General features: G+C 48.4%; 3 protein-coding genes across 6 annotated transcripts; all 3 read left to right on the forward strand.

Annotated features, from left to right (window-relative positions):
- Positions 1 to 2,588: 2,588 nt before the first annotated feature.
- Positions 2,589 to 86,715, forward strand: CAMSAP2 (calmodulin regulated spectrin associated protein family member 2; the record flags this gene model as incomplete). Of its 4 annotated transcripts, none has more annotated exons than XM_079697238.1 (18): positions 2,589 to 2,727; positions 22,043 to 22,302; positions 46,035 to 46,196; positions 55,256 to 55,339; positions 61,161 to 61,193; positions 63,987 to 64,128; positions 64,424 to 64,563; positions 69,258 to 69,351; positions 71,396 to 71,480; positions 74,549 to 74,631; positions 74,904 to 74,973; positions 75,385 to 77,551; positions 80,231 to 80,367; positions 80,775 to 80,995; positions 82,968 to 83,040; positions 83,792 to 83,907; positions 85,450 to 85,568; positions 86,202 to 86,715. In XM_079697238.1, the coding sequence occupies 18 exons, from the start codon at positions 2,589 to 2,591 to the stop codon at positions 86,505 to 86,507; spliced, it is 4,431 nt and encodes a 1,476-aa protein (XP_079553364.1). In that variant the 3' UTR covers positions 86,508 to 86,715. The 4 variants fall into 4 exon arrangements, with proteins under 4 accessions (XP_079553364.1, XP_079553366.1, XP_079553365.1 ...); XM_079697240.1 differs by having other exon boundaries at positions 74,597 to 74,631; XM_079697239.1 differs by lacking the exon at positions 61,161 to 61,193.
- Positions 86,716 to 98,760: 12,045 nt separating this feature from the next.
- GPR25 (G protein-coupled receptor 25) lies at positions 98,761 to 99,882 on the forward strand (the record flags this gene model as incomplete). Its single annotated transcript, XM_079697393.1, has 1 exon — positions 98,761 to 99,882. The coding sequence occupies one exon, from the start codon at positions 98,761 to 98,763 to the stop codon at positions 99,880 to 99,882; it is 1,122 nt and encodes a 373-aa protein (XP_079553519.1).
- A 15,559-nt stretch (positions 99,883 to 115,441) lies between these two features.
- On the forward strand, positions 115,442 to 136,428 carry INAVA (innate immunity activator). Its single transcript, XM_079698278.1, has 10 exons — positions 115,442 to 115,635; positions 122,899 to 123,044; positions 123,825 to 123,949; positions 124,340 to 124,456; positions 125,030 to 125,246; positions 129,443 to 129,496; positions 130,324 to 130,534; positions 130,711 to 130,869; positions 132,698 to 133,298; positions 134,754 to 136,428. The coding sequence occupies exons 1-10, from the start codon at positions 115,475 to 115,477 to the stop codon at positions 134,844 to 134,846; spliced, it is 1,884 nt and encodes a 627-aa protein (XP_079554404.1). The 5' UTR covers positions 115,442 to 115,474; the 3' UTR covers positions 134,847 to 136,428.
- The last annotated feature ends 1,097 nt before the right edge of the window (positions 136,429 to 137,525 follow it).

Below are 137,525 nucleotides of genomic sequence, written 5' to 3' on the forward strand. Positions count from 1 at the left end.
TTAGGATTTCGTTGAAGGTGAACTTGAGTGCATTCGGTTTAACAGAGTCTCTACGAAACCCCCCTGATCCCTCTATCCAGATGTTCCCGCTGCACTTTATGTGCACTTACCTCTTTTACGTCATTGTATTATATTTACTTATGTGCATGTCGGCCTCCATAATCCAGGGAGGGAAAAGGCAACGGGAAAGGAGCCCGGGGAGCGGAGCCAGAAGACCTGTGCTTGTTTTTGAAGCCAGCCCCAGGTATGAATCAACCATGAAACTTGCCCACGCAACTTAAACCCTCAGATCCTCAGTCCTGTATCTAGAACTGGAAGATAGTAATAACATCTATTTCACAGCATGAATGTGAGAATTAAGGTAGTTATCATATGAATGTGCTGTGTCAACTATTATTCATATGCTAGTTTTATTATCCCCTGAATGATCTAGCAAAAGGCCTTGCCCATGAGAAATACTTCATTAATATTCATTCACTTATTGAAAAATGACATCAACCACCCTGTGGTGTATTATTCTTCTCACTCACGTTCTTCTTGTAGCCCATATTGTTAGTAGGTTTATCTGTAATGCCCTACTAGGTTCCCCCGGCGTATCTGTAGGGATCAAAGGGGCCTGCTTGCCAGTGGAGCTGCCCTTTTAGATAGTAGGGTCCAAAGCCCCCTCCCCACCCCCCCGTATTTCATATGTCCTGCTTCTATCTTAAGGGCAGGGAGTACCAGAGAAGCCCTAGTAGTTAAAGCATGGGCTTTGGAGTAAGACAGTCCTGGGTTCAAATCTTGGGTCAACCAGTTTACTAGTTGTGTGATATGGGGTAATTTTCAAATTTTTCTGAGCTTTCCTTTTTTGTATGTGTGTGAAATGAAGATAACACAGGGTTGGACAATGATTAAAATTCGATAATGTATTGAAAGGAGATAATGTGAGGAATTCTGAGTTAAATAAGCTCAACAAGAGTGAACTACAATGATATCCATCCCGAGTCCTTGTACATTAATTGAGCAAGTACTATGGGTTGGGCCCTACATGGGTGCGGGAGATAGACGCTGTCATCAGTGGGAAGACAGACAAGTCCTAGATGATTGCATGTACAGTATGTGCAAGAGCTGGGACGGAACAAGAACACGGTGCTCTGGGAATAGGAGAGCACCTGCCTGGCAGCCCTGACGGGGAGGATCAAGAGCTGTCAGGGAAGGCTTACAGGAGGAGGTGATTCCTGTGAGAGCCTTGCGGGCGGAGTAGGAGTGAGCCAAGGGTACAGAGGGAGCACGGCCGAGCCAGGACACTGACATCTGAGAAGATGCCCCTTCGGGAAAACGGAGCGGCTCTGACAAAATGCAGCCACAAGGGTTTGTGGATGCCAGGTCATGCGGTTGGCTTCGTGCAGGAACTGATGCTTTGTTTGGAGGCGCTGATGGATGTGCCCCCTCCCGAGAGAGGACATTTAAGTGGAGAGCATGGAGTAAAGTATCCTGAAGTCATGAAATCAACACCGGTGCGGAGCTTCCCAGATCCTCGATCCTGGTCAAGCCCCACGTGTGACTTAATTACCCTAGTAACCTCTATACCTTTGTGGTCAACCAGCGATCACACCCACCCCCCTCGGGTTACTTCGAGGACTAGATGAAATTGTTTAGGCACAAGTTGGCAGCAAAGTGTGTGTCACCGAATAAGCATTTTAATAAACATCAGTTCTCTGTGCCTCAGCACTGCGTCGCGAAAACACGAAAGCCACGGCGAGGCCTGTCTCCCCCTCCCTCCCCGCCTCTCCAGCAGGGTCAGCGGCCGCCTCACGCCGGGCCAGGACGCCAGGATGTGCACTTGGCTGACCAGCAGAGCCGCCGCCACCGCGCATGCTCCGCCGGCCGCCTGGACCCCCGCGGGGCGGCGGGCGGGGCGGGCCGCGCGAGGACGCATGCGCAGACCCGCGCCGCCGCTCGGTCCAGTGCGGCAGCTGGAAAACCGCAGCTGCGGCGGCGGAGGCGGCTACCGCGCGGGCGGCCGCAGGGGAAGCGCGGGGCAGGGCTGGCCGGGCGGGGCCCGAGCGCCGGGCTGACGGCGTCCGCAAGGCGGAGGGCGCGGGGCGGCAGCGCGGCGGCGGCGGGGAGCGGGCGCTAGGAGGGACGGCTGCCGGCGCCCGCGCCGCAGGGACTTTGACGTTCTCCGCGGCGGCTCTGGCTGCGCCGGGTGGGGGCCGCCCGAGTACCTCCGCCGCGTCTCCTGCGGGTCCCAGCGGCCCCGCGCTCCGGCCGGCGGGCGCCCCGAGGGCAGGGCCGCGAGCGGAGGGCGGCGCTGCGGGCGGCGCGATGGCGGGACGGCCCCCGCGACGTGACCGCTGAGGACGCCCCCGCCGCGCCCGGGCCCGGCCGCGCCGAGACAAAGGGGAGGCGCCCGCACGCGCGCTCGCGGGAGGCTCGCGGGACGGCCGGACGCGGCGCCGCCTCATCCCGGGCCGGGCGCGCGGGGCCGATGCTCTGAGCGGCCCGGACCCCGGCCCGGACCCAGACCCCGACCCCCACCCCCCAGCGCCTACCCCGCGGCCGGCAGCACCATGTGAAGGGCGGCCCGGCGCCCCGAGCGCGTGAAGATGGGGGATGCTGTGGACCCCCGGGACGGGAGGAGGACGTTCATTGTTCCAGCCATCAAGCCCTTCGACCACTACGACTTCTCCAGGGCCAAAATCGCCTGCAATCTGGCCTGGCTGGTGGCCAAGGCCTTCGGGACAGGTACGTGGTGCCCGCCCCCCATCCCTCCATCCCTCCGTCCCCGCAGGCTACGCGCGTCCCCGTTTTGTTTCCCATCCTCTGGTCCCCTTCGCGCGTGTCTCCGCGCACAGGCTCGGGAACGCGATGGGAGAAGAAAGGGGTGGGGGGATAACGCAGGTTTGCTCTTCAATCAGGAGCCCTTGATTTGGGCAGGTGGGATGCGGCCAGATTTCTTTTATTGGATAGCAAAAGTGGGTGTTTTTTTTTTCCCCTCCCAGTGACCAATTTTGTCCTGTTTTTACATGGGGTGGTTTTAATTTGTGGTATTTTCCTCATTGTGCTGCATTCATTTCCCCCACAGTCATAGTTGTGATTACACCACCGAGAAATCTGAGTTGGTTTCGTTATTATTGGAAGGAGGTGGATGGCACACAGGCTACATTGATTTTGACATTTGTAACCATGGCTGCGATTCAGGATCCGTGGGCTGTACCGTGGCCTCTGTCGGAGCGCAGTGTTAATTTTTGTCGTCATTCTTGAAGCCCGTGTCCTCCCGTACACGTTTCAGGCTCTATTAAACCAGTTATTTAAACCCGATATTTAGCTTGCTGAGTGTCACGTCCTGTTTTTACTTCGTGTTCAGACACATTCCTTTTCCCAAACATTTTGGCTTCATAAATTAAGAAAAACAACAACTCCCTACTGTGGGATTTTTTTTTTTAATAGAAGAGTTTTTTGAGGGCATGTGCTGTTGACACAAATTGTATAGGACAGTAGGCGTCAGACATTCCCGCCTTTACCCAGTCTTTGCAAAATGACAGGAAAAGGGCCTCCTGTTGTAATTCCTTAGCTGTTGCTTTAGGAGCCCATGTTGTGGAGCTCTGAAAACATTACCTTCTCATGTGGAGATGCTCCTGGAAGGTAATTTAATCTGATAACTTCGAGTGATTTTGTAAGATTTCTGTGGCCTAGTTAATAAATATTGGATGTGTAAAATATTTATTGAGAAGTTTCTTAGTATTTACAGACTTTTCTCTCGATGTTAAATACAGGGTTTTTTTTGTTTTGGTTTGGTTTTTTTTTGAGGGGAAGAGGATGGCTTATTTCCAGTTTTAGGACCGTGAAAATTTGTGCGTAAATGTTTTAATTCATTCTTACTGTTTAAACATACACAACTGGATACATACACAGGTGACTATCAGGACTGCATATTTAGTTAACTAGCAAATGAATCTCAGTGTTTAGAAAACTATTTGAATTAGTTTTGAGGGAAACTTCACGTTACCGTGATTTTGTGCTTATGACAGCTTTTTTTTTATTTGAATTATCATGCTTTGATATTGAAGTAGAAAGATGTTAAAGGTTTTATTTATTTTTGGCTGCGTTGGGTCTTCATTGCTGCGTGTGGGGTTTTCTCTAGTTGTGGCGAGCAGGGGCTGCTCTTCGTTGCGGTGCGCGGGCTTCTCATTGCGGTGGCTTCTCTTTGTTGCATGGAGCATGGGCTCTAGGTGCACGGGCTTCAGTAGTTGTGGCTCGCGGGCTCAGTAGTTGTGGCGCATGGGCTTAGTTGCTCCGCAGCATGTGGGATCTTCCTGGACCAGGGCTCAAACCCGTGTCCCCTGCATTGGCAGGCTGATTCTTAACCACTGTGCCACCAGTGAAGTCCTGATATTAAAGGTTTTAAAATTAGCATCAGGAGTATATAATAAAAAATTTAATTTGAAATAATTTAGATTTTGAAGATTTCTTTGGAACTAAATGTGTAGAGTAACACCTCGGAGGAAACACAAAGTGTTAGTATATTTTTGCTTTCTGGCACCACTGATATCGGTGGTGAAAATAATTGATGTATTTTGGTTTTAACTTAAGCAGCATACTGAAGCTAATATCCATTTAGAGGAGAAATGAAAGCTATGTAAGTTTTTTTTTTGATGTGGACCATATTTTAAAGTCTTTATTGAATTTGTTACAATACTGCTTCTGTTTTATGTTTTTAGTTTTTTGGCTGGGCGGCATGTGGGATCTCAGCTCCCCGACCAGGGATTGAACCCGCACCCCCTGCATTGGAAGGTGAAGTCTTAACCAATGGACTGCCAGGGAAGTCCCTATTTAAGTATTTAGAAAAGATGGAAAGACTTAAGTTGATATAGTGACCTCTGTGGAAAAGCAGTGTGTACAAGATGGAAGGCAGAGGGAATAGCAAAAATATTTTCTTTCCTTCTGAAACTGAGGGGAAACTTGTAGTACAGATGTCACAGCGTTGCCCTGGATTCACAAGGGTTCCTAACCAGAAAACGGCCTATTCTCTGGATACCTGTCAGGCAAGCTTACTAGATCCTGGACCACTTGAGAAACAAGTGTTGAACACACTTGGCGAAGAAGAGAAGAGGAAGGCACAGACTATCAGTGGAACGTGTGTTGTGCCTGGGCACTGCACTAGATGCTTTGCATTATGTTGTATATTCGGGACTTACAGCAGCTCTGTGATGTAGGTAGCGTACTCCCCATTTAAAAAAGAGAGGACGCCAGTGCAGAGAGAGGTTAAACAACTTCCCCACGGTCACAGTTTTAGTACGGGCAGACATGAGCTTTGATTTGATTGTCTGACTAAAGGGTATGGCGTTGGTGAGGGCAGGCATGCCCCTTGTATGCCCGATACCTCAAACACATTGCTTTGTTTATTCCCACAGCATCCCTTTAGAAAGATATTGTCCTCGTTTTGCAGGTGAGGGAAGAAGCTCAGATGAATTTGCTCAAGGTTAAACATCTGGCGAGCGGTGGATCCTGCGGGCCAGTGCGGGTCTTTCTGACTCTTAAGTCTGTGCTGTTTACGCTGCTCTGCGGAGTAAGCCTCTTATCTGCCAGTGTGCAGAATGGGCATACAGCACGCGTTAGAAGTCTTATTGATTTATTTTCTTGAAAGGATGGGCAGATCTTAACACACTCTCAGATGGCTTAGATGAACGTTGTTGGTACTTACAGTTGTCTTGGCAACAGTTAGAGTGGATGAAAGTCATATTCAAAATGGAATGAAAATCAAGCTTAGAAGACCTTAAGAGTCACTTAGTAACAAGAAATTATATTATTAAGAATGTTATCTTTGTACATTTTGTTTATTCTTTAATCAACAGTCTTTCAACGTATAAATTTATATGGAGTGAGTTGAAAAAATGTAATGTTTCATTTCTTTTGATGTAAATTTTCTGCATTTGCTGCAGACACTGTTATATGGCAGATGTTAGTAGACAGCATATTTCAGAGGTGTTGCTAGTGGTATTCAGTTAATCATTCAAAACATTAGCCCAAATTTAAGTTATGATTTACTAAAATCACTTCTTTAATGATGACATGTCCGGTCTTCAGGCACCAATTTAGTCTTTTTCCGTGAGAAAGTTTCTAACGTTTGACATATTAAAAAGAAGTCAATTTTAAACTGTATGTTGGAAAATTCATTTAAAATGATAGCTAGAAGTCAATTTTGGGCACAGAATGAAGTTACTGAACTATAAAAAGTAAATAAAGCGCTAGCATTTTAATACCTAGAAAGCAGATAGAGTATTTACTTAATTTGAAGTCTTCTATCAGAGCTTGGAATCATATTCTTTTTCTTTACACTAAAAATATTCCAAATAACTCAAATCTTCATAGTTTATTGTGTGGAAGAAGGCAGGTGCAGTTTTGATCAAATGAAGAATAAGTTTGTTTAGGTGAATTTTAATCTGTAAACCAAATTGCGGAAGAGGGGGAAGTTGAACTGTGCTGTGTCTACTGTATTTGAACAGCTTAACCCGTTTTGCAGTGATATTACTGCGTTTGCTTTAAGTGCTTTGGGGAAAATGGTGGGTGCAAACCCTTTTATAACCTTCTTCCTTACTAAATTCTTGCATTTGGAGGCAGCTCTGTGAGGCTTGCAGGATTGCGGTTCCCCAGTCAGGGATTGAACCCAGGCCATGGCAGTGCGAGCGCTGAGTCCTAACCCCTGGACTGCCAGGGAACTCCCAGCATTTGGAGTTCGTAACGTGGAACTTAAGGCCCAATTCCTAGTGTCACTTTATCATTTCAACTTTATCAACTATCATTCTCCCTTTCATACCGTGTAGTTTGATACAAACTACAAAACATGTAGCAGAATATAAAATCATCTGCTATTTTAAATACCCTTTATTTCATTTCTTTATATATCCCAACATGTTTTCTCAAAATCCTGTTTCACACCTGACTCTCATGCACGTGTGAAGGATGTGCTATCAGCGGAGAGAGACTGATTGCAGAGAGGCCTGTCTGGGAAGTTCTTGTAGGAGTCTGGGCAAGAGATGCTGAGAGCTTGAAGCAGCCGCGCGGAGATGCTGCTAATATTTATTGAGTACTTACTGTGTGTCGGTCACTTTCCATGTATCATCTCATTTTAATCCTCATGACGGCCTTGAGAGGTGGAAACTGTTCATCACTCCAGTGTTACTGATGAGGAAATGAGGCCCAGAGGGTTAGGGACCCACCCAAAGCCACCCAGCTTATGGTGCTGTGTTCTGAACCTGATTTCAGGCTGCCCACTTTACCATGTGCTGTCTGGGGAGAAGTCAAATTAATGGAAAAGAGGCAAAAGATAGAAAAAACATTGCACAGGTATAATCCCTAGTGTTTCTTTTTTTTTTTAAAAAAAATAAATTTGTTTATTTATTTATTTAGTTTTAGCTGCGTTGGGTCTTCGTTGCTGCACGCAGGCTTTCTCTAGTTGCTGCGAGCTGGGGCTACTCTTCGTTGCAGTGCGCAGGCTTCTCATTGCAGTGGCTTCTCTTTGCTGCGGAGCACGGGCTCTAGGCGCGCGGGCTTCAGTAGTTGTGGCGTGTGGGCTCAGTAATTGTGGCTCGCAGGCTCTAGAGTGCAGGCTCAGTAGTTGTGGCACACGGGCTTAGTTGCTCTGTGCATGTGGGATCTTCCTGGACCAGGGCTCAAACCCGTGTCCTCTGCATTGGCAGGCAGATTCTTAACCACTGCGCCACCAGGGAAGTCCCCCTAGTGTTTCTAAATGACTGAATTCAGGGTGCATGGGGGGAGGATGAGGCCCCCTGAGGTTGCAAGGAGAATGAGGTTACTTGAGCTTTCGAGATCTGGTGACTGGGAGGGTGAGTCCAGTGCCATTGGCAGAGACGGAGAGCAGCAAGTTAAACGGCAAGTCAGCTTTGTTCTGGGGAACCTTGAGCTTGATGTGTTGGCCAGATACCTTATCTGAGAAATCTAGTAGGGTAGGTAGCTGTAAAGGTGGGTAGGGAGTAAGATTGACCAGGTGAAGCTACAAAATAGCAATTTGGGAATCTTCTGCGTATGAAGTGTGATTGAAATCAGAAGTAGATGACACCATAGAGCGACAGAAAAGATTTGAGACAGAATCTACGGTGGTGAACACTCAGAATAGTTTTGGGAGGAGGCTGAGGAAAAGGAGGTGGAATTAGAGCAGGGAGTTAGGAAGAGAATTAAGGAAGTGTGAAGATACTGAGGCCCTGGAAGGAGAAAGTTTCCAGGAGGGTGGTCTTATTAACAGTGTCAAAGGCTACAGGTATTTAAACCACCCCTGAGTGGCACATACGGGTGGCGGGTGGAGAACGTGGTCTGTGTGCCAGCACAGAGCTGGGAACCCAGTACCGTTAGTGCAACAACATAGACCAGTAGGACTGGAGGAGGTTTATGTGATGAGTAGTGGGAGATGCAGCTTGAAAGGTAAATTGGGATTGTTTGAAGGGCCACATTAGGGAATTTGGTATTTGTTTAGTAGATAAATAAATTATCCTAAGCACATTGGATTTTTGAAAAAGCTACTATGATTTATTGAGCACATACTTTGTGTTAAGTACAGTTTTGAACATTTTATATGCCTTATTTTAATTCTGAGAACGACCCTATTAAGTAGATATTATTTTATTTCTTCGTCTGCCACTCTAAGGTCGGGTTTCCCACTGCAGAACTACTGGCTGGCTCCTTCCTTGTTGAGGGGGCCGTCCTATGCATTGTAGGATTTTAGCAGCATCCTGGCCTCTACCCACTAGGTGACAGTGGTATTCCCCACTCCTACTTCTTCCCCAGTTGTAACACCCAGAAATGTCTCCAGACATTGCCAGTGTCTCCTGGGGCCAATACGACCCCAGCTTAAGAATCACTGCCATGAAGACTGTGAGATACACCTTCAATTTAAAAAGGTTTTTTGGACATTGAAGTACAAATTTGTTACAACATGTCCTGATTTCACAGATATTCAAATGGAAAATAAGATTTTAGGAAATATGATAGTTTACCCTTTTTATAAAAGAGGAAATGGGTTTAGAGGGGTTAAATAACTTGCCCTTGATCATCCAGCTTGTAAATGGTGGAACAAAAATTAGAGTCAAAACCTTTATGATACTAAAGTTTGTATTTTGACCTGTGTTATACTCTTCCTAGAGTTCATTACAGTTTTGTAGTATAATACTGGAAGTGAAGGCACAAAGAAAGCGTGAAAACCTTTCAAATGTAAGTCTTAAATTTTTTGGTTTTTTGTGGAATTTAAAAGTATATTTAATTTTTCTTCAACAAACCTGTTTGTATTTGATTAGTTAGTACAGAACTAGGAAACATATTTAGCATCCGTCTGTCATTTCAGGGTCGTCCCCCCCCACCCACAGTGGATCTAGTTTTTTAGGTACTAGTTTATGGGCCTTTTCTATTGGTAAATTACAAGTAATGATCTTTAAATTAATATTACACATTTGTTAGTAGTCATAGTGTGGTGCTTCTGCTGAGATAATAATTGTATTTACTGGTCACATTTAGCACTTTCCTTCCTGTGCCTTGCATGGTTTCTCCTTTTCTTTTTCTTTTTATTTATTTGTTTGTTTGTTTATTTATTTATTTATTTATTTATTTATTTATTTATTTTTAATGTTGGGGATAGGAGTTTTTATTTATTTTTGCTGTATTGGGTCTTCGTTTCTGTGCGAGGGCTTTCTCTAGTTGTGGCAAGCGGGGGCCACTCTTCATTGCGGTGCACGGGCCTCTCACTATCGCGGCCTCTCTAGTTGTGGAGCACAGGCTCTGGATGCGCAGGCTCAGCGGCCATGGCTCACGGGCCCAGTTGCTCCGCGGCATGTGGGATCTTCCCGGACCGGGGCACGAACCCGTGTCCCCTGCATTGGCAGGCAGATTCTCAACCACTGCACCACCAGGGAAGCCCCTCCTTTTCTTTTTAAACACGCATTCTGCATCAACATAACGTTTTGGGTTAAAGGGCGACACCCCAACACTGTAGTGTCTTTCCAGCTCTCCTTCTACCACCTGCTCCCTTTCTGGGGGCCTTTTTCCTAAAGTCTTTGTCTCAGTTCCCCTGCTTGCCAAATAGTCATGATGATAAGCATTTGTTTTGCCTTCTTTAGAAGAAAAAGCATATACATTGAAACATGAATTGATCCATCTCACACTTAGGCTACCTTTGGATATTCTGTTTCCCATTGTGGAATGGGATTGTATTTCTTTAATAATTTCAAAGAATTCTTTTTATTCAAAATACTTTTTTCAGGAATGAAATTGGGTCATTTATAGAGACGTGGATATATCTAGAGAGTGTCATACAGAGTGAAGTAAGTCAGAAAGAGAAAAACAAATATCGTATATTAATGCATATATGTGGAACCTAGAAAAATGGTACAGATGAACCATTTTGTAGGGCAGAAATTGAGACACAGATGTAGAGAACAAATGTATGGACACCAAGGCGGGGAAAGCCGCGGCGGGGGCGGGGGTGGTGGTGGTGGGATGAATTGGGTGATTGGGATTGACATGTATACACTGATGTGTATAAAACCGATGACTAATAAGAACCTGCTGTATACAAAAAAAAATAAAATTCAAAAATTAAAAAAAAATAAACTTTTTCAACTATGAACTGGGAAAAATAAAACAGAGGCTGGGAATTCAGCACTAGAGAGAAAACCGAAGTCCCTCTGTAACCCTCACAGTCGCACCCTGAGTGTTAGGCCTAGTCATGTTTATGAAGCACCTGAAAATGTTTCTTGTTTTTTTTAATTTAATTTAACTTATTTATTTTTGGCTGCATTGGGTCTTTGTTGCTGCGAGCAGGAGCCACTCCCCTTAGCGGTGCGCGGGCCTCTCACTGCAGTGGCTTCTTTTGTTGCAGAGCACAGGCTCCAGGCACGCGGGCTTCAGTAGTTGTGGCACGTGGGCTCAGTAGTTGTGGCTCGCGGGCTCTGGAGCACAGGCTCAGTAGCTGTGGCACACGCTCCGCAGCATGTGGGATCCTCCCCGACCGGGGCTCGAACCCGCGTCCCCTGCATTGGCAGGTGGGTTCTCAACCACTGTGCCACCAGGGAAGTCCCGGAAAATGGTTTTTTGAGGTAAAGAAATAGAATTTCAGTTCACTGAAAAAGTGTTCGTCTCCTTACTCCATATTTAACAAATCCAGGTTCCTGGGAACGTGTGTGTATGATCTTGAAAAGTTATTTTGAATCTACCCCCGCTCCCACTCCCAGCCCTCTCCTTCAAACCATTTTCTGTCTCTAAATGGGAATTACAAGGAAATTTTAAGTACTTTAGGCTCTTAGAATAAAAAATATTTGAAATGTTTGAAATACTTTAAAAGACATTTGTCCTCAGCAAAGGAAAGTTTCAAAGTAGATGGTTTTCATTTTTTTCTGCTGGCATTTTACTGCTACTTTCAAGATTCTCTTTCAACTGTCTTCTTGTTTTCCATTTTTTTTGTGTGTGACATTCATATTACGAGGGTGCTGACTTGTAAATTTTTCTCTGATTTACGCGTTTTGTAGAATTTTGTATTGTAACAGATTTTGAAACAGCAGAAATAAACTTTTTTCTTTTTTAGCTACCTCCATTTTTTTTAACATAGATTTTAGAGGTCTTGATTATAAGTTCTTGAAATTTTACTTTTGACACTTAATAGTTTTTGAAGAGGTGAGACAGGCAGGCACTGATTCAAAAGTCCAGAGGTATAAAAGGCTAGGTCTAGTGGAAAGTCTCCTTCCCTCCTGGACCCTGAGCCACTCAGTTTGTGTTTTAAACTTGGTAATGTTGTTGGAAGACTGTTTCTCAGAAGATCTCTGGGAGTGCACTTACAAATGGTGGAAATGGTGATTTTAATGTCACGTGTATTTGACCACAACAAGGAAAAAGATCTCTTGGATACAGAGCAGAAAATGCATCGGAGGGAGACGAAGGGTTGTGAAGGGGGAACAGTTAGGAAGTTGTTATGGTCCAGGTGAGAGGTGGCAGCGGCTTGAAGGCGGATGGATACGGAAGGAAGTGGATGCGCGTCAAAGGTAAGACTTGGTAGTTGGTTGGGCACGGCGAAGGGAAGATGGTATTGTGGGGCGTGTGAAGACTGCTGTTCCTTACTGAGGAACAGAACAGTAGGCGAGGGCCGGGTTGTGTGTGCGAAGGAAAGGACGGGAGAGAGCAGCGCCGAGACGGTGGGCTGTGCGCGGAGCCCTTGGAGAGGCCCGCGTGGGGCTCAGAAGATCTCGGGGATGAGAGACGAGGTGGTGATGGAGACTCACAGGGTGGGTAAGTGCCAGTCACCCCGCGGGAGAGTGTGGGGAGGCCCCCAAGACAGGAGAGCCGCAGAGAGTGACCAGAGGGGAAGTGAGGAAGCGGGACAGGAGGTCCAGCTTGGGGGGGTGAAGGCGTGGCCGGAGGCGCCTCGGGATTTCGCAGCTCGGCGGAAGGTGTGGAGGGGAAGCGGGGAAGCGAAGCGGCCGGGGCGGCCGGGGCGGCCGGGGCGGCCGGGGTGTGTTCACTGCCGCACGGAAAGCGCACCTGGGAAGCGCACCTGGGACCTGGATCGGCAGAGGGCAGCGGTCGGGGTGGCGGGGGCAGGCTCGGGCCTGGCGGGGTGGGGGTGGGCGGAGCCCTCCTCCCGCGCCCCGCCCTCTCTCACGTCCTGTCCCACGGCACCCAGGGCTCTTCAGGGAAACTTCTCTGCCCTTCTCCCGCCTCCTCCTTCCTCTTCAAGCGGACAAATCCGTTTGACGATGGCAAATCCTAAACAGCTACGATGACAGCGAACTCCCTGTACCCCGCGTCTGACCTCCACGGCCAGCGGCTCACCCCCGACCCAGCCGCCGGTTATTTAAAGCAAGTCCCCGACATCGTGTCATTGCATCTATAAACATACTAGTGTCTCCGGCAGCCAGGGGCTCCCTTTTTATTTTTTTAATTTATTTATTGTTTAAGATTTTTTTTTTTAAGATTTTTTGATGTGGACCATTTTTAAGGTCTTTATTGAGTTTGTTACGGTGTTGCTTCAGTTTGACGTTTGGGTTTTTGTTTTGGCCCGGAGGCATGTGGGATCCTAGCTCCCCAGCCAGGAATCGAACCGCACCCCCTGCCTTGGAAGGTGAAGTCTTAACCACTGGACCGACGGGCAAGTCCCCAGGCGCTCCCTTTTTAAACTTTGCCGTGGTCCTGCCATCATCACACCGCTCCACATCACCAGTCATCTTTTTGTTTTCACTTTTCTGTCTTACAGTTCATTTGTTCCAGTCAGTATCTAAACAGGGGCCAGCCTTTGCAATTTGGTATGTCTCTCTAAGTTTTTTAAATATATAGGCTCCCCCTCCATCTAATTTTGTTTTCCTTACAGTTTACTTACTGGAGAAACCGTAGTATTTGTCCTGTCGTTTCCCACGGCCTGGATCGCCACGGGATTGTTTAACACGTTTCTTTTTGTCCCCTGTATTTCTTATACATTGACAGTTAAAGATAGAGAATTGTACAGATTCAAGTTTGATTTTTTTTTTTTTTTTGCATACTCCATAGGCTTGTGTACTTCCACCAGGAGGCACTTGATGTCTCGTTATTTCTCTTTGTGTCGTGACTTCTTTGTTTGTTAGTGGGAATTCTCTTCCCTGTATTAAATGTCGGGTGCCCTGGGGGAGAAATTTCCACAACGAACTGCCAGGCAGCCACCCTGGAGGTCACGGAGCAGGAAGACTCACACACAAACTCAGAGTGCTTCAATCACATGGATTGTTAAATCAGTTCACAGTGCGAAGCGAGGGGAAAGAAAGGTGGGGTGAATGAACACACCCTCTCCGAATCCTGCAGCACACCACACCTCGTTCTTTGTCCGTCTCTTTCTGCTCCATCAGCCTTGCCCACAGATGGTACGGTTGCAACAACCAGCGCTGAGGTTTGAACAAGGAGGCCCACAGTGACACAAGGCTGCACACTTGCTCCATCAGAGACGCAGAGGACATGCATGCCTGTCACAGCTGTGGCTTGTCGGGAAGCCTGATGAATAGCCTTGGGTCTTGTGTGCCTTGGGCAGGCCAGAATGTGTGTCACTGATGGGTGGCCCAGTTGAGCATTCATGAATTTTAAGTGTTCATGTATATTTAGTGTTCATTGCCTGTTGTTTGTTTAGCCTCATGTATATTTACTATATCATGAATATGTATTGCCTGCTGTATCTTGTGTATCATGAATAGTTAGCACCTTGGGACCTCATGAATATTAGGTATCTTCTGGTTTTTCCATTCCTTACTATGTTTAACATACATATGCTGCTAACCACTTACCTTTATTTGGTACATTCTTTGAGTTCTGTCCATGATTAACAACTTTTTGCTTACTAGTACTTCTCTATACTTCAAATATCTTAAAAAGTTTCACATATATTTTACAGACTTAGGCGTCTTTTATAACAGAATTGGATCGCCTCGGAAGTAAAAGTGCATTTTCTGAGGTACAGGAAAGGCAGGATAACTGTTCTGTTCTCTTCCTTTATTGGGGGGAAATTGGGCCAAAGTGAATGGATCACTGGCCCCCAAGAATCTGGAAGGGAGTAAAGAATAGGGAGAAAGAGCATTTAAACAGTGGTGACGAGAATGTGCAAAGGCTTTGCAGGGGAAGGGAGCATGCGTGGTTCCGGGAACTGAATGGGCCAGCAGGGGCAGGGTCCTGTCTTTCTTGTAGGTCAGAGGAAGGCTTTGAGTCCTTAAAGAAGCAGAAGTCATTGAAAACCCTGAGGTTTGGCAGGGTGTGTGACATGCTCAAGTTTGCCTATGGGAAATAAGCAGATTCTGGCTACAGTAGAGAATGGTTTGGAGTGGGGACAGGTGTGAACATGGCAAAGACAAGTTTAGGAGTAATGCAGTAGTGCAGATGCGAAGTTCCGAGAGCCGGGACCAGGAGGTGTGAGTTGAGATGGCGAGAAGGGGAGGGTTGGGCTGGATTTGGTGATGGATCTGGTCTGGGGCTTGAGGGACGCCTAGATGCCGCTGTACTTACGTGATGCAGGGAACACCGGGAGTGATGATGCTTGGGGAGGAGACTGATTTGGGGCATTTTGAGGTGTCATGACTCTCTTCAGCGTAATTTCAAATGTATAAGAATAGTACAAGGAATCCCTGCATACCCTCTCCCCAGGGTTACCAGTTGTTAACCTTTTGTCCCATTTTCTCCCTTTCCCTTCCCCCACACAAATCCGTGTGCGTCTGTATATACACACACACACACGTAATGTTTTCTGAGCTGTCTGAGAAAGAATTAGAGACATTGTACCCTCTACCCCTAAATACTTCAGACTCTCTCCTGATGAGAGATGAACGCTAAGTCTCAGATAATCTCAGTAAAATTATAAAAATAAGGAAATTCAACTTCGACACCGTATTATCTAATCCACATCCCCTATTCAGATTTGCCATTGTCTCAATGTCCTGTGTTGCTGCTTTTTTTTCCCATTCCAAGATGCAGTCCAGGATCGTGCATCACATTTAGTAGACTTGTCTCCGTCGGCTCCTTAACCTGGAACGGCGTTTCCGTCTGTCTGTGTCTCCCATGATACTGACACTGTGAAGCCTCAGCACCCCAGCAGCATGCTGAGCCGGGTGGCAGGCCCCTGCCCTGGGCACTGTCTTTGCCCTGTGCCCCTGGCACAAGCAGGCAGTTCCCTGCAGGCTCCAGCTGGGCCACCTCCTGCCTCGTGGTCCTCTGCCCTCTCTGGAATGCTGGGCCCTCATTCCGCCCCTGGGCTCCACGACTGGGACGACGATGAGATTCTGGCATGGCTGCGGGCAGTGTCCCAACAAGAAAACCTAGCCAGTCTGAAGGCACAGTACACAGACGCCTGCCCCAGACAAGAGGTGATGGAGACCCAGGAACCGGAGACGTTTCCCGACCGCCTCCTCCTCCTGTCCCCTGGTGCCACCCCATCTTCTGTGGCTTTCTTCCTTCTTGTCCTTTGACCACCTACTCTCTACTCTCCCTCCTTCCCTCCCTGCTCGCCTCCAGCTGACCCGCCCACGCACCCCCTCTCATCCCTGCCACCTCCATCACCTGGCTCTCCAGCAGCAGGTGTGCTTTATTGCCCCCTGCCTGGCAGCATCCCTGTGTTCCTCAGGGGGCTTGGGCAGGGATGCCCAGGGGGCACCAGAGATGAACCACTGGGCAGCCACGCAGCCCCAGAGGAGAAATATCTAGACAGAGCTCAGTTTCCTTACCCTCTGTTCCTCCCAGGATCAGACAGCTTGACATCCTCTCCCTCATACACCGAGATGCCAGGGAGGTGGGGGCAGGAAGTAGGAAATCCCAGTTCTCAGCACCCCCAAAATGTCTGAGCCTGCAGTGTCGATTGGTTCCCCTTATTAAAATGTCTTTTTATCTTATGAAAACAGTAGGCCAGTTATTTTATAGAATGTCCCTCATTTGGATCTGTCTAACGTGTCTTCTTGATGGATTCAAGTTATACAAACCTGGCGGGACGACCACAGAAGAGGTGCTGTGTTTTCAGTGTGGGTTGTGTCAGGGGCACACGATGTCCGTTCAGTTGTTGATGCAGACTTTGATCACTTGCTTCAGGCGGTATCTGCCACTTCTTTCCGCTATAAAGTTATTATTTTCCATCTTTAATTAAGAAGCAATTCGTGAGGAGATAATTTGAAATACCCTGTTCATCAAACCCACCAATTTAGCATCCAAAATGATTCTTGCTTGAATCAGTTGTTATCCCATTTATTTTTTCCCATTTTTAGTTGGTCTTCTACTACAAGGAAGAGTTTTCCCTTCTTTTTCTTTCACATACTTTTTCATTTATTTGTTTACATCAGGGTGGACATTCTTGTTTTATTCAGTGGGTTATAATCTTTTATTGTCATTATTTATTTTGATGTTCAGATTGTCTCAGATTTGGTCAATGGGATCTCCTTCCGGCTGAATCCTGTGACCTTTTGATATGGTCCCATCATTTGTTAGCTTTCGCACACACACGCACACACACACACACACACGCACACACACACGTTCTGAGCTGATCTTGCAGTTTTCCTGCTCCAGCCCAGGAGGAAACAGCCATTTCTGGAGGAGTCTTGGTTTGTTTTAATGGGAGGCATATTAGAAACTGAGATATAGGTGCGAGGCTTATTGCCGCTGGGATTTAGCAGACAGAGCTAGGAAACACGCATGTGCAGATGTGACATGCAGCTACAGCTGCTTCTCTCTCGGTCACAGATACATGCCAACCACGATGTGTCCACACTGACACTTCCCATCTCAGTCCAGCCCCACAGAGCTCGCTCTGACCCCGCCTTTCCATGTTTCTTACTGCCCTTGTCTCTGATAAACCAGGCTCTGGTTTGGGGTTTGGGGTTTCTTTGCGATGTAAAGAGTTGTGAGGACCTGGAGCTCAGGAGAGGTCCCTGTGGCTCTCTGGGCAGGGAGAGGAGTGGAGGAGGTGACTTCAGCAGGTCTTGGGTGCGGGGAGGGAGCAGGGGCACTGCCTTAGCTGGTGTCTTCCTTGAAGGCCAGGCTCAGTTGAGGTACTTTACCTTGTACATTCTTAAATATTTGAGTGCCTGCTGTGTTCCAGGCACTGTCCTAGGTGCTGTGACAGAGGACAGGAAAGTATCCCGCTCTCCTCGAGGCTGCGTTGTAGTGGGAGGGGGTCGAAATAGGCTAACCTAAATATTATGGGATAGTAGTAATTGAAACAGGACGCCTGCGTAGGGTCAGGGAAGGTGTATATGGGAGATGACCGCTGACTGAGCTCCCGATGGGAAGGGCCGACCGCAGGAGGAGGGTGAGGGGCCGGGGAGTAGCTAGGGGCCGGGGAGTAGCTGGTGCCCAGGCCCCGAGGGACAGACGTGGCACCCTGTAGTGTCTGCGGTGTGGTGGGCCCAGAGGTGGAGGAACTTGAAGTCAAGGGCAGCCATGGCTGCACACCTGTGCAGGCTGTGGAGCCTGAACTCAGGACAGACGGTTCCTGCGCTCACGGTCCCGGGTCAAGGAAGACACAGCTTTTAAATCCAAAGCCCCAGTTTTCCCCACTCTGTCATGCTGCCTCCTGCTGGTAGTGAATGTCGGTTAACTGAAAAAGGGTTGGTTTTGAGAGGGATACTATTGCAGAAGAGTGGCCTAGTGGGGAAGACTGTCAGGTTTTTCAAAGCAGGTACAGGAGTAAATGAGGATTACTAGTACAGAATCTGGGAGTTGAGGGGAAATTTGAAATCTGGTGGGAGTCCCTTTAGGGCAAGACTAATGACTAAAATTAAAAAAAATAATAGTAACATTTTCATTCATCAAGTATTTATTTCGTGCTCACCGTGTATCAGGTAGTAAGATGCTGCGGTTTGTATTATGGGGAGTAATTATGGTCCTTGCTCTCTGGTCATGTAGTAGGTACTCTTGTTTGTTTAGTTAATCTTTATTGGAGTAGAATTGCTTTACAACGTTGTGTTAGTTTCTGCTCTACAGCAAAGTGAATCAGCTCTACGTGTACATATATCCCCTCTTTTTTGGATTTCTGTGAGATACTCATTTTAATACATCCTTGTCAACAGTGGGTTTAAAAATTATTTGCCATTTTGATAGGCAAAGTCTCATTGTAACTTTCTTTGATTACCGGTACTATGATTTTAAAAAAAAAATGTTAACTGACCATTTTTGTGTCTTTTGGTTAATTTAGAGTTCTAGGTGTAGGGCTTACTTTTACTTGGAGTTTTTGAAACTCACAAATTCTGTCTTAGTAATTGCCTTGGACATAATTTTTAGTTGTGGAAAATAAGGCAGTGTTCCCATGGTTGAGTGGTGATATCTCTGAATTGCGTTCCCCTTGTACCCCCTGACCGTTCACTGTTGTAAGGAAATCTGTGTCATTTGCTGGTGTATGGATGCAACTAGTACTAACTCAGCTTTATAGAAAAGTGCCTTGAGCAAGACTGTTTCTGTGCCCTCTGCGTGTGCCCAAGCATTTCAGGTGATTGTTAATTTCAAAGCTTAGCTCTAGTCAGGATTTATAATAACACGAGTAAGGTAGGTTCTTGCTTACGTCCTGGTGCACAAGAAAAACTTGTCTCATCCTTCGCAATTCTGGGAGCGGAGTTTCAGTTTCTTCAAGTATTAATTTCTTACCTTCTTGTACTCTGGAGATGAGAGGGAGGGTGAAACCTCTTATCTTTGATTTTGCCTGTTTATTTTCTAATATGTGGTTTCAGTTCATTTGTTTTAAAAATGTGATACAACTCCAAACTGTTTTCTAAAAAATGATAGTCTTGTACTGTTGGCAAAATGATAGACATTTTCGAAGTCTTCTTTTAAGCATATTTAGTTCTTGAAGACTTGTTCTTGAAAGTGACCTACTTTACAATACTCAGTATGCAGTTTTGCATTCTTTTGGGGTAGAATAATCTGTCTTTGTCATATTCTTGAAACATTCTTTGACTTGCTGTGGATCCCTTCCCTTTTCCTTGCATTGAGATCTTTTTGAAACTTACATTTTCATCACTTAGATTTGTGGGTTCGCCCCTAAGCCATATGTTTTCCACCTTCCAGCTTGTTGATCCTGGCAAACCATTGTTATTTTTGAATCTGTTTAGCTACAAGGTTTAGAGCTAAGACTCTGCATTTATCAGCTATGTGTCCTTGGGCAAGGTAACCTTTCTTGAGTTCCTTATCTGTAAAATAGGGACAAGAGGGTTGTTAGTGTTGAACGACAGAATGCATGTTTGTGACAGTGCCCGCGCATAAAGGCCCTTACTAAGTATTATACATTCCTAATATTTTTCTGTGTATTGTCTGATTTGACAGTTCCACCAAGTTGTAATAAAGATCATGTGTGAGAATGGATGTAAAAGCCGTAAATAAATGTAAGCGGATGTACAGGTGTGGTGAAGTTTGTAATCCTGATCATGAGCAGTCACTTTTCTTTGCACAGCTGATGTTTAGGTACCAAGTCACCTGCATTAGTCACTTTTTATTGTAATAGGGGAAAAAATCTATTATGTATACATTTTATAATAATTATCTTAAAATCAAATAATTTCCCTTTTAAATTTGCTCTCCGAGTAGCTTCCATTTAGCTCCTGTGATACTAAAATTTAAGTGGGTGCCAGCACCGTGTCCTGTAGATTACAACGGAGCTCGTGGATCACGCTGAGGCAGCTACTGAGTTTAAGGCTGGCTCACTACTGGTTAATGCCGCTATGAAGGAAGGGAAGTGTTTTCAGTTATTAAATGAGGATGATATTTTTAGATGTCTCCAAAATCCCCAATTGGTACATCTACTCTTGACCTCTTTCCGGAGTCCTGTATTCCCAGCTGCTTTTTGGATATTTCCACTTGGATATTTTTGCTGTTGTTTCAAACTCAGCATATGTAAAACTAAGTTTATGATCTTGCTTCTGGAGTTGATGCTTCCTCTGATTTTCTTTTCTCTTTTATTTTTTTAATTTTAAATTTATTTATTTATTTTTGGCTGCGTTGGGTCTTTGTTGCTGCGTGCGGGCTTTCTCTAGTTGCGGCGAGCAGGGGCTACCCTTCATTGCGGTGTGCGGGCTTCTCACTGCGGTGGCTTCTCTTGTTGCGGAGCATGGGCTCTAGGCGCGCGGGCTTCAGTAGTTGTGGCACAGAGGCTCAGTAGTTGTGGCTCGCGGGCTCTAGAGCGCAGGCTCAGTAGTTGTGGTGCACAGGCATAATTGCTCCACGGCATGTGGGATCTTCGCAGACCAGGGCTCGAACCCGTGTTCCCTGCATTGGCAGGCGGATTCTTAACCACTGCGCCACCAGGGAAGCCCCTTGATCATTTATTGCTTAGTGTTGTCTCCAGTTTCTGAATTGCTGTCTGTCTAGATTATTTGTAGACTACTGGCTCCTGGAGGGTAAGGATTATTTCTAAATCCTTGAATTCCCCAGAACCAAACTCATATATAAAGGGAACGTGCAATCATTATGATACTATTATTTGTTGAAAATATTTTTCTAAATGATAGGACCTGTCAAAAACTTTAAGGTAAAATTGCTACGTTGTATATTAATATCGCGAGAACACCTTTTGGGAGGCTGACGTTGCTGAGCGCTGTGGCATCGCCGGGCTCACGCTGAAGCTGCCTGTTCAGGAGGCTCCTCGAAGCCCTGTGGGCGGCGGGTGGCCCCGAACCCTCATTCTCCGGAGCAGGCGGGCGGGGGCCTGGCTGGTGTCGGGCCAGAGCTGCCAGGTTCTGTGACTGTGGCTCTACGCCAGCTTCCTGCTCAGATGCCCGCCTTTCCTCGTGGGGGACGACGCCCGGCCTTGCCTGGCGTTCTTCCCGGGGGATGGCCTGGCCGCCAGAGAGAAACTCAGAGGCCGTCCCGTCGCCCAGCTGCCCTGTCTGTCTCCCTCGAAGGGAGCAGCCGGGTGCCCAAGAAGGCTTTTTGGGGTGGGGGGTGGGGTCGGCGGGAAGGCGGAGGAAACAGGGCTTCCCGGTGTGCGGGACTTGTAAGGGTGGTTCTCCGTGAACCGCAGCTGTAGCTGCCGCTCAGCAGCCTCCGCGGGCCCGCAGGAAGGGAGAGGCCAGCGGCGGGCGGAGGCGGAGGGACGGCTCGCAGTGGGCGGGTTCTAATTGGCAGCCGGCGAGCTGGGCAGCTTTGGGCAAGGGATTTTATACTCCCAGGCGTCGAGGCCTAGCGTTCCCCGGAAATAGCTGTTATCGTGCGTTTCCTGGTTGAGCGCCTGAATGAGCGGATTCGCTGGAATGGGCTTTTCGGAGCCTTTTAGCTGGCTCTCTGTGTTGCAGCGTGCACGTGGGGATACTTTCCGCAGACTCCCCGGACTCAGAAGACGTCTCTCCTTGATCGCTTGGTAGTCGCTTTTTAGAACATACTCGGAACCGTATCCTCTGTAAAGGAAAATTCTATCTCTTTCTCGTTGCAGATTACCTGCCAAGGTCGAATAAATCATCTTTTCAGTTACAGCGTTATTGTTATTTTTAGAAGGAATCTTAACTTTTAAGACATGAATAATTATTAGATAAACTGTGTTTCTTTTATAAAAATCTTGTAAGAATTCGTTTCCCCTTAATCTTTGTAGAAAATGTGCCAGAGGAGCTTCGCGAGCCGTTTTACACAGATCAGTACGACCAGGAGCACATCAAGCCGCCGGTTGTTAACTTGCTTCTCTCGGCTGAACTGTACTGTCGCGCCGGGAGCCTCATTCTCAAGAGCGACGCCGCCAAACCCCTTTTGGGCCATGATGCTGTCATCCAGGCTTTAGCACAGAAAGGTCTTTATGTCACTGACCAAGAAAAATTGGTAACAGAACGAGATCTCCACAAGAAACCCATACAGATGGTGAGTCTTTATACACCCAAGATTATTTTGTTTCAAGCGTGTACGTTTGTGAATTGTATTCTAATACGGAGGGACATAGGTTTTACAATTGCATTGTCATCTCTGCCTAGAGTTTAAAAAATACCTTTTTTTCTTACAAGCCTCATTTTCAGATTAAGGAAGATTTTTAAAAATTGAAGTATAGTTGATTTACAGTGTTGTGTTTCAGGTGTATAGCAAAGTGAACAAATTAAGGAAGATTTTAATAAACTATTTTGGAATGTTTGGTGCTATAATAATACCTGGGAGAAACAATTACATAATTTCCAACTAAAGTAAAGTGATTATTTTTTTTGATTTAAAAACTTTTTTCCATCATAGAGACTAGAAGAGATGTAGAGTGCATCCTTTTATTCTCATTAGGAAAGAGACGGGATTTGTAAGTGTTCATTTACAAGCTTGAATGACCTCTTGGTAAATGTCTGTACATCAGATACTTTAGTTTATTTAACAACTTGAATTCGTTCTTGTGGAAAACACACAACGAAGGGCTCTGCGCTGGCTTGGGACTAACAGGCAGGCCTCTCTCATGATAGTCTCTGGAGACACACAGATGCTGAGGTTCATCGTATGCTGCTTCAGTCTGCGGTACCGCTTTAGCTCAGGTTTACAAAACCCTGGGCATCGTCGAGAATGGCATTAGAACAGCGGATTCGCACATTTAATTAAATCATGCTCTTGTATGGGACATTCCTTACTTCGGAGGAAGGAGAGAGATATACAAGAAGAATATATGAAATTTTGAAATTGAAGAATTTCAAAGAATGAACGAAAAGTAGTTTACCAAAAATAGTGCTGAAAGAGATGATTGACCCACTTCTGCTTTCTGCCTATTTTCCTTCTTAAAAAAAAACACGGTTACTTTCAAGAAATGGAGAATAATGTCTCAAGAAAAATTTAATGAATTTAGTAATAGATTTATAATAGAATTATTAAGGAAAACTAAGAGTGTTTATTATCAGATGTGAGATTTTCACCTCTCACTGACGGCTTCAAGTCCACCTTGAGGGTTCCCCCGATCGTTGTGCACCTGTCCCTGTGCACGTCATACACGTGAATGGCGTGCCAGCACCAGGGCTGAGCAGGCTCTACTCAGGTGTCCCCACAGGTGCTCACCGCCACCTCTCTACAGTCGCTGCGCTAGTGGGATGCTCCTGCTCTGATTATTTTTACTTGCATTGTTCAGGCCAAATGGATGGTTACAAAGCACGTCCGCGACGTTGAGTCTGTGTCTGTGTTTGCTCAGTACCCGTTCTTTCAGGTACCAGAGAGACACGTCACGTGACCTGTCCTTCTAGCATCAGAGGAGGTTATTGATTTTAGATCCTCTTTAATAAGACTGAAACAAACTTCCCACATTTTCTTCATTATTTTTCCTAGCGCAGCTTGTGTGTGTGAAGATACAGGTTTGGCAGACGACTGATCTCATTCCCGTCAGGTTTCTTTCACTCTGTATCGATCCTGCTATTAAATCTGACTCCAGTAGGTGAGGTTTAAGGAACGTGATGTAAATGATATGACCTCTGGTTCTCTGGGTCTGGCTTCTGTCTGTGGGCCTCAGACACTCATCACCTTCACCCTTGCAGTGTCACACCTACTGATCTGTGTTTTAATTGTACACTTTCAGTTTTTCTTACAGTCTGATTTAAAGTTTTCCAGTTGCTGTGAAATTTTGATTGATGATGCTGTACCATAACTATTTTTCTAAGACCTATGTGAGAAAATTTCTCAGAGTACTAGTAAAAACTTTGTTTCCTGAGAAACTGTTTGGTCTGGTTTTAGAGTGGTAAGAATCAGTCTCCTGCCTTGTCCTGCTTTTTGAGAAGTATAATGAAAACTGGTGTGTTTAACTGTACTGAATATATTGACCCCTACCACACTTCCCACCTCTAAATTATCTTGGTATGTTTGAGATCTTTTATTTCTGTATGCTGCCTCACAGCCTTTTGGGGGAAAGAAATGTGTGCTGGTAGCAGAAATATCACTCTAAGGCAAGTTTGACTAACCAGATTTTATTAACTTGGGGTGGGTGAGGATTGAAAGCAGTGCCTTTTTTTAAACATGAGAACACCCGTTGGAGAGCATATACTTTCTATCACAGTGCTTTTAAAGACAGATTTTGAGAGTATAGCCTTTTAAGTGTTTTATTCTATATTTATATCCATGGGCAAGTATTTTCAGGCATTATGTTTCAAAGCCAGTTAATCGTTATGATGTATTAAAGTTTATTCAGCACCTAATCATTATCTGTCAGATTGCTAGAAGGGGTTGTAGAGTTGTGGTCTGCCTGATGGCTGTCACACATATGTGAGTAAAGGACAGATGTGAACCAGGCACAGTTGCAGGGCTGGAAGCACAGGCTCTGAGAGCTGACACTAACACGTGAGTCAGCGTTCAACATACGGCGAGTTGTGTGCGTTAAAACCACAGGGGAGCACCTTCAACCAGAAGTGTGTTCTGACCCAGATCAGGTTAGCTATCAGATTGTTTGTCAGCACAAATACTGGTATGTAGGATGGCTTGAAAAGCGAGGGGCTTGTACAGCAAATGGAGCCAGATGTTAAGAATGATACCTTTTGAACCTTCCTGCACAGCAAAGTGAAGTTGCACGTGGACTGTGTTCGGTATCATCAGGTTGGGCTGGGGGATTTGATCCATGTCATAAAATCTTAAATTCATAGAACTTTAGAGCCAGGAAGAGCATTAGAGATCAGAAACCAGTGTGTAGTAGAAAACTTCCCAATCCGGAGGAGCCTGGGGAACACGAGTCCGTGGGAACTTTGAACACAGACCCCCCCGGCCCCCAAGGCAGAGCTGCTAGCATAGAGCCTTTAGAAGAGGGGTCAGGACATGTATTTCCAAACCAGTGTTCAAGGTGACTTGTATGATAAGAATGGGATCTGGGAAATATGATCTAATCCAGAGTCATTTCAAATATGTAAAACTTAGAATTTAGAGAGGTTAAGTGATTTGCCTAGGGTAGCACTGTTATTTAGTAGCAAAAGTAGAATTATAATCTGAATGAGCTAAAACTGTGACTTTCTAATTTAGAGTGCTGTAATTGGAAGCAGATTTGAGCACTTAAAATATTTGGACTCATACTATCTAAACCGTAGACTGCTTATGAATCAAACTGTTGGTTGTAAATCAGCGTTCCAGCCATGTTTGTATATGTAGGAAATAAGAGTTGATATGTATAAAACGCCACTAAAGTAAATGTATATCGTATGTGTGATATGAAACAAGGAGATCGATTTTCATATTTGATTTATAAAATAACGTTTATTATTTAATCAGATTTTGTTTTGGAACAATCATCATCATATAACAAAAATTTTATTTTGAAGTGCTTTCTTTTAACGAATAATAAAAAGATTTAATACTCTGCTTAATTAATGGAAATTAAAGTGGGCTGATAAATCATTTGATAAGTAAGGTATAAAATGTTCTCTCAGTGAACTGTCAGGATTGGTATAAGGGATGTTTCTGGATATTCAGAAAACATAAGCTAAAAAGTTAGTATGTCTCCCTGCTACTGGCCATTACACTGCTTTGTAGTAGTGGCAGGCCAGTGAAGTGTGTTTAGAACACAGAAAGATGATGGAAATATTTGTTTACCCTCAAGGACATTCCTGTAGGTAAAGAAGTGTTACTTTATTTTATTACGTTTTGTGGTGTGTGCATTCACCTGACCACTGACACCTCCACTTGAATGACGTGGAACTTAGAATCCAGTGAGGAAGAAGATTGGAAAAAATGCTAATTAGCATGAAACAAGTGCTCTAAGTGTGAGTTTAAGCAATAGGCATTGGGAACGTACAGATGGGCGTGATGGTTTCTGCTGGGGAGGATGAGGAAAGGCTTCAGAGGGTGAATGATTAATGGGGTTTCAGTGCTTGGGAAAAGGGGTGCGTGACAGAAGTGACTGGCCTGAAGGAATTCTTGACCCAAGTTTGAACTGAAAGCATATATGTCACTAATAACAGTGTTGCCTGTGTGGAGGCATAAATGTGAGATGAGGCTAAAAGATAGGGTGGGCGTCCTAGATGGTGAGGAGGCTGTGAGCCGAAGTTGAGGGTCTGTAGCTTTTTTTGTGGTTACAGGATCATGGAATAAGTTTTCATACAGTTTTTCTGGGGTTTTTGTCAGTGGTGGTGGTGGTAGTGGTGGTTTGTTGACTTTTTTTTTTCCAACCTGCGTCAAGCAAACAAAACATGGCAAAACACTGTGAAGCACTTTGTGTACTGATTTGCTTATATCCATCTGTATACATGTTCACGTACCATCCCACCTGGAAGCCCTTTTGGTTTAGCTTACTCTGTGCCAGGCAGTGTGCCTCCACGTTTCATCCCCCGTCTCACATGATTTAAATCTTACAACAATCCTTAGAGGAAAGTGTATGGTCCCCGCTGTACGGCTGAGGAAGCTGAGGCTTTGAGAACGCGGCCACCGGCCACGGAGCCAGCGCAGGGAGGGGCGGAGGCGGGATTCAGGCCCGCTCTGCTGCGGCTGGGCTGGCTCTAGTTTCCTCTTTGCCTGGGTCCGGGAAGTCCTGGGGGGTGGGCTGACGGGAGCGGGAGCGGGTGGGAGGAGAGAGGGGCTGTGGGCGGGAGGGAGCAGGCCGTGTGCCTCTGGAAGCCTGCGCAGCCCTCGGCCCCTGCAGCCTCGCGTGAAGGGCTGCGGACGGAAGGCGGGTGCGGCAGAGCTGTGATCAGGTCTTCCTGGGGGGTGGTTTAAGACTGTGCGTGGTGACCCCCCGGTTACCCCCGATTCTGCTGGGCACACGGAAAGCGCGGCGCGGACGAGCCGAGCGGGGGGAGCATCGTGCAGTCCTTCTTCCTCCTGTTTCCTTCCCTGCCTCCCTGCCAACTGCCAGCACACTGGTCTGGTCAGCAGCTGCTCTTGGGATTTCCTTGGCACCTCTGTCCCTGGAACTCGGGGTCCTGTACCCATGTAGAAGCTTTAAAAAATCTTTTCCCGTGTAAGAAGGTTAAAAATTGCACTTTAGAGGAAAAGGATTATATAAACGTAACATTATAGTAGTGGTTGAGAAGGTACTTATTTCTAGTCACCCTTGTGTAAAAATGCCTTACAAACTTATGAGCTGAGCTTGTCTGTGAAAAATTATTTTAAATTCTCAGCCGTTGTTGAGCAGGGTTCTTTCTTCATGCATAGTGCCGCGTCTTTCTGTTTCCCATGGATCATGTACCTAGTTTGGGCTCCATTAGTATTTCGAGGTAACATATACGCCTCAGTTACAAAGTCACAGTATCTTTTGATATCTTAACAACCCGTGTTTATTGTTTTTGAGTTTATTTGTAACAGTTATTTAGAACTCCATATTACTTTCTCTAGAAATAACTTGACGACTGGTGCTTATTTTACCAGATGATCTCACAGTAACCTTTATATTTATAATAAAACTGAAGTCAGTCAGGCCGTTTATTAACTTACTCAGTTTAGTTACGGAGCTTCTGTCGTGTACTCTGTATTACCTGCTGTGATGAAACAGAGTCCCTGTCCTTCAGTGGCTCACTTTCTACTGGAGATTATGGAAACCTAAGCACACTGTAGTACACACGTTTCAGGAGTTCAGAGGCACCAAACTCAGTCCTAATCTTGGTCTGAGTCTTGACGGCTCTGAAGGGGTTGCCAGGTGGGCACAGAAGCGCCTGTTGTAGGTGGTGCGTGAGTGCCAAGGGTGTGAGAGCCGTGTGCACCATCACAGCTTTAGCCCAGGGTACGTGTCGGGGCCGATGAGAACGGAGGCCAGACCGTTGGATGGGGACAGGGCACGGATGAGCTTCTGTGTCCCCCAAGTGTCACTTCATCCGGGAAGTGATGGAGCTTTAAACCAGGGAGGAGGGCATCAGACTTGTGTTACAGTCACTCTGCCGTGGGAGAGACACCACTGGAGGCTGTGGAATTTCAGGAGAAGCGTTTTTGAGGTGGAATTGAGATGATTTTTAAAAAAAATCTGTCCCTACCCCCCACCCTTCCCCCCGGTAACCATAAGTTCCTTCTCTAAGTCTATGAGCCTGTTTCTGTTTTGTAAATAAGGTCATTTGTATCATTTTTTTTTAGATTCCACATGTAAGTGATATCATATGGTATTTGTCTTTCTCTGTCTGACTGACTTCACTTAGTGTGATAATCTTCAGGTCCATCCCTGTTGCTGCAAGTGGCATTATTTCACTTTTTAATGGCTGAGTAATATTCCATTGTATATCTGTACCACATCTTCTTTATCCATTTCTCTGTTGATAGACACTTAGGTTGCTTCCATGTCTTGGCTATTGTAAACAGTGCTGCAGTGAACATTGGGGTGCATGTATCCTTTTGAACCAAGTTTTTCTCCAGATATATGCCCATGAGTGGGATTGCTGGGTCATATGGTAATTCTGTTTTTAGTTTTTTAAGGAACCTCCATACTGTTCTCCATAGTGACTGTATCAATTTACATTCCCACCAACAGTGTAGGAGGGTTCCCTTTTCTCCACATCCTCTCCAGCATTTATTGTTTGTAGATTTTTTTGATGATGGCCATTCTGACCTGTGTGAAGTGATACCTCACTGTAGTTTAAATATGCATTTCTCTAATAATTAGTAATGTTAAGCATCTTTTCATGTGCCTCTTGGCCATCTGTATGTCTTCTTTGGAGAAACGTCTCTTTAGGTCATCTGCCCATTTTTTGATTGGGTATTTGTTTTTTTTGGTATTGAGATGTATGAGTTGTTTGAAATTTTTGAAGACTAATCCCTTATAGGTTGCATTCTTTGCAAATATTTTCTCCCATTCTGTGGGTTGTCTTTTTGCTTTGTTTATGGTTTCCTTTGCTGTGCTAAAGCTTTTGAGTTTAATTGGGTCCCATTTGTTTATTTTTACTTCCATTACTCTGGGAGATGGATCGAAAAATATATTGCTGCGATTTATGTCAGAGAGTGTTTGGCCTATGTTTTCCTCTAACAGTTTTACGGTATCAGGTCTTACGTTTAGGTATTTAATCCATTTTGAGTTTATTTTTGTGTGTGGTGTTAAAGAGCATTCTAATTTCATTTTTTGACATGTAGCTCTTCAGTTTTCCCAGCACTGTTTATTGAAGAGACTCTCTTTCCTCCATTTAATAGTCTTGCCTCGTTTGTTGTAGATTAATTGACCGTAAGTGTATGGGTTTATTTCTGTGCTTTCTGTCCTGTTCTTTCTGTCCATTGATCTATATGTTGATTTTTGTGCCAGTACCACACTGTTTTGATGACTGTAGCTTTGTAATATAGTCTGAAGTCAAGTCCTCAGTTGGGAAATGAAGAAGAGAACCTAGGATAAGGACTGGCCAAAAGATTTTAGCCCTTATATCAACTCCAAGTAATTAATTGTTGGCCAACTGCTAGAAGCTGGGAAAACCAGCTCTCTGGTTGCGCTTCATTCTGGGAGCCTCAGGGTCTAGATTTTAGCTCCCCATCCTCTGTTGCTTCTGGTGGTTTTGAATACTGATACTTTTACCTAATAGGTTAAAAAAACAAAATAAGTAAAGGGACAGCCTTTTAGTTTAAAAATCTTGAGCTGATGGTCTTATGTCTTATTTTTGGTCAGAAAGATAAAGGTTACTCTAAGTCTCGTCTTAAGCTTCTCTTTTCTTCTTAGCACCTATTAAAAAACATAGGGATGTATGTAAGTGAAAGTGGGTCTTTGTTGTACTAAGGAATGGAGTAAGATTGATAAGCATTTTGTTAGAAATGTCTGGTTTTTTAGTTTGTTATGTTACACTTATGTTTTTAGCAAGAAGGTGGATGGGAATTCACTTCTTTAATGTACTTACTGAGTTCCCACTATGTACTCTAGGCTAGGCGTTGGTGATGAAGTCTATGGTCTCTGCCCCAAAGAGACCTGGAGACCTGAGGTGAGGAGTCACATGGATTGAAGGATCTGTAATGTGAAAATGGGATAGGACCGAACGTGGAGAGTTGTGGGGATGAAGTCAGGTATGAGGAGAGTTGAACGTACTTTACAGATGTTAATTATCCATGCAATATGTGATACAAGTGTTAATATCACTGTTTTATAGATGAGGAAACTGATACTCCAGAAGGTGAGTTAACTTGCCCAAGGCCAGACAGGTAAGAAACGCTGATGCTCGGGCTTAGCTTGTATCTGCTGACTCCCAAGCCCATGCTCATCCCGTTTATACGTATGGCCTTCCAAAAACCCTAACACACACACACACAAAACCCTAGTATTTCTGTAGTGCTTAACAGCTTATAAAGCATTTACACTTTTTTTTTTTTTTTTGGTAACAACTAGGAAAAGTAAATAGGGCAGTGATTACCATCTCTTTTTATAACAAGTAAGGAAACTTTATGGATGGATGTTGTTAGTACTTGTTCAGTTCCTACTGGAACCGGTGTGCAAAGAGGCAGTGCACAGATGGTGATTGTGTAGCCAGTTGGTGACAGAACAGTGACAGGCTCGGGCCTCCCTGACTCCTGACCCAGTGCTTGTTCTGCACATACACTGTGCTGCCATCCTTGTTCCTGTCCTTGTGGATTTTATTCTGCATGGATTCTGGGGAGACCGGCAGAGAATGTCAGCATGAAGCAGGATGTACCACAGAGAGAGGGTGTGCAGCAGACACACGGAGTGGTGAGAGGAGTGAGCGAGGAACCCCAAGAGCAGGGCAGGTCGGCGGGAAGGGGAGTTGTTCTGGTCGCCCAAGCGAGGGGCTGTCTTAGTCTCTTCAGGCTGCTGTAACAGAATCCCACAGACTCCGTGGTTTATGAACAAGCGAAATTTATCCCCCCCCCCCGTTCTGGAGGCTGGGAAGGCCAAGGTCAAGGAGTCAGCAAGGTCGGGTTTTGGTGCAGGCCTTTTCTGGGTTGTAGGCTGCCAATTTCTCGCTGTGACCTCACGTGGGGGAACAGGCAGGGAGCTCTCCGGAGCCTCTCTTACAAGGGCACAAATCCTGTTCACAAGGACCCCACCTCAAGACCTGACCACCTCCCAGAGGCCCCGCCTCCTCGTGCCATCACCTGGGGCTTTAGGGTTCAGCATAGGAGTTCTGGGGGAACACAGACATTGAGATCACAGCAGGTACTCTTCTTACATAGGGACGTCTCATTTAGTGACAGCTGACGTATGAAGATACAGACTTTTAAAAATAGAGTGATTCACTTCGCAAAATAATTTTTAAATTCTAAAAATGCTTTACACCAGGATTTATTTTTACAACATTGCTTTGGAGAAATATGACTTTTAATAACCCAAGTTTCTAAGAATACGTGAAATGAAAAATATCGTCCTTATTATAATGTGCAATGTAATGTTCATTATTTTAAAAGACTGGCTCTTACATACAGTCTCCTTTATCTGTTGAAAACATATTTTATACTTTATCCTTTAGCACAGTCTCCTTTATCTGTTGAAAACATATTTTATATTTCTCATTTTTCCCCAGCTTTATTGATAAAACTTGCATATATTTAAGGTATACAATTTAATGTTTTAATGTACACGTACACTATGTATACTGATCATATCAAACCAAATATTATGCCTAGTACATAGTGCTTAAAAATGAAATGTTAATTTCTGGCCATAAAAATCAGATGTTTTAGACAAGTTGGGATGGTGGAGAGTTTGTTTCCGCAGAGACCATGTCTGCACTCCCTCCCTGCTGTTGCTGGTTTATCCAGGGGTTAGGCTGCCTGATGTAGGAGGGCCGATTGCATTGTGCGGTGAGAAACTCACAGCACTGTGGTGGAAGGCGAGGCCGAGCTTGCAGGTGCCCTGCCAAGGCCCCGGAGCCCTTCCGTTTCTGTCCTTCCTGAGGCCACTGGTCCAGCGCTCCCAGAGTCTGTGCACTGCTTCAGTGTCCCCGTCAGTAAGTCCCAGTTGTTGTTTAAATTAGTGTAATTAATTCAACAGACTCCGTTGCCTGCCATTAAAAGAAACATAGCTAAACATTAAATAAAGAAGCCACTCATTTCCCTTTATTTCCAGGTGAGGACAGATTTAACCGTAAAAGTAAAGTTTTAGAGCGAAAAGAGACCATCACAACCATCTGGCCTGGAGTTTTGAAATTCTCTTGACTAAGACTCACAGTTAGAAATACATTCTGCCTCAGGACCCACGCCTGGTCTAGCTAGATAAACGCATGTGACAGTTATCCTTGTAACTTGATATTTTTCCTGTTCTATTTGGAAAAAATGTGGACTGCAATTGACTGAACCTACTTCACGCGTGACCATGAGTGGGGCATAAACCCACGTTTAAAATTGCTTGTTTAACTAAGTTTTTTTTAATAGGGAAGAATGGTGAAATGAGAGTGTTGGTACTGAAAACTAAATAACCATACTCATGTTTTTCTTAAAAATGTATTCTAATATACAAGTTACCAACGTGTATCTTTTAATGAAAAGAACTGTGGGAATAGAGTTTGTATGTGGACTTGCCTCCTTAAGATTTATGTTACCTAGGGACTTCCCTGGCAGTCCAGGGGTTAGGATGCAGCGTTTTCACTACCGTGGGCCCAGATTCAATCCCTGGTCTGGGAACTAAGATCCCACAAGCCACACAGTAAGGCAAAAAAATATATATCTATATCTGTATCTATCTATCTATCTTATCTAATTTCTTTGGTATACTGCTGCCAGATTAATTTTCCTGAAATAACACTTTGATATCTGTCTTATTTTCCAATTAAAAATTTTTAATCATTTTATTTGACTTGAAATGCAGTATACATTACGGATTCAGATGCGTATTCTTTTAAAAAAATTTGACTTTCAGAGCTAGTGCCTAAAGTGTGGTGTAACAAATTCAAACTTTGTCTGTAAAATAGAGAATTCACTTGTAAATAATGAAAGTTTTATTCTTTCTTTTTGTAATCTCATCTCCATAACATATTCAAAGTAGCAAAAGCTAAGATACTTAGGAAGTTGTCTGATATTACAGACCTGCCAGCAGTACTTTTTTTTTTTTTTTTTTTTTTTTTTTGCGCTATGGACCCAGCTGCTCTGCGGCATGTGGGATCTTCCCGGACCGGGGCACGAACCCATGTCCCCTGCACTGGCAGGCGGACTCTCAACCACTGCGCCACCAGGGAAGGCCCTAGCAGTACTTTTTGATGAGTATTGAAGGTGAAGTAAATGTATATTAACTAGGACTTTTCATCTTTTAAAAAGAGAAGAAAGATAACTATCTATTCATTGTAGGTTACTAAACTTACGTAGGTAGTACTGTAGAGGATGATTTTTCTTTATATGACATACAGCATTAGTATATTATAATTGGAGAACCAAGATTGAGCTGTTTTAGCAGGTTTGGTGTAGAAATGCGGATTTTTCTAATCTGCACGTTTACAGCCCAGTGCTGTCTAGTGGTGCACGGTCCCAGCAGTGGTTCGCAGCCACCGACACCCCAGTCTGTGTGGAACAGATTGATCCCCCATCCCCATCTCCATGATACCGACCCATTTTTGTAGCTTGGTAGATTGTAGTAGTTTAGCTGATTGTTTTTAATTAATGTCAGTAATAAGATTTAAAGAAGGAAAATAGATGATCATTTAAAAACTTTACAGACTGTTCCATTTGAATGCTTGCCTGTGTTTAGACACCTGGATAAATGAGCTTCTGTAATGGGGGAAAAGAAAATCTTTGTAATACTCGGTTTCTTCTGAGCTCGCAGTGTCCTGTGGTTGAAAAGAGGGTTTTAATGAGCTGAGTTACAAAGTGAGCTGTGTTACAAAGCTGTCCCTGGGGCCTGTCTTTTCAGGAAGTTCTTATATACTTTCAGGGATCTAAGAATGCTGATTATTGTTCTCCTGAAGCTAAAATATTTAGTTTGTGGTAAACAATCCAACTAGTAAACAGATTAAAAAGGTAACTTTAGAGAGTGATGAGGACTGTGAAGCAGATAAAAGCGGGATGATGTGATGGAGCGATCGAGGGAATCGTATGCGTGTCCATCCTGGATAGAATGGTTGGGGCAGCCTTGCGTGTGAGGGTGAGCAGAGGTCTCCCTGAGGGTTCAGTTAGGCCGAGATAAGGGGGAGAGCATCGCTGACAGAGGGAGCCTCAAAATAAATCAGCTTCACATCTGGATGGTAAAGTTCCTGCTAAGAGTTTCCCGGATGAAACATGTTCAGGAACTTGAAATTTTAGGGCCACATTTATTTGACTTGTAATTTGTACAGTATGAACTACTTGATTCATTCAGTAATCCTGGTTGAGAATTACTGTGGGCCTAGGCGATAGGAGACAGTGATGAGAAGACAGACCAAGCCTTGCTTTCACAGAGCTAATATTTTAGTAGCAAAGATGAGCAATGAAAAGCCAAACAAATTGTAATAACTGCAGATAGTAGTAAATGCTCTGAAGAAAATGAATCAAAAAGAAAGAGGTAGAGGGAGTGAAGAATGCTCTTTTCATAGGAGGTGGTCAGGGAAGCCTTGTCTAGAGAGTTGACATTTGAACTGAGACCTAAATACAGAAAGAAGCAGCATGTGTGACATCTGGGAAAAGAACAATCCAGGGAAAAGGGACAGCAAGCTAAAGGCCTGGATGTGTGTTTCAGGAACTGAAAGAAGGCCACTGAGGTTGGTCATGAGCAAGATGATGAGTGATGTTGAGCATCTGTTCATGATGCCTCTTGGCCATCTCCCTATGTCTTCTTTGGAAAAATGTCTATTCAGGTCCTCTGCCCATTTTTAAATTTTTGGTTGCTTTTTTTTGGTCTTTTTTTTTTTTTTGGCTTTGTTTTGTTTTTGATTTGAGTTGTATGAGTTCTTTGTATATTTTGGGTATTAGCCCCTTATCATTTGCAGATACCTTTTCCCATTCAGTAGGTGGCCTTTTTGTTTTGTTGACGGTTTCCTTCACTGTGCAAAAGCTTTTAAGTTTGATGAGGTCCCATTGGTTTATTTTTGCTTTTCTTTCCCTTGCCTGAGAAGACAGATCCAGAAAAAGATCGCTAAGACCAGGGTCAAAGAGTTTTCTGCCTGTATTTTCTTCTAGGAGTTCAGGTCTTACATTTTAGGTCTTTAAATGATTTTGAGGTTTATTTTTGTGTATGATGTGAGAAAATGTTGTTCTAATTGTATTCTTTTACACGTAGCTGTCCAGTTTTTCCAGCACCACTCATTGAAGAGACTGTCTTTCCTCCACTGTATTTCTTGCCTCCTTTGTTGTAGATTAATTGACCGTAGGTATGTGGGTTTATTTCTGGACTCTCTGTTCTGTTCCATTGATCTATATGTCTGTTTTTGTGTCAGTACCGTACTGTTTTGATGACAGTATAGTATAGTCTGAAGTCAAGGATCGTGACACCTCCAGTTTTGTTCTTTTTTCTCACAATTGCTTTGGCTGGAGTTCATTTCTTATCAATATTTCTCTTTCCTGGGTATGGACTAAAGGGAAGGATGTGAGGGCTTAGAAGAGAGAGTGTATTTCCTTTTCCTTAAGCCAATTTTATGATTAAAACGGTTTAGATTTTTTTTTTTTTTTTGGTCTGGATGATAAAGCTACTTCAGAAAAACACTTAAAACTAATTGGAAAAGCAGTGGTGGAAAATCTTGGATAATACTTTGGAAGGAAATAGAATATTGTATTTATCTCCTTTTTTTTTTTTTTTTTTGTGGTACGCGGGCCTCTCACTGTTGTGGCCTCTCCCGTTGCGGAGCACAGGCTGCGGACACACAGGCTCAGCAAACATGACTCATGGGCCCAGCCGCTCCGCGGCATGTGGGATCTTCCCGGACCGGGGCACGAACCCGTGTCCCCTGCATCGGCAGGCGGACTCTCAACCACTGCGCCACCAGGGAAGCCCGTATCTCCATTTTTTTCTTACAGTGTTTTATTTTTATTGAGATACAACTGACATAGAACATTGTATTAGTTTTAGGTGTACAGCATAATGATACGTGTTTATATTGCAGTAGGTTCAGTTTTATCCCTACTGTGAAGCTTTTTGTTGTGTCTGTTTGGGAGATGACGATGGAGAGAGAGTACTGATCCTCCACACAACAAACGGCTTTATCTGCTAACGCTTTTTTCTTTTTCTTTCTTTTTTTTTTTTTTTAACTCTATAAGAAGTCATTTTTTTAGAAGAGTGAATCACAGAGTTCAGCTTATTTTTGTATGCTGGAGCCAAAACGAAATTCCTCAGATAAAGTTCTAAATAGGGAAAAGTCGTTTACTACTTCGCAGTTCTCCGTCCAGCCGACAGAGTGCGCTTTTTGTGCAGAATCAGCTCCACAAAATCAGGGCTGTGTTGATCATGTTGTGTTCCCAGCTCCTGGCCCAGAGAAGATGCTGCCTCAGTGAAGGAAGAAGAGATGTTAGTGAATATTTAAATTAAGAATTAAATCTATTTTGAAAGAGAAGTCATTCAGAATTACAACTGAGAGAGTGGTAGAGATGTGGTTTTGGTTTTTGTTTGCCTACAGATTTGAATAGCGTGAGCTGTGATTATTCATGACACGACACGCATGTTTACTGAGCTTCCAGATGAGGTCTTCTGGGGGAGGGAGGCCCTGAGAATCTAATTAAGTGATGAGATTGTTGGCTTTCTACTTCACCATTTTAATATAGTAAGTGCCTGTCTGCTTTCAGATGATCAGCTGATGGTCATGTGTTGACTTCCCTCTCCACCTCTGCTTTCTGTATCCAGCTGTGCTGTTTAAAACTTCACAATTCATATTTCAAATCACCAGGATGTACATTTTAAATGTCTTAACAATTTTATGTCAGCAATACCTCAGTAAAGCTGAAATGTTAAAAAAAATTCACATTAATTAATTCTGTTTATAACACAGAATTAATTAATGCATTTTTACCAGTTTGTTTTCATGAAGTGAAGTATGCTTGAGATATAATTAGGTCTATTAATACCAAGGATATATTTTAGAAACTAAATCCAGTTACAGTAGATTTTAGGTTGTTGCTCAGATTCTTTCATTATATAGTTACATGGTATTTCTCTAGAAATATTTTAATTATAAAGCAACTTCAGAGTTTTATTGCATTTGGCCAGAGCCATTTTTTGGTAAGAGCAGATTAAATCCAAGGAGTCATTGACCCCTAGCTTCTGCCTGGTTGCTTAGCCCAAGATGGTAAATGAAGCCAATGAGAGTCTCTGCTTCAGAAATCTGAACAAACCATGGAAGGAATTTGCTTGTTAGCAGATTGAGAAACTAAGCAGAGAGTCCTGAGGAGGGAGAGTTAGGGCTGGGAAGGCATGGCAGACGGTGGAGTTAGGGGCAGGGAGAGCGCCTGGAAAGGGTCATAACCATCTTTCCACACTGATGAATATAGACCCATGCCATCATTTTTCAAGACTGTACAATACTCTGTGGTGTGAAAAGACCATAATTTATTTGCCCAGTTCCTTGATGGATGTTTAGAACCTCCCTGCACTGAAAGGTTTGTAAGTATAACAATGACATGATCAGAGTTCCATGCTTAAAACATAGAAATAAGAGACTGTGTAACTAAGACCGAGCAGGCTGAGTGCATATTGTAGTGACCTTTACTGAGATAGGGAAAAGGGGAGAGGAGGAATTGCAGTGCAGGAAATGGCCATGCTACAGTGGACAGAGGCTTCACTTTGGGATGGGTTAGGTTTAAGATACCTTCAGGACATCCAGGAAGAGATGCCCGTTGAGGTGTGTGCTGAAAATAGAGATTTGGGAATCACCTGAGTAGTCCTGGATAGTTGAAGCCATGGGATTGAGATGACCAGGGAGGGCATGTTTTAGAGGAAAGAGAGAAGGTTAGGAATGGAATTGTTAGAAGCAACAAATATTTAAGTAATGCACAGAAGACACTGTGGAGAACAGACAAAGGTGTAGGATGAAAAACTGAACATTTCTTGATAGTATCAAGAGTCTTCTTGTTCTGATGACATCTGTTTTTCTTAATGATTTTTATCCTCATTTTGCTCGGTAATTATTTTTTGGTCTTATATCCCAGACTGGGAAAATATTTTAACCTGTCTGTTTAATATGTAGAACATCATGATATATTAAGAATGATCTCATAGATTTTTCTAAAGTAGTTTTGAAAAAAAAACCTTAAAAGTTTCCTTTAAAAAAATGATGAGGCATATAGGTTCAGAAATGCTTTGGGTGTTTTGACATTTTATTAATTGCAGTATGGTGCACTGGTACCACTTGTTTATATTCAGCTTTTCCTTCCCATCTTTGGCAGAATTGATGCCACACCACTAGTTTCCATATAGCTATAAGAACGTTACTGAAGAAAGCCTGAAAATATAAGGAAAACTGATTTTTTTCTATCTTTCTTTCATTAAACAGCATTGTTATTGATAAATAATAGCATTATTTCTTGAATTTTTTAATGATCTAAATTAGAATTTAGATTTGGATAATGTCAGTACTTAATGGGTCATTAAAAATTAATGTTTTCAAGGAGTTACGTTTGTTACAGTCTACCAAAATTATAGTGGTGGCATTTTATGTGGACAGTAAGGTATTGTATTACCAGCTCAGAGGGTTAACAGAAAAACTTGATAGTCTTTTGATCTCTTTACACATTTCTTCACCTTAGAATGAACATAGGGGAGATTTGACAGTTTTATTGTAGGTAGGAGCATTTCTTGAGAGTCACCAGGTTAGTTTGGGGGTCTCGTGACTGCCAGCATCTGTTCTAAGTGCACTGGCTCCTATACATATTTAAATGCCTTTCACGTAAGCTTTCCTGCCAGTTACCTAGTGAGGTACCTCCCAGATCTGCAGCTCTTTACCTCTGGCCAGTATCTATGTGTAGAGGCCGTGATGCCGGCCTCGGTGAAGTTTGGTGTCTTAGTTCTGCCGCTGTGGCATGTTTGTCTCGGCACTGCTTGCCAACAGGCCTTCATCTGGAAGGAAATGGTGACCTCTACTTGGTGGGTTGGAGGAAAGGTGTTCCTACTTCTTACTTTGCTGTTTGAGTTTCTGCCATAGCTGTGTTCAAATCTTGTGAAATTTTGCCCACTGTTATTCAACTTTAACTTGTCTTTGTAGTTTCTAAAAACCTGGGTGGTCACCTTCCACGTCACCAGGGAGAGACATCATGACCTTCCTTTTTCTCTTCCCCATAGACAGTGCTTGGCAGATGAATCCTGACTGCATGGTGGGCACATCAGGGAACAGCTATGATTGTGTCAGAACTTCGTGTGGTTCACTTTCTTTTTTTTTCTGGTAAAGCTAGTACTGTCAGGTGCATTTTTCATACGTTCCCAGCTGAAAGAAATTTGCTGACAAACTTACATTCGGGTAATTTTTTGAGTGTTAACTGGAGCTTTTACTGATGGTTATTTTTTTATGATGAAGCATATTTCAGTGTATTTTATGCAACTTGTTTTAGATTTTGAGATTTGAAGCACAATTTTTGGCTCAGCATCCAGTATGCCTGGAAAGCTTTCCAATCTGGAAAGCTATAAAACGCAAACATACTTTGAAGTACACCATATGTGACTGGTTCAGCTATACTAGGAATGTCGTATTGGTTAGCAAATGAAAGAACATAGCTGTCATTTTACGTTGTTGGCATGAGGTGGCAGCAATTATGTTGAGTGGTGGTGGACGAGCCTGAGCTCATCAGGCTATAAATGGTCAAAAAATAAAACTTGCCCAGGTCACTATGGTTAGGACGTTTGAAAAACACAGACGTTCTGTACTTAAATCTTGACGTGTTGGATATAATCGTCTACTTTCGTGGGTTTTCTGTAAAGCAGCGCACGCTTTGTTGTCCCAGTGGCGGTTGTCTTTTCCTGCTTCCACTGTCTTTGGTGGCTCATTGCAGCCCCACTCTTAGTGGGCCAGGCACACTCCTGATTTCATTCCTTAAAGTAGCAATCCATGTAGCATTTGTTTGGGGAAACATAAAAATAAATGATTACGATGAAGTTTGAAGATTATCTTTAGGTAATAAATTATTCTGCAGGCTAATCCCATAGTCATACACTGACTGTCTAATGCCTGAAGTAATAAAACACTACAAATCATTGTGTCGCATAACAGCTTCTAGAGTACTTTGATGTACTTTGGTCTCATTTGATGCCTTGTGGGGTGAGAAATTAAGTATTACCCACATTTAACAGATGAAGAAGAGGACGCTCAGTGAAGTCTGAGTGAATTTCAGGTCATCTTTCTTTTTAAAAATCAGCTTTGTTGAGGCATAATTTAAATGAAGTGTACCTATTTAAAGTAAATAGTCTGAGTTTTGACAAATGTATACACTCATGTAAATACTACTCCAGTTAAAATATAAAATGTTTTTATTGGCTCCCAGAATCCCTTGGTGCCTCTTTGCTGTCAGCTCCCCATCCGCATCCCATGCTAGATCTCCATCAATCTGCTTTCTGTCCCTGTAGGTGAGTTTTGCCTGTTCTAGAATTTCATATAGACGAAAGCGTAATGTATGAACTTTTATTTTTTTAATTTATTTTTTTTTTAGAAATGTAGAATTTATTTATATTCACCGTAAAACGGTGTCACATTTTGTACATGGTTACCAGAAGAGAACTAACACTTGGATGACACTATATTGCTGTCAACATTGCTTGTGCTGCAGAGTCGGGAAACACTTACTTTCCCCTTTAAAGAAATTAAAAGCTCAGTTTCCAAAAGGTAGTTTTACCACTTATTTTCCTTTTTAAGAAACTGGGAAAATTCTGAAATAAGGGACGAAGGGGTGAAAGGGGAGGAACAGTGCTTCCTTCACTCCTGCCCCTGCTGAAGACGCTCAGTGGGATTTGCAGTTGTTGTCAACGGCTCCTGTTTGAAATGTGTTGGTTCCAAGATCAAGCAAATCAGTAGATGGGAGAGGCCTTAAGTATAGATCTTCAGCGCACAAACAAGGAAGACTAGAAACTATCACCTATTGCTGGCTACCTTATTCACAAGTTGCCTACATATAAATGTGCACACACAGTAACATGGACTCATTTTCTTTGGTAAAGCTCACCAAATAGAAAGTCTCTTCTAACACGCTCGTAAAAAATATTTAATTTCCTTTCCACTTTCAGATCAAGTGGCCACAAATCTGTCCTTTCTCCTAAATACTGTCCTCCATTTTTCTTTTCAACCTTGTAGTAGAACAAAACCATAACAGTAACTCGAGTGATGTGAAATCCATGTTTAAGTGATAGAAGGGAAGGGAGGAGAGGGCGTGAGAAAGCTTATCATGAACACAGTTCGGGGTATTTTCTTGAGAATTACGGTATCAACGAGTTCCAAACACAACTGAGTTCCACAGATGTTTTAGAAGTACTTTTTCCGGTACAAATAATGTCATTCAATTCACAATGACACAGTCGTTTTACAAAAGGCAGAATATGTTGAAACTCAGTAAACTACTTAACAGCTCATGAGGCTAATGCTGTAGCAACAACAGAAGCCAAAAGGGCACCGTGGATTCTACCTCTGGCATAAAGAGGTAGAGACAGTCATCCTGTAGAAAAGATTAACAATGAAAAAACAAAAACGGTAAAACAAAACAGTGCACACCCCCACCCAAAAAGCAAAAAAAAACCCCACCACATTCCATTTCCAAGGGCTACTTCTGGGAAGCCTGGGTGGCGTTCAGTCTGCTTCCGTGTTGAGATACCCACGGCCCACAGTCATCTTGCTGTACTTCCTCTGTTGCTCTTCCTTAGAGACATCCTTCACCTAGGCTCTCCTCAGCCCTCCATCCCACGGAAGCTCAGTCAGCCCTCCTTGTTCAGCAATAGCAGGCTTAGCCCTAGTAGCAAACTGGACTGCATCTTCTCCTTTCTCTCTGGTCATGGGGGGCGTGTACCACACAGCACAGACAGTGGCCCAGCTGGTCATCACTCAAAGCAGGTAGCTCACCGTGTTGTATTTACTGCTGTTCCAAAATGCATCAGCAAACTAAGGATTATACTTAATTGCAGCCGGATGTGTGGTTCCTCCAGTTTTAAAGCTTCCCTTTTAAACATCATGACTGCAGCATCGCTGATGCGAGCTCCTTCAGGACAGATGAGCACACGGGTACTTTTTTCTTATCAGCAATATGTCCTTTTAGTCTGTTGGTAACCAGGTGTCAGTCCTTCATTTCTGAGCGTTCGGACCAGACATGTGGACAGGCCTTGACTATAGCTCTGAATAACTCCCATCCACCATGCATGCACCTGGCCAACCGTGGCATAGCACCCATCCATTGTCAAGATAAAACATCTACAGGGAGGTATGGTTGCAACACAAATGCCTCCCTTCTGGGGTCTGTACTGCGTGTTATGATAGTGAGTAGTACAGAGACGGCATGAACACAGATCCAGCAGTGGACCAGTTCACTCAGCCGGTATTTTTTTTTTTTTTTTTTTTTGCGGTACGCGGGCCTCTCACTGTTGTGGCCTCTCCCGTTGCGGAGCACAGGCTCCGGACGCGCGGGCTCAGCGGCCATGGCTCACGGGCCCAGCCGCTCCGCGGCATGTGGGATCTTCCCAGACCGGGGCACGAACCCGTGTCCCCTGCATCGGCAGGTGGACTCTCAACCACTGCGCCACCAGGGGAGCCCCCTGAACATTGATTTTTGTATGTTGCAACCTTGCATTTGTTCCCGGTAGGTTTTTTGTGGAGTAGTCAGAATTCCCTGTTGTTCATGAATAAACAGGCTTACTTCTTCCTGTCCAGTATGTTTGCCTTCTTCTTCCTTCTCTTATTGAACTTCCTGAGATTTCCAGACAATGTTAAATAAAAGTGGTGAGACCAGACATCCTTGCCTTATTCCTGGTCTTAAGGAGAGTGTATTTGGTTCTCATTGTTAAGCATGATGTTATCTGTAGGAATTTTGGATATCTGTAGGATGTTCTTTATCAAGTTTAGGAGGTTCTCTTCTATTCCTGGTTTGCTAAGAATTCTGTGTATGTGTGTGTTTTACATCATGAATAGGTGCTATATTTTGTCAACTGCCTTTTTTGCCTCTGTTGATATGATCATATGGCTTCCTCATTTATTCTGTTAACATGTGAATTACATTGATTGATTCTCAAATATTATACCAGTCTTGAATTCCTGGAGTTAAATTCATTTGGTCATAATGTATTATCTCTTTTGTATATTGGTGGATTTCATTTGTTAATATTTTCTCAAGGATATTTGCAGCCATTTTTATGAAAGATATTTTTCTTCTAATTTCTTTGTCTGGTTTCAGAATCAGAGTAATACTGACCTTACATGTTGAGTTGCAAAATGTAACTCTTCTGTTTTCTGAAAGACTTTGTCTAAGATTGGCATTGTTTCTTCCTTAAATGTTTGATAGAATTCACCAGTGAACCATCAGGGCTTGATGTTTTCTTTGCGGGAAAGTTTTAAAATTACAACTTCATTAAAAAAAATAGGTTTAAGTGGGTGGTGAATGCTATAAATGCTGTAAATTATATTTACAGCTATAAATTTTTTTTGTTTCTTATGTCAATTTTGGTTATTTTGTGTCTTTTCAAGGACTTTGTTCATTTCAGCTAAATTTGTCAAATTTACTAGCACTAGGTTGTTCATAATATTCCCTTATTATCCTTTTAATATCTGTAGAACCTGTAGTGATGCCCCCTTTTTCTTTTCTGATATTGTTAACTTGTGTAGAGGTTTATCAAGTCTATTAATCTTTTCCAAGAACCAGCTTTCATTTCATTATTTTTTTTTGCTTTTTTACTGTTTCATTAATTTCTGCTCTTAGTTTTATTATTTCCTTTCTTCTCCTTATTTTGATTTAATTTATTCCTCTTTTTCTAGCTTTTTAAGGATGGAATCATAGGTAATTGATTTGAAAGTATTCTTTTCTGTTATAAACACTGAAAGCCATAAGTTGCCCTCTAAGCTCTGGTTTAGCTGCAACCTGCAAATTTTGACATGGAGTCAAAAACCAATGAATGTTGTTCATTACCATTCAGTTCAAAATATTTTCTGAATTCCCTGGTGATTCCTTCTTTGCCTCATAGAAATTCAGATGATTTAATTTCCAAGTACCTAGATGTTTTCCAGATACCTTTTTTTAATTATTGATTTCTAATTTACATCTGTTGTGGTTAGAGAACATACTTTGTATGATTTCAGTCCTTTTAAATATGTTGAGACTGTTTTATGGCTCAGCATTTGAATCTGTCTTGGTGAGTGTTTATGTGTACTTGAAAAGAACTGTTCTTTGGTATCGTGTTCTGTAAACATCAGGTCATTTTGCTTGATGCTTTTCAAGTCTTCCATACCCCTTCTGATTTTCTGTTCAGTTATTCTACTGGTTTTTGAAAAAGAAGTATTAAAAACTTCAACTAATTGTGGATTTCTCTTTTTAATTCTGTTTTTCTTCATATATTAATATTTTGGCTTCTTTCAAGATTTCCCCTTTTTTCAGAAGTTTGACTATGAGATGCCTATGTGCGTTTTTCTTTATATATATTCTGCAAAGGGCTCACTTAAATTTTTGGTTCTATGGGTTGAAATCTTTCATTAATAATGGAAACATCTTGGGGGTTTTTTGGTTGTATGACCAGTTTATTTATCTATTTATCTGTTTGTCATAAAATATATAAAACATAGAACTTACCATTTTAAAGAGTACAGTTCAGTGGCATTAAGTACAGTGTTGTGCAGTCATCGCCATTACTTAGCTCCAGAACTTTCCACCACACACCTGAAAGCCTATGCCCATCAACAGTTACTCCCAAACCTCCCCACTGCATTGCCACAGCCCACAGCAACCATCAGTCTCCTTTCTGTCTCTGTAGATTTGTTCATTCTTGACATTTTATATAAATGGACTCATACAATATGTGGCCTTCTTTTGATTGGCTCCTTTACTTTGCATAATACTTTCAAGGTTCTTCTATGCACATAGCCATACTTCATTCCTTTTTATTGCCAACAAGCATTCTATTGTAGGGATAGAACACATTCTATTTATCCATTCATAAATTGATGGACATTTAGGTGGTTTCTACTTTTTGGTTACTATGAACAATACTGCTGTGGCTATTCATTTGCAAGTTTTTGTTGGAATTCCTGTTTTCAGTTCTCTAGGGTGTGTCCTGAGGGGACTGGTTCTTCCAGTCAGTGTTACACTGTGTGTTTCTTGCACGCTCATTCATTCGGCAGGCACTTCTCTGTCGATCACCTAATGTGTATTAATACAGAGCTACACGATGGGAACACTTAGAGTCCAGCAGGAGGGGCAGACAAGGAAGAGGCAACTGCTTCATGGTACCTGCTGCTGCTAGGTGCTGGGGAGCCTCCCAGAGAGGCACCTAAGCCTAATCCAGTCAGAGGTGGGGGAGTAGTGATCAGGGAAACCTTTCTGGGTGATGCCATGTCAGTCCAAGACCTAAAGAAATGAGTAGAAATTAGCTTAGTTTTTTTTTTTTTTCGGTACGCGGGCCTCTCACTGTTGTGGCCTCTCCCGTTGCAGAGCACAGGCTCCGGACACACAGGCTCAGCGGCCATGGCTCATGGGCCCAGCCGCTCCACGGCACGTGGGATCTTCCCGGACCGGGGCACGAACCCGTGTCCCCTGCATCGGCAGGCGGACTCTCAACCACTGTGCCACCAGGGAAGCCCCATTTATGCTTTCTTATCAAGGCTTGTCTTCCATAGCCTTTAGTTCTGCTCCTGTTTGTTAGGAAATATGATTAATATGTAAACATATATAAGCAGCAGTTTCTAACGGTTGTTCTCGGTTTCTGTTTCCAGAGTGCTCACCTGGCCATGATGGACACCCTCATGATGGCTTACACCGTGGAGATGGTCAGTGTGGAGAAGGTGGCCGCGTGTGCTCAGCAGTACTCGGCTTTCTTCCAAGCCACAGATCTGCCCTATGACATTGAAGATGCCGTCATGTACTGGATAAATAAGGTAGGGATATGCTCCCTCGGGTAAAAAGAGTCTCAGAACCAGAAAACATCATATCCCCACTCTGCTGCACACTGAATGTTTGTGTCCCCCTGCCCCCCAATTCATATGTTGAAGTCATAAGTCCCAATGTGGTGGTGTTAGGAGGTGGTTAGGTCGTGAGGGCCTGGCCCTCATGTGTGAGACCTGTGCCACTGTCTTTATAAAGAGACCCCAGAGAACTCCCTCGCCCCTTCTGCCGTGTGACAAAGCAGGCTCACCAGACACAGTCTGCTGGCGCCTTGATCTCGGACTTCCCAGCCTCCAGAACTCTGAGAAATACATTTCTGTTGCTTACAGACCACCCAGTCTGTGGTATTTTTGTTGTAGCAGCCCGAACGGACTAAGACAGATTCCATTACTCTTCTTGTTTTAAATCAAAGTGAAAACTAAAGTTGTGCGATCTTAGTTGAAATTTCCCATTACCTTTAGACTTAAAAATATATATATACTGTTAAAATGATGGAAATCGATTTTATGTATTCCACAATATCTGTAGTTACATTTAATGATTAATCTAGTTCATATTAGATTATTACAAAATTCAGAGCACTCCAAGCAGGGAACTAACTATACGCTGCGGGTGCTCGGTAAGTATTCTTTGCATCCAGGAATGAAATAAGTTTCTCATTTCCAACTAGATGATTTTTAGGTTTGCTTGACTGACTTGCATAAGACTATACAGATTGTAGATTCCTCCTCTTGGAAATTTTTATAGAACTGTGATTCGTTATTTGTGCTCTGAAGATGCTTAAATTGTCAATTTATCGCTCCCTTTACCAATTTGAATAGTTAATTCCTCTTGATTCTCTTTCGTTTACAACTGTAACCCCAGAGAAAATTAAACCTTATCTGTGAGCAAGACCTGAAGGGATTTAAAAGAAGTTACATCTTCAGGTGCCCTCCCTTGAATGCTTGCGTGGAGCTTGTAACAAGAAGCTAAGTGTGAAGACGCCTGCGTCTGCCGTCGTGGTCCGTAACATCAGCGTCCGTGCCAAAGGCCCGTGTGGCGCTCTGCCCTCCCTCGTAAGCTGTAGGGATCCCGGTCCTATCCTGGACCCACTCATCGTCAGCAACCACGTGGCCTTCACGACCCGCCGCAGACCCCCCGTTCTTGATTAGTTCTTTTCCCTCCCTCCCACACCCCCACTATTAAAAATGCTCGCCTTTATCGTGGGTCCCAAACCACCGAGCCCTTTAATTCTCCCGGTCTCACCTGACTTCACATTTCTCCTCTCTGAACTTAGATTCTTGCCTGGGCGGTCAGTTCTGCATCCTTCTCCTTCCCTTGTGCTCATCTGATAAAACGCCAGCTGAGCCCAGCTACCACCTTACCCCATAGATGCACCTGTGAGGTTAACACTGCTGGAGGAATTCATACGGGGAGGCTAGTGGACATTCCTGAGCACCAGCTTCAGGCGGACCCGCAGCGCTCACTGCCAGTCCGACAGGCGTGTCCCTGAGCAGGTCCCTTTCCCGCACTTCAGCGTGACTGCCCGTCCTGTGCTCCTGGGACCTTCCCCAGCCCTTCCCCCATCGCCGTCAGCCCAGGACATCACGAGTGCTTGTCTCGTAGCGTAGAGACGGGAAGGCATCCGGTGGGAAGTCCCTGTTCTTGCTGCCGAATCTGTAGACCCTTCCTCATCAGCATCATTGTCTTTCTTTTGCGGCTCTCTCAGTACAGAGTGTCCCCTTCCTGTCAAAGGCCAGTCCCCCCTACTTATTGCTCTAGAACTCCTCCTCTCTCTTGCCTTCTTCACGGCCACTGGTCCTCAGCTTCAGTTTTTCTTTAATACACTTTAATGTGTATAAGAATCTCCTGGGATGGGCTTCCCTGGTGGTGCAGTGGTTGGGATGCAGGGGACACGGGTTCGTGCCCCAGTCTGGGAGGATCCCACATGCCGTGGAGCGGCTGGGCCTGTGAGCCATGGCCGCTGAGCCTGCGCATCCGGAGCCTGTGCTCCGCAACGGGAGAGGCCACAACAGTGAGAGGCCCGCGTACAGGAAAAAAAAAAAAAAAAAACCCACAAAACAAAACAATAAATAAATAAATAAAGTAGGCACCTGGCAAGTCTTATTTTCTACTGTGATGCTCTGTTTCCTTTATAGCACTTTTCAGAGTTTAATCATTTAAACAAGCTAGAATAATCGATATGAGGACAAGTACTGTGCCCATCTTTCTTTTTTTTAGTGCTAGTGCCTGGGCTAGTGCAGTGTTTGGCAAAGCGATGGTGTTTAATACATCGAAGAGGGAGTTGAAGCCACAGAATCAGGCTCGGCACTGTAGAACCTTGGGAGTCTACGGAAAGATAAGGAGATCACCTAATTAGGAGCGTCCAACACCTTTAGGCAGCCGTGTCCACCCTCTTCAGTTTTCAGATCATGATTGGAACCAGTTGATTGAACCTGCACCTCAGAGTAGCTCAGAGTAGCTTCTTCTCGCTTGTTCCACCAGCCCCGGCGTCGGCGTCTATTCTCTGGTTGTGACATCGCCCTCCGCTCTCCAGTGGAGTCTGTACTGCTTCTTCTGGCTCTTATTTTGGCTCATCCTGACCTAGTTGCCTTTTCTTCTGGATAATACAAGTATTTTAAAAAAAAACAACAAGCTACCATAGAAAAATGGGAATTACGTGGCTAGAATAGTTATCAGCATTGTTGGCTGTAAATGAGTTTAAACTTAAAAAAAGCGAGATCACGGAGGACAAGATTGTACTGGCCAAGTCAGGCGGGGTGCCCCAGAGTTATGACTACAGGAACCTTATGTTACTTGGTCCTGCCTCTCTCTGTAGTCCCATCTGTAGCTGCCCTTGGGGTCACCAGGCTCCAGCTGTACTGTCTTTCACTCCCCCGAACACACCAGGTTTTCCCACCACAGGGCCTTTGCTTGTGTTTCATCCTCCTCTCTGTGTTGTGGCTGCAGCCTCAGAGGCCACCTCTGGGACAGCGTCCCTGCCAACATAGGTCTCCCCACTCCTGTGATTTTCTACTCACCTCTTTATTGATTTGTACCACTCCTCACAGATTGCTTTTGTGGGGGGGGAGTTTTTTTACCATTTTTTCCTTTTTTGTTGCGTCTCCCTTATTCCGTGAGGACAGGGACTAGACTGCATTTATGCACCATTGCGTCCCTAGCCTCTTAATATAATGTCCGGAGTTCAGTAAATAGCTGTTGACTGTGTGGATGAGTAAGTGAAGGAATAGTGGTTCAGAATGTTCGCGTGTGACCAGTTTGCTTTTCGGAGAGAATCAGGTAAGGACTTTTTAAAAAATCAGGAAGATATTTCCAAACTGACAGATCAGTTACAACTACCTGATACTGAATTCGAAAGTGTTTCTTTTTTAACTTAAAAAAAGAAGAGAAAAGAAAATGCTAAGAAAAAGGACCAAACCAAAAACCCAGAAAAAGTTATAAACTTTCCCAGGTTTGGGCCCGGTCAACCCCTACCCCCCATAATTGGTAAATCCGTCAAAATGCTTCAAGATGCATGGACGTTATGACGCCTTGTAACACGTGTTGCCAGAACAGAACATTTTAGTTATTTTGGCAGCGTGTCAGGTTCAGCGGTAGCCCTTCCTGTTACAGACTCCTGGACATGTTTGATAAAATGCAGTTGGAAAGGTTTATGCTACAGAGCTGAGCATCAGAGACAGAAAAGGAAACTGTCGGGTGCCAGAAACAAAGCGGGGCTGCAGGCTTTGGTGGCCTCTCAGGGGCCGTTGAGCCTCTGCCGGGGCTTGAGAGTCGCTAGATGCCAGATGAGGCCGTGGGTTTTGCCGGTTACAGGAAGTTGGAACCGTGACCTCTACGTAGACCCACCAAGAGCTCGCGCCCTCGGTGGAAACAGCACACCAGCCGCAATGTCTTTGCTCTTAAGTGCCACCTGGAGGTGGGCCGTGTCGGTGTTAGTGTCATCAGGAATGCAGGGGTTCCAGCTTTGCCACAAAGCTACTTCCATGCGTGGTTTTACGATGGCTGCGGTGATTCCAGAGGTCGTACACGTGCAGTCATAACGGTGTCCGGCAAAGATGAGAGTAGGGTCTTCTGGGCGCTGCTATTAGCGAAGGAACCTTCCCCCAGAAGGTCTCCCCCAGGAGAGTGGTTCTCAGGCCCACACCTAAACCACCCTCTGGCAAGAAGACGCGGCCTGTCGGGTCGTCGTGGGCTGACTTTGCGTCTCCCTCCGGGTCTGGGGAGGAGGCCTCCTGGACTGAGCGTGGGGTGGGGGGCAACAGATGACCAGAAAGCCCAGTGCCAGGCCAGTGGTATCTTCCTGGCACCTGGCAGACCAGCAGAGGTAAAGTTACTCTGAAGGTCACTTCTACACCCAAACTGTGAGAGTCCCCAGCAGTGGGGGAGGGATACTCTTCTCGCAGATGCAAAAGTACCAACAACCAGCGTTTAGGAAATGATGAAGATGCCGTCACGTACACGGGAGAGTCAGCAAACCTGACAAACAAGGCCCACATGCCGAGAGCTGCAGAGAGCAGAACAGTCTGAAAAGACAAAAATAAATGCTTGAGTGGCTGAAAATAAAACACGGAATAAAGGCCATAGGAGAGAATAAGGCAGCATGGAAGGTATATTGGAAAAAGAATAAAATATAACTTCAGAAATGGAAAATTTTAGTCATTGAAATAAAAAGATTAAACAGAAGATTAGACGTAGTTGAAGAGGGGAGTTAATTAATGAGAAGAAATTACCCAGAATCAGCCCAGAGAGATGAGATGGGATATATGACATTGAGGTTAACAGACTTGCCTAGAGGCCTGATTGGAATTCCAAAAGGAGTTAACAGGGAGTGGGTAGGCTGGGGAGAGAATAATTGAAGAGACAATGGATAAAAATGTTTTACGGGGCTTCCCTGGTGGCACAGTGGTTGAGAATCTGCCTGCTAATGCAGGGGACACGGGTTCGAGCCCTGGTCTGGGAGGGTCCCACATGCCGCGGAGCAACTGGGCCCATGGGCCACAACTACTGAGCCTGCACGTCTGGAGCCTGTGCTCCGCAACGAGAGAGGCCGTGATGGTGAGAGGCCCGCGCACCGTGATGAAGAGTGGCCCCCACTTGCCGCAGCTAGAGAAAGCCCTCGCACAGAAACGAAGACCTAACACAGCAGAGATAAATAAATAAATTACTAAACTCCTACCCGCAACATCTTCTTTAAAAAAAAAAAAAAAGAAAGAAAAAGAAAATGTTTTACAATAGATGAAAAGTATAGACATTGAAATTCAGGAACCATCGTGAATTTGAAGCAGGATAAATTAAAATAAATCCACGCCTACATATATAGCAATGAAACGGCAGGATCCAAAGATAAAAGACAGTCTCTCTCAAAGGAACACGATAGTAGACATCTCAGCAGTAATAGCTGAGCCAGAAGACAGTGCAGCAAAATCATCAAAGTGCCGAAGAAAAATAACGATGAACCTAGAGTTCTGTACTTTCGCCCAGGACTAAAGTTGTAATCGAGATTTGTTCAGACAGAGGTGGTTTATCACTCAGACCTTTGCAGAAAGAAGTACTGAAAGGTTGTACTTCAGGAAGAAAGAAGTGGAACCTAGAGGAAAAGGTGGGGTGTAGGAAGCAATGATAAAAAGGGGAGTTGGTGTGCACATGGGTAAAGCTAAGCAAGTGTTATTAAAAACTCATCATCGTGCCTAGTTCTGAGGCCCTTGAAAAGGAAGAACTATGTTGCTAGGTTAAAGTAACATGAGGGGTGAGAGGAGGTGATCTGAATTAGAGCCTTTCTAAGGTTTTTGTATTCTTCAGGAGGAAGGAAAAAATATTGACTGACTTTAGACTTACATCAGGGCAAGGATACACGTGACTATTTTGTATTTTTACATGAAAAAAACTAAATAAAAGCTAGTGTACATTTTTACATTAATGGATATGTAAAAATGCATGTGACGTTCTAGCACATTTATTTTTAATTCATGTGCCAGCGCCAGCTGTTTGTTGTATGTTCTCTAGTTCACTGGTCCTCAGTGCTGGTTCCAGTGGTGAACTGCCTCCAAGTCATGGCGGGCTCTCTGGTACACACACATCTTTAACTTTTATCCGTGAGTTGTGCAAAGAATGTCATGACTCAACTTTAGTGCTAGAACTTTCTAACCAGCATCTGGGAACTGGCTTAAGAATTACTAAGCTAATTATCTCCTTTGTCTGTCTTGTGTACCCAGGTAGGTTAAATAACTTGAAGTGACCATGTCTTGTACTTCTTGTGTCGTTTCCCTGTTATGAAAGTTAATGAATTATCAACAGGTAAAATTTTCTTATAATCATGAGTTTGGTATTTTGGATGATTTATGCCATTACATCAACTTAAAGTATTTTGAGTAGGATTTGTTAAAGCCCTTACAGACATTTAACTATCGGGAATTACATTGGGGGTATATTGTTTCTAAGTAATGGCAGTAGTTTCTATTTATGGGGTCTGTGCTCTGTATTATGCAGTTTACTTGGTACATTTTATACATTATCTCTTTTATTCTCTGTATTAGTTGTTTTGCCATAATAATTACCACAAACTTAACTGCTTAAAACTTCTGTTAGCTCAGTTATTTACTTATTATAATCATCTCAGTGTTACCAGTTTCTGTGGGTCAGGGATCCAGACCTTGCTTACCTGCATGCTCCATCTTCAGGGTCTGTCACAAGGTTGGATCAAGGTGTTGCCCAGGCCTGGGGTCTTACTGGAAAGTTTGGGTGTGGAGGGTCCACTCCAAGCCCACGTGGTTGTTGGCAGGGCTTAGGTCCAGCAGTTGGACGGAGAGCCTCGCTTCCTTACTGGCTGCTGGCCGGAGGCTGCCCCCAGCTCCTTACCACGCAGGCCTCTCCGTAGGGCAGCTCGAGGGATGTCTGTGTGCTTCCTCAAAGCCAGCAGGAGAGAGTGGGGCTTAGTGTGCGAGACGTAAGTGCCACAGTGGTATCCCATCCCCTTAGCTGTATTCTGGGGACCGTCTTAGAGCCATAGTCTCCAAACCTCTTGTGAAGTAGGTTTTATTCCAGCTGGCAACGAAGGCTCAGGTATCAGGAAATTATTCAGGTCATGGCTTGGGAGTGGGGGTTTTGAGTCAGAGCCGGGTCGCTTCTGCTTCTGCTGTCTCTTCGGAAGAGTGTTTTACACCGCCAAGTCGGTGCCCTAAGATCTTAGAGCACGGCAGCCTACTTGGCAGTACCAACCAAGATGAATCTGTGTGTTGGTTAAATTCCTTCTAACGCCTCAGAGCGTGTCGTAACTGTTAGTTAAATTTCTCATAAATTCAAATTCTTCAGTCTTTTTTTCTTAGGCACTGAACTGAATTTTAAGCAACAGAAGAGGTTAGAAAATTATTGATTTAGTTTAGAGTTACAGTGGTTGATAATACCATTCAGATTTTCCAGAATGCCATTATTAATTAACTTGAACATTTGCTTATTATTACTAGACTGACCTTAAAGTCAGTAACTCAGAATCCAAAATTGTCTAAACTATTCTGAAGAAATGCCTTTGCACTAGACAGATTGTTTCTTTTCTTTTTTTAAAAAAATAGTTTATTCAAACTTTATATGTATCTTTATTTATTTATATTTATTTTTGGCTGTGTTGGGTCTTCGTTTCTGTGTGAGGGCTTTCTCTAGTTGCGGCGAGCAGGGGCCACTCTTCATCACGGTGCGTGGGCCTCTCACTGTCGCGGCTCTCTTGTTGCGGAGCACAGGCTCCAGACGCGCAGGCTCTGTAGTTGTGGCTCACGGGCCTAGTTGCTCCGCGGCATGTGGGATCTTCCCAGACCAGGGCTCGAACCCGTGTCCCCTGCATTAGCAGGCAGATTCTCAACCACTGCGCCACCAGGGAAGCCCGACAGATTGTTTCTTAATCATCTTGAATTATGGGCTGTTTGAACAATCTGATAGATAAATCAGACCTTCTCCCTAAGAAGTTCCCATATGCAAAAATTTTTTATGTATTTTAACTGTGGCCTTATGACCACACTAAAACCCACTCATGATCCAGGGACAGACCTAAGAATTTGATTCAGTGCTTCCCTGGTGGCGCAGTGGTTAAGAATCCGCCTGCCAATGCAGGGGACACGGGTTCGAGCCCTGCTCCAGCTCAGAGATCCCACATGCCGCGGAGCCACTGAGCCTACGTGCCACAGCTACTGAGCCTGCACTCTAGAGCCCCCAAGCCACGACTACTGAGCCCGCATGCCACAACTACTGAAGCCTGGGCACTTAGAGCCCGTGCTCTGCAACAAGAGAAGCCATTGCAATGAGAAGCCTGCTCACCGCAATGAAGAGTAGCCCCTGCTCACTGCAACTAGAGAAAGCCCACGTACAGCAACGAAGACCCAATGCAGCCAAAAATAAATAAATAAATAAATTTATTTTAAAGAAAAGAATAAAAGACATGGAAGACATTTAAAAAAAAAGAATTTGATTCAGAGTGGTTTTGAGGAAAATAATTTTCACTTAGTAGTACTTTTTTTTTTTTTTTTTTGGTGCGGTACGCGGACCTCTCACTGTTGTGGCCTCTCCCGTTGCGGAGCACAGGCTCCGGACGTGCAGGCTCAGCGGCCATGGCTCACGGGCCCAGCCGCTCCGCGGCATGTGGGATCTTCCCGGACCGGGGCACGAACCCACGTCCCCTGCATCGGCAGGCGGACTCTCAACCACTGCGCCACCAGGGAAGCTCCACTTAGTAGTCCTAAAAGAGATTGTAAACTTTTTACTGAAAATAATTTTATTGTTTCCCAAGCATTATAACGGAAGTTATCAAGTACCTTTTTTTCCCCCTAGCACTCCAACTAGTACCTGACATGTACTAGGTACTCAACAAGTATTTGGTAAAGTCATGAATTTTAGAATTTCAAACAAAACACCTGTAAAATACTTTTTTCTGGTTGGGAAAATGGAATTCTGTTCATTTGCGTGGTACTGGTATTTGACATCAGAGACCTGAACACAGGCATTTTAAGGTACGTGTTATTTTACTGTTATATTTGACTATAAATTCAAATTAATGTTTTTATATTTTAAGGTAAATGAACATTTGAAAGACATAATGGAACAAGAACAGAAATTGAAAGACCACCACACAGTGGAAGCTTCAGGAGGTCAAAAGGTACATGTTCTTAAGAAAAAAAGGTGCCTTTGTGAGACCCTGTGTTTGTACGTGTGTGCTGTTTGGGGAAGCGTTAATAGTGTGTTCATCAAATTATTTTTTGGTGATCTTAACTGTACTCTAGAAGGCCTTTCCATAAATACCAAGTAAGTAGCAGTGCAAAATGAAGGTTAATTGGATGACAGTGTTTAGGAAAAATTGTTAATGACTAGAGCTCAGCTTCTGACATTCTTTTGGCAAAAAATAATGTGTTTGCCTTTGTTTGGTAAAATATATGAAACGGGAAAACAGTTTTCAATGTATCAGCCTTATAATGACTTGTAGTAAGACCAGCCTCTAAAATTACATTCCAGGAATTATAAGTTGTACATATGGTTATTTTGTGAAGGAAGAAGAAACATGAACACGGATTAATTCTTTAAACTTCTTGAACAGGCTTTTAGAGTTTTTTTTCTCCAAACACTTGTGTGTTTGTGTTTGTTATATACTACGACCTAAAGTATATTTCCTACATCTTTTAAAATATAACGAGAGCCCTTTAAGCATGTTGTCTAGCATTTGAATTGAGGTATAAGAAATTACCTTATGCAGAGACTTTATTTTCCATCTGGGTTATTTTAAGTATCTTCATTATTACACAGCCCTTCTGTTCCTTTTGGGCCAATGCTGCTAGTCACTGATACTCTGTAAGAGAGGAGACCAGAGGAGGGAAAGGGGAGAAGCTGGTTTGTGCGTCACCAGCTTCACCAGGCAAGTTGTGCGGAGACCACCTGCACTTCTGTCTGGATCTGGTGCTTGGGGTGACAGTGGCTTCCCTGGGCTTGGTTCTTGTCTCTGCTGACCCCCTTCCCCAGTGGAGATCTGCCCCCGCTTCCCTGCTTCCCCCACCTCTGCCTCCGCCTTGTCCCTCGAGTCCCCCAGCCCTTCCCTTCCAGTTTCCCGCCTTGCTCTTTCCCTCCCTGTAGTAGTAGAAACCCTTGCCTTGGAGATGGATTTACTCCTGCCCCCCCGCCCCCCATTTTGCTCCTGGCTCTCATCAGGAATAAGATTCAGCATCAGCCTAAGTTACAGGATTTCCATGGAAACCTCGTTTATTATATATATGATGTAATGCTGTAGTTTTGCATACACATTATGAACTAAATGGGGGTTTTATATGCTGACATAGGATCCGGTAAACCTTGTTTCTATGGAAAAAAGTGCTATTTGTGTTCCAAACGACTGCAGATTAAGTGACCTTTAAGAAAAACAAACTGTATGGTATCCAGACACTACTGGATCATGTCACTCTGACTTTTTCACGGCACTGGGCCCATGGAATTGTACATACTCACCTCACAACCAGGATTTGCTGAGGGAGTGATTGAGGAAATGAATGAATGCGTGTGCTTCACTTACATATTTGGGCTAGTGCACGTTTTTATTTTAGCACAGACATAGCATTTATACCTTCATTTTCTTTTTTTCCTCTTTTATTATTTTTTTATTTACTTTTTTATTGAAGTATAGTTGATTTATAAACTGTTGTGTTAATTTCTGCTGTACAGCAGAGTGACTCAGTCATACACATACATACATTCTTATTCATACTCTTTTCCATACGGTTTATCCCAGGATATTGAATAGAGTTCCCTGCGCTGTACAGTAGGACCTTGCGGTTTATCCATCCTGTATGCAATAGTTTGCATCTGCTAATGGCAAACTCCCAGTCTGTCCTTCCCCCTTGGCAACCACAAGTCTGTTCTCTAAGTCTGTGAATCTCTTTCTGTTTCATAGATAAGCTCATCTGTGCCATGTGTGAGATTCAATACCGTCATTTTCAAATGAATTTTATCCTGTTTCTCATTGTTAAAATCTTTGTGAAAGTAAGTGTTCATCTCACATAGTCTGTAAAGTACAGGGGTCCTCATGAAGAACACACTGCCAAGCACAGAGTAGGTTATGGAGTCTTGCTCTGTTACCCAACCGTGGGATTTTTGGCATTTGACCTATTTGGTTTGGCTAGAAATACAATCATTTTATTCTTGATTTACATTCTTGTAAAAACAAAATTCTTCATTCTAAACTTTCACATTTATGTATATATTTAAACATTTTTTAAATTCAGGGATGGTACCATAACTTTTTTTTCTCGAAGCAATCTTTTATAAAGAGGATTTGGTCTGAAGAAACATATATTAGTTAGATATCCTAGTACTGTGATTTTAATCTTTGCCTGAGAGTACTATAAACATTAGATTTCTTCAGCAGCTTCATAGATCAATAGTCTTGTGCATTTGGATACAAGACCCTACAAAGATTTGGATTGGTATGGATTTAATATAACTTGTTAAGAACATTTATTTTGAAATACTTCGAATTTAACAAAAAGTTGCAAGGATAGTTCAAAGAACCCTTATATGTTCTTTACCCAGATTCATCAGTGTAACATTTTGTGTGCTCTGTGCATTACATGTTGCACATACAGACGTATATATGTGTAAATTTTTCTGAAACATTTGAAAGAAGGTTGCATGTATCATACCCCTTCACCCCTTAATATTTCGATGTATATTTCCTAGGAAGAAAGCTATTCATTTACACGACCACACGATAGGTAACTTAATGTCAATAAAGTGCTTTGATCAGACTTACAGCCTATGTTCCAGTTTTGTCAGTCATCCCAACTGAACTTTATATATTTTTCTAGTCCAGGATCTAGTCCAGGGTCATGTAAGGTATTTAGTTCTTGTGTCTCTCATCTTCTTTAAACTGGAACAGTCCTCAGCTTTTCTTTTTCATTCGTGACCTTGACATGTTTTAAGAATACAGGTCATTTTCATAGAATATCCCTCAATTTCAGTTCTTCTGATATATTTCCTCATAGTTAGATTAAGTTGTGCTTTTTTTAGCCTAGAATACTATGTAAAGTGTGTCCTTTTCACAGTATTGTATCCAGAGGCATGTGATATCCATTTGCCCCTACTAGGTGATACTAATTTTGATCAGTTGGTTAAGATATTGTTTGGGTTTTTTGACTGCATGGTTATTATTTTTCCTTTCGTTATAAGTAATTTGAGAGGAGGCTACTTTGAGACTGTAAACATCCTGTTCCTCTTCAGTGTTTCCCCACCTCCTAGATTTAGCATTTATTGATGATACCTACTTCAGTTGCTTTTTACTATGGTGGTTACAAAATGGCAATTCTCTAACTTTATCATTTCTTCTACGTTTATTAGTTAGGATTCTGTTATAAGCAAATCTGACCTCATCTATTTATCAGTCTACCTATCATCTCTTTATTATCTGTATGAACTGATGGATTCTTATTTTATTTAATGGGTTATAATCTGTTTCTCTCCATCATTGATTCATTCATTCCCAGTTTTATTGAGATCTAATTGACATACAGCCCCGTGTAAATGTAGGGTGTGCACCATAATGATTTGACTTACATACATGATGAAATGATGACCACAATAGGTTTAGTGAACATTCATCATCTTGTATAGATACAGCATTAAAGAAATAGAAAAGCATATTTGTTCCTTGTGATGAGAACCCTTGGGATTTACCCCCTTAGCAGCTTTCCTATATAACATGCAGCAGTGTTGACAGCACGCTGCACATCACATCCCTAGTACTTATTATCTTGTAACTGGAGGTTTGTGCCTTTTGACCACCTTCACCTAATTTCGTGTGTATTTATTTTTGAAATCAACTGTATCGTGGAATAATTTTAGATTTACAGAGAAGCTCCAAAGATAGTACAGCTTCATCCAGTTTCCCCCAATGTTAACATCTTACGTAATCGTGGCCCATTTGGCAACACCAAGAAAATAACACTGGTGCATTATCATTGACAAAACTACAGACTTTATTTAGATTACACCAGTTTGTGTACTGACCAGGTGTTGTACAGTGTCCCTGAATTGGGGTTTGTCTCCTGTGTCCTGTGATGAGATTGGGCCTGTGGGCCTTTTGAGAAGAACATCACAGAGGTGGCTTCACGTCTCATCACATTACATCAGGGAGCATGTGACGTGAACACGATTTGTCACTGATGGTGTCCACCTTGATCACTTGGTTGAAGTGGTCTCCTTCATTGTAAAGTTTCTCTTTCCCTCTCTGATGCTCTTTTCTTCGGAAGTGGGTCACTAAACCCACCCCACGTTCCAGGAGAGGGAAGTTAAGCTCCCTCCCCGAAGGGAAGCGTATATATACCATCTGGAATTCTTCTGTGAGATTTGTACTTTCTCCATTTATTTATATCCTTCAGCCGCTTATTTGTATCAATATGGATGGGTGTGTATGTGCTCTGTACTTGGGGTTACAGTGCAGTCTGTGTTAACTTGTATTGATATGGACTCCTGTGTATGTACTGTATAGTTTGGGTTACAATCCAGTCTGTGGTATTGACTAGTTGCTCAGTTTTTCCAGCTGCAGCCATTGGGAGCTCTTCCAGAGTTGTCTGAATTAGTAAAAAGTTCAAGTATGGAATATTTTGCAAGAAATGCAGACTGATTTGAACCACGAGAGGCTCCTTTGCTCATCTCCTGTTTTGTATAATCCATAGCAATTTCTTATTATCATCAGTTGCTGTGTTATGGATTCTTCTGGTCTCAAAACAAGAAAACTCCTGTTTTTGAAATTTCTGTTATTCATTGGGAGCCCTGACGCATTCACAGGGGCTTCCTGCTCTTTGGTTCTGCTTTTGCACTTTTCATGGCTATTGTAACTGCAGCTGCCAAAAACTTTTGGTTAAACGAGACATTCACATACATGCAAAAAAATTATTAGGGTTATTCTTCCTGATGCAGTAAGAAAAACTTATTGGAAATACTATCTTTTTGTGGGAAGCTGGTATTTTTCTGATTCTTGAGATGACATTTTTCTGATTTTTGAAGTTCTTGAAAAATACCTCATTTATATTATTTTTCCAAATAATGTTATTTTTACTATTAATTTCTATAGGAAAAACTTTCTACATAGATGTTGAATATGAGTTTTAACTCAGACCCCATTTAGTTTGGTTCACTTCAACAAATATTTATTTAGGGCTGCCAAAAAACTGTGCTAGAAAATACAAAGATAAACAGTTACAAATTATTCTCATATTATCTGAAATTATGGGCTTATTGTATATTCATCTTCTTAAAGACATAAAATTATATTCTTTGGAACACCCCTAGATAGTAAAATTAATAACATTTATATTCTCTTTGTGTTAGTAGCTACTTGCCTTAGAGACTCTATAAAAATACTAACTGGTGAGAATTGCCAACTGGTTTTTTATCCCCCATTAATTGAAAGAAATTCTGTATGTCATTAAAAGGAATGATCATTGTGTTCAATTCTACACTGTTATTTGCTTTTATTCATGCACTTATGAAACAGTCTTCTTTTCCTTCTGGGAAGAAGACTACCTTATCAGACTTGGCCTCCTAATGTCTGAGAATTTTAATGATTGCAAGTCCAGCCCTAGAATCTTTCTACTCCCTCTTGTGATATACATTTAGTTTCTAATGTGATGTGTGATCCCAGAACTGGGAGGTAAAATTCTTTGCTGCCGAAGTGCACAGCATGTCCTGGGTACCCTAAAAACGCACATCCATGTTGGGAGAGGAGTGAGGGGAGGAGGGAAGGTGGTGGTCTTTATCGTTAGGAACCTCTATAGTTTAAGCTAAATTGTCAAGTATTAACATTTAAAAAATGTTCTGAGAACGATAAACTGGGAACTCCACTAACAGAAGCTTTACTATACCTTGTTAATTTTAAAAACTTCTGATGAATTTTCCCTTTACCTTTTGCTTCCCCTTTTTTCCTGCTGCTTCCTCCGAAGTCTCCTTCCAAATGGTTTTGGAAATTGGTTCCAGTAAGTTTGCACAGCTTCTTCAACTTGCTCTCCAGAAGTGTAATTGTAGAACGGTATCGTTTATGTCTTGCCGATATGGTCATTACATATAATTCTATTAGTCACAAGTAGAGATTGGATTTTAAGGTGTTTTTGATCATAATGTAAAACAGAAAGATTTAAAAAATCTAGCCAAAATTTGGATTCGAAGCTTTAAAAATAATTTTAAGCTAGTCTGTCAGTACTCCGAGACCATCAGTAACTAGGTAACAAAAAAAGTATGGATATAGATTTGCATTAGTTTTAATAATGTTAATAAAAGTGAATATGAATTGCACATGTAAATTGTTTGTCTTGTAAAGTCATCTTTTTGAAAGGATCATTTCCTTTTGGCCTGAACTGTGGAGGATACTTTTTTGTATAATAAAGAAGTGACGGATTCTGTGTCGCTCCCAGTATTGGACCTGAGCTAGATTCAATTCTGGTTTGACTGGAAGAGTTGATCTTTCATGGTGACATCTGGGGGTTAGACCGCTTAAGTATTGTACACCCTCAGAAACAGAAATGTAACTTAGAAGTGCACCATAATGTTGAAAGATAGAAAGTATGTCCCTTTTAAATGCCAGATTTCTCCATTTGTAGAAAGAGCAGTAAGTTTGTAAAGCATAGAGCACGTTCAAGTATAAAAGACTCTGTAACCTTTGTGAACTGCAGGTGAACTTCCGGGGAGTCCCACATGACTTCAAGATTAAAAGTTGGTTTACCTGAGGCCTCTTCTAGGATAAAATCTTCAGGAAGATGTTTCGGCATGCCACGTATAAATCTCTGATTGGTCTAAGCCGTGGGCCTCTGTGGCTGCAGCCTTATGAAGCTCCGTGTGTATGTCTCTGTGTGTACCTTGTGCAGCAGTGCTCCTTGGCAGGGTGCAGTACAACACAGCACACAATTCAGTTCTTTGTTCCATGACTCTGGGCACTCAGCTCAGCCCAGTTCAGACCGTGGGCTGAAAACAAGGGTAGACCTGGAGATCTGGGAAGTTTGGCCCTGAGCCCAGCCCATGTAGGGGATTCCCAAGAGGTGGCTATTTTGTTTCTAGCTGGCCCTAGAAAGGAGGGGGAGGACCTGGAAGTGTGAGGGGCAGTGTAAGGCCAGAAGAGGCCACTGGCTGAGTTCTTTCTCTCTCTCCCTTCCTCCCCTCCTCTCTCCTCTTTTCTCATGGCTGATTTTTAAACTGTCTGCCAGCAGCAAAATGAGGAAGTTTTCTAAGGATTATGTAAAAGTCAGTAATCAATTAAAGAATTTATGTAGTGTATCTATGTGACTTTTTTCCTGAATATAGGTAGTCTATGAATTTGGAACATACCATTAAACACAGATGTCCAGTCCCCACTGATTCATAAGAACAAGCTCCTCTGAAAATCTTCAGAGGAAAAGATGTTCCATGAATCTTGTTCTTGAGTAGCCAGTGACAGGGAAATAGGGATAAATGTCTCCTTGAATGTGTGCGCTCTTCTGAGGGGCATCATTTAGAGGAAACGTGACATCACCACCACATAGTAAATTTTCTCTTTCAGTAAATCATAATGTTTTTCTCTTATTCTCACGAAAGTATTATATTTCATAATTGTATTTTAATTATGAAATATAATCAGTTTAGATGGAATTAGAAGAAAAATTAGTTTTGATTACTTTAAAAAGACCTGTATTTAAATATCAGTAACCACCATAATTGTAAATTTTGCTAATAAATTACTTCAGTGTGCATCTTCATTAAGCCTTCAGCATTATTTTTCTTGGCCTGAGGAGAGCTGATAGCAGCTGACCTCTGGCGGTTACCCGCTGTGTGCCCGTGCGTGCATCGCACTTTATGTCCATCATCTTCTGTAACCCTCCGTGCTGCTGTGAAGTAGGTACTGTGATTATCCCCATTTCACAGATGGGGAAACCGAGAAATGAGCACTGAAGTACCTTGTCCAACCAAGATCACAGAGCTGAGAAGTGGCAGAACCAGGCTTTGAGCCTAGGTGATCTGACTTAAGAGCTCGTTCTCATAACCTCTGAGTTTTACAGCATGTCTCATTTCTAGAGAACCACCTTACAAGTTTGTATCCACTCACACCAGCCAATGTTTCAAAAACAAGAATTTCATCTGTTTTTCTGAGAGGGAGCAGAAACCCTCATACTTGCTCTGTTACTGGTTAGTGAAACCTCAGCCAGGAGGGTTTTTTTCAGTTTCAAAGTCATTACACTTTATTTGCATTGTCTCAGCATTGAGATGAGAAGCCAGAATATCTTCATGGTATTGAATATTATTCCAGTTCCTCAGAGTGATGTTTCTTATCGCCACATTTCCTTTAAGGACAGTTTCACATTCCTCTGCCTGTTCCCAGCTCTGATGCCTCTCCTCATACTTTCAGCTCGAGTCTCACTGTTTCCATATAAGAACGTGTGGTCTAAGCGAAGTCTAACCTTAAAGTGAACGAATTTCATCATCTGCAAAAGAGCAGAACTAATGATTTGGATAACAAATGTTCAAAATCCATTTTGGGATGCTTTCACATGTAAATTCTTAGGCTAAGTGCATTTCACATAAATGAGCGCTGTAATATTATGTTAAGTACTTAGCTTCAGAACCAAAGTGCTGTTGGTTAAGTGAGGTCTAGTGGTAACGTTTAGAAAAGGAGGATGTTGGTGAGTAGTTCTCATTTCTCGTGACTTATATTTTGTTACTGATACACTGGAATCTACAGGACTGTTTTTTTCCTGTATGTTGCTTGGTACTTATTCATTTTTACCTCTTTTTTTTTAATGTAGGCTCGTTACAGGAAAGAGCAGACGTTGCTTAAGCAACTGCCTTGCATTCCGCTGGTAGAAAATTTGTTGAAAGACGGCTCAGATGGCTGTGCGTTAGCTGCCCTTATTCATTTTTACTGTCCTGGCGTCGTCAGATTAGAAGGTAAGTGTTCCATGGACATGTTTCTAAACTGTGGATAGCTGGTAAGAAATAGTTAAGACAGTAAATTTAATAAGTAATGACAGCTTTTTTTCAGAAGAACATTTATGTATAATTCTAGGAAGTAGCTGAGTAGAGGAGGGCTTGGTCTCTAAGCCCCTGTGTAGTGATCACTGCTGTTATATGTGTGGGTCAGACAGATTCTACATAGTTGTGTATCTGTATTAAGGTAATAATTACAAAATGAATATGAAATGTACATTATCAGAATTAACCCTTGCTCTTTTCCTGTTTGAAGATATTTGCTTGAAAGAAACCATGTCTTTGGCGGATAGCCTCTATAATCTGCAGCTGATTCAAGAATTTTGCCAAGAATATTTGAACCAGTGTTGCCATTTCACCCTGGAAGACATGCTCTACGCTGCTTCCTCCATAAAGGTATTTCGATCACCCTTTTCCCCTTTGTTCAAGTTTGTTGAAAAAACATATAACTTGGTACATAAACAGTATAGCTGCTTTAAGCTTACAAAATTAACTGTAATTTCAGACAAAAGGACTCTTGAAAAAATAGTTTTTGTTTGATTTTTCTGCTGATTTTATTTTATTTTTAAAAAACCTACACTGTTAGCTACAGGTTCCTTGTATAGTACAAAGCTAAAGTTAATGTCATAGTACAGAACTAAACCGTTGTTCTCACGTTGTTAGCAAAATAGAGGATAAGCCAGTAAGCGTTTCTGGGTCCTGGAGGGCTGCTGCCGCTTGTGGGGAGCGTGCAGGAGGTGTGGCCGCTCTGGACACTCAGCAGGACTGTGGACTCTGTCTGGGAAGAAGGGCCCCTCAGGTCCCAGAACCTGAGGCAAAGCCTTGCGAAGGGAAGAGGGAAGGAAACATTACGGTCATCTGGAAATGAACCTTTTAGGAAGGAATCGCATTTATTAGCCATACACTTGTCCCTTGCTTCAGGACGTCACACGACCTCTTAGCTTCGGGCCGTTGCTTAGTGCCTTTCTTTCAAGAAATGTTTATTGAGTGCCTCACAGTGTTCTAGGTGGTTGGGATAAATCAGCAGACAACACAAAGACACCCCCCCCCCCATCCTTTTAGGGTGTTCTTTCTAGTGGTGAAGACAGATGCGTGTCTCAGGCGTGATGGCTTCTGAGCTGCAGGTTCCAGACCTTCATGGTGGGAACGCTGCCTTGTTGTTACCGGCAGCTGCAGCTGCAGAATTCCTTCACGGCTCTTGTACACCTGCTTGAAGTTAACACTTCGGTTTGAAGGCTTTAGGAATACATGATCTTACAATCGATTTGTTTGAAGTCTGAGAGGAACAGCTTTATGTCAGTCCTAATTGTCTTTGCGATGCCCACCTTCATAGAAGCTGCTAAAGGACCCCTCCCAGCATAATGCTAGTGCCTTGTGATGCTTGAAATTCTTGTTCTCTGGTCTCTCTCTTTTTCCTGTACCCCTTTCTCGTTTACCACAAGGCAGATTGACGGAGCCAGGGGTAACGGCGTTTCCAAAATAAGCCACTGCCCCTGTTGACCAGAATAGTGCCCATTCCCCACTGTCCAGCACATCAGAAGAAAAACCTTGACTGATTTTGAATGTTTACACTTTGCCATTTTTACCAAAATGGAAGTTAGGAGATATTTTCATATTTATCTTAATACTTTTTCTGGCGCTTCCTATTAAAAATTTTAAATGCTTTTACTGAGATCTCAAAGAAAAAAAATGACCTCATTAAATGCATTGAGTTGTAAGGTTACATTTGCTTAAGTTGTATACCTTGGACTTCCAATAAATAACATATATCCCTGATGTTTAGATTAGCTTAGTCTGGGCATGATCCAGATACAAAGACATTTTCTTAAATCAGGCACTTTAAAAATAGATAATTATCTGCAGAGAAGACTTTGGTCACTTTCTGGGCTCTCTGTTAAATTTTTAGAACCACAGTTTTGACCTCAAGTGAGTATTTTAAGACTCCAAGCTCGCCAGAGGTTGCTCAGTCCATGGTGCTGGCCACCTTGTCATTTGTTAACTTGAGTAACAACTGTTTGTGGGGAATACGGAGTGAGCCCTCTTTTCCCCTCGTGGTGGACTTGTACACTGGTGTGCTCTTTTTAGAGGGCAGATGGGCATTCTCTAACCACATTTAAAGCGCACAGAAGGACGTATAAGGATTGCTCGTGGTGGTGAAGAGTTGGTGGCAGTTCACCTCGGGAGGGCCGCACTTGAAATGTCTTGTAAAGTAGCTGTTCGAAGGAGGCAGGGGTATCTTACTGATGCGGAAAGCTCGCTAGGAGTTACTAAGGGAAGCGCGCGGGGAGCACACGTTATATACGGCCTGATGCAATTTACGTATATTTTAAAAATCCTTTTTCTGTTTGTATGCACATGTACACACATACAGATGCATGGGAAGAGGTCTGTAGAGAGATAAGCACAGAACTGTTAACAGTGGTTTCTTCTGAGTGCAGTATTAGGATGTGAGGGAGAGGAGTTAAAGTATACTTTTACTTTTTATTCTATGTTCTGTGTATTTGTATTCTTTGATATCGTTTACAGTGTTCAAGAACGTTAATGTATAGCTGCATGACTGTCTTAACTGAAAGAAGGAAAGAAGAAATTAATCTGGTACCATTCCAGGAATATGGTGACAGATTTATTGCTGTTTAATCATCGTAAATTCAGAAAGAAATTCTCTTCATAAACTAGTCACTGGGAAAATTATTTCTTACTATGCTGACATCTAGTGGCCAAACACAGTACAATTATGTTATTAGGACAGTTATCTTACCAAGGTGTTTAAACTAAATTTTTTCCAGCTTTATTGAGATATAATTGACATATAACATTGTATAAGTTTAAGGTGTACAGTGTGTTGATTTGATTCACTTACAGCAGAATGATTATCACCGTAGTGTCAGTCAACACCCTCATCACGTCACATAATTACCATTTTTGTTGTGAACATTTAAGATCTACTCTTTCAGCAATGTTCATGTATATAATACAGTTATCATGAACTATAATTAGTTGATCCCCAGAACGTACTCATTTTATAATTGGGAGTTTGCACCCTTGACCAGTACTCCCGCATCTCCCCTACCCCAGTCCCTGTGAACCACCGCTCTGTTCTCTGTGTCTGTGGGTCTGGCTTTTTCAGATTCCACATACAACTGTGTTTCTCCGTCTGACTTAATTTCACTTCACACAGTGCCTTCAAGATCCGCCTGTGTGGTTGCAAATGGCAGACTTCCCTTGTTTCTCATGGCTGCACGTACACCGCATCTTTATCCATTCATCTGCTGGTGGACACTCGGGTCATTTCCATGTCTTGGCTGCAGTGAACATGGAAGTGCAGATAATCTCTTCAAGAGATCTGTTTTCATTTTCCTTGCTTATGTACCCAGATAGGATTGCTGGATCATATGGTGGTTCTATTTTTAATTTTTTGAGGAATCTGCATACTATTTTCCCTAGCGGCTGCACCATTTTACATCCCCACCAACAATGCACAAGGGTTCCCTTTTCTCCACACCCTCATCAGCGCTTGTTATCGCTTATCTTTTTGACGATGGCCATTCTGACAGGTGTGAGGTGGTCTCTCCTTGTGGTTTTGATTTGCGTTTCCCTGATGATTAGTGATGTTGAGCTCCGGGGTCCTTAAGATAGTAATTAATTTCCTATCAACAGACAATTATGGGGTACTTAAACACTGTTCTTCCAAAAGATATACATAGCTTTCAGTGAACTGTACTAGTAGAGCTGGAACCTAGCACCAATGCTTTAAATATAATTTTATACTTTGGTTTTAGAAAGTATACTGTGAGATAAGTATAAAGAAAAACTATAAATCACAATCATCTTACTGCCCAGAGATATTCCGTATCAACATTTCGACGCTTTGCCAGTGACTGGCCTTTCTTATGATATGTTTATTCATTCATTTATATGTTCGTTCAATAAATATTTATTGGACATCTATTATGTACCAGGCACTGTCTTAAACACTGAAGATGTAGTGGTGAGCACAGCTTTGTCCTTTTGACCATATAGTCTGATGGGTAAGATGAGGAACCCTGGAGAATATGGTATTAGATGAAGCTGGAGAGATTGAAAAGGGACCCAATCAGGTACCCGCTTGTAAGCTATAGTCAGTCTCCCAAGGGCAGGGGCAAGCGGGGGAAGGGGTGTTGCATTTTGAAAAGTTTGGCTTCATAAGCCGAAGAAGAAATGACCGTGTGCTAACCAAGAGGCGGAAACAGTTTGAGTGAGGGTAGTTAGGATGCAGGTGGAGAGAAGTGGGTGGATTCCAGGGCTGCTGAGGCGCAGAACCTGCAGGCCTCGGTGGCAAATCGGGTATGAGGGGAGAAAGAGGCTGGTGTCGCGGTGACTCCCAGGTTTGCTTTGTGCACTGGGAAGGTGGCTGCCGTTCAGGGAAGTAAGGATGGGGTCTGATCAGACTTGCGGGGAAGACGCCTGGCACAGAGAAATAGAAAGTGCATGTGCAAGTGCAGTCGTGCCTTTGGGGGCCGTTTGATAGCTGGTGGGTGTGGGCGGCGGTGTTCAGACATCAGGAGTATTGAATGCTGCTGAGGGCTTGGGGGCGATGAAGACGAAAAAATCTGTTTCATTTAGTGACACAGACATTGGTGACTTAAGCAAATGCTGGCTTAGAGCGAGGGCGCCTGAGTGCCAGACCGGAGTGGATTAGGGAGAGGAGGGCCGAGAGCAGGTTGCTGGGAGAGGCCGGTGTTACAGAAGTCTGAAGCGACGAGCAGGCCGGGTGGACGGAAGCCGGAGGATGAAGGATCGCGTGCCGGCTTCGGCTGCGTTCAGTGGCAGAGGTTTGAGCACGTGTACAAGCCAAGCACGAAGGACTCAGCTGAGGAGAAGAATAAACGTATAGGAGAAAGAAATATAAGTGAGAATGGAAAGCTTCTGAGAAGGAACCCACAGCACAGCCTTAGGGATTATAAGCTTTATCATTTCTTTAAAAAAAAAAAAACCACAGATTTTGATGGGTGAATGCTATATCGAGCTGTGTTTTAATAGGTAACTCTCTGTCATTGCTTTCTGGTCGGGCGTTACCTGCTTTCTCTCCTAACTTCTTGCCTCTCGCACAGAGTAACTACCTGGTGTTCATGGCGGAGCTCTTCTGGTGGTTTGAGGTCGTGAAGCCCTCCTTCGTCCAGCCCCGCGATGCTCGTCCGCAAGGAGGTGATCAGTGTTCCCGTAAACAAGCAGGATGGAGCGTTCAGATAGCCTCACCTGGTTATTCTTTTACAGGAAAGCCTGTTGCTGTTTCCTAGTCTAGCCTTGATAAATTCTCTCTCAACGTTTAAAGCCACTAAATTCTCCGTGACAGACGTGGTGTAGGGGAGGAAAAGGAGGTGGTGAGAACAGCCCTGCATCCCGCGGCTTATGCTGTGGACCTTTTAGCTTTGACTGTTTGCCCACTTTCCTCCCTCTGCATCTTTTACCCCCATCCCTAGCTTTTGTTCCCTGTTAGACTCTGAGTTTTTTTAACATTGTTGCCCAGAAGCCGCTCAAATTATGGCTTGGCTTTAATCTGTAATTTGAACTTGCCCTTAAACCATAAAGGGGCTTGTTATCTTTCTTTTTAAACCTAGTAGGTTTTGTGATTGTTACAGTACCACGATCTATGGATTGCTCATAATAAGGACACTGATAAGAAATACAGGGGTATGTTACTATAAAGATCTCTGGAAATGAAGAACAAAAAAAATCTTTCTCTATTTTCTCTAAAGCAGAACAAATTTTCCACCGGCTTCCATTATAAAACCAGAGTTTTATTTCTGTAGGGGAAAATCAATCCCACATGCTAAGTGAGGGCCCACTAGAGAACCTGCCTCCATCACAACTCTGGGCTCTTCCTGCTGCCAGCGCCCTGCCCAGCACGAAGTGGGATCACTGTGCCTCCCAGCTCGCCAGCTGCTTTCCTTGGTGCCACGTTTTTGTATTTTCCCTCATTTCTCCCCATCCCCACCCCTTCCCTCAAAAAATATTAGAGAAGAGAAAGAGATCAAGAAGGAGGGAAAACTACGTACTGAGGCGGCAGTGGGTAAGGGATGTGGGAGGGCGATACCACTCTGGTGAGTAGAATGAGCTGCCTTCCGTCAGCTGGCCCACTGCGTCCCAGGCCAGATACTGTAAAACATGCGGAAAATGAGTGTTTAACCTGTTGTGTCTCTGAGCTGCTTAGGGCAGAGCTGTCATGTAACGAGGCAGACCTAGAGAGCAGCTGAGGCCTTTCCTGAAGGCCACTCCCTAAAGCCACGTGTCTTCAGTAGTTACCACAAACGATACTGTACAGCTTTGCACCGTTAACCTAGAGTTTTCATGTACGTTGCCTTGTATGATCTCATCTGTGAAGCCCACTGTTCAAAATATTCAACAGCTGTTATATTAGGTCTCCAAAGCAAAAAATAAATGAGCGTTATTTACAAAAATGTAAACTATACCAGTGGTTTTAATTGCTAACCAATGAAATTCTGTCTCTAATTGATTACCAAAATACCAACTATTTCATAGACGTAAAAGTGACCGTGTGTAACTGAAGTTCTGTGAAAGCTTTTAGCAAAATTAGACACTCGTTTATTTTTATTTTAAATACGTGTATTCATCTTATATTATGCCTTTTTTTCTCCCAATTAGCCTTAATCAAGTGGATTTTTTTTTAATTCATTTATTTATTTTTGGCTGCATTGGGTCTTGGTTGCTGCATGCGGGCTTTCTCTAGCTGTGGCGAGCGGGGGCTACTCTTTGTTGCGGTGCGCGGGCTTCTCATTGCGGTGGCTTCTCTTGCTTCAGAGCACAGGCTCTAGAGCACGTGGGCTTCAGTAGTTGTGGCATGTGGGCTCAGTAGTTGTGGCTTGCGGGCTCTAGAGCACAGGCTCAGTAGTTGTGGTGCACGGGCTTACTTGCTCCGTGATGTGTGGGATCTTCCCAGACCAGGGCTGAAACCTGTGTCCCCTGCATTGGCAGGCGGATTCTTAACCGCCGTGCCACCAGGGAAGCCCCAATCACGTGGATTTTTTAAGCCAGAACACTTCCAAGAACAGTTTAAAGAAAATTTGTCCTTTTGAAAATTATTTAAGGAGAAAACTAAATATGCTAAGATTTCTCTATAATAAGGAAAATTGCGGTTAAACTTAAACATTTATTTGTGGCTCATAATTCTTGAAGCAGTGTTGGAAACATGCTAACTATGTAATTCTGAGGTTTTTTTCCTTGCCTGTAGCTGAACCTGTGGACGATCTGCCCTCAGTTCCTGTCTTAACTGCTGACCAGAGAAACGCCTTGGACAGCTCTGACTTCACCCCAAGGTAGAGTCCAGAACATCGATTCCATTCACTAAGGAAATCAAAATTTTATTACATTAGAGTTTTTAAAGTTTCAGTTGGACTTTGAACTAAATAAATTTCAATTAACTTACCCTATTAAAGCCTGTTTTAACATCACCGTAATTGAAATTTACACGGAAATGAATGTTTCATAAATAGGCTTTTATGAATCACACTGAAAAGTGGGGGAATATTATCCGAAGGTCCAAATAATCAGCCTAAAACTAAACTTTTGCTGGATAACTTGTTTATAATTGAGATTATATGATGGTTAAATGATAGGTAACTCTTAGGCCAGGGGGAAATTTTTAATTTTTCAATTTTTTAATAATTTTTTAATCTTTGAGGCAGTTTTCCCTACTGTTTTGTTTGCCGGTTACTGTAGCTATGCATAGAGCACAGTGGAATATTTATTGTACTGTTGAATCTTTATCTAATGCTTTAGTTCTTAGTATTGGGAACTGAATTGGAAGCAAAGTAAACATTTAATAGCAAGATAATCCTGACTTCTGACCCAAGTATGTGATAGAGACATTAATTTGTTTAAAAATGTCTTTCAGCAGATCCTATAAGCACTTTTTTTTTTTTTTTTTTTTTTGCGGTACGCGGGCCTCTCACTGTTGTGGCCTCTCCCGCTGCGGAGCACAGGCTCCGGACGCGCAGGCTCTGCGGCCATGGCTCACGGGCCCAGCCGCTCCGCGGCATGTGGGGTCTTCTCGGACCAGGGCACAAACCCGCGTCCCCTGCATCGGCAGGCGGACTCTCAACCACTGCGCCACCAGGGAAGCCCATATAAGCACTTCTAATGCGTATTTTTTAGAACCTAAAAGGTGTATTGACTCTGGGCTCCCTAACTTACCTGATTTTTATTTTAAGTTTAAAACGGATGTATTGGGGGATTATTTTTTTTTAGAAATTCAAGCAGATCTATTAAAAATACATTTTAAAAATTATGAGTAAGAAATTGAAAGTTCTTTCTGCATGAAGTATGAGCTTGTACTGAAGTTGTCACCCCCTCCTCACATCTAAGAAGTTTCTCTCTCTACTGTGTGCTAATGAGCATAGACAGAACCCTTACAGTACTCTTACTGCCTCTGTAACAGGGCTTCTCAGCGCCGTGAACTTCTGATCTCGCTAAGTGTTTCCTTCATATTAAGAACGCATTTTCCTTCCCTTACCCTCTGATTTACTCCTATAAATTTTCCTACTTCCACTAAGTTTTCTATTTCGTAACCACCCCTGAGATGTACCACAAAGAGATTAGGTTAGACTGTGGCTGATCTAGGAGCGTCTCTGTTTTATCCCGTCGGAAACTTCTTTGTACACGCTATTTCCTCAGTGCTTTCCTGGGTTGGTCAGATAGCGGCACTTCCTTCCCTGAAAATTTAGAAAACACTCAATGTTCTAGGTCGTAACTCTCGTACTGTTAAATCTTTAAAACCTCTGAAACTTTGCAGTTAAAGACTAGGTTATTCCATGATTATTATTTCTAGGAACTTGAGTGGACGATCTTCCACCTTTCTGACGCTGGGAAATGTCTTAAGATCCTCTGGAAGCCTCGTCTCTTCCCTGTCTCTCAGATATCTGAGTGGCTGCCTTTTTCCTTTCTCCCAGCAGAAGAACTTCCTATAACCAGATGGATGTCTGAATCCTTTTCCTTGAAGAGTCATTGTGTAATCCTTTCATTTCTATGAGTTTCCATATGGTCCATTTGTAGTTCTCCCATTGTAGAACTTTTGGGGAAGGATTCAAGGATTTCTACTCTTCCTGAGAATAATGCAGCCACATCTACAAATGTTATCACACCTGAAGGGTGACCTTATGAGGAAAAAAAGCCAAAGGAAGAAGACAGTAAAGCAAGACGTTTGTAGCTGCTACTGCACATGCTTGGCTACTAACCTGTACAGGAATCACCCCACATCAAAATCCTCTATGCAGGCGTGAAGTAAGGCAACTGTAGGAAGGTACAACAGTTTAGCCATTACTTGGGGAAGAAGAAAAGAGTGAACCTATTTTAATAACTGAACTTGCATCTCTTCAGGATTACACTCCTGTTGTAGATGTAGGAAGGGTAGAGGCTGTGGAAAGGCTACTGGAGGAGGGATGAGAGAGACGGACGTGACAGGGAGCAGCGTGGGGTCCTCTCCCTCGGGTTTCCCAGGAAACGACCGGGGACGCGAGTGAGAGGACACTGATGTGCCGTGCAGGGGCGGGGGCTGTGGGAGCTAAGCGACAAGCAAAGGTATACACGTGCTCCGGGTGTTGCTGCTTTTGGAAAGCTCGTGAATTAAGCTTTCATTAAATCATAAGAATGCAGCATTGTGGTTTACCTTTGTATCCTTTAGTTGCTTGTTCATCTTCGCAGTTTGCATTAGCCGAGAGCTAGTGTGGTCGCAGAGAGCTGCAAAGGTCACTGCATCCTGCTCACAGCTTAGTCTCAGCCCTTTGGGGTCAGGATGCTTAGTTTCGCCTGCTACAAGGTAGGCCGTGGTGGACTGAAAACGTAGAAAAAGAAAAACTAAATTGTGGCCAAATGTCATCAGAAACCGAGAAGTAGACTGTGTAATCCGCTGCATTAATTGGAACAGGGTGGAGTTAAATCAGAAAAAATATAAGTGTTAGAGATGTACAGAGTGCCCACGAGCAGGAGGTGCCAGGCTCTTCCACAAGGATTCATCATTCCTATACTTTTAGAGATTGAGATTCGACCAGAATATTGCAAGTTGACAACTTTACTTTCTTTAATTCTCAGTTTCTATTCGTAAAATGAAAATAATGTGCCGTATCTTATCTCACAAGGACATTGAGCTGTATATGAAAGTAGTGTTTCAAGCTCTTGGGCTAAAAGACATAAAATACATAGAGATACATATAATCACTGCCATTCTTTGGTTTAAACACTATATTATGTTTCCTTATTCTTTTTTTTCACTTAGGATGGAGAGTCGGAAGTGACAGTGTTGTTTCCGACTTCAGCTGTTGTATCTAAAATTTATATGCAAGAGCTAGACATTTTATGACATTTGATTGACCAGTATTTTACGTTGCAGTGGGGAAGGAGCTGCGCTTATACACTCTCGTCCTCATTTGCCTTCTAGACACTCACGTCCCCAAGCTCATCCTTCAGCCTCAGGTAATGTATTTGAAAAAGCCTAGGAAAATGCCATTTAAGTGGTTAAGTAGAAAATGATTGAGAATAAATGTAAATAAAAGTATCCAGTTCTTTTTTCTAAAAAGTGTTACATATGACACACTAAAAGGGCTCTGTTTCTCTCTGCTTGCTCTTCTTAACAAAATGATCTTTATTTCTCCACATGTACTTACCTTATGTGAAATCTGTTAAATTGTTGTAAGTTAAATTTTTTTGACATGATTTCAATGACTTTTACTTTTATGCATTTGAAGGAGGAATAAGAAGGTCTTCATCTATGTCCTATGTTGACGGCTTCATAGGGACATGGCCCAAGGAGAAAAGGTACACAGAGACTTATTTTTCGTGTACTCACGTTCTCAAGAACTGCCCATCCTCCGCGCCCCACCCTTGTTAGCCAGATTGCAATTTAAGTAGTACCTGCATTTGAAAAGGGCAACATGGGCTGATGATAGAGTGACCAAAGGGGCCAAATGTGACGGGTGGCCCGACAGCCTTACCCTCGCCTTGAGGACAATGTGACTATGAGAAATGGGAAAGAAAGGAAGCATAATTTCAAATAACTGTTGTTCAGTGATATCAGATTGTTTCCTTTCTGAAAATGTCGAAAAAGAAATTATTTAAAGATTATTATTTAAAGATTTTCTTATTATTTAAAGATTTTCTCTTTAATTTTTTAAAGAGAAATTTTAATTTTATATTATTTAAAGATTTTCTCTTTAATTTTTTTTTTAGATCATCAGTGCATGGCGTTTCATTTGACATTTCTTTTGATAAAGAAAGTAGTTTACAGAGATCTGCTCCAAACCAAGGAATCACTCGGTCCATTAGTAATGAAGGACTCACTCTGAACAACAGCCGTGTATCCAAGAACATCAGGAAAAATCTGTCCTTCAAGCCAGTAAATGGGGAGGAGGGAGCAGGAAGCATTGAAGAGGAACTTCACGTGGGCTCTCAGGGCCACCTGACGGCCTACGTGCCCCTGAACACAAACGAACTAGGCTCTAAGCAGAACGTGCATCCCAGGCTTCCAAATGGAGCTCTGCAGAACAGAGTGCTCTTCGATGAGTTCGGCAGTCAGGTCGGGACCCCCAGCATCGAAGAAGCCTTACAGATAATCCACGACACCGAGAAGCCTGCCCACACCCCTCGGCCGGACCAGCTTGCCAACGGCTTCTTCCTCCACAGCCAGGAGATGGGCGTCCTGAACTCCAGCCTCCCGCGCAGCCAGTCCAGTCCCGAGAGCGTGGCGGACACGAAAGGTGGCTCGAGCCCCGTCACTGACAACACGGAGGTGGACACGGGGATCCACGTCCCTTCAGAGGACATTCCGGAAACTCTGGATGAAGACTCTTCCCTGAGAGACTACACCGTGAGTCTGGACTCTGATGTGGACGACACGTCCAAATTCCTCCAGGACTACAACCCCAGAGATGCCTTGAGTCCCTGTCCCAGCACCGTCAGCACCAAGTCCCAGCCCGGTAGCAGCGCCTCCTCCAGTTCCGGCGTGAAGATGACCAGCTTTGCCGAACAGAAATTCAGGAAGCTGAATCACACCGACGGAAAAAGCAGCGGCAGCAGTTCTCAGAAGACCACGCCGGAGGGCTCGGAGCTCAACATTCCTCACGTGGTGGCCTGGGCACAGACCCCAGAGGACACGGGCCTTCCGCACGGCCGGGACACCACGCAGCTGCTGGCCTCCGAGGTGGTGCATCTCAGGATGAAGCTGGAGGAGAAACGGCGGGCCATCGAGGCCCAGAAGAAGAAGATGGAGGCCGCATTCACCAAGCAGAGGCAGAAGATGGGACGGACGGCCTTTCTCACCGTGGTGAAAAGGAAAGGGGACGGCCCCTCCCCGGCCCGGGAGGAGGCGGCCGGCGCGGAGGACGGGAAAGTGTACACGGAGCGGCCGCCGGAGAAGGAGCCGCACAAGGCAAACGGGCCGAGGAGCGGGTCCCCGGTGGACCCCAAGGAGGGCGCGGAGAGCCCCGTGGGCAGGTGGCCGCCGTCCCCGAGCGCGCCCGGCGACCCCGAGGGGCCGTGGAGCCCGGCCGGCCCCTCGGAGGAGCCGCCGCAGGACGGCGAGCTGCTGGAGCACACGCGCTCCATCGAGAGGCTCAACGCGTCCCTGCTGGTCCTGCAGCGGGAGATGCAGCGCCTGGCGCTGCAGCAGGAGCTGCTGATGCACATGCGCGAGCAGCAGGCCTGGGTCATCTCCCCGCCCCCGCCCTCTCCCCACCGGCAGGCCCGCGCAGGGAAGCCCCACCGGCCGCCGGCCGAAGCCCCCCGCCCCGCCCACCCGTCTCCGCAGCCCGCTGCCAGGAAGAGCACCTCCTTCTCCGTGAAAACTCAGAGGACTCCCAGGCCAAATGAATTAAAACTCACGCCCTTGCACCGAACGCTGACGCCCCCTCGGTCTGTGGACAGCCTCCCTCGGCTCAGGAGGTTCTCCCCGAGTCAGGTCCCCATTCAGACCAGGTCCTTCGTGTGCTTGGGGGGCGGCGGAGAGCCGGAAGCGAAGGAGTGCGGACGCAAGGAGGGAGCGGAGGACGAGGAGGGGGAGGGGGAGGGGTCCACGGGCCCTCGGGAGCAGCGTGGACACATCCCGGAGGACGAGGAGGCGCGGGCCCCGCCCCCTGAGGCTCCCGAGGGCCTGGCGCAGCCCGCCACGGAGACCGCGTGGCCCACCCGGAGTGAGGACTGCGTGAGTCAACCTGCAGAGCCTCCTTGCAGACCTGCTTTCCCACCTGCTGCTCCTAAAAGTGCCAATCTGATTGAAGTCTCCCTCTCGGATTTGAAAGCCCCTGAAAAGGCTGATGTGTCTGTTGAAAAATATGACGGAGAAAGTGATAAAGAACAAGTTGATGACGACCAGAAAGTATGCTGTGGATTCTTCTTTAAGGTAAAGCTAACCCACGTGGTCCTAGGCCTCTTCGCTGGTGGGTGTTTTCTGTCGGCGCGCTTGCTTCTTTAGCAGCAGCCCTTCTCGTTACAGGTCTGCCTTTAATCCTAAAATGTATTCTGGCCCGCCCCTTGTGGACTGCAGTTCTGTTCAGGCACATTGGTTTCTAGAACAGCCCTCCTTTCATCACATCGTGGTACATGTTTAGACGTGCTGTTTTTGTCCCTCTGACTCTCTCTCACTTTCACCAAAGCCTTTTGAAAACCAAGTGATTCACACTCTTCCAAAAGATGTTCAGTGGCCACTTTGTAAAAAGCTCCTAACTTCGCATTGCATGTAAGTCTGTTATAGTTTATTTTCTTAATATTGACCATCTCCCCTTATATGTATTGTTTTTTTAAAAATCTTTTGAAAACTGACCAGACAGACTCTTGCAAGGTGAAACATTTAAAAGTATATAATTGGAGCAGTTGCCCTTAAAATAGCTTCTCTAGAAGCATTGGCGAAGGTGTAGCATATGACCCCTAATCTCAGGATCGGTGTTGGATACGACATGTGTTTAAACAATACTACAGCCAACTAACACGGATACTGAACAGTATCACCTCGTGATGGTAAGATCTTGAAATTTATCATAGATATTAGAACCAGAGAGCCTAATATTATTTAAAAATGTTTCTCCTGTCATCCCTTTTTTCATCTTTATATTTTTCCAAATTTCCTATAGGGAATAATATGGTTTTTTATAATCAGAAACATGTATATGTGTGCTACTCATGTTTATTTTTTTAGTTAAGAGACTAAAGTAGATAGTTTGTGATCCTGAATAGCTCCACAATTAAGAATATAGATAGACAGCACTCAGTGGCAACAGTTTATAATTTCGGGTTTTAAATGAAACGTACAGCAGTCCTATTGGGGTTAAAACCCGCGAATACTGAAGTGGTTACAATCGCTAGTTTTACTTAGGATCATTAAATATTGGAACCTGGTAACTTACTTTGAAGTTGGTCATAGAGAGATGGCCCTCTTGGCCTTTTTTAATGTTTAAAATTTTGAATGTGGATTGTGTTTTGTCTCTTAACCGTGTAAAAGTACTATTTTTTTTAATAGGCTGCTACTATAGACAGTAATAGATGTGTTTAATTTTAGAGACCTTGCTACCTCTGCTCCTGCAGAGAAAGGAGAACAGAGGGGCATCCTTGGGTGTAAAACGTACCGTCCATCTCTACCCTCGTTTCCTCACTTCAGTTTTCACTGCCCAGTACTCCCCCCTTGGACCGTGGTCATAGCTCATTCACGGGGCTCCCTGCCTCTGTCATGGTCCCATTCGTCACACTGCCACTTGGTAGCATAACTCGACGGAGTCTCTTAAAGTTGCCTGTTGGATAAACTTAAACCCCTCAGCATGTGTTCAGGGGCCTTTCACAGACTGATCCAAGCCTGTTGGTCCACCCTCTCCCCCCATTACTCTGTTTGGGATGTTTTGTAAGACTAACTTCAGGCCTCATCTGTTTGCTGCAGCCTTTCATGATTCCTTGGGTAGATGTGAATATGTTCTCTGTGTCTCTTGTATCCTAAACATCCTCATAGTAATGCTGCTGACCCAGAATTTCCAACTACCTTGTGATTTGCTTCTGTTACGATTTCTCTTAGACTGTGAACTCCTAGAGACACTGCATCTCCTTATCCCCAGAGCATAGTTAAGTGCCTGGCAAATTGCAGTGTGTGTAGTTTGTTTGACACAGACGTGTGAATGTTTGGACTGACTGTTTGAATGGTATCTTCTGACTTTCTCCATTCAGAGTTCATCTCTCTCTGGGTTTCTGTGCAAAGCACCTTGTTTGTACCTCTTCCCCGTGGGATCTAGAAGCTCCTTAACCTAAGGTGCCCTAATTTTTTCATATTTTAGTATCTGTAATGTCTGACACTATGTTGTGAGTGTATTAGACACGCAGGAAACACTTGTTGAATTAATAAGCAAGGCATCATTACGACAGGGAACCACTTCTACAGCTGGTTACTTTCCTGACTTTTGAGCTCCCTGAGCGTTCAGGTAGAAGCTGGGGCAGGCTCAGGACACCTACAGGTCATGAACTAGCTCTGGGGTTAGGAGTATAAGTATGCCCGTCTTCTCTTCAAAGGAAAAACCTGTGGTATAGTTCAGAACCCAGCAAGCAAACTGTCAGGACCTCAACTTTTTAAAAAAAATCATGCAGCAATAGCTTCACTTATGTGATACAGCTTTGGGTAGCTAATTTTTTTTGATGCTTTTGCTTGAGTTTTCTATATTAAGCATGTATTTAAATACAATTTAAATGCAGTTTTAAAAATTGTGGGGAAACTCTCCACTCTATCAGTTATTTATAAGGGCCCAAAAAAACTTTGTCTTTTTTTTCCCCCTTTTTATGTTGTTTTTTGCTAACTTCCTAAGTTTTGAAAACATGTAATCAAAGAAGTTTGTGTCCTTTGTTACTAGATAAAAGTATTACCACTTTAATTCATTTCTTCCCTCATAATTTTGGAATATGTCCATCTATGGTGTGGTTGGAGTGAGCTTCACTAGACAGTTTGGATTTTCAGTTATTAAGAGTGACCCCTCCAAGTGGCCACAAGCATTGAACATGAGGATATTGGTGCCTCAGATGTTTCCTCTTTCTCAATGACATTCACTCTTAGGATGATCAAAAAGCAGAAAATGATATGGCAATGAAACGGGCAGCTTTGTTGGAGAAACGATTAAGAAGGGAGAAAGAGACCCAGCTGCGGAAGCAACAGCTGGAAGCTGAGATGGAGCACAAGAAAGAGGAGACCAGGTGGGGGCCGCTGCGCGGGGTCCATGGGAGGTGGCGTCCCCCTGACTCTTGTTAACGGTGTTTAGGGACCTTTTCAGAATATAGAGACAATGCTGATTTGGGGTGCTTTCTAGAAGTTATTTTCCAAAGTGTTACTTGATTGCATGTTTTTATCTTGAGTTTGAGGCATCTTAAAGTTCTCCAGAAACATTAATTGAAAGTAATTTCCCTGGGTTTTACACACACACACACACACACACACACATTTTTTAAGTAGTTACTTATTAATGGTATATTTAAGTGACCTAAATTATCTCAAGTACATTTTAAATGAACCAGTTTCCCAGGGGCTGAATCATTCTTCCTTCTCACGTAAGCGCACACCTGACAGTGTTGTGCACAAAGAAACGTACCCGCTTGTTTCCTAGGCGTAAAACCGAGGAAGAACGTCAGAAGAAGGAAGATGAGCGAGCCCGCCGGGAGTTCATCCGGCAGGAGTACCTGAGGCGCAAGCAGCTGAAGCTCATGGAAGACATGGACACGGTCATCAAGCCTCGGCCTCAGGGAGCAAAGCAGAAAAAGCAGCGGCCGAAGTCTATCCACAGAGACCACATTGAATCCCCAAAAACACCCATAAAAGGTCCTCCAGGTAACACGTGCATTGTGAGGAGTCTGTTCATAGCCACAGCAGCCTGGGCAGTCACACTGGCTGGGGGTGCTCGGGGCTGAAGTGCACACTCCCTGCGTGCAGAACCAGAACGAGCAGAGGATGCTTCCGGTGACTTGAGTGTATTATGAGTGCATGCATATGGCCAACAGAGCAAACACGGGGGCTGAACATCCAGCTTAAACACTAACCTGGCAGGGAGCTCACCCTCAGACGTCAGCTCCCTGGATCGTTAACTGCCCTTTCTGTAGTGGTAAATTTAAGGATAAGCGTTGTGTGCCTAGAATGTGTACAGAACATGTCAGTATAACCAGGAATATAAGATCAGGAGTTCATGAGTCCCTCCTTTAAGATATAAATGGTCAAAAATCCAAATTTATAATTTCTGGAGTTGAGATAATATTTTTTTTCTAAATTCAACATGCATACTCTTATTTTTTTAATGTTTACTTTATTAAAACTAAATGCCATGGAAAATTTTAGAGAATTCCTAGAGTAATTTTAAAACTGAAGGAAAATAACATAACATTGACTGTTTAAAGAGACCTCTAATAGAGCTCACAGACATAGAAAGCAAACTTATGGTTACCAAAGGGGAAAAGGGGCGGGGTGGGTGAGATAAATTAGGAGTTTGGGATTAACAGGTACACACTACTATATATAAAATAGAGAACCAACAAGGATCTACTGTACAGCACAGGGAACTATATTCAGTATCTTGTAATAGACTTATAATGGAAAAGAATCTGAAAAAGAATGTGTATAAATATATATATATTATATATAACTGAATCACTTTGCCATACACCAGAAACTAACACAACATTGTAAATTAACTATACTTCAATTCAAAAAATAAAGAGAACTCTACCTTTTCTAGTCAGTGAAAATTTTTGATACCCGGTATTGGCTGAAATTAATAAATTAATTTTCTACCTGATAATTAGATATTCCTAAATATATTTTATTCTTCTTAATTTCTTTGTTAATTTTTCTTATTGTTAACTTTTTTCTTATAATCACTGTATTATATCTTGTATTACCATGTTGTTTCTGGACTAAATCCTAACAGCAATTAATTTTGTCATTATTTCTTTTTTTTTTCTTCCAGCTTTATTGAGCTATAATTAGCGTACAGCACTGTATAAGTTTAAGATGTACTGTATGATGGTCTTGACTTACATACATGATGAAATGATGACCACAATAAATTTACTGAACATCCATCATCTCATCTCGTATAGATAACATCATTAAAGGAAAAGAAAAACATATTTGTTCCTTGTGATGAGAACTCCTAGGATTTACTCTTAGCAGTTTTTGTGTCATATATCACACAGCAGTGTCAGATCAATTATAAACTGTAATTGTCTTGCTGTACATCACATCCCCAGGACTATTTGTCTTATAACTGGAAGTTGTACCTTTCCACCACCTTCTTCCAGTTCTCCCTCCCTCCCCCCACCTCTGGTAACCGCAAATCTGATCTCGTTTTCTATGAGTTTGTTTGTTGAAGTATAATTGACCTACAACACTGTGTTAGTTCCTGTTACACAACATAGTGATTCATTTGATGTTTCCATACGTTTCAAAATGATCACCGGGGTTAGTCTAGTTACCGCCTGTCACTGTACAGAGATATTACACAGTTACTGACTATGTTCCCCACCCTGTACATTTCATCCCCGTAACTCATTTATCTTCTAACTGGAAGTTTGTACCTCTTAATTCCTCACTTATTTCATTATTTCTCAAAAGTAGTTCCTTGCTAATTTTGAATAAATTGTGCATATATGCATGCAAACATATTATGCATCTAAAAAAGAAAAGAAACTACGTGAGCTCCATTCTCAAATGCTGGTGTTGCCTAATGAGCAGACTCTTTTCTAGTTGTTCCTTTTGAATTTCTAATCTTGTTTTTATTCAGGATCACGAATTTATCGTGTCTTTTCAGTCTCTAGCCTTTCTTTGGCGTCACTGAACACAGGCGACAGCGAGAGTGTGCATTCAGGCAGGAGGACCCCGAGGTAAGTTGTAGCATAAGTGTTTTCATAGAAGACGTTATTTTATATTTCCCAGTGAATGAACCATAGTCACAAATGTTTATAAGTGTTGCTCACTAGGACAGTTTGGGTTTCTGTTAAAAGGAATTTATATGTAAAGAGGTCTATTCATCTTTCAGTTTTTTATCTTTTAGCATATTAGAATTATGACACCAATAAGACATTAACCGTAATTGTACATCAGTCGTTGCCACTACGGTTGTGATACAATCATGGTAAAAACAGAAAGTACCTCATCTGTATAGTGCCGGCCTCTAGTTTTCTTCCCCATTAGAATAATTCCAAAGTAAGGAATTATTGCTCGTGACTTAGGAAAGATCTCTTTTGTACGCTGTCTCTTTCTTTCTCTAGGATATATGTACCTTAGAAGCTAAAAGTCAGTATTTCATTATTTTATACTATAATACCCATATAAAGAAAAGAACGTTTCTAGTGACAGTCATCAGCTCCGAGCTCTAATCTTTGTATTACCACCCTACTGCATTAATTGCCGATTGTCATGTGGACAAACCATTCATTCTGTCTTTCGGCAGACACTTATGGAGTGCCTGCTGAGTTCTCAGGACTTGGATGTATAGCTGTGAATGAGACAAAGTTATCACCGTCTTCTTGTTTTAAAGCCTCTAGGTTGAGTTTGGTTGGTGCTCACATATACCCTTCTGAGCCCCAAATGTTTTTCTCTATCTGAGGCATTAAAATGTTATTTATTATTTAGATCAGAGTCTGTAGAAGGCTTCTTATCTCCAAGCCGTTGTGGCAGTAGAAATGGCGAAAAGGACTGGGAGAACGCTTCGACCACTTCTTCTGTGGCTTCTGGAACAGAGTACACAGGTCAGTGCCTGTGCGTTTTTAGGGAAACAGTTTAACACGGGGCCGAGACTAGCTGCAGGCTGTGCTAAGAAAGGTTCACTGACTTGCCTCTCGTTCTAAACACGGAAGACTGATCGGAAACAGTGAACGCAGGTGGTCACTTTCGGGTAAGTCGGTTTCAGTGACATGGTTTGTCCCCGAAGAATTAAGGTAAGTTTCTAAAAAGCAGTAGTACCACTTACACCTCATTCCTCTACTTCTCCCTTAAAAATGCAGGCCGTTTCTGTGTTGTAGTTTGGGTTGAAGAAGTGTTAGAGCGGGTCCCTCAGCAGTGCATTGGTCCTGAGTACTGGGAGCAGCTAGAGTCCACCGAGCCCCTCCTCTAACGTTGGGATTTCAGTATCTGGAACAGTGCGTCTTGAAAAAGTGTCGAGAGGCTCTAAAAGACATGGGAATGCATTGGGTCTAGGAGGGCACCCGGCCTTGCACGTCCCCATCAGGCCCTCCTCCAGCCTCTGTTTGCAGAGGTGTTATTGAAGGAAAAGCTCATAGAATGGAAAGTAGGTAAGAACTAAAGAAAAGAACCAGGAGAGGAAATGTGAGCGCCGTGGAGAGGTAGGTGGGAGGACAGCAGAAGAACAGTGGGGAGGAACAGAGCCCGCCCGCGTCCCGCCCCGTCCGCGTCTGTTTGGCCCTGGAAGTGGCCCCCAAAGGCCCAAGGAGGCAGGGCTTGCTGACTTGGTGTGAGCTTTTCCTTCCTGTTCTGTGGCTTCTAAGACAGCCTCCTTCAGCAGCGTGTCAGCCTTTAAGGCCAGCTTCAGGGCCGTGTTGCGGCACCGCTGGGAGCCCAGAGCTGCAGGGCTGTGGCGTGCACCTGACCAGCTCAGACCAGCTCATGGGCTGACTGTTAAAATTCCAGGAATTATGCGGCTGCAGAACAATTGCTGGCCCTGAGTCAGCCATGGTAGGAGTAGTTTACTCTAGAAATAGGTAAAAATCAGGGCTCATGTTTTTTCTTTCCCAAAGAACCAGTTTCTCAGCACACTACCGAGGGCAGAGCTGAGTTAGTGGGAGGGGGAGGGAGCCTGCCAGCACACGGCCCTTCACGAGCGCGAATGTCCCAGCAAAGTGGCAAAAAGGGCTTCTGTGCTTTACAGACACCGTTGTGAAAAAAAAATGCTAAGAAAAAACCCCAGAGGTGTGGAAGAAGAAAAAGATGAAGCTTTTTCTTGTCTTTTAAAAGCTAAAATTACTCGCGTCCCGTTATGCATTAAGCTCACCAGTAACCTTACCAAACCGAGAAAGAGGAGAAACAGGCAGTGTGACATTAAGGCCTGAGAGCCGCCTCGCCTGGGGAGGCCAGCGAAGGCCCCCAGGGGTGTCCCTGCGGATGCAACAGTGCTCTGACCGCTGCAGAGCAGCCAGAGGCCCTCAGGCACAGAATGTGGTTTTCTATTACAGAGTTTAATCAGTGTAGGGACGGTCGCATCGTTTAAACACAGTCGTATTTCTGACTTAGGAATGCTGTTTTTGTTTTATTACTGTTATTAAATTCTGCCATAGGACCAAAGCTCTTCAAAGAACCCAGTGCAAAATCCAATAAGCACATAATACAAAATGCTTTAGCTCATTGCTGTTTGGCTGGAAAAGTAAATGAAGGTCAGAAGAAAAAAATACTGGAGGTAAGCATGTTTGCATGAAAATTAGATTTGGCAACATTGTGAAACTGTAGGAGTTTTCTCTTTCAGTTCAGGAGGAAATACTCTTCAGGGGACTCCTAGAATTTCAACAGCATATGAAAGATCTGTAACTATGTTCTCATTGTTAGACTGAGTTTACTTTCAAACGGGATTCTGGAAGACCGCAGATTTTATTAAAGACTAGGCATAGACTTAAGATGATAATATAAAATTATAAATTATTTTCTTGCCCAGGGTCACTCGTTCACATTTCATAAATGTAGATAACATGATCTGCCTTTTTTAAAATGGAGCTCTGTTGCGAAGGAGATCGCCAGTGCCTGGTTGTTAGTGGTAGAGACAGTTTGACTGAGACCGAGAGTTAGCAGACCCTGCAGCCCTTTAAGTCCCTCCGGGATTACAATTCCGGCACAGCCAACAGGACCTCAGCGGTAGGGTCTCTGCACACATCTCAATCCCCGTGTGCTGGATGTGGATCGCATGCCTCATTTTGGCTACTAAGAATTTATATTTTAAATTACGTGTCATAAAACTGGCCAAGAAATGTAACACAGTTATATAAATTATATTCAGCAAAATGTTTAAGGGCTTTTATTTTTGTTTCTTATCCTAAAGGAAATGGAGAAGTCAGATGCCAACAACTTCCTAATCTTGTTCCGGGATTCAGGCTGCCAGTTCAGGTCTTTGTATACTTACTGCCCAGAGACTGAAGAGATTAATAAGCTGACTGGGATAGGCCCTAAATCTATCACTAAAAAGATGATCGAGGGCCTTTACAAATATAATTCTGACAGGAAACAGTTCAGCCACATCCCCGCTAAAACTTTATCTGCCAGTGTTGATGCAATTACCATTCACAGCCATTTATGGCAGACCAAGAGACCAGTGACGCCCAAGAAACTTTTACCCACTAAAGCATAGGAACCGGGAAATATTTGCTTCAGAACATTCATGCTAAATTTGCACTTCATCTTTCCTGCCTATAGAAAACCTTTCTAATTGCCAACAGACTTTTATTAATTGAAACTGGACATCCAGCTCTGTTGTCATGACAACTGGAATGTAGACCGCAGTGTTTGGAGTGCAGGAGATTCACCTGGGTGATAGGCCAGGCGGTGGTGACGCGCTGTCCGGCTCACGGGTGGAGGTGCGCCTGCTTGGTATTCGATACATCGAAGCACTGAGTTCTCATGGACACTAGTTGAAACACGGCTAAGATTACGAATTGTGTGTTTTGTTTGTTGCTTTTTTAAAAAAACTTTTTAACGTACATGCCTGTCTTCAGATGGTTTATTTTGCTGTTTTTCTCTCCTGGGGGTTTGTTCCAAGATACCTTTGTATTTTGTTTCATGTGGAGATCATGCGAGTAGGAAATAGGCCTTCAGAGGTAACTTGCATCTTTCTTACGATGCTGAGAGAAACACTAGTGTTTAGTTTTACAGTAACCCTCATGTTTTAATGGTGTTAGAGCATTTGCAAGAATTATTCTGCTAAGTATTTACAATTCCATATTTATTATTCACTCAAGTATTAATGTTTCTCTATTAAATAAGAGGAGAAGTTGTGAAGAGCTGCTATAGGTTCACTTAAACCACATGAGCTTAACCAAGAAGATGTTATAAGAAGTTGCTGATTAAATCAGTGCTGTTTTTACACCACTTCTGGCCAACTCAGAATAATTTGGATTGTTCTTTTAACAGAAAGGCTTTCTATCTCTTTTAAAGTATGTCACTTTATAAGCTGGCAGAAGTGAAGGACACTTGGAGAATAGTCTCGGAATCAGGATGTAAGACTTCCTGCCGTGAGTTCTCAAGAGGTCTTTACATTATATTTATAACTGATATAAAAATTATATTTAGAATTTTTAAACATGTACAAAGGGCTACATTTTAATTTTAAAAGAGCTTCACATTCTTTTGCTTATGTTGAGTTTTTCTTCTTCTTTATCCTTTTCCGGTGGTTCAGCTTAGATTAAGTACACACTTGAAATCTTCTCTATGTGGTCTTTGTTCCTTTAACAGTGTATACCAGAGGGTTAGTTGGGGAAAAACTTCATTCTCAGGAAAAGACTTGAATGATTCTGTGACCCTGTTATGTTTCAGTGTTGTGACAACTGTGTAAACTTAGAGGGAAAGACAGTATTGTAGCATATATGAGATGTGTAGTCTGTTTTCTTTCACGGGAAGTAGAGACTAAAATATATACATTTCTCTAATTGAGTTGCTTAGAGAAATAACTAATATCTCATATGATGTATTTACTTATTTTTTAAAAAGAGTAGGAATGAGATGTCCCTGAACTGTACTTTTCTATTATTATAAGGCCTTTAGGCATCAGTGCATCTGGATTATCAACATTTTCTCAAATGCTGTCAATATTTTACTGTAATTTATGTTCTTATATTTATGTATATTTGTTAAGACTGTAAAAAAATATTTCACAGATTTTTTCCAGTACCTGTGCAAGATATATGTGTAGCTCAGAACTATTTGTGATCTACTGTTTGCATGTAAGAGACCAGGATATATGTAACTCTTATATTTTAAGTGTATACATATCGTGTATATAATATATGGAGATTTAAACTGGGGGACTGCACATTTTACCTTTCAGACAACCGTTTCTATCACAATGAGAAGGAAATGATTGTCAAATACATGCTTAGACTGACTAGTTTAAAAAAAAAAAAGTAAGTGAATCTAATCAAAATGTGGTAAATAATAGAGTCAAAAGGAGAATTAATAAGTGTTCTGCATTACTAAGTTTCTTCTTTTCAATCAATTAAATTTCCTTTATCAAAGCAATCTTCTTGGTGATATTACTTGGCCATTAAATTTTTTTAAATTGGCTGCCAGACATTGGAGGAACTAACTATGTAAAACCAGACAGGACCACCCTTTATTCTCAAATGTATGTGTGTCCAACAATGTCCACAATGTCTAAAGGTAGAATGTGAATATTGCCACAAAAGTTCCTTGCTCTCAGTATGATGTTTTACTTTCTTCATGCAGAAAGAATATGGATATATTTAAGTCTGCAGATTTTTTTAAATTATGTTTTTAAAATTATACAAATGAAAATTATGCTATTTCATAAAGTCTGGAGATATTCATCAACCTTATTGAAACACACTGGTGCTTCTCATCATTGGAGGGTCACATTGTTAGGATAATTATTCAATTAAGTTTGCCAAACAAACTTCTCATGGTTACCAGTGCGGCCTGTCAAATTCTGCCATGTGACACAGCTTTGGAAAGCTTTTCATTCCTCTCAGCTTTTCAGTTTTGTTTTAGAATGACTGTTACAGTTCTTACTTGGCTGTTTTTAAAGCCAAATTCAGCTTTTTAATTGTGGTTTCATGGACACTTTGGGTGGTGTACAGTGTCTGGTGTGCTTTCTGTCCACTCTGGAGCATTGCTTACAGGTTTTTTTACGATGCTGTGCTGTAAAATACTGTCATATTTGCTACTTCCTGGTACAGTGTAGTTTTCCCCCTTTCATTTGAATAAAAGCATGGCACCAAATGACCTTTTCTGTTTCTTGAATAAAATATGAGTTTTTTGGTCATATTTGAACGTGGGCAAACTCATCATATCGTTTTTCCTATCTCTTAACCTCTGTTTAAATTGAACAGTTTAGATATTCGTAAGAGGTAACTAATACTAGATATCGTTTGAACCCTGACTTAGGCAATGCTAAAAGTCTGTTGCCTCCTGTGCTTGGCTCAGACGGTCTATGTGGTGGTGTGTAAATGTTTGTGCTCATCCTGCACTAATTTTGTCCGTGTTGCTTCACTTTCTTCTGGTGAGTTAGTCATTCAGTTGTGTCAGAACTAACCGTCTGTACCTTTGGAATTGAACGGCTGCCGAGGCGACCCCTTCACCGCCTACCCCGCCGTCTCTGGCAGCAGTGGGAAAGCAGGTCTTGGTCATTATTCTATAAGTTTCACTTTGATGTTGCTGATTCTCCTCATTCAGGGCTGAGCACTTAAAAAAAAGAAAAGAAAAATCTAACAACTGGTGAACAACAACAGAAATCCTTCCTGCATAATTCCACACCTGAAGAAGTGTCTGCAGTTGCCAAGCCCGAGTGTGTTCTCCGCCTTTGGTCCTTTGACAGGACACTCAGGCCTCAGCACAGAGTGGCACTTCCATTTTCAAAACTGAAAGTATTTAACCATGAGACTCAGGCGACACTAGAGAAGCGTGCGCAAACTGTGGCGCCCGGGAGTGTGCCCCCTGGCCTGGCTCATTGGGAGTCCTTACTTAGGGCAGAGGAAGGTAGCCTGGTGGATAGGAACAGGCGCCTTTATTTCTTAACCTGTCCACACGGAGAGAGAACAGCAGAGGGAACACAGCTGTGAGGCTCTGACCTAGGAATCGGGCGTGAGTTTGAAATTCTGCCCTCCCTCAGAAGCTACGGGAGCTTAAAAAGTAGACCTGCATCTCCTTAAAATGGAAGTTTGGCTTTTCAGAGAGACAAATGAGAAATTAACTATTTGTGTCATTCGGGGGGTACGTCGGCTGCTCTTCACATCGGGGCTCTAGAAACTCGTCTCGGTGGCCCGCCCTCTGCAGCCCCGGGTTCCCTACCACATGCCCCGACAAGAGTGAGTTCCTATTTATGTCGGAAAGAAAGAAAAGAAGGATTCTTTTACTTTCCATTGAAGAGGGTAAAGGCAATTGAGTTAACAAAAAAATATTTTAAGGCCCACTAAGGGTTTGTTTTTTTTTTTTTTTTTTAACCATATTAAGCAAAGCCACTGTGGAACTTCAGCTCCTGGTGTATTTTATTCTGCTTCGCCCCAGTCTGTGACTTGAGGTGGCTGAATCCTCGCCTTCCTTCAGGAGCATCTGCTGGGGTGCAAAGCATCGCAGGCTGAAGACGCACAGGATGGCGTGTGTCGTTGACAGTTACACTCGGCTGCAGTGGTTCGTTCTTCGGGGTGTGCACGTCGATGTGAGAAAGGAAATGTGGCTCTCAGCCCCGACCAAACAGAAACCGTCCCCTTTCACATCGCCTGAGGACTTAAAAGGTTCTCTGATTCGCTCTCTGTGGAGACGCGAGCGTTGACACCTCCATTTTACAGACGAGGGTGACGAGGCCTTGGAAGGTTAGTGACTGTCAGGGACACAAAGCTAAGAAGTGACAGCGTCCCAGCCGGCGTGTCAGCCTGCGGATTTCAGATCCCCTCCCCGCCCGGGCCACACGGGGCAGCATTTCCCGCTGCCGTAGGTGCTGTGGCATGAAAAGACACGGAGTCTGACAGTTGCAAAAGGCGGTCATGCATTCACCAGCGGTGGGAAATGGCCCTTAGGGTTGAGGTGGGCTTCCCTCTGGTGCCCAGTTCTCTAAACAACATCCACACAGCAGCAGCAGCTAAAACCAGGCTGGTGTGTTCCCATGGCCTTGAATACCTCGATCCACAAGGATGGGAAGATGGAGAGACTGCGAGTGTACTGGAGATCAACGAAGCCTGCCAACAGGTGGACTACACGTATCGAGGAGAGTCGTCGGATGCGAGGGTCACCACGGTAGGGTCCCTTCCATCAGGAAACTCGACTGCCTTCAGGCAGACGCACTGAGGCCTTGAAAACAGCTGGTAGAGTCTCTGCTGTGATGGGGGCAAGTGAGTCCTTTTCTCCTTAACGGGCAACAAGTTCAGTCTCATGAAAGCCGGTTTTGTAAGAAACATAAGACGGTCCTACAGTATCAGCTGGTAGGACGCACGTGCAACGTGGACTCAGACCTGAATTTTGAGTCGCCGTAAGGGCCTACTTTTACGACCACAGCACTTCAGCAAGGTAGCGGCTTGTAAACTGCACCCTCTTGCCTTGGGGCCAGAGGCAGCCACTGTGTTGTCCGTCCCACGTCCCACAGGGTGTGGAGGCGGCGGAGCGCGGGGTCCCGGGGGAGCGCACAGCTGTGTCTGCGGATATTGGAAGTCTGTGCTTGCATCCCTGACCCTGCGATCCGTGTGTAAACGTAACAGTGCTGAGTCAGTATTCACCAGATGAGTCAGTGGAGGCCCAGAATTGAAAATCAGACACAGACTTAGTCTGGTCTCTGCTGGGCCACCCCTGCTTTCCTACTAAAGATATTTCTGCCCTCAAAATAAGAACCCCGCGTTGGCTTTCCTGCTCTGACCCCTCCGGTTCACACACCATTCCCTGGGACCCAGGGGCAGCTCAAAATTCCAAACTGCTGGGTCATCACGACGGTGACCTTCTGACCTCTCTCTGGGTCCCCATCCCCCCCCGCGAGTTATGGGCCTGTCTCAGAGCTCCGCTCTCCCCGACGCCCACCCCAGGCCCTGCTCACCCCCTGCCCGCTCAGGGTCCCGGCCCCCCGCGCCGCGCCCGCCCGCCACCACCATGCGCCTGACCTGTCCCCTGGAAGTTCACGGCCATCCCCAGCTCAACCTGCTCAGGAACCAAACAGCAACCTCCCAGTGGAACCAACTCCCTCCTGGCAGCCTCTAGCCACCAAGGCCAAAACCTTCAAGAGCGTCCTTTCCTCCTTCCCCCGTGCAGCACGGAAGGCACCCAGGCCCGGACCCCCGTCACGTGTCCCATCCTCACCTCCCTCCTCCCCCAGTCTCGTGTTGGGTGGCTCTCGGAGGTGAGCCTCGGGTCCCGATGCATCTCGAGTGTCGCCCCCCCACAACCCCAGGGCCGCCTCGCCTGGGCCCGGACCTCGCCTCGGGAGCCCTCCCCAGCCGGCACGGTCAGGTCACCGTCACAGCAACCGGCAGGGAGATCCCCAGTAGACACCGCGAAAATAACACAGTCTGACATTCCGAGGTAAGTCGTCAAGGTAGTCGTAGACAAGGTCAAACTGTTAAGGACGGGCTTGGGCTTATCCTAATGGCTCCTCTTGTGTCTGTCGAGCTGCGGGGAGGATGGTGCTCCGGTGACTGTGACCCCTCGGCGCTGAGGCCACTCAGGACATCACCCCGCTTATCACGTTGCCCCCCGACACAGTCCTCTTCTCTGCGAGGCTGCCCCGCTGCCCGCACCCGGGACAGGGTGCCACGGTGCCTCAGGTCATGCTGGTTCGTGTGGTAGAATTCATCCTTTCCGGTAACGTAAGGGCGGTTCTCAAGGAAGCAGTGTCATTTTCTTCTTGTCTTTTGTTACCTGACAGGTGGGGCATCCACCCCGTGGTAGGAGGGGCAGGACGGGGTGGGAAGGGCAGGGTCAAGGGCAGGGTCAAGGGCAGGACGGGGTGGGAAGGGCAGGGTCAAGGGCAGGGTCAAGGGCAGGATGGGGTGGGAAGGGCAGGGTCGAGGGCAGGACAGGGTGGGAAGGGCAGGTGGGAAGGGCAGGACGGGGTCAACAGGGCAGGGCCAGGGGCAGGACGGGGTGGGAAGGGCAGGGTCAAGGGCAGGACGGGGTGGGAAGGGCAGAGTCAAGGGCAGGACGGGGTGGGAAGGGCAGGGTCGAGGGCAGGACGGGGTGGGAAGGGCAGGGTCGAGGGCAGGACGGGGTGGGAAGGGCAGGGTCGAGGGCAGGGTCAAGGGCAGGATGGGGTGGGAAGGGCAGGGTCGAGGGCAGGACGGGGTGGGAAGGGCAGGGTCACAGCACCAGGAGAGCCGCCCCCCACCCCCACCCCGCTCCAGTTCCTACTGAAATGACTAGAAATGTGCACCCACTTTCCCACCCCAGCTTTCAGTGAAATCATTGGAAAGTAATGGCAGGTCCTAGCGAGCAGCCTGCGTGGGCTGAGTAATCGCTACCAAGAGCTGTGACTTCCTTTCCAAACACGTTCTGGGGTCCTGGTCCTGCCGAGGGACTTCCCTGCCGCCCACTGGCAGATTCCTGCCGCCTTGTGTGCGCCCCGGCCGTGGAGGGGATGGAGTCTCCCTTTCCTTGAAAGCCACCCTCTGCCCCCGACCCCCCCACCCCCACCCCCAGGCCGGCAGTGAGGTCGCAGCCCTGAGGCGCTTTCACTCTGAGTCACCTCGGCGCACCTGGGGTACACTGATGCCCCTTCCCAGCCACCCAGGTTTAGTTCCCGAGAGTTTCTGAAACAGTCGAGCGTGTGACACACTGCTCGCCCTGGCAGCCAGGGTGGGGCCCCGCCCCTCGGCTGGGCAGGCTGCAGGGCAGGGGCAGGACCGCCGCCTTCCTTCCCTGGACACCCCTCCCTGCCCTGCACACGCACACATGCTCGGATGCACACACGCCCACGCACAATGCATACGCAGGTACACACACGGGCCGTTAACCCGTCGACCGCACAACTGGCAAAATGCCACCTGTCTGCGCCTCAGCCCTGCCAGCATCTGCAGCAGAAGCCCCCGCACCCCGTGGGGTTCACCACCCATGAGCCCAGGCCCAGGGACCTGTGGTGGTCGCGTCTAGAAGCCCCCAGATGGGGATGATCCCTTGGTAGGTTCCCAGAGCAATTCCAAATCATTACCCACCACCCACTGTGTGCACAGAAAGCAAAGAGGGGCTGGGGCTGGGGGGAAGCTGAGCCTGGCAGCTCCGGGTGGGGGGGAGCCCTTGACCCCCCTGCTCAGACCCTGCTGGAGCGGGGGCCTTCCCCAGGGCTCTCTAATGTAATCCTCACCCGCTCAGGGAGACCCTCTCCCACCCGCTCTAAGACACGGGAACTGGAGCCCAGCTGCACACAGCTGTCAAGTTATAAAACTGACGTGGGAGCCAAACTCAGGTCAGTAACAGCCTGACCTGTTTGTTCACTGGCCAGAAGCAGACACTCGGACACAGCATGTGAGGCGTGTACATAATGAACTTGACATCACAACACAGCAGGGTTTTAAAAAATATTTTTAATTTAATGGTGTTGGGAAAGTTCAACAGAAATCTAAAAAGAATGATTACACTCTAGGTGGATTTTAAAAGGTACAAAAGTTTAACAAGAATAGAATTGAATGTTTTTAGATCATCAGAGAGAAAATAACATTCTAAACTCTGAAACTGCTAAAAGCAACACATGACTATGGACATGTAAAACAAAAAATTAAAAATCGCTAAGAAAAAGGTCTGGAAAAATATTTGAACCAAATGGGACAATGGTTTATCCTAAATAAATAGTTCATACACATTAATAAGAAATACAAAAGATTATAATACATGTCTGAAAGACGTAATTAGGCAGTTCACATAAGAGGAATTACATCTAGAAAGATGTTCAGTCTTGTTGTTTTCAAAGAAATGTAGATTAAAATGAGGTACCATTTGACCTCATTACCTATTAAAGTGGAAAAATATATTTTACTGATGAATATCTCTAACAAGATTGCACTGAACCCGTACCCTCCTACAATGCCAGATAATGACTGATCACTGCAAGCATTTGTATCAAGCCAAGAAAATGCTCATAGCCTTTGACCTTCACGAGGGCATTTATACCCTGAAAACAGTGTGAAAGGAGAACAAAGCCCTAAGTGCAGTTATTCATTACAAATCTCTATAACAGCAAAAATGACTGCAAACAACCTAAATGTCCAAAATTAAGGGATTAGAAAATTCAGCAACATAGAAAAATGTGAATTTGCATGAATTGAGAAAAGCAGACTATAGAACAGGGCACATTGTGATTACATACATGCCTCTGAAACAGTTGTGTAAAATATATGTACGTGGAGAGCATCTGAAATGGAAGGTTGACAAAATAGAAAACCCAAGAACAATGGGATTACAGACGAATTCTCCACTTCTGAAAATGTCTTTCACTGGTAGGAAAGAAATGCACCACCACGTCACGCTTCACGGGGGCTGGGACGCCTTTTCTTATTCCACGTTCTGCGACGTGACTGTGGTTTTTATGATGAAAAAGGCGAGATAACTTTCAAAATTTTTCTGAAACAGTTAAGATGATTATTTGTACAGAAAATTTAACATTGAGGGGGAAAGTGGTAAGAGCTTAAATACACAGCCCATAAAGGGCCAGAAATAAAATAAAAATACTCCTGGAAGCCATCTAGTTCAAAGCATTGGATATTTTACTTATTAAGTATCTCCTCTGATCTCAGGCTTGTACCAGTCGCGGTGATGGCGAGCCTCCCTCACCCCGGGAGCTGATAATCCCACGGGCAGGGTGAGGCTGACCCAGGTGACCAGGCCACCCGGGCTCCAGCGGTGCAGAGGGAGGAGGGCCCGTTGGTGTAGGAAGGCCCCCGGGTGGGATGGAGAGAGGGAGGACCATTTCCTCTCTGCTGTGTTGACACCCATCAGCAGTGGCCTGGATTCTCAGCTGACCGCGACGAGTTTCCATTAATGGACTGTTTCTAACCCTGCGGGGGGTCCCCTGAGTGGGGAAGGAGAGACCAGTGTCATGGAGTTGGCCTTAGTCACTGAAGCCAGGCTGGACACGTGGCAGGCCAGGCCCAGAGCGGCGCACCCAGCTCTGGCCTGAGCTGCTTCCTGCCACCAAGAGACGTGCGGAAAGGCCCAACGCCCAGGCCCTGGCAGAGAAAATACGCCATGTGCTCGGGACCACAAGGCCACAGCCCAGGAAACAAGAATCTCTGTGTTTTTAATAAACAACCCACTGTGCCTCCCCTCCACCCCCTGCCTCCATGCCCCTCTTGGTCCTCTTTCACCTGGAGGCTTCCGGCCGTTCATCTCGAGCTTTCAGAATCGTGCCCCATCTATGCCCAAGGCTGAGAGGCGCCCGGGCAGCTCTGGGCCTGTCGCTGACTTTCCCGGGCTCCTGCAAGGCAGCACCACCTCTGCTGGCCTTCTGGGGAAGGAGGCTGTGGCCCCCAGCCACCCCAGGACGAGAGCGTCCCTCGCCAGCAACCACATGAAAAAACATCAGAAAAACCGCTCCACATCTCCCGTGGCCCCTCAGGTGTCCACGCTGTATGTGGGTCTTCAGGAAAAACCCAGGCTTGGGGGCTGGGATGCCGTGGAGGGCTGGGCCAGAGCCATCCATTCCCCGGCCTCTTCCCTTGCTTGCCTTTCCCGTCTTGTAACTGGCCCAGGAGAGAAATTCCTGACCGGAACGGCGTGGACACGCACGCCCACCCCTCCCTAGGCTTTGCCGCCCCAGGGATCTCCGTGGACCAGAAGGGCCACAGCTAGGGTGACCTCATGTCCCCGTTTGCGCAGAACGGGCCAGGTTGATGGCCCAGGTTGATCGTGATAATGCTTCTTTCACTCTCAGAAGTGCCTGTTGTGGATCAAGAATTATTCCATCACCCCACCTCAAATCAACAGGAAACGTAATGCACACACAAGCCTCTTCGTGGCCCCGACCTCAGTGGACGGGCAGCGCCCGTGGCGCTCCCCACTGGCCGTCCAGGCCCAGCCGGCTCCTCTGCGCTGAGGTCCGCGATGCCACAGTTTTCTTGAACGGATCCTCTCCTTTCTGTCCCCTCCTCCAGTTCCCTATGTCCGACCCTCTCTCTCCCCAACACAAACAATGACAACAGCCCACGGTGGGGTCCCCCGGCTGGAGTTTCTCCCCGTCCAGTCCACTGTTCTGCACTGACCTGTGCAAAGCAGATGGGGGGACTGCCCTCCTCAACATGTCCGGTGGCTCCTACGGGTGACATCCAAGTCCCCTGCTGCCTCTCCTGCGTCCCCTCCTGCCACCCCCCTCCCACCTGGGCTCTGCTGCTCGAAGAATTCACCTTTCAGCTCCTTTCTGGAACTGAACTCACTCACTCTTCCCATCAGAGGCCGCCGCTCCCTCCATCGTCTGGGCTCCAGGGGGACTTTAGCATTCCCTCCAGGCCATCTGACCTCTAGCACGCTGGCCACTGCACGTCCTGCGCATGGATCTGTCTCCCTTGCCTCCTAATCAGTGACCCTCCAAGGTCAAGAACGGCGTCTCTGCGACGCCCAAACAGGGCCTTGCACACGGAGGAGCTCGCTGTAACGGGACGGTAGGCTATAAAATGCATAAATAATCCACCTCAAAGTTTTAACGCCACATGGCCCAACAGTTCATTCATTCCTGGTGACGATGGGGCGGGAGCTCTTGGGGGACACACACACTGTCACATCAGTTGCTACACAGCAGCTCATGGGAGGAAGTCTGCTAAGAAGAGCTGGTACCTAACGAGCCGTCCAGCATCCCCGCGCACCCTTCCCCATCCCCTCCCTGACCCCACCACCTCCTTCAAGGCCAGGCTTCACGCCCACCCTTCTCCGTGTATCCTTCCCCACCTCTCTCAGTCCACGAGGGGTCTCGCCCTCCTTCTAAGCTCCTGACTCCTGATTTAGGACAACTAATCTGCTGCTGAGTCAGGTACCGTCTCGTGTCATCTTTTGTACTGAACTTACATCTGTGTCTGGCTTAACAGGTAGGTTTTGCCGAAGCAGGGAGTGGGGGGAGAGCTGGGATTTGGACTCCAGGCTCTGCTGCTTTCATCTGGACAGTCTGACCCTCCCTCTCCAGGGTCAAACCCTCCCTTGTGGCTCCCTGGGAACCTGAGTTGGTCAGAAAAGCCACTCTTTGGGCTAAGGCACGCGGCCCAGCATCTCGGGGAGCTAACACCATTTGAGGGCCTGTGGCCAGTCCCTGATAGTAGGTAGGCCCCCCAAGGGCAGGCTCCCCGCAACATGCCCGCTGTGCACAGATGGCAGAACCCCTCTTTCCTAGAAGGCAGGGGAACCGCGGCGGGAGACTCCTCCCCAGATAAAATTCTCACCCCTGGTCGTGTCTCCTCACAGAGACAGACAGCAGCGGGGAGCGGGGGCCAAGCGGGGATGAGGACCGCCTGGGGCTCTGAGCGCCTCTTCACCCGGCCGCCAGACCCCTGAGACGGTTGCCGGTCTTGGCTCATGAACAAAGAAACCGAGCGACTTATGGAGAGGGGCAGGCTAGGCTCCCAAGGGAGGCAGGGCGGTGTCCCAGCCCTGGGGACTTTTCCTCCAAGGACCCAGCTGGGAAGCCCCCCGCCCCCGCCCCCGCCCCCAATCGTCGGCCACCGTCTCCTCCCCAGGAGCCTGCCTCTCGCCCCTCCCTCCCCTCCCCTCCCCTCCCCGTCCCCCCTCCTCCCCTCCCCTCCCCGTCCCCCCTCCTCCCCTCCCCTCCCCTCCCCTCTTCCTCCCCCTCCTCCCCCCTCCTCCCCCACCCCTTCCTGCCCACCCAGTCGCCTCGGCCCGGGGGTGACAGGAAGGGAGGTGCTGGGCACCGGCCGTGAAGAGCCACCCTCCCTCTCGACGCCGCGTCCGCCCGGGCCTCGCCGACCATGCGCCCCACCGAGCCCTGGAGCCCCAGCCCGGGGACGCCGTCCTGGGACTACTCAGGGTCGGGCGCCCCGGAGGAGCTGGCGCTGGAGGAGGAGCTGTGCGCGGCCCAGGACCTGCCCTACGGCTACGCCTACATCCCCGCGCTCTACCTGGCGGCCTTCGCCGTGGGCCTGCCGGGCAACGCCTTCGTGCTGTGGCTGCTGGTCGGGCGGCGCGGCCCGCGGCGGCTCGTGGACACCTTCGTGCAGCACCTGGCGGCCGCCGACCTGGGCTTCGTGCTCACGCTGCCGCTGTGGGCCGCGGCGGCGGCGCGGGATGGCCTCTGGCCGTTCGGCGAGGGCCTGTGCAAGCTCAGCAGCTTCGCCATAGCCGGCACGCGCTGCGCGGGCGCCCTGCTGCTCGCCGGCCTCAGCGTGGACCGCTACCTGGCCGTGGGCCGCCCGCTGGCCGCGCGCGCCCGCTGCACCCGGCGCTGCGCGCTGGCCGTGTGCGCGGGTGTGTGGGCCACGGCGCTGGCGGCCGGCCTGCCCTCGCTGGCCTTCCGCCGCCTGCGGCCGCTCCCCGGGGGCCGCGGCAGCCAGTGCGCCGAGGAGCCGTCCGACGCCTTCCAGGTCCTGAGCCTGCTGTCGCTGCTGCTGACCCTGGCGCTGCCCCTGGCCGTCACCGTCGTCTGCTACTGCCGCGTGTCGCGCCGCCTGCGCGGGCCGGCGCACCTGGGCCGCGCCCGGAGCCGCTCGCTGCGCATCATCTTCGCCGTCGAGGGCGCCTTCGTGGGCTCCTGGCTGCCCTTCTGCGCGCTGCGCGCCGTCTTCCACCTGGCGAGCCTGCGCGCGCTGCCGCTGCACTGCCGCCTGCTGCTGGCGCTGCGCTGGGGCCTCTCCGTCGCCACCTGCCTGGCCTTCGTCAACAGCTGCGCCAACCCGCTCATCTACCTGCTGCTCGACCGCTCGTTCCGCGCGCAGCTGCGGCGGCGCGGGGCCTGCTGGCGCGCGGAGCGCGCGGCGCGCGGGGGCAGCTCGGCGTCCTCGCTCTCCCAGGACTACGGCTCCCCGTTCCGGAGCCCGGCCCGCGGTGCGGGCCGAGCCCAGACGACGAACGCCTCCTCGGCCGTGGGCCCATAGCTGGCCAGCCCGGAGGAGCGCGCGGAGAGGGGCAGGAGGCATAGCGAGGTGGGCCGCCCCCAACACCCTACCTGCCTTCCCCGGACCTGCCTTCCCGAGCGAGCGCGGAGAGCGGCTCCGCCGGCACCGCCTAGACCCCCCGGGTCTCCTTCACCAGCTTTTCCAGAACCTCAGCGTTTCGAACTCCCCCCACGCCAGGCCTCTGAGACCAACTCTTCTCCCGCTCGGCCCCGTGGGTACCTGGGCTCTTTGTCTCCAGCCCAAGAAAAGTCCTGAGAGATGGAGCCGACGGCAGCCCGGACACCGCAGGGTCCGCCAAGTAGGGGGAAGGGAAGTGGGCCTCCCTTCTCTGCCCCGTGGGTGGGAGCACTGGCCAGAGCCCCCCAGAAGCCATTCTTGTCTTGGGCTCTGTTACCTTTGGTCCCTGCAATCGCCATTGCCTTCTGAGAAATACCTCCTCCAAGCCAGACCCTCTAGCCCCTCACTTTCCAAAAAATCCTACAGACTGTGAAACCGACAGCCCTTTATACTCAGCGGTCTTGGTGGCAGAGTTTGCTGAATCATTAGTCACCATCAGTTCAGATCTTCATTTTCAAAGCTCGCCAAAGCGTGGGAGCCAGCCCTGCTGTCGGCTCACCCAGCCACTCCTCCTGAGTTTCCCCAGGAGCCCGGGCCTGCCCCGGTTCTGTATCTTCTCCCCACTCCCAGCAAGCAGCAGGACTCACCCTGGAAGTTATCCTGGACCTTCCCTCTGGACACAAGGTTCCGGCATCTCTCGTCAGGTGTTTGGATTCTCTCTCCCCCAGCCCGGACACCAGGCCCTTCAGTGTGAGTTCCCCTTTCTCAATAAACGTTCTCGCTGGCCTCGCCTGACAGCTGTGTCTGTCTTTACTTGAGCAGAGGCGAACGGAACACTGGGTCAGACAAAACTCAACCCAGGAGTTGAGGTTGACCTCAAAGTGATCGGGATTTGGAGTGAAGGCAGGGACCGAGAGAGTTGATCTCACCGTGGGCACAGCAGTCCCCCAGGAGGGCGGCATCTCTTTTTATTCTCATTATTTTAAAGGATGCTTCACAGTTTGAAGGTTTCAGAGAGAGAAGAGAAAAAATAAAAAATAAAAGATTGAAGGTCATCTGCCAGCCAGGTGGCACTTCAAAGAGGAAATGTGTCGTTGTGATTCTCAGACCAGCACAGGGCTTTTTCTCCTTTTGAGACCATCCAGTCCAAATGTTGAGGGTGTCCATTTTCTGACTCTGTGACATCGTCTGAGGTTTCTGGAGGGGTTGAAATTTCAGTGTTTCTACTTTTAAGAGGATTTGGCCTGAAGAAGTGTCAGTCGTTGCGGAAAGGAGCTCAGAACTTCTCTCTGAGGGCCCCCCTCTATGCCAGACCCCCGGGCAGGCGTGGAGTCCAGTCTTTGGGGCTGATGGGTTAGAGCAGTTCAAACCCGCCTGTCAGCGGCCCTGGGAGGCCAAGCTGGGAAGAAGCTCACCTGGGCACGTCCTCCCCATGCACCCGAGGGAGGCAGGCCTTGCAGCCTGTGGGGTCGCCGGGCTGGCAGGACCGAGTCCAGACACTTTAACCTTGAAGCCCTCGGTACATCGGGGCTCCCCCCATCCTCACCCCATCGCCCTCCGAGACAAGAGATGACCGTTTCATATGATGAGACCTCAGCTTACAGCAGAAGCACTTTTCTGGGCTGTTCTGACGGAGCCCCTACCTGGACCCCTGTCACCCTGCTTCTCCCGACTTGCTGATGAACTGAGTTCCCTGAAGACAGACAGACAGACAGAAAGCTTCTCCATCTCCCCCCAGCACAGCAGTTATCAAAACTCAGCATTTCCCTCCCGCTGCTGGGAGATTGGAAAATGCTGATAAGTGAAAAGAAAAAAGGGGTAACAGAGTTGCTTGTGTTAAATAAACACCCACACACTTCAAGGCTGGAGGATATAAAATAATTGTTAGCCTTGGTGTTGTTGAAGCAAAACATTAGGAACCACAGAGTTCTTTGGGTAAAAACTACCTTCTGTGCTTTTCTTTCTCTAGCCCCAGTTCAACGCCACAGGCGTCTCTTCTCAACTAACGGGAAGCCGTCCGGTTTCTCTCTGTTTTTGTTGTCTCTTCCTTGAGAATGCGAGCTCCATAAGCCAAGGGAGTATGTCTGTTTGGTTTGAGGCTGTGTCCCCAGTGCCTGGTGGGGAAGGGGACACGCATGAACCCCCTGTGGAGGGAATGATCATCGGGACCCCATCGTCATCCGAAATAAGAAAGAACGCGAAGGGTAAAAGCGGGGTCTGTTGCATGGTATTATGATCTACAAAAAGGGCACACAGGAAAGGGCTGTAGGAGTGAGGGAGTGGTAGCCCCTTCCCCTCCATTTCTGTGTCATGAAATTTTCTGTGAGCTTCTTTTAAGGTCAGTGAACAAAGAGCAGTCACAGTGCCCAGTGCTGGAGGTGAAGACGGAGCCGGTCCTGACCTGGCTCAGTCCCGGCGGGGCCTTCCTTGGGCATCTCTGCCAGCTCCCTCCAGCCTCTGGTTCTTCCTCTGAAGGATGGAGGTGGTTCTATCTATTTTGCTCAGGCACCTCACAGGTCAAGGGCAATCACATTCTTTTCTTTAAACTATTTTGTATTGGAGGATAGCCGATTAACGACGGGATAGTTTCAGGTGCACGGCGAAGGGACTCAGCCATACGAGAGACAGCACGGGAGACCCGCCCTCAGGATCAGCGGGTCCAGGCCTGGCTCCCCGAGCCCCTCCCCTTCCGAGGCTGCCCCCTCCCCGTGCCTGAGTCAGTGGCCTGAAGAGGAGGACGGGGTGGAGCTGCTCTGGGTTGTTTAAAGGTCAACATCTGGGCAAAGGCTGGGCACATCGGCCTGTGTGACTCTGATTTGAACTTGTGACTAATTCTGGGCTTTCTCGGGCCCTTTCTCATGGCACCGTGTTGTCACCCAGGCCCCTGGGTGAGTGATCTGGGGAGTTCATGGGAATGGCAGAGCGGGTGAAGCCACGCTTAGTGAGATGACTCAGCCCCACTGTCACTCTGGACATGCTGAGGACATCTCGTTTGTCAGAGCTCATGGGGTCTAAATGGTGCCCTGCCTTGGCTGGGTGGCCTGCAGGAAGCTACTCACCACCCCCGCCCCCATCAAGACCCCCGCTCAGTCCAGTGGGGCAAAGGATGGAAAGACCCGGGAGCCAAAGGGCAGGGACGCTGGGCTCGCGGGAGGGAAGGAGGAAGCGAGGAGGGGAAACCACTCTCCTCCTGTTGTCACCAGAGTGTTTGCTGAGTGTGCCGTTGCATCTCTCACGAGAGTGGGCGCCGTGTGAGACCCCTATGTACGTCCATCACAGGCCTGCAGAGCTGGAGGCCCGTTTTGCTCATTCCAAGAGGAGGACAGGGAGGACCAGACCCAGGAAGTCACCTGCTTAAGGTAACAGCGACCGCTTGCATCTCTGCAGCACAGCACACGTTTGTAAAAGGCACATAGACATGCTTTCCTTGGTCCTCATGACCCTGGGGCAGGCAGGAATGATCCGTTCATTTTATTGATGATGGGGCTGGGCTTGGAAGCAGCCTGGTCAGGGTCGCAGACCAGCAACAGTGCAGCTTAAGCCTCTATCTCTCCCTCCCGACTTCTCTGGACCCTGTCACCCACTCCCGTGTGACACCCAGCTCACGCCCAGGGAGGCCGAGGCCCAGGCTCTCTCTTACAAATTGTAAGTTTCCCCCCCTGATTGTTTAAGTAATGCAGGTTCTTTGTTTTTTTTAAAAAAGGAAATTACAGGAAAATATAAAGGAAAAATATGGAAAACATCCGTTATTCCACCGTGAAGATACCTTCTTTTTCTGTGTATATAATAATACACACGTACATTGTTTCCCAGCTAAATTGGGGTCTTCCCTGGTGGTCCAGGGTTAAGACTCTGCGCTTCCACTGCAGGGGGCATGGGTTCAACCCCTGGTCAGGGAACTAAGATCCTGCCTGCCACGTGGCCAAAAATAAATGAGTAAGTAAATAAAGTAAATCAAATTAAAATAAATAAACAAGTAAATTGGGGTCAATCTGTATGAGACCAAAAACTGAGTCTATTGTGTTCCCAAGTGTGTACCAGTGCCTGGCACAAACTTGGCATTCAGTAACAGTTTGTTGGATATATGTTATATATGTTATTTTGTGGCCTGCTTCCTTCCCTTGCAAAATGCCATATTTTATCAGGTCGTTAAATATTATTCTAAACATCTTTTTAAGGTTACATGACATCATTATATGAAATGTAACCGCATTTATTTAACTAAGCCCCTAAACTTTTTTTCAAGTTTTCATTCTTTTACGTAATTCTGTGATGAACATCCTTGGACAAAAATCTTTATATTCACTTCTGATTCTTTGTTCAGGACAAATTCCTAGAAATGAAATTATTCTTCAGAGATTATGAACAATTTAAGACTTTGGTACACTGTGCCAAAAACGTTGAAAAATTTACATTCTCTCTGGAGGTATGCGGGTGCCCGTTCACCACACACTGAAAAAACACCAGGCGTTATTACCGTAAAAAAATATTTGCCAATTTGGTATCTGCCCAAGTTTAAAAGAATACAATATTACCATCTTATTATGTTATTTCAAATACCTTTTTTATACAACATATTATTACAATATCGCTCTGAAGTAGGTGTTAAAATAATGGCTAATATTATTGAGCACATACTATATGAGAGGTGCTGACCTAAGGGTTTTATATCTACTATCTTATTAATCCTCACAACAACTTTATGGCATGTATATTATTCTCCCTGTTCACCAGATGAAAAACTTGAGCCTTGAGAGTTCATGTAACTTGCCTTAAAGACTTGTGTTATTACCCCCACTTGATAGATGGGAACTCAAACACCAAGGTCTGTTGACTTGCCGAGGTCACGCACAGGGCAGGACTCAAAAAAGCCCATATCCTGGTCCACAGCTCAAGCCACCCTCCACCTCCTCTAGTTTGCTAGTGCCTGGCTTACCCTGTTTCTCACCAATTAGCCCTAAACCAAAGGGCACCCTGGGGTGAAGGCCACCATCACTGGCCCTGCTTCTGTTCTCAAAAGATCAGGGCGATGCTTAACTTCATGTGTCAGCTTGACTGGGCCACCGGGCGCCTGGGTGCTCGGTCAAATATTATTCTGGGTGTTTTGGGATGAGATTAACATTTGAATCAGACACTGAGCAGAGCAGACGGCCCTCCGTCACAGAGGTAGCCTCGTGCTTCCACTCAAGGCCTCACTAGAGCACAAAGGCAGAGTCAGGGAGAACCCACTCTCCACCGACCAGCTGAGCGGGGACGTCAGGCTTCTCCTCCCTTCGGACTCAGACTGGCACTGGGACCCCTAACATCGGCTCTCCGGGGCCTCCAGCTTGCCTAGTGCAGATCCGGGACCTCTCAACCTCCATAACCACGGGGGCCAGTTTCTTTGTTTTGTTGTGTTTTGGGGGGGGCGGTGGCTGTGATGAGCATGTGGGATCTTAGTTCCCTGACCAGGGGTCAAACCCGTGCCCCCTGCATTGGGAGCACAGAGTCTTAACAACCGGACTGCCAAGGAAGGCTGGGCCAATTTCTTATAATAAACGTCTTTATATATATTCTGTTTCTCTGAAGAACCCAAACTAATACAACCAGGGTCCCCTCACGAGATGAAGTTCGGGCATCCGGTTAAGAGGGGGAAGGGGGCTCTTCCCAGGCGTGCTGGGCTCGGGGCCAGGATGGGGAGAAGCAGTGCTAAAGCCCACCCCCAGGGCTGCCTGGGTAACCCCACAGGCGGGTGGAAGGTGCTGGGCTCTGCTGGGCAGAAGCCTCAGGCACTGGCCCGCGAAGCAACTGAAGCAGCTGCAGTGTCTGGGAAGCTGTGGTTTGCCCAGGAAGAGGTGCCAGACGAGGGGTGATTAATCTAGCTCGCCCTGCTCTGAAAATGACTGTCTTCGGGTGTGCATACTCCCCGTTTCCCCTGCCACACAGATACCCTAAAACAAGCAGCTCACGCCCGGGCTGTCCCTACACCAGATCCCGTGCCCGCAAAGTCACAGCACCGGGTAGGGTCGCAAGTTCGCCCAATTCTTTCTATCTTTTCAAACAAAGTTTCGGTTTTTATGTAAGCTACTGCCTCAGACCTTCTCAGGTCTCATTTTCTAAAACTGTGATCACTATAAAGAGAGACAAGGCCCCATTCAGAGTAGAACAGCTCAGGATCCTGCAGCCTAACTGCACTCATTTTCCTTTTCTGACCTTCTCTCCCCAGCCCTTCTCCTGTCATGGTCCCATGTCACGTTACTGCAATCACAAGGTACTCTGCTTTTTTTTCCCGGAAGGTATTAGAAGCATTTTTCTTGGCTACCACGTAGATGTCACAGTGGTCCTTTTGAAGGCTCCGTCCGGGGCCAGGCTGTGTGTAACTAGCGGGGCTCCGCTGTCAAGACAGTTGAGGTGCCAGCACCCCTGCTCTGGTCAGTGTGTGCGGTGATCACCTCCTCCTCCTGGTACAGGGCTGGTTTGAACGTGGGTCCCAACCCCCCTGCCACCCGGCCCTCCTCGGGGCTCCCCGCCCTCGGGCCCTGTGTGACCCATGGCCTCTGGAGACTGCCTCACCTTCTCAGGGAGCATCAGCTTCGGGGACAAAGCACTTTGAAAAGTAGCACAACAACTATGTAACCAGGTTTTTGACAGAATTACCATGATTATTTTAGACCCTAGGCGCTGATTGTGAAACACACCAACAGCTCTCAGCTGCTTTCTCCCCGTCTTTGTCCTGTTATTCACCTCAAAATCCTCATCCTAAAATGGGAATCATGCTTCTTATCACAAAGGGAATGTGAAAGAGTGAGATGTGCTAATATGTGAAGTGCTCGGGAATATCTGACACATATTAAAAAAGCAGTGTATGTTTGCTGTAATTATTGGGAGTAAAAAACCCAAGAAAGACATTCGTTAAATGGAATTGAGTCATACCATCGTTTTGGATTTCTCTTCTCAAAATCACTGATTCAACTCATTTTCATTTTGAGTTTACTGTGTGCCAGTCAGTGTGCAAGACCACAGGACTACAGAAATGAAAAAGACTACCAGCTCACCTCCATCCGCGACATAAAAAGCAGCCGCATAGCACAGGGAGATCAGCTCGGTGCTTTGTGACCACCTAGAGGGGTGGGATAGGGAGGGTGGGAGGGAGGGAGACGCAAGAGGGAAGAGATATGGGAACATATGTATATGTATAACTGATTCACTGTTATAAAGCAGAAACTAACACACCATTGTAAAGCAATTATACTCCAATAAAGATGTAAAAAAAAAAAAAAAGATGGGGATGGTAGCCTCACTGGCATCAAAGAAGGAAATAAAGCCATGTGGACCTTTAATTTGGGTAAAGCTTTATTTTTCTTTTCCTAGTTCTATTTTCTTGAAACTGAAAATCACACACAGCGTTCTGTCTTGTGACTGAGCCGCTTTTGCACATCACTGATTTCCCGGGTGTCAGTTAATCCCAGGGACCCTTCAGTGAAAGCCTATGAGTAGACCCAGGACATTTGGTCCCTCCGGCCGGGGAATGTCCTGCAGAGGCCAGAGCATTCCCTGCAGTGGGAGGGGCTGAGAGCCTCACCCACGGTCACCACTCTGCTGAGGCGCTGTATCCAGTGCTGGACAGTCGGGCAGCTGCAGGCAAGACCCCAGCACTGGGTGGGCTTGGGAGACGGGGCCTCTCTGGCCCCTGTCAGTCCAAAGAGTCCACAACCCCATGATTGGGGGCCCAGCCTGTTCTCCAGAGACTAATCTAGTTTATTGCTTTTAAAAAATATTTAAAATATCTTATAAAATGCACCCATCAAAGGCTAGAAGCATGTATCCATCAATTAAAAATTAAAGTCAAGGCAAAACCATCCACATACACACAAACTCAACCATGCCATCCGTTGCTATACGAACAAACCCATCAACAGGAGGCCAAAGAAAGACAAACGACTGACATCAAATCTGCAAGTAAAATTCATTTGTCAGCCACTTCATAAATGCTTTTTGTAAGAGCCTGTTTCTCTGGGTCCTACATGGAGAGAGCCACATATACTCTGTGCTCTCCGACGTTCTACCAGGAAAGACACGTGAGCAGAGCCTGCCGAGGGCTCCGCAGCATGTGGTATAAATAGAGAGGTTATTGTAAAATCTAATAAACCAGTGTGGACGTCTTCTGGGGGTTTTCTTGTGTCACAATCTGAGTTGGGAAAATGGATCACTAAGAAGGAAATTGCTCACATCATATGAAATGTATTGCTTTTTAAGAGAAAAAAATATTTTAATTAGACATAGAAAATCTCCTTTTGCAGCCTCAGCACAATAACTGACTCAGGCCTCAGTGATGGGCGTTTGTTAGATAAAAAGATACTAAAACCACTGGAATGGGAGCTGATGGGGGCTGGACATGTCACCTCACAGATTATCTCCTAGTGCCAAGGGGAAAACACAGTCTGATGGTGGAGGATCACTGTCACCCGGAATCCCATGTCAGCTCCATATCATTGCTGTAAGAGAGGCAACCAGAGGTTACCTGCCTCTGGGAGAGGAGGAGGATGAAGCATCCGACACCATCTGTGAGGTGTTCTCACCCAAAACAGAAGCCAGAATCCCAACCAAGGCTTTGCCGATAACTTCCAGGTTGCAGGAAATGTGGGGTTAGGAGCAAGTTAAACGCAGCAGATGAAACACAGAATGTAGGCCATTTCACGAGGCAACTAACCCGATTTCAAAAAGTCACTGACATGATTAAAAAAACAAATCAGCGTGGGGAGGGGACCCACACAAGATTAAAAGAGCAGAATGCAACGTGTAGGCCTTACTGGATCCAGATACAAACAGACTGACTTTAAAAGACAGTGTGGGGACAACGGGAGGACTCTGAAGGGACTTGGTATTAGGTAATATTAAGGAATTATTGTGATAACGGCCACATGTTTATATAAGAAAAAGGTGCAGTTTTTTTTGTTTTTCTGAGATGCGTTCTGAAACATTTAGAAGTGATAGGTTACCAGGCCTGGGATTTTTCTTTAAAATATCTCACTAAAGAAAAAATAAACTATGGAAATACAGGGAAATGTTGATAATTACTAAGTCTAGGTGATGGATAAAATGGGGGTTCACTATACTAGACTCTGCTTTTACTAATGTTGGAAAGTCTTCATATTAAGTTTTACACTATTTTAGTGACAGAAATTGCACATACACAGGGAATGCATTTTCACAACGAAAAGCTCACACAGAAGTGGTAAAGCTTACGTCCCTCTGTTCTCTCACCGTCGCCCCCCCGCCCTGTTACCCTGTGGGTGCATATTAATGGCTTCTCAATTTCTTACCTACTCCTGCTGGAAATCCCAGCTCTTAACAGTGGGTAACATTATGGAAATCACCCACTTTCCAGCCTCCAAGACAACAGTGAAGTTTTGACGTTCCTTGAACCAACCAGGTGGCATCTCCCCCCGATTCCAGCCTGGGACCTTCTGCCCATCCCGTCACAAGGGCCCAGCCAGCCTGAGCTCCCCCTGGGGCCTCTCGGCCACTCCACGGAACCCACCCACCCCCTACAGAGTGCTCAGAGCACCTAGAACACTTTGGTGAGTGCATTTATGAACAAATCAGTGGAAATGCATTGACCTAAGTCGCCAGGTCACAGAGGGTGGGGGCAGGAGTGGCTGGAACCAGAGCTCTGAGGCAGGTGCCGAAAGGTGACACGCAGCGGCGTTTATGGACCATTTCGGCAGCATCTGACCTCAATTTAAACCAACTTCCCTTCAAAACACTCCCTTCCCTTCCATGCTCATCACTGAGGAGTTTAAGAGATGCCAAAGATGTGAGGCACTAGTTTGTTTTCAGTTAACCAGTGCCCAGGCCGCAGGCCCGGCGGCCTGGTCACAGGAGGAGGTTTGCCTTCTGAAGCCTGAAGCTGCTGAACCACAGGAAGTGGAACTTGGTCACCGGTAACAGGTTTGGAACATGAAAGATGCAATTATCGTGCAGAAATATTATTTTTTCCTGAGAATTGAGTGTGAGAAAGAAGAAAAACTTTTTTTTTTTTAAAGACGAGGAATGTCGAAAAACATCTTTTAACAAATCACCGCCTTCCTGAGAGCTCACTCTGTGCAGAGGACATTCTACCTGCGCGGTTTCATTAGCCTCATCACGGCTACATGCGTGATCCCATCACCACCATTTTACAGATGAAGAAACCGAGGCTGTTTGATTCCAAAACACATTGTTTTAACATCTCTCCTAAATGATGAACCTGAGCCACTCTGCACGCTCGCACCTGCCAGGTAAAGGGATGCAAGGGCCCCGGGGGCCTCCAGCGCTATTTCAGAGGCACCTCCAGCCCAGGCCTTTGAAAAGGGCAGGGGTTACTGGAGTACTGGCGATAAGCCAGCCCTGGGCAGGGCACACCACCCCCAGCTGCCCAGTTCTCAGCCTTTTCCGGGGGCAGCACCATGGGGTCCTGCGGGTGGGTCTGCTCCCGGGGCCTGGGATTCTCCACCACACCTGCCCACCCAAGGGCCACATGGGTGGGGGCCGGGTGGACAGTGACCACTACTTGCCATCTGACAAGCAGACATGCTTTCCGGGTGGGGAGCTTGGGGCAGAGCCGCCCTCTGGACCCACCCTCAGGACCCGGGTGTCTTCTGGTCTGGATGCTGGTCTCTGCCACGGTGGAAAGCTCCCAAAATGCCTGTCTCCCCTTGTTCTGGTATTTAGCTTTATCTCTGCAGTTGTATTATGTTTAACACCATTCACTACCTTTTCTTAAGTTCCCAGTTCTCTTTGCGTCTCCGGAAAGGAAAGGGGGTCCGGCCAGAGAGGCCAGGGCGGTGGGGCAGGCTGGACACGTGGTCCCACGGCGGACGCAGGGGAAGCGGGGCCAGGGGCCTCGCGGGCGGGAGGCGAGGCAGAGACCCTGCTGGATTAGAGCCCCAGGCCCCGGCTGGCTCTCCATCCCTGTCCCCCAGCCGGCGCACGGAGACTGGAGGCTCCGCCGGGAACTGTCGCCCCCTGGTGGTCGCGGCAGGGGGAGCAGGGCCGGGGATCCTGGTCCAGGCAGTGCGCAGGCCGGGATGGAGGGGCTGGAGATGAAGCAGAGAAGGAAGAGAGAAGGCACAGGAAAAATGAAAGAGGAGAGAGAGGGCAGGCGGGGAGGGTGCGGGGCGGGACCCTAAACTCTGGAGAGAAACCAGCGAGAGCCGCGGGCCTGGAGGATGCCGGCCTCTTGGGCGGTGGGTCCTTTCCCCGCCCTGAGCCTGAGCCCCAGGCAGCAGAGCTGCCCTGCACTGCAAGCAGCTGTGACTCCTGTCTGTCCCCAGTGTCGGGGTTCCCTTCCCTTGAGAAGAAGTGGAATGAAGTCCCCTGGCTTGGCCCCAAAGTCAGTTGTCTGCGTTTCGCAGAGCTACTCACCAGTCTGCGGTCGTCCGGACCGTTCTAGCTTCTGGCAACCAAGACAGAGGCCCGGGGCAGTGCCTCCCCTGCCTGCACCTGCCCCCGCTGCGAGCTGCAGGATGCGGTCAGGAGAGGAAGCAGGGCCTCAGCTCCGAGTCATCCTGGAGTCTCCAAAGTGCTTCTGGCCGAGGGCGCCGACAGGGCACCGTCTGGGCCGCAGAGCAGGGGGAGGGGCGGGCAAGGGTAGCCGCATCCTTTCTGCTGGGCCTGAGGCCCCAGGGGACGAGCCAGCGGGACCGGGGCAGCTCCCACTGGGCGGGGAGAGGTCCGGGTGAGCCCCCTCCACTGGGGCAGGGGTGTGAGTGGGTGGGTTCAGGGTGCAGACAGGCCACTGCCCAGCCCCCAAAAGCCCCTCTGATGGCTGATGGAGGCGCGCCCTGGCCCCCTTCAGCCAAAGTGCGCAGGAGGGAAGGCTGATCCGGGCTTGGTGGTCTCTCCCAAACTGCACCCACCCCTCCCTCCACGGTCTGAGCCGGTCAGTCCCCAGTGAGGGCCCGGCTTCTGTTTCCAAGCCCAGCAACTTCCAGTGCCCCGGGCCTCCTGTCCAAACCAGTTTCCGACTCGGGCTCTTAGAGGTGGCGGGTCCTGGAGCAGCACCTTGCACTACAGCCCAACGCACTTAGACACGGTTTGCTTGACCCCTCTGAATTTTTTTTTTAACTATATCTTTTTAAAAAATTTATATTAAATTCATTTATTTTTGGCTACGTTGGGTCTTCGTTGCTGCATGCGGGCTTTCTCTAGTTGCAGCGAGCGGGGGCTACTCTTTGTTGCAGTGCAGAGGCTTCTCACTGCGGTGGCTTCTCTTGTTGCGAGCACGGGCTCTAGGCGTGAGGGCTTCAGTAGTTGTGGCACGCGGGCTCGGTAGTTGTGGCTCGCGGGCTCTAGAGTGCAGGCTCCGTAGTTGTGGCACAGGCTTAGTTGCTCCGCGGCATGTGGGATCTTCCCGGACCAGGGATCAAACCCGTGTCCCCTGCATTGGCAGGCAGATTCTTAACCACTGCGCCACCAGGGAAGCCCAGGCGCTTCTGAATTTTTAACAAGAAAATCGAAGATGTACCAATCTGATTTCGCATAGAAAATGTGGATTTCCAGCTTTGTCTTTGAAACAGACGCCTTTTTCTTATGACCACATTTGCAGTGATGGCCCCTTGAGACAGAGCCTGAGTGTTTGAACTTTGCCTCCATCAAGCCCTCCACAGTTGCCCCGCCCCTGCCATACACAGCAAGGCCGGGTGAGAGCTGCAGTGACTAGAACTCTTGTCCCTGACATGCTTCATCCCTTCACCGTGTGTGTCTGGTCCCTTTACGTGTCTGGAGTTTTTCGGCCACAGGTTAGGGCTATGGAATCAGAAAGGTCTACCTCGCAAAAGCACATCAGTCCCTTACTGGTTGTGTGCCTTTAACCCAGCTTGAGCTTCTCTGGGCCTCAGTTTCCTTACCTGTAAATGAAGGTAACAGTGTTGCTGCAAATCTCAACCTACAAGCTCAGGCTTGCAAGACACATATATTACTTAATTTATTTTAAATCAGTTTGATTCTGTCCTGGGCCTGCTGGGATGGCAAAAAATTGCATTTTCTCATGCAGTATCCTTGAAGGCTTAAAGGAGGCCGGAAGGCAGCCATCCTAGTTGCTCTGGCCCCCGGGGGTCTCTTGTCGCCAGGGCTCCTGCCCCCTGGACGCATGCAGTGAAAGAATCTGTCAAGGCCAGAAATCTGGGGCCCCGCATCCCAACCCCCATCCCTACTGAGGTCTCATCACCTCCCGAGTCACCTCAGGTCGTCTTCTTTCCCGTTCCCAGTCTATCTCCCCTCTGTGTCCGGGCCCTCAAAGCCACATCCCTACCCTTGCTCCTCAGGCCCCCTGGCATTGTCTCAGTGGGCCCAGGGCTGAGGCCTTCAGGAAGCCACTGCCTCCCATCCAGAGAAAAGGCAGGGGTGACTGGGAGGGGGAGGGGCTACAAATCAACATTTCAACAAATTATTCCATCGCATGAGTAATAATAATAATGCTTACCTTTGGAGGTACTTTACGACCTGTCCACCCCTTAAGTGCTCCCAGAATTTCCTCCCCCCGCCCCCATCCGTTATCATCCTGCACACCCTTCCCGGATCTCACCCAGTCCCGGAGCTGCAGCCCTGCCGCGGCTCCCGAGCCCTCCCTGCAGCCTGGCTGTTCTCAGGACATTATAATCCATGCCCTAAAATGAACACACGTTACCCTGAACTCAAGCAGACCCGGGAACCCCCGGCTCCTCCCCTTCCTCTCTGCCAAGCCTTTAGTCAATCACTTACAGAGTCGGACTAGGTCTTGCTCCCAAATAGCTCTTGACTCCCCCTGTCCCCCCAATGCCACAGCGTGAATTCACCCCTTGTCTGGATGTCGTCTCTCCACGGTTCCCCTGTTTTGCAACTCTCCCCGCGCCAATGGCTCACACACCAACGTGACGGGAACGTGAGTCTGCCCAGCTTGTCCTCGGATGGACGGTCTTCGGTAGTGTGATGGCTAAGTGTATGTGTCAACTTGGCTAGGCCACGGTACCCAGCTCTTTGGTCAAACATTATTCCAGATGTTTCTGCGAAAGTATTTTTGTTTTAGATGAGATGAACATTGAAATAAACAGTAGACTCTGAGTGAAGCCGATGACCTGCCATAATGGCGGTGGGCCGCACCCACTCAGGTGAAGACCTGAGTAGCAAAAAGACTGACTTTAATAAAGAGGGAGCTGGGCAAGCAGACGGCCTCTGGGCTCCGACTGCAACTCCGCCGGGTCTCCAGACTGCCAGCCCCACCCTGCAGGTTGCGGACCTGTCAGCCTTTGGAATAGGAATAGCGTGGACCAATTCCCCTCTCTTTGTGTACACACACACACACACACACACACACACACACACACACGGGGGATCCCCTATTGGTTCTGTTTCCTGGGAGCTCTTCCTCAATTTCAAGATAAAAATCTGAAATCCTTAGTCAGCCCACATGACTCTTCAGCCAGCTTAGCTCACCTAGCGCCTCAGTAATTGGAAAAAGCCACCGCCTCTGGGCAGATGCGGCTCTGGCCAAGGCCCACGGCTTGGTGGGTGGAGCCTGGGTGAGCTTTCCCTCTTAGTTTGGTGCACAACCTGGACAACCACACGGGGCGGCCTTGCTTCTTGCCGGCCCCCTGCCTGCGGCTCCAGTCTTCTAGTCCCTTGCCCCTCCTCGCCCCACACCCCAAGTCCCCTCAGCGCCTAGACCCTCCTGAGCTCCTTTGCCATTTTGCGTTTGCGCATCCCGTCGCTGCTGCCTTGGGCTCCTCCTCGCGCCCCGACCCCCAGTTTCCCCGGCATGGCCTCCTCGGGCAGGCTGTGCGGTCCTCAGCTCGGTCAGGGCCCCCCACCCCGCCCCCGCCTGGGTGCTGTCGGCCTTCTCTCTCTGACCCTCTTGCCGAGTGGTTGCTCGGCTATCTTGGGGATCCCCGAGGCCCTTTAACTTTGATCCGCCGGGACGGGCACAGTAGGTGCTCAGTGTGTTCCCTGAACCAGCGGGTGAGTGAATGAATGACGGGCGGGGCGCCGGCTCGCGGTTCGCTGCAGGAGGCGCCCCCTCGGAGCGCGCGCCTCCCTCTCCCGCCGCGGCCGCCAGCGGCGGGAGGGGGCCCGGTCGGGGCCGCAGGGGGGCCGGGAGGCGGCGGGGCCTCGGCAAGGTGGGGGTGGGGGTGCGGGGAGCGCCCTTGGGGGTGGGCGCGGCACCCCCTCCGCTCAGTCCGGGTCTCCAGGCGCGGAAGCCGCCGGGCCGGCCGGAGCGCGCGGAGGGAAGGCGGCCCGGGTCCGGGAGGAGCCTCCCCCGCCGGGCCGCGGGAACTGGCGGCGCGGGGGGGGGGTCCCGCCGCGCGCGCGTCCGGAAGCGGGAAGAGGGGGCCGGCCTCGCCCCGCGCCCGGGTCCCCGCGGGACGCCCACCCCCGCGGGCACCTCCCCGCCCCGACGCGCGGCCCCGCCCCGGCTCCCGGATCGGACTCCCGGGTCCCTTCCTGCGTCTTTCCCCTCTTTCCTCTGGGCCTTGGTACGCCCCAGGGGACAGATGTCTTGGGATCTTTAACATTTGGGATGCTGCAAATGCCGAAGTTAAATGAAATACCTCCGGGGAGGGGAGGCCGGGAGGAGTCGCGGAGGGAGGAGAGCTGGCCTGGACGAGCAGGTCCCGAGGCTGCGAGGCGCGCGCTGGGGGCGCGGGGGCAGGCGGGCGGCGAGGGATCTCCATGGGACAGGTAAGGGGGAGCGCCGGGGCGCGACGCGGGAGCCGGGGGGATCGAGCCCCTAACCCACGGTCTTCCGCCTTAGAGGAGGGGGCCCCTGCGGGGAATGGGGGGAATTTGCCGGGGGGTGGGAATTCCGAGTTCCTACCGAAAATGCATGTTTCCGTCTCCTCGACCTTTCTCCTCCGACCTTCCCCCACGCCTGTGGATCCCCTGGCAGGTTCCGGGAAGGCAGACAAAAGGAGCCGAGTCTCGGGCCGCCTGGACGCGGAGGGCGCGGTGGGGGAGGGGAGCAGGGTGGACCGGACAAAGGGGCTTTTTGAGGAGAGCCTAGAGGTCTGATTCCAGGGCGCATTCCAGGCCGTCGCGGAGTCCGCTGTCCCAGCCCGCTCCACCATCGCTCGCTGGAGGCGAGCACCTTTCCCACTGGGAAGGGAGGAGAGGGGAAAGAAAACAGTTTAAGGAACCATCTCCCGCCCCCCTCGCCTGGAGGGTCCCGGGGTATTTCCCTCCTTTCTCTTTTCACTGTTTTGGCTCGAGCAGCCGACCATTGGCTCCTTAATTGTTTAAGTGAAATTGTAGGAGCGCCTGAGACTCTTCTTTGCTGGGTGCTGGTTGGGGCGTCAGGTCGGGCCCTTGCTTTGACTTCCGATCTCATGTATCACAGGAAACTTAAAGGAGGAACTTAAAAAAAAAATAATGGAGAGTGGATGGATGCAGGAGGTGCAAGAGTTCTCTGATTCAGGACTTTTCCTTAGGAGATGAAAACCCTAAAGAGATGCAATGTTTTTCCTTCTTTCAAAGGTCAGATTCCAAGTGTGTGGGGAAACCCCACTTCCTCACCAACTGGTGGTCTTGGTGATGATGCTGTGGAGTTGGGGTTTGGGGCACTGGCTGGGAGCAGGGGGCGGAACCCCACCTTCTCAGCAGGCCTCTGGAATGCCCACTCTGGATAGTTTGAATTGAAGGGCATGGCAGCCAGAGAGATCCATGGCCTTGGGGTTCTTGGGAGAGTTGGTTGGCTGGTCCCACTCCAAGCCTCAGATTCTGCTGGGCTGGGAAAAGCTGCGTGTGAAATTGAGGGAGCAAGGGGTCTTTCAGGATCCCAGAGGATCAACGCGGAGATTGGTCGATCCTCTGTCCTTCTCTCCCTGAGCTCAGAGATGGGGGTGGTTACCTGAGGGCGGGATTCTTAACGGGCTCCATGGGCACCCAAGCATCTGTGGATAGCATTCAGAGGGTCGTGTACTCGGATGGGAAGGGTTTATTTTTCACTAACCTTTACTGAAATTTAGCATTGCCTTGAAACCATTGGTAGTACCTGTGATTTGCCATTAATAGACACCACAGAGGGCTTCATATCACAGTGCAGTTGTGATAGCTGTCTTGAAACCTGGCTTACCGTAGGTCATGAAACATCGTTTACCATCGTCATTGCTACGGAATTGCCCACTACTAGATCCTTTTTAATGTTAATTAAGATACATATATAGATTACTATGTTTTACTGTTTTTAGAACTGTATTTAATATAATCCATTATCTTAGTGATTCTCTTCATCTTATTTTATGCATTAAAACATATGCTATGAGTTGATTCTAGAAACTTCCATCACTCCCCCACCCCCGGAGCTGGGGGATGGGCAAGGTGGAGGCTGGGTGCCAGCTTCAGAGTCAACTCCTCTGTTTGTTGTGGGAAGACTGGGACAAACCTGTAGGGGGGAAGGGAAGGGCTGCGGGCTCTTTGGGAGACCCAGAGTAGGCCCTCCAGCACAGGGGGGCTGTCCCCTGTTGGGGCCCCTCAGCCTCAGCCTAGGGAAAGAAGGGGGTGGTCAGCCTGGAGGGCTCAGGGCTCACATTGTTTGGACAGAGGGTGTGCACAGGAATGTGAGGGGAGATGGGTGTGTGTGCAGGGGGAGTGAGGAGACTGCCTGTCTTGGTGACACAGCTCCACAGAAGGTGGTTGAGGGGGGTGACTTCCTCTGTCATCCCTGCCCTGGGGGCTGGGGCTGGGGAGGTGGTCTTTGGGGCTGGGGAGGTGGTCTAGGGGCTGGGGAGGTGGTCTTTGGGACAAGGAAGTTGATCTAGGGGCTGGGGAGGTGGTCTTTGGGGCTGGGCAAGTGGTCTTTGGGGCTGGGGAGGTGATCCAGGGGCTGGGGACGTGGACTAGGGGCTGGGAAGGTGGTCTACGGGCTGGGGAGGTGGTCTAGGGGCTTGGGAGGTGGATTAGGGGCTGGGGAAGTGGTCTTTGGGACTGGAGATGTGTTCCAGGGGCTGGGGAAGTGGTCTTTGGGGCTGGGGACGTGGACTAGGGGCTGGGGAGGTGGTCTTTGGGGCTGGGGAGGTGACAAGGGGCTGGGGAGGTGGTCTTGGGGCTGGGGAGGTGGTCTAGGGGCTGGGGAGGTGGTCTTTGGGGCTGGGGAGGTGGTCTTGGGGCTGGGGAGGTGGTCTTGTTGATGGAGAGGTGGTCTTTGGGGCTGGGGATGTGGTCTAGGGGCTGGGGAGGTGGTCTTTGGGGTTGGGAAGTGGTCTAGGGGCTGGGGAGGTGGTCTTGGGGCTGGGGAGGTTGTCTTTTTGCAGGGGAGGTTGTCTTTTTGCTGGGGGGTGGTCTAGGGTCTGGGGAAGTGGTCTTGGGGCTCGGGATGTGGTCTAGTGGCTGGGGAGGTGGGCCTGGGGCTGGGGGTGGTCTAGGGGCTGGGGAGGTGGTCTAGGGGCTGGGGAGTTGGTCTTGGGGCTGGGGAGGTGGTCTAGGGGCTGCGGATGTGGATTAGGGGCTGAGGAGGTGGTCCTGGGGCTGGGGAGGTTGTCTAGGGGCTGGTGAGTTGGTCTAGGGGCTGGGGTGGTGGTCTAGGGACTGGGGAGGCGCTCCTGGGGCTGGCGAGTTGGTCCAGGGGCTGGGGAGGTGGTCTAGGGGCCTGGGAGGTGGTCTAGGGGCCTGGGAGATGGTCTTGGGGATGGGGAGGTGGTCTAGGGCCTGGGGAGGTGGTCTTTGGGGCTGGGGAAGTGGTCTTGGGGCTGGTGAGGTGGTCTAGGGCCTGGGGAGGTGGTCTAGAGGCTGGGGAGGTGGTCTTTGGGGCTGGGGAAGTGGTCTTGGGGCTGGTGAGGTGGTCTAGGGTCTGGGGACGTGGTCTTGGTGCTGGGGAGGTGGACTAGGGACTGCGGAGGTGGTCTTGCAGCTCGAGATGTGGTCTAGGGGCTGCGGAGGTAGTCTTGGGGCTCGGGATGTGGTCTAGGGGCAGGGGAGGTGGTCTTTGGACCTGCGGAGGTCGTCTTTGGGGCTGGGGGTGTTGTCTAGTTGCTGGGGAGGGGGTCTTTGGGGATGGGGTGGTGGACTAGGAGCTGGGGAGGTGGTCTAGGGGCTGCGGAGGTGGTCTTGCGTCTGGGGAGGTGGTGTTTGGGGATGGGGTGGTGGTCTTGGGGCTGGGGAGGTAGTCTTTTGGGCTGTGGAGGTGATCTTTGGGGCTGGGGAGGTGGTCTATGGGCTCAGGAGGTGGTCTTGGGGCTGGGGAGGTGGTCTTGGGGATGGGCAGGTGGTCTAGGGGCTGGCGAGGTCATCTTGGGCTTGGGGGAGGGGAGCAATTGGAGACTCGTGAATGCTGGAATCCCAAGGTGAGGGGCGTGGTGAGAAAAGGAGGTGGCGTTAAGCCTTGAGTGGTCTCCTTTGTGTGCAGCACTGTCTGTTTTCTTGCATCCTGGTGATGGGTACCAGTGTCTTTGGCCCTTGCTTCCCCCAGTGAAACAGGCTGAATTGCAAACTGTTGGTTTTGCTTGGAGGTCAGTGGCGCGGAGACCCAGAGGCTCATTTCTTGTAGGGAACAAGTTCCAATTTGGTCTCTGGCCCCCGGTGGTTGGCGAGTGAGCTTAGACCCCGGGGTCCCAGTGGCCCTCCTGCGGACTAGGGAGAGGACTGGGGTCCAGGTCAATGCGCCCTGGGCCCTGTGGAGGGATGGTTGTAAATGATAAACAGGGAGGTGGTGGCCATGATGATCCTGGAGGGAAATGTGTGTGATCACAACAGCCTGGCCTGTTCTGGGCCACCAGAGCCGCCCCGTGTGGAGCTCTGGGGTCACAGCCCGGCCCGGGAGTTTCTAATCTGATCTGGCCTTGGCCCCGCTTCAGGGTCTGGGGAGCAGGGACCCTCCTTGTCAGCGTCTAGGTTTCCCACTGGACCCTCCTTGTCAGCATGTAGGTTTCTCGCTGGTGCTCCCCACGCGCTGGAATCTTCGCCCGCTCTGGGCGCTGCGCGGAGCCGGAATCTGGGGCGTTGGGCGGCTCAGCACAGGGCACGGGGGCCCTTGAGGCCGCGAAGCCCTGATCCCCGCTGCCTTCTTCTGGGGTTCCTACAAGGGGAGCCCCTTTCTCCCGCCCCCTGCGGCCCCCGGAAGTGCAGAGGCCCGGGCTGCCTGTGGGGCAGGATTTGTTCTGGGAAGGGCTTGCTCACCCGCTCCGCCCTCTGACTCAAGTCGGAACAAGTAACCTGGCTCCCCTGGCCGGGCAGCCTGGGAGGGACACAGGCGGGACCAGGGGAGGGACAGCCACCGGCCCTCGGCGTGAGGGGCGGAACCGGGTCAGAGAGCACAGGGTGGCCTGGGACACCCTGAGGAGACATGCCAGGCCCCTCGGTCCCCTGACTTGGGACCAGGGGGCGTTTCCCGGACTCCTGGACTAAGAGCTGGAAGCAGGTGAGGGCGGGGCAGCTGGAGCGGGTCTTTGGGTCGAGGGCAAGCCGGCCTAGGGGTGGGGGGCCCAGCAGTGGCCGTCAGCCGCAGGGCACAGGGGTGATGGGGGGTGATGGTGGGCTCGGATGAGGACTCGGCGCCGTAGTTCCGAGGCTGCAGTTTCCACGGGCGCGGGGAAGGCTGGGACGAGAGAGTCCCAGGGCCTCTCTTTGGGGCCACACTTGTGACGGGAAAGGGTCCCCGTGGCTCAGCCGGAGGGAAAGTGCACGGCGCTCTCCTTCCTCCCCTCCTGTCCTCCTCTGCCTTTTCCTGGGGACGTCGTTGCATTCGTTCGCTTGTTCTCTGTTCTCTGGGGTGGACGGACGGGGCTTGCCACCTGGGGCTGCGGGTCTGGAGGGCACGGAGGGATTCCCATGCGGAGGGGCGGGGATGTGCCCAGAACTGCCTTTATCTGAAAGCCATGCCTTCAACACCCACGGGAGCCTGCGGCCCCTGGGACAGGGTCCCCGACGCCGGAGGGCCGCCTCCGGAGGGGCAGACGCGCGGGCTGCGCATGTGTGGGTCCTTCCTGCTCAGCCTGGCGCTCTCCAGATTCAGTATGGGGACTGGCCGGGGCCCCAGGTACCGTCCAGTTTTCACCGTGCCTGTGAGGACGGGAGGCCCAGCCAGCTCAGGTGAGGTGAGCTCCCCTAAGATCATACAGGTGACGGCAGGATCCAGGCTGGGATCTGGGGCCTCCAACCTCCGGTCCGCGCCCTCTGCCCTACTTGGAGCAGGCCTGCCCCCGAGCCTGGCCAGAGGGAGGAAGGAGCTGAGGGGGCCGTTCTGCCGGGCCACCCCTCGGTCCCCGCAATTCCTGCTCGCTCTGCAACAGGCATGAGAGCAGGGCTGAGTTGTCAGAGCTTCCCAAGGCAACTCCTTAATGGTTAATAATTAATTAGTAAGTGTGAGTAATTGATGGCTCCCCTCCCACGTCACCCCCTCCCTCGTCCAAGCAGACGTGCTAGGACGGCCTTGCTTCCTGGCTCTGGCGGGGCCCTGCCCCTGGCTGCTGGGGGCGCCCACAGGCTGCCCAGGGCTCTGCAGCAGGCGGCGGGGGAGCTGCCTGCCCTCTGTCCGGCTCCATCCCTGGGAGGGATGAGGGTTTGGGAGGGTGGACCAGGCCGAGCTAACTCACACCAAGTACCCTGGTCTCGGTTCCCAGAACATGTGGCCAGGCTCTCTCCTTGGCATCTTTGCAAAGGCCCCATATAAACTGTAAAAAAAAAAAAAAAAAATCCTACCCTCCACTCTCTAGACTTCCTTGGAGAACTGAAACTCCAAAGTGCAGGTACCTATTGTTTTCAGGGCGAGGTTTTTAACTGAGGCCCAAGGTGCTCTGATAGGCTGTGTTGTTCATGGAGGTCTGTAAAGCTGTCCATGGGCAGAGAGGTGCTCCTGGGGCCTGGCCGTCGGCGGTCCCTCCTCCAGGGGCCTGGCTGCGGGCTCAGCTTCTCTCCCACTGGCTGAGGAGCCCACCTCCCCCACCCAGCAGTGGTGCCCTGAGGAGAAGCAGGATAAGTTCCAGACAGAGACTCGGAAGGACTTTTGGCTGACTCAGGGAGGAGGTGGCTGGGCTTTCCTTCCAGGCCTCCTGCCTCTGCCCCGCCCGCGCTCCCCACTCTGGTTCTAGCCAGCCACCGCCAGGCCCCGCCCGGCCAGCTGGGACCCTGAGCAGGGGTGCAGACTTGGCGAGGAGAGGGGGAGTGCCAGCGGGTGCGGCCGGGGTGACTGCTGCCGGCAGACGCACACCTGGAACTCTACCTGAGCTGCACACGTGCGCCCAGCCCGAGCAAGCAGAGTGGCCGTGTTCTCCTTCCCATCTTCGGGCGGCTTCGGCTCTGGTCACCCCTCCGGCCCCGGCAGCACGCGCTCAACACACACGCACGTGCACGCTGCCTCGCTCCTGGCTGTGGGGTGTGGGGTCCGGGCCCCCTCCCCTTCGAGGGGCCTCCCAGGCATAGCTGGCATACCCGGGAGTTGGCTCACGGCTTTGGGCACCTGCCCTCGGGCGGACCGCCTGGTGCAGACAGACAGCAGGCAGCCTGGGCCGTGGGCCTCGGGACAGGGCCTGGCTGAGTGCCCAGTGCCCTCACTCACGGGGGGCGGCGGGATGGGTCTCGGGCTGAGGACCGTCAGCCGCGCCTCCCTCCTGGCACAGATGTTTCCCCTTCCTCCTCTCCTTCCCTTCCTCCTTGACTTGTCCTCCAACCTTTTTCTTGTCCCCTCCTTTTCATCCTCTCTTTGCTCCTGTCCTCATGGTCTTTCTCCCCAGTGCCGTGGTCCCTGTGGCCACCACTGCTGTCAACCCCTGGGCTTGGAGGCCTCTCTGGGAAGGAGGCGGCAGGGGGCCAGGCTGGGCCCAGGGCAGGGGTGCTGGAGAGGCCCGCAGAGCCTTCTGTCCGCAGCGCCCCTAGCACTGACACCCCCATCCCAGACTCACTCCCTCGGAAGCACGGGCCTCACGCCACATCTCCCGCCCCCACCCTCCTGACTCAACAGCTCTGTTTGGAGGCACGGGGATTTACATGTATCATTTTTTGTTGTTCTTTTAACAGCTGGGGAAACTCCAGGCCACCTGCACATCCTGGCCCAGGCTGGGAAGGGTGTCGGCCCCTCCTCCTCTGTGCCCCCTCCCAGAAGTCCACCATGGACAGCAAGGATGAGGTCAGCGACACCGACAGCGGCGTCATCCTGCAGTCTGGTGAGGGCTTCGGGCCCCCCGACCCCACCAACTCTTCGAGCCCCAGGCTCCAGGCCCGGCCAGGCTGAGGGGCCCAAGGGGGGTGCGGAGGGGAGGCCACTGTGCGGGGAAGGGGGGTGCAGACCCTGGAAGGGCTGAGAGTTTTCCTCCCGGGGTGGGGGTCTGGCCTGGAGTGTCGATCCTATCTGAACAGCTACCTGCCGTGTTCAGCTCTGGCCCCATGATTCCTAAGAAGCTGAAAACTCTTATCTGGTTCCCGTAAAGGGGCTGTGGCTCAGGTTGGCCCGAGCCAGTGGGCCCAGTCGGGTCTGGTTTGGACAGAGAGAGAAGAGGCGCGTGCAGAGTGTGTGTGTGTGTGTGTGTGTGTGTGTGTGTGTGTGTGTGTGTGTGTGTGTGTGTGTGTGTGTGTGTGTGTGTGTGTGTGTGTGTGTGTGTGTGTGTGAGAGACAGAAGGAGGAAGAGGAGGAGCAGACAAGGAAGAAGGCACCTGCCGCGGCTGGCGGCTGGGAAGGGACGGGCGGGAAGGACGGGGCTCTGACCGCAGCCTGGCCCCCACCGCACACGGCCGAGGGGCAGCCCGTCCCTCCGAGCCGTAACTGTGCCGTCGGGCCGCCGGGGGACATGCCGTCTTTCGGGTGTGACACGGCCTGCTGTGGCAGCCGGCCTGCAGCCTGGGCGGGCGTGAGGCCTTCTGAGCGCGCGTGTGCGCCATCAGCCCAGGGGGCGTCCCGCGGCGCCTGGGACGGGCTCCCCTGAGCGCCCGCCCCTGCCCCGCCGCAGGCCCTGACAGCCCGGTGGCCCCCGCGAAGGAGCTGACCCACGCGGTGCGCAAGCAGCAGAGGGCCCTGGAGGAGCGGCTGGAGGCCTGCCTGGAGGAGCTGAGGAGGATCTGCCTGCGGGAAGCGGTGAGGCTGGGCCCCCGCCGCGCACAAGCGCAGGCTTAACCCCAGGGGCCGGAGCCGCGTGCTGGGCTGTGGGTGCCGAGGAGTGGGAGCCCCAGTCCTGAGAGACTTCCGGGGGTCAGACGGGGCACCGGGTGGCACAGCAAGGGGACAGCTCTCCCTGGCAGGGCCCAGGCATACGGCCGGGCAGAGGACGGGCTGCAGGGAGGCGCCAGGCCAGGGCAGGTCCCCGGATGAGGGACAGCCCTGGACGCTGGGACGCGCGGAGGTGGTCAGGGGCCTCTGGGGAAGGGCGGGCACAGGTCACCCAGGGCCCGCCGGACGGGCTGTTCCTGCTCGGCCAAGGGCTGGGTACGTGGAGAGTGGCTTGGCATGAACTCGCTTTCCCCGCAGGAGCTGACGGGCATCTTGCCCGCAGAGTACCCCTTCAGGCCGGGAGAGAAGGCCCCCAAGGTCCGCCGCAGGATCGGAGCCGCTTACAAACTGGACGAGTGGGCCTTGCACAGAGAGGTGAGGCGCTGCAGGGCGCCGTCCCTGCTCCCCGAGGCTGGCGGCCGCGGTCCCCGGGCCTTGCTTCCCCTCTGCAGGGGTCTCTGCTCTAGCATCACACAGCTCGGGCCGCTTGGCCCCCCGTGGACGAGGGGCACCCGCCAACGTGTAGCCCACGTGGCCTCAGGGAAGCCGTGCCAGCGCCGGAACCGGGAGGGCTGGGCCCTCAAGGGAGGCCGTGGGGCTCAGTCCCCTGTGGGCAGAAGGCCAGCCGAGAGCGCGGCCGGCCCGGAGAGGCAGTGGCCTGTGCGGACGGGTCGCTCCGGCTCCCGGGGCCGTCCTCCCCTTTCTCAGCACGGGAGGGGGGCCGTGGGGTGGCTTGGGCCCTCGGGTCCCTCCCCGTGGGGTGACGGGTGGCTCATCTGCCCGGTCCCCCCGGTGGGGGGGAAGCGCCCACCTCAGTCCCTCCCTGCCTGGCTCGGGGTCAGGCTGCTGGGTGGGTCCCGGGCCAGCGGCTCGGGGGCCTGGGCCCTGGACGCCGCCGTCTGCTGGGGGTCTGGGCCGTTCGGTGTCGCTCACTGCATCCTCCCCCAGGACCCACTGAGCAGCCTGGAGAGGGAGCTGGCCCTGCAGCTGCAGATTGCCGAGGCCGCGCGGCGCCTGTGCCGGGAGGGGAACCTGGGCCGCCAGGCACGCCGGCAGCGGAAGCACGCGGTGCAGCAGGAAGAGAAGAAGCTGCGGGACCTGCAGCGCTGCCTGGGGGAGTGGCAGCGAGGCAACGGGGCCCCTGCCGCCCTGGCCCCAGGCCCAGGTGAGCAGCGGCTGGTCCCAGACCCGTCTGGTTCCAGACCCGTCCGTCCCGTCGTAGGGGGAAACCTGCTTCCCCGGTCCGCCCCACCCCATCCTGACCCGTGGCAACCCCACAAGCCTCAGCCCAGTCATCGCCCTCCCCTGAGACCCTCCCCATTTCCTTAGAAAACAACCCACTCCTCCCTCGAAATCCACGCCCTGCAGGAGACCTCCCGGACCCCAGGCTGACCTCAGCTTATCTCGAGGGCTTGTCCAGCCCTTCTGATCCCAGGCCCACAGGGCAGGTGGTCCTGTGAGCTCAGCCGAGGGCCCGCATTCTGTGCATATCTGCTCGCTGAACTGCTGCAGGGCCCATGGCTGCCGGTGGATGCTCTGGTGAAGTCCACACCCACCGTCCCTGAAGTATCTAGAACCGCCCAGTTAGGACTGGGGCCCCGCGCTCTGTTCTCTAGTTACTGCGCCTCTTAGTCTAGTCCCTGAGCCCGGGGGCCAGCGCCCGCTGACTGTGCGGCATCTAATGAGTCGTCCAGGCCCAGGTATCAGTGGACATCATGCGTCCAGGCCGGTTCCTCTTCCAGCAAGTGGTTCTGGGCCCTTGCGTGTGGCTTTTTCTTTCTCCTGACCCGAGCCCAACTTGTCAGGTCAGTCCTTGGAGGCCTCCCTTCAGTTCTGGTCCCAGGGCATGGGGCTCGCCCTCCCCCAGGCCTCTCCTGGGTCCCAGGCCTCCCGTGCATGTGAGGGAGCTGGCACAGGGAGTTGGGCCCTGGGCTGAGCTGGATTTGGGGCCTCCACCTGGGCTCCCCAGCTCCCACCCCTACCCCTCAGGTCAGTTTTGTGCCAAGGCCGCCTCCTGCCCCGGTTGGGCACGTGGCCTCTAATTTAGGTTGAGTCCAGACGCCTCCCAGGTACCCCCTCCCCCGGCAGCCAGCAGTGAAGGATGAGGGAGGAGCTGACCCAGTAACCCTGGACGACAGGGGGACCCAGGCAGGACGGCCGACCCCCTGGCCGACCGGCTCCGGTGGAGAGGGGCCTCCGTCCCCCTCCGTTCCTGACAGGGCCCAGGATGCCACCTCCCCTTGAAAGGCAGCTGCTGACTTGGGCACGGAAGCCCCTGAGGGCTCGTTGCTGTCCTGGTGTCAGGGGGCCGGGGGGCCGTGCCCCATCTGTGTGTCTCAGCCGCTCCTGTGTCCCGTCTGGCCTCACACCACCCTGTGGGCTCCTCTGACCACAGGCCTGTGGTGTGGGGTGGTGGACGGTGTGGTGGACGGTGTGGGGCTGTGGCTCTGCTGCTATCATTGCGACGATGAGGCTGCTTGTTGGTAGTGGGGAGCAGGCCAGGACACGCCTGGGGCTTGGCCAACCATCCCGGGACGGGGCACGTAGTCCAGGGGAAATAGAGCTGTGGGGAAGGGGCCTGGCCATGCGACTGCTTTCACCCTCCTGATCAGAGAGGCAGGCTTGCTCTCCACCTGCAGCCCTGGCCTGACCAGGCGAGGTCCTGGGTCTAATGTCCTGTCCTGACCAGGCGAGGTCCTGGGTCTGATGTCCTGTGTTGATGAGGACTGAGGTCCTGCGTCTAGTGTCCTGTGTCGATGAGGCCTGAGGTCCTGGTTGCAATGTCTTCTCCTGGGAGCCCAGGAGGAGGTGGCTCTAGACAGGTAATTCCTGCTCTTGGCTCATCTGCCCAGCTGGGCTCGCCCTGAGAGCAGGAAGTAGAGAGGGATTAATAATTAACTAGCAATAAAGATGTATGAAAAAATAATTAGTAGCTGAAAGGTGTTTTGAATTAAAGAGGAAAAAAAAAGCAAACAAACTAACCAAAAAAAAGTTAGAAAAATCCACCCACCCTCTTGGCCTCCGCCCAAAGGTTACTCAATTTGAAACCTAATTATACCAGGTGACAGTCATTAGCTTGTCCTCTGCAGGTGGTGGGGAGCGGTCAGCTGCGGGACTAATTGACCACAGGGAGCCTGATGAGAAATGTCCCCCAGCACCGAGCTGATGTAACAGGTGCTCAGGACGCATTTGTTGATTAAGCAGCGCCCATGCTGGCAACGCTGGTAGAAGTTCTTCCATGATGAAATGTTCCAGATCTGTGCTGTCCAATATGGCAGGCACTCACTGAATGGGACTGTTGAGCACTTGGATTGTGACCCGTGTGGCTGAGGAACTAAAATTTTAATTTAATTTAATTTAAAATAGCCACATGCTGCTAGTGGCTGCCGCACTGGACGGTGCAGCCTTTGAGGATGCCCAGCGTTTGTGAGTATGGCCTCTGCCTGGGGTGTCCCCCTGCCGCTGCTGGGCCGAGGGCCGGGCGGAGTTCAGCAGGGCTGTGGGGCAGCGTGGCCAAGACAGCGAGCAGCCCTCATGAACCACCTGTGATTAAACAGCCAGGGGTGATGGCTGTCTTCCCAGACCATATATTCAAACCCAAAACACATGACTATACCCAGCCCCCGACCCCGGCATCCCTGGACCGTGACAGTAACAGTCCCACAATTTCTTCAAGTTGACATTTGTGAAAAATAAACATCTCAGTTCCCCAGCTTTTTGTAAAAGATCAGAGGCAGGGAACCAGCATTAGGTAAGAGTCTCCCCAGTTGAACCTTAAAGCACAGGCTGGTGTGAGCTGAGCGAAGCCCGGGCTGCTCCGTGGGCAGCTGACCCTGCATGGTTTACAAACTGCTCCGTCTGTGTAAAGGTTCTGTTTCATTTAAATTGAGCAAGCGTTGACAAACTTCTGTAAAGGTCCAGGGAGTAAATGTTTTAGGCTCGTGGGCCATGTGGTCTCAGTCATTACTACTCAGCTTGGCCATCGTATCATGAAAGCAGCCAGACATTACGTAAACAAACCCATAGTTGTGTTTCAATACAACTTTATTTATAAAAGCAGCCAGGAAAAAAAAAAATTGTTTTAAAGGGACTTTGCTGGTGGTCCAGTGGTTAAGACTCTGCTTCAACTGCAGGGGGCACGGGTCAGGGAACTAAGATACTGCGTGCCTCGCGGTATGGCCAAAAAAAAAAAAGCAGCCAGTTAACTGGATTTGTCCCACTGGCCTGCCACCAGCCAATCCCTTTTATAGAGGATTTTCGGATGGCTGGAATCTGAATCTACTTTTCTTAGAATTTTCTGGTTAATGACCTCTGCATGAAAGGCCAGCTAACAGGAGAGCCCATAAATGGTGGTGGTGAAGAGTCAGGCTCTGGTCAGACTGTCTGGGAGTGAACCTGACTCAACAACCTTCCGGCGGTTTGACCTAAGCTACGTTATCAGCTCCTCCAAGCCTCTGTGTCCTGAGCTGCTACATGGAGATGGTAATCTTACCTTACACGGTTGTTATGAGGGTCATGTGAATTCATGTGTATAAGGCACTTAGAAAAGCCCGAGAGAAATGATTAGCTATTGTTAGTTTGCCCTCATCCGTGTTCTCAAATGTAGTTGAAAATGCTTTGTGAGTTCCATCCGGGTCATGTTAGGTGTAGACCGAGTACCTGAGGTTTCAGCGTTTTAAGGACAATGGCAAATCTGAGTCCTCCGACTTCCTGGGTCCTGGCGCAGACTGCTGCTGCCCATGCAGAAGGGCCACCCGCCATGGCCTCAGGTGGCTGTCCTGTCACCAGGGAAGGACCTTCCCGACCCAGACGGCCAGACTCTCACTCGAGTTGTGAGACCCCACGACCCCACAGCTGCGGTTCCCAGTCTCACTGCCCTTGATGCTGGGAATGCAGGGGTTCTCAGATCTGGGGGGCTTGAGTTGAGTTGTATTTATGGTATCAGAAGACTATACAAAAGTAAGCAAAAATCTCTTTACCCCAGGGGCCTTCCGAAATGACTCTGCCTTCCCCTCCACTGCCTGGAAACCCTGCCAGAGGAAGGCCTGGCTTTTTTTTTTTTTTTTTAATAGATGGGGAAACAGAGGCCCAGAGCATTAAAATGGCTTATTCGAGGTTACAAAGCTAATGGCAGAGCCAGGATTAAAATGGAGTTTCCTGTCTCCTCACTCCTATTTACTGATTTTTATTTTCTCCTTCCAAGTGATAAATTCACACCTAGCACAGTACTGGACACACGGTTGGTATTTCCCGATAAGGGATGCCGTCTGGAAGGGGGCGGGGCAGCTGCTCAGCACTGCAGATGCCCCAGCTCTGCGGGGGCATCTCCTCACCTCCTCCTCTCTCCTTTGGCCTCCCCAGAGCTCGGCGCCTCAGATGACAGCTCCCTGTTGGACGGGCTGCTCTGTGAGGAAGGTGAGAGGGCGGTTTAGGGGCTGTTGTGAGCGCTGGGCTCCTCCGCGAAAACTCGGGCTTGGGCGGCGTTTGCTGTGAGTTCTCAGCGAGCTAAAGGAGGTGGGAGCCGGGCTGGGCTCAGCGTCCGCTCTGCCGGGGATGCCGATGCCTGTGCGCCCTGTGCATGGGTGAGAGGGGGCATGTGCTGATGCTTTGCTGGTCCAGGTGCTCAGTCATCGTGACCGGGAGGGGAAGGTGAATCCAGCAGAGCCTTGGGCCCCGGGCCTCCCTGCCTCTGCCTGGGACTTAGCCTTTACTTCAATACCCACCCGTCAAAGCCTCAGCCATCGGGCCACGGTCATTGCCCTTTGTGAAAACAGGGTAGCACTGAGGGAGAAACCACAAGTTCATAGATTGAGAACCCTGGTGACAAACCCTAACGATGCTGAGGGGTCAAGGTGGACCAAGAGGGTGGTGAGGTCCTGCCCAGGGGAAGGCCCAGGCCAGTAAGGAAACAGCACACGTGGGCACAGCGTGAGAGGAAAAATAGGGAAACAGGAGGTTAGCTGCAGACCTGGCATCAGGAGTAAAGGTTAGAAAGGGGAGTCATGTGAGCCAAGAGAGTCAATCTGGGGAGGCTTCCTGTAGGAGGCAGGTATAAAATGGAGCTGTAAGGTGTAAGTCTGAAAGGAGAATAAAGTGTTTAGAAGCATCTGGGCCCAGAGCCATGGCCTGGCACAGCCGGACCAGCAGCCACGGGAGGGCGAGCCAGGCGCAGGCCACCGAGGTTCTAGTTGGGCGGGTTCCCCCCCCACCCCACTGCCCTCCCGGACTTCCTTCGCCTGCAGAGGCACCTCAAGTGCCAAAACCTCCCCCAGAGTCCCCAGATGCGCCTTCCCGGCCTCTCCCGCCCCAAACCCTCGAGGGGCTGCAGCCAGCAGGCCTTGACACGGGGGGCCTGGAGCGGGCGCCCATCCAGAACAGCCCCTGGAAGGAGACAAGCCTGGACCACCCCTACGAGAAGCCCAGGAAGTCTTCCGATCCCGGAAGCGAGTCCAGGTCAGGAGGGGGAAAGGGAGGGCCAGGAGCAGGCGGGATATGGGGGGGTGCACAGCGCAGGAGACCCCCATCCTGCGTGTGATGGTGGGAGGCGTGAGTCCAACCCTCTGCACACCGGAGCCCCTGGATGGAGGCATTCCTGCTGCTGACCCGTCTCCAATCCCTCCAATCTCCAGCAGCCCAGCCAGCACCCCACAGGATGGGCCCAGCACCCCCAGCCCTGCCTCCTGCTACGTGGTCCCCATCCGCAATGTTCCCGAGCAGCGGCAGGGCCGCATCAGTGCCCCGGCCACCCCTGAGATGCAGGGCAGGAGGGGCCAGTCACAGCCCCTGAGGTAAGAGACAGACCACCCCAGTAATGCAGGGGGTGAGACCCACCATTGAGAATTTACGTTCGGAGGGTGGTGGCTTCCAGAATTATGTGGGACACCCGTGGGTGACACATGGCTTGTGCAGTGGCTTCTCCTTGGGATCTTTTCTTAAGCACCTCTCAGTAGAGGCTGCGCCCCAACCAGCAAAGCCGAGGGCGAGTCACTTGTGAAGCAAGGTGTTTTCTTCCAAAGACTCTGGTTTTGTCTCTTTGCACAACCGGATTCCACTTTTCTCCCTGTCCCTGCAGACTCTCCTGCGGGAGCAGGAGTGTATCTTAGAAGATACTTTTGCAGTTGTCTGTGATTGTTTTATTATTGGTCTCTTGACGATGGACGTTTTCAACTGACATATAGTTGATTCTCATTACTTGGGTAGTTATGTCCTGTGAAGTGCAAACGCTGAACCACTGCTCCTGGGGACACACAGGGTTACAGCTTCTGGTCACAACGTGTCTGTAAACTGATCAATACGTAACCTTGTTTTATGGGGTTTCTATTTAAAGACACCTTATCTAATACGTACCATCGACTCATTAACATTGAACTCAGGGCCAACAGCCCTAGATCTCACGCCTGAACGAAGCTCATCTAACACATTATTTTCTCCGTAAATCACGTCCCAGCTTCCTTGAGCTCAGGACACCAGACAGTCCTGCAGCACCAGCTTTGGGGCCATTTTAAACACTGAAATCACCAACAAAACGCACAAAAATATGAAAAGCATGATACTAAATAGACTGCGGGAATAGTATGAGAGCTGAACCCAGAACTCAGAGCCTCAGCTGGGAAAGCCTGCTGGGCAACTCAGAATTTTCACCACCCTGCGTGTGTCCACACATGACCACAAAAGCGCCGGGAGTGTTGATTTTGAGGCTACAAATCAATTTGAGCAGCAGGTGAATCTGCAAATACAGAACCCATGAATAATGAGAATCCACTAAATGCTCCTTTCCAAGTTCCCTGCTGTTTGGTGCTTGTTTCGGTGACCGAGTTATGACAGGCAGTGTCGGCCACACCGTCCGACAGCCCAGGGTACCTTCAGGACGTTGCTGGGTTCTTCCGTCAGGTTAACTTTGCTTCTGGGCAGCGCTGGGCTGGAGTCCAGCAATGCATTTTATAGTTTACATACTGGGGGGCCTTTTTACACACAGGGCCTTTGTGCAGATTAGTGAAAGGCGCCCCCTCTGGACGGACAGGCCTGCTCCCGGGGTGCTGGCAGAGGGAGGCTGGATTCCAGCCCCGCTGGCTGTCCGGAGCTGGTGCCCTGGGCAGGGCCACCTGCATGCGGCCACCCTGTCCTAGTCGGCTGGGGCTGCCGTACAGAGCAGCGCAGCTGGACAGAAACCACCGCCTCCAGACTGGGAGGCGGCAAGTCCAGGATGCAGGTGCCCCAGGGCGGTTTCTCCTGAGGCCTCTGCCCTTGGCTGTAGAGGGGCCCGCCCTCTCCTCCCTTCATGTGGTTGTGACCTCGGGGCGGGCCACACGCCAGCTTCACGCCTTCACCTCGGATGCTTGACGGTGCTTGACGGTGTCGCCCGTTCAGATTGTGTGGATGAAATGCCACTGGACGCCTCGCACCTGAGATGGCTGAGAACAGGAGCCAGCTGTGGCCTCCGTGACCCAAACCCCAGCGTGCAGTGGAGCAGTGGTGTGGGGTGCAGGAGGGGCGTATAGGGTGCGCCGGGCCAGGAGGCGGTGCGCACGTGGGGAGGCGTGGCCGAGGCCGCGCATGCGCAATGCCTTCCCCGCGGCCCAGGCAGGGCTGGCTCAGCGCCCCCTCTTCTCTCCATAGGACCGACCACTTCCGCACAGGCCCCGACGGCAGGGGTCGCAGCGCCCTCCCGCGCCGCCGCCCCACTTACTACACGGTGACGGCACCCGCGCCCGTGCCGTGCCCCGCCTGCCACTCGTGCTCCGAGGACAGCGGCTCCGACGCCTCCAGCCTGTCGCACCCGACGCCGCCCGGCAGCAGCAGCCCCGACATCTCCTTCCTGCGGCCACTGTCCCCGCCCGCGCCGCCCCGGCCGCGCGTGCCCCGCGGCCCCCGACTCCGGCCTCCCCCCGCCTGCCTGAGGGCGGCGCGCTACCTGGTGCTGGCCGAGGGCCGCCCGCCGCCCGGCCAGTGGGGCGAGTGGGGCCCGGGCCGTGGCGAGGACGCGGCCGCCCCGCGCTGGCAGCGCCCACTGCCCGCCCACGGCCGCGTGGCCCGGACGCCCTCGCTGCGCGACAGCCCCGCGGGCCGCGGGCTCAGCAAGGCGGCCGTGTCCGAGGAGCTCAAGTCGTGGCACGAGCGGGCCCGGCTCCGGAGCTCACGCCCCCACTCGCTGGACCGCCAGGGGGCTTTCCGCGTGCGCAGCCTGCCGCCTGGCGCCGAAAGCTTCGCACGCACACAGGTACGCGCAGGGGTCCGGCCCTCCCAGGTCCCATGATCCGGCAGCGGGGCGCGGGCGCAGATGCTCTAGTACGGTGGCCGGGCAGCTTTCAGCTCGGAGGAATAGGCCCCAGAGCGTTTCCTCGCGGCTCTGGAAGGCTGCCAGGAAGACTCCCCTGGGGGCCTCCTAAGTTCGCCTGCATGTTTTGCTCTAGAGCGCGTGTCCACGTGCGCCAGTGGAGGTGACCCTCCCAGACACCTAAGACCTTTTTTCCTAATGGCTCCACCGATGATCTACAAAACAGATAGGCCTCTATTTATCACCATAAGGCCAATCCACATCACCCCCCAGTCTCCCGACTTGAGCGCCCAGGACTGAGGGAGAGTCTGGCAGTGTGTATGCAGGAGCCAGAACCTGTGACTGCCTGTCAGCTAGCTCCCGCCCCCCACCCAGCTGAGAAGCAGGGTGGCTGATGGCTAAGTGCGCAGGCCCCGGTTCACGTCTCAGTCCTGCCAGCGTTGGGCAGGTTTATTAACTCCTCTGATCCTCTGTCACTCTTTCTGTAAAATGGGAGTCTTAAAGGACCCATCACAGAGGAGTAGTAAGAACTGTAAATGAGTTAATAGGTGTGAAATGATGAGCGCAATGCATAGTAAGTACTAATACGTGGTGTTATTATCACCTGGGGCCCCCGAGGTCGGGGACCGAGTTGGTGGGCAGCATATAGGTGGAGCGCCCCGACATGAGGTAGCACGGCCACCCTGATTTCTGTGCCCAGTTTTTTCTTTCTGGAAGAGGGGGACCGTGCCTGAGCTTTTTTTTTTTTTTTTGGCTGCGTGGCATGTGGGATCTTGGTTTCCCGACCAGGGATCGGACCCATGCCCCCTGCATTGGGAGCGCTGAGTCTTAACCGCTGGACCACCAGGGAAGTGCTGAGTGAGCCTTTTCTTTACTCTTGCTCCCTGGTAAGGAGGCCTCTGCAGGGGGTGTGCTCCAGGAGTCCCCAGCAGGCTGCCTCTTTGAGACCCAAGATTCTGGCAGGGCCCAGCTGCACCTCCCTCCCCCGCCCCCAGTTCTCTGGGCTGCAGCTGGCATCCTGGGCCTGGCAGCACCCTGGCCGCAGTCCCAGGCCGCACCCTCCAGCTGACGTGCCTTTCCATGCCTGCGAGCTTGGACCTGTCCTTGGCCCGGGCCCAGCCCAGCCCAACCTGCCAGACGGGGAGGGTGATGAGAAGTGAGCTGGGTGGGGGTGGGGGTGGAGCAAAGGTCAGGGTGCCTGTCACACCCCAAAGAAAGCTGGAGTGGAAATGGACAAGGGCACAGACAGCCTGCTGGGGAGGCAAGGGCTGAGTGGCTGGGCCGGTGCTGCCACTGGTCAGCGTCCTTAAGGGACAAGGATGGTGTGGCCGGGCTTGCTGTCCTGATGTCTCTACCTGCTTTGTTCACCCACCTCTCCTTTCCCCCTGGCCCGGGCAGGTGCCCACCGTGTGTGTGCTCCGGAGATCGCCTGAGGGGGCCCCCGTGCAAGTGTTTGTACCTGAGAATGGGGAGATCATCAGCCAGGTGTGACCCTGGGCTCCGGACACCGCAGCCGGCTGTCAGAAGAGACTGCTTCCCAGCGGGGCTGGGGCTGAGACCGCCCACCCTTGAAGCCCTCTGCGGCACCCCTCCCCCATCGCAGGTCGATGACCTGCAGCTGAGACTGTTTTTTTTTTTTTTTACCAGTTTTTGTTCAGAAGCTCTGGCCTAAGGATTTATATTTGTGGTTTGTCCCCAAGATCCCTGTAATATGACAATGCTTTATTTCCCAGAGACAGGCCTACCGGACTCGAGGCCTTGCCTCTGACTAACAGCATCTGTCTCCGTGTGCAAGACGTGTGGCAGGGGTCGCATCCCCAGAGAACAGCCCCTGGCCCTCCTGCCCCACTGCTGCTGGGGGCTGCACCTCCATCCCCCATTTCCCAGCTCTCAGGCTGCAGGGGTGCCCGGGCTGGGGGCGAGTCCTCCCCTCTATAATGTGCTCTGTGATGCACGCACCAAGAGCTAGGTTAAAGGTCAGTGTGTCCTGGCGGAGTCTTGTCTTCCTGGGCCCTGCTCTTTTCCTGACCCCGTGACTTCCTTGTAGGGGCCCCTGTCACTGTGTGCGCCCTTGTCCTGAGGCTCCCAGCATCGACCCAGACCCAGGAGCCTTGGGTTGGAGGCCTCTCCAGATTGGAGCATCAGGAGGCCCTGGCCAGGAGCTGACCACCTTCTCTGGGCCTCTTGAGGGCTTGCAGGCCACCGCCGCACCCGCCCCCTTCCTCTGATGTCATTTCATCATCATCCTAAAAACGAGCGCTTTACACGTGCTTTTGGGGGCGCCCCCTGCGGCGCGTTCCCAGGGCCAGGGGTGTCAGTGCTCCTTCCCGCACTCGGCTGTGCTTCTGCCCTGAGACCGGATTTCCTTGAAGGAGGGCAAGTCCTTGTTTTTACAGGCATGGGGACACCCGCCTTGCAGGGTGTTAATGAATCATCCTAGTGCTGAGACTTGAGGCCCGGAAGCTGGCTGTGCTTAAGACCGTCCGTGGTCCCGGGCTCTCATCCTTGGGCCTTTGCTGCCGGGTCAGATCCCCAAACAGGGGTCCTGCTCCCAGGAGAGAGCCGCTGAGCTGAGGCTGGGAGGGGCTGGACTCACCAAGCGCTGATCTTCCCCACGTGGCGCCCTCTGTCTGTAGGACGGGCTACACAGACAGCTCGAGGCTCTGAGAACTTTGAAGCCTGACCCGGACGAGGCACAGTTCTCCCACTGCCCGGGGCAGGGGGGCCCGGCCGAGGGGTGGGGAGAGGGAGGGGCCTGAGGGGAAGCCTGCATCTCTGTGCTCCCGGCCCGCAGCATCCTGGCTCTGGGTGCACCTGCCCCGTCGTGTTGACTTTGGGCGCTGTTCCGTTGCGGTGGGTGTCTGAGCCCGTTGCCCTCGGGCACAGCCTCTGCCCCCCGCCGCCCCGGGTCCTCGCGGAGTGCGCCCTCCACGCTGCGAGTCCTTCGCGTTAACTTACTGGTCCTGTGTGATGCCTGGTGCACCTGAGAAGTGGCTGTGTCCTCGGCTGTGGGGCTGGAGCGGTGGGGTTTCCGTGCCAGATAGTCCAATAAAGTCTGTCTTTGTGAGGCCGAGCTGGTGAGGAAGGTTCTTTTGTGCTGAATTTCCCGAGCAGAGGGTCTGGCCAGGTCCCTGGGGGGCGGTGGCGGGGAGGTCTGGCTGTGGTGGGGGGAAGCTTTCTGCGTCCCCGGGCAGGATGGAAGCAGGAGTTGAAGCTCCTTGGTCCCCCTACGCCCGGGGCCCGAGGAACTGGGCTCTGGGGGTCCCTCCCTGAGAAGGACCCGGGGCCGCGGCAGCCCCTGGGGGTCCCGAGACTGTGGTCAGTGATGAGAGGGGCTGAGCCTCCTCGGAGCCGTTCTGGGGGGAGAAACACCCCCTCTTCTCCAAAGCTGGATGAGGTCGGGGGCCGGGGGGCACTGCCCAGGCCACCACTGGGTGGGGCGGGCAGCTTGCATGGGCTCCCTCCATGCCTGCCCTGCAGGGGCCGCTCTGGAACCCAGCGCGGTGCCCCCTGGAGCCTCGATGCCCAGGACGGGCGTGGGCCTCAGAGCTGAGGCACTGAGTGTCAGGTGAGGCGTCCCTTCCGCTGGCCCTCGCAGCGGCCCCGGGGCAGGGCATGAGGCTGGGCAGATGCCCGTGGGTGGGCTGGCCGCACTGTGCCCTCTGCCTGCCCTGGGCTCCAGGGACTGCGGCTTTGGGGGCCGGGGTGCTCCATTCTGGGGTGGGCTCCGAGGGGACACAGCCCAGGGTCTCTGGAAAAGTGTGAGCATCCCGATCTCAGACCTGAACTTCTTCCACCAAACTGAGTCGTGGATCACGGCCCAGATTTTGTGGATTCGGTGTTTTAGACGATTATAAGGAGTGAGGCCCAGGGAAACCGTGACCAGTGTCCCCAGGGTGCATGCCGAGGGCGAAGCTCCCCGGCAAAGGGAGCAACCAAGTCCAGCGAGCAGGACGGGGTGGCAGGAGGAGACGGGCCCCTGGAGGGTCCTCTGGGGGCAGGGGCAGTGGGCACCCCGGCTGGGGACCCTGTGTCCAGCGTGGGAGATGCGGCCAGGCAGCGCCTTCCTCCTGCTCCCAGGCAGGACCTGGGCAGACATCTGGGGGCTGTTAGCCCCCCAGCCGCAGGGCAGAATGGGATTATGTGTTGGACAAAGGGTTGGGGGCTTCA

Source organism: Hyperoodon ampullatus, assembly GCF_949752795.1.
Source record: "Hyperoodon ampullatus genome assembly, chromosome: 2".
Classification (NCBI taxonomy): Eukaryota; Metazoa; Chordata; class Mammalia; order Artiodactyla; family Ziphiidae; genus Hyperoodon; species Hyperoodon ampullatus.

What these genes read in the sequence shown, in the direction of transcription:
- INAVA (XM_079698278.1), top strand. Translation starts at nt 115,475, where the DNA reads ATGCTGCAAATGCCGAAGTTAAATGAAATACCTCCGGGGAGGGGAGGC. An exon ending in CGGCGTCATCCTGCAGTCTG is followed by an intron (nt 123,045 to 123,824) that starts GTGAGGGCTTCG and finishes GCCCCGCCGCAG; the next exon opens with GCCCTGACAGCCCGGTGGCC. An exon ending in CGCCCTGGCCCCAGGCCCAG is followed by an intron (nt 125,247 to 129,442) that starts GTGAGCAGCGGC and finishes TGGCCTCCCCAG; the next exon opens with AGCTCGGCGCCTCAGATGAC.